General features: G+C 39.9%; 3 protein-coding genes and 1 long non-coding RNA gene across 6 annotated transcripts; 2 read left to right on the top strand and 2 right to left on the bottom strand.

Annotated features, from left to right (window-relative positions):
• Positions 1–22,987: 22,987 nt before the first annotated feature.
• Positions 22,988–79,807, bottom strand: LOC111579983 (arf-GAP with Rho-GAP domain, ANK repeat and PH domain-containing protein 1). 3 transcript variants are annotated; one of them, XM_023287531.3, is made up of 34 exons: positions 79,518–79,807; positions 66,761–67,892; positions 60,465–60,634; positions 57,872–57,960; positions 57,690–57,772; positions 56,891–57,043; positions 56,663–56,732; positions 56,437–56,557; positions 56,078–56,262; positions 55,755–55,861; positions 53,003–53,202; positions 52,585–52,670; positions 51,860–52,042; positions 43,840–44,014; positions 42,257–42,391; positions 41,886–42,021; positions 41,550–41,652; positions 40,582–40,774; positions 40,401–40,446; positions 39,939–40,102; positions 37,828–38,040; positions 36,559–36,664; positions 36,305–36,452; positions 35,122–35,205; positions 34,726–34,803; positions 34,458–34,575; positions 33,493–33,606; positions 33,250–33,395; positions 33,066–33,148; positions 32,121–32,180; positions 28,627–28,690; positions 27,818–27,893; positions 26,019–26,056; positions 22,988–25,185 (listed from the first exon to the last, which is right to left on the bottom strand). In XM_023287531.3, the coding sequence occupies exons 2-33, from the start codon at positions 67,810–67,812 to the stop codon at positions 26,049–26,051; spliced, it is 4,749 nt and encodes a 1,582-aa protein (XP_023143299.2). In that variant the 5' UTR covers positions 67,813–67,892; positions 79,518–79,807; the 3' UTR covers positions 22,988–25,185; positions 26,019–26,048. The 3 variants fall into 3 exon arrangements, with proteins under 3 accessions (XP_023143299.2, XP_023143298.2, XP_023143300.2); XM_023287530.3 differs by having other exon boundaries at positions 27,735–27,893; positions 79,518–79,806; XM_023287532.3 differs by lacking the exons at positions 66,761–67,892; positions 79,518–79,807 and adding an exon at positions 65,143–65,551 and having other exon boundaries at positions 27,735–27,893.
• On the top strand, positions 60,492–90,463 carry LOC129349270 (uncharacterized). Its single transcript, XR_008602206.1, has 3 exons — positions 60,492–60,765; positions 60,878–60,941; positions 90,346–90,463. It is a non-coding gene; the product is annotated as an uncharacterized LOC129349270 (long non-coding RNA).
• stard10 (StAR-related lipid transfer (START) domain containing 10) lies at positions 85,999–101,889 on the bottom strand. Its single transcript, XM_023287535.3, has 6 exons — positions 101,057–101,889; positions 92,724–92,871; positions 92,473–92,576; positions 89,259–89,376; positions 88,672–88,724; positions 85,999–87,186 (listed from the first exon to the last, which is right to left on the bottom strand). The coding sequence occupies exons 1-6, from the start codon at positions 101,213–101,215 to the stop codon at positions 86,980–86,982; spliced, it is 789 nt and encodes a 262-aa protein (XP_023143303.1). The 5' UTR covers positions 101,216–101,889; the 3' UTR covers positions 85,999–86,979.
• A 7,086-nt stretch (positions 101,890–108,975) lies between these two features.
• clpb (ClpB family mitochondrial disaggregase) lies at positions 108,976–142,453 on the top strand. The gene is made up of 16 exons (XM_023287534.3): positions 108,976–109,626; positions 110,285–110,336; positions 113,539–113,625; positions 120,712–120,815; positions 122,364–122,492; positions 127,149–127,246; positions 130,218–130,332; positions 134,736–134,813; positions 137,372–137,427; positions 137,649–137,693; positions 138,507–138,668; positions 138,758–138,914; positions 139,297–139,370; positions 139,476–139,595; positions 140,689–140,793; positions 142,122–142,453. Exons 1-16 carry the CDS (start codon positions 109,173–109,175, stop codon positions 142,317–142,319), a joined length of 2,034 nt encoding a protein of 677 aa, XP_023143302.2. The 5' UTR covers positions 108,976–109,172; the 3' UTR covers positions 142,320–142,453.
• The last annotated feature ends 1,726 nt before the right edge of the window (positions 142,454–144,179 follow it).

Below are 144,179 nucleotides of genomic sequence, written 5' to 3'. Positions count from 1 at the left end.
GTGACATAAATTTCAGCATCTCTCCGAATCTACCAAAATACCCCTGACGAGTGTCATCCAAAAGTCCATTAAATCCTACAGGAGCTATTACATGATCTCCAATGTGTGAAGCTCCTCTTTCCAGTTTTTCTATTCTGGAATTTATCCTACATCGAAAAATTTAACTTTTGCTGTAGATTTAAGAAAGATTGCAGTGTGCCAAAAGGTTGGTAAAGAAAATTAGCTAAGAGGCTATTAAGCTGCTTGATTTTAATGACAATCAAGTTGTGTAAACTTAAAAAACTAAATAGCTGAACTGGTTTAACACATGTTAGATGTGTAACGTACAGATTAAATGACAATGGCTCATTTGCCTTCTAACAAAATATTTCACAAACTATCATCTCACCTGGCAGGCCAACCGACTCACTTACTTCTCACCATTTATATCGGTCCTGTTTATGTTGGTACTACTCTACATAGATATCCCATTAAACTGCATGGCGAAAAACTGACAAAATTAGCCTCACTCCCATGGCTGCAGTAAAGTTGCTATCCATCTATATAGAAATGCATTTCATTGCATTGGACACCATAATTATATGAAACTACAGACACCAGTCAAGGGTAGTTCAAGCAAATGTTGCACCTTGAATAGAGGTGATTGTATATCAGTGTTGTGAGAGTGATCTATGTCAGCAACAAAATTATTGCAGTTAGCAGACATAAATGTTACGTCAGCTCAACTCTGTCTTGTTCCAACAAAAGTAATTGAATGAAAACCATTTGGAGTTGCAATAATTTCCCAGACCAAAGCGAAATAAAAACTGGAGAACCTTTAACACTACAGTAAGGGAGACGTTTCACAGCCCCCACTGGACAAACGGACGTCTGTATCACGTAGTTTCCACCGCAGAGAGGGGCAATAAGAAGCAGCAGCTGTGATGTGACAGCAGTGTCCGGTGCACCGCTCTGACCGGTGCTCTGCAATAAAGGGCACTGAAGCTTGTTTTTATGATAGTGGAAATTCCTGTTGTTCCAGTTTGTCCTCAAACACACAGAACAGAGCAGCTGCTGTAAATAAGATGAGACTGATGAGCGACGCAGCCGACCGCAGCTCTGGTTGTTTTAAACTCCTCTAATATGTGATTAAAACTGAAGCAACCCATTAATGTGACCCTGAATAATCTTTCCCTCATTAAAAACTGATTTGTTTGTTACATAAGACTAAAATTAGGGACATTTGCAAAGCAGTGATATTTATTATGTTTTAATCTGGCAATAAAAGGCCATACAAAGTGTGAGAGGTGCTTCAGTTTATGACTCACTGGGATCAATGTTACTGCTGGACTCAATCCGCATGTTTGAGTGTCCCACAGTACAATCTAATCAAGCTCTGTGAATCAGATAGGGTCGAGAAAAAAGCGAGAAACAAATTCCCCTGACATCAATATAAAAGTTTAGCAACCGTGAAACTAAAATCCTCTTGTTGTGATTCTACAAAGCTGTGCGGTGAAAAGAAAGCATGTCACGCTTCAGTTGATTGAGCTCCCCAGAGTGTTGCTCCCATATCAGCTCCTTGAGTTGATTACATCAGAACCTGATTAGACCTACTGTCCTCGATCTGGAGTGTTTACTGACATTTATAGGCAGCTCGATCTACCAGTTGTTAATACTTCCTGGAATCTGAGTGCAGACTGAACGGACACTTAATTATTTATGAATCTTTCTGTGCCCGTTGCCTGATTGGTAAACAGTCCTCTGTTGAGCCGTAATATCAGTGATAACGCTACGAGCTACAGCGCCTGCAGCAGACATATGGAGTGACAATATGGTTGTAAACAAGACATTGGGGCATGCAGGCAAAAAGAGGTAATTAAAGAGTCTTGAAAGCCGTTGGTGAAATGCAGCCTGTATGTTTCCTGCCCTTACCTGTCCTTCACATGGAAAGATTTATCTGCTCTCTCACTTGAAGCTGTTTCAAATCACACTCTGTGGGTCAGACTGTGGGAAAGCAGTGGATGTGTGCTCATTGCTTGTATCACTACGCCTTGGTCGACTCCGTCCACTCCCTTTCTCAACAAATACGTAGACATCTCCCTCCCGACCTCCTTGACAGGGTTTGTGCTTCATCTTGGCACGAAAACAATCCCACCTAACAGGTAGCAGCACCTCAACCCTTCTCCTCCGTGTCCTCTCTCGCTTGTTGTGCTCCCATGGTGTCAGGTTGTAACAAGTAGCAAATAACAAGCAGCAGCTGAATCTGAGGCCCACGTTGAGGAGGCAGAAGAAACACAAGAACATGTGGAGTAATGAGGAGAAGAAGTATCCTCAACTAGCACTTGAACAAAGATTAAGATGACCTGTTTACATTTCCTGTCAAGCAACGTCTTGGGGTCAAGTGGGATGAGCATGACATTATTATTTTGTGTTGGGAGTAGTAAAGTGTTTGCTACTGACACAAGAAACTGCAGTTTGGTGCACAGCTCAAAGGTCCTGGGTCCAAATCTTGGCCTCTGCTCTTTCTATATGGAATTTGCATGTTCTCCCTGTGCAGATTTTCACTGGGTTTTTCACCTTAGTCTGGAGGTCCAAAAACACACTGATGTTAACTGGTAATTCTAAATTTTTCGTAGGAGTGAATGTGAGTGTGCTTTTTTTGTCTCTGTATGGTCCTGTGATGGACTAGCAACATGTCCAAGGTCTATCCTGCTTTCACCCTAAGTCAGCTGGCTACAGTGGCCCTGTAGAGGATAAAGTGGGAAAAGAAAATGGATGGATGGATGGATGGATGGATGGATGGATGGATGGACTGCAGTTTGCATCCTTTCTCCTACAGTGGTTGTTCCTTTTAACCACTAAGTATCCATTAGTAGAATGCACATCCTCTAAAGAAAAGAGATGCTTTCCATTTACCAGTCAGTCTTGAGTCTGTACTCTAGGCAGTGAGTAAAAGAATTAAATCCTGGAATACCAGTGGTTGAAATGGTTTCCAGAGATAGGGTGAGGAGCTCCAGAGGGAGCTCAGAGTAGAGTCAGTGCTCCTTTGTGTCGAAAAGAACCAGCTGAGGCAGTTCTGATTAGGATGCCTCCTGGGTACCTTCTCTTGGAGGTTCCTGCGTACGTCCAGCTGGGAGCTGACCCTGAGGTAGACCCTGAGCTCACTGGAGGAAATACAAATTTAATCTGACCAGGGAACACCTTGAGATCTCCCAGGGGAAACAGGAAAATGTTATTGGGGAGGTGAGGGACGTGTGGAATGGTTTGCTTAGCCTGCTGCCACTGTGACCCGACCACGGATAACTGGTTGAAAATGGATGGATGTGAAGATCCATGTGAACATTTTGTCATCTGAACCTGCAGAAAACTTGATCTTCAGGTAAGGGATTAGTCTCGCTTTGCTGCACCACTCTATCATTCTGTGATTGGAGGTGGAAAAAAACCCGCTGACCTGTTTTGCATTTTTGAAAATCAATCATGTTCATGGGCGGGGCTAAGCAAACTATACTTTTTGATTTTCCCTCAAAATAGAGACGTGTGGAATTGTTTTGGTGGAACATTTGCATTCAGCGAGACAAGCTCTGTATTTAAAATCTTACCTGCAAAAAACTTGCACTGCTGCCTTACTGCAGAATCCAAATCCTCTGCAAAACCTTAAATTTTCAGTGTGATAGGTTGTTGCCCGGAGGTGGTGGCAGTTGTTTCCCATTGTGAAGAAAACAGCGATACATCGATACTGGAAAGGAAGCACAAAGCCACCTGAAATGAGCAGCAAATGACAGGTTTATGCCCACATCCTACATCCAGTGAGTCATACTAGTAGGAGACAGAGCTGATGGAACCCTCCCTTTATGTCAGTACTAATGGCCCCTGTGTATTCACTATGTAAGCGGACTCCAAACAGGGTTGATACTAATGCAGACTTTGTCGAAAAATTGGCTTTTTACACATTAGCAGATACTGAGAAAATTGATTCTTCTATTGCTATGTCTCTTGATGCATTAATTCTCTCTCTCTTTTCAATTCTGTTTGTGGTCCAACTCCTGAAGCAAATATTTGGCTCATTAGCTGCTAAACTATATTTGCTACCCAAATTTCTGTCTGCCTCGTGGTGCACTGCAGTTTATCAGAGTATCTTTGCTGAAAAAGTTGAAAAGATGTTAAAACTCTGTACTGCTGAAGGGAACTGCAGAACTCAGAACAAGCTCCCTTTCATATACAAGTAGTCATGAGACTTACCACGAATAAAACAATAACTAAGTAGTCTCAGTTGCCCGAACCAGACCATATATCATCCATTATTAAGATGACGGATCAAAAAACAGACGGATCACAGATCAGGATAAAGAACCTTTTCAGAAACAGTCTTAGGGTGGTTTCTGAAAGCACTGATAAACCACCTGACGTGCCCTTTTCGGTGTGAAGACACGTGAGGAAATGAATCGACTGCAGGTGAAGAAAATGAGCTCCTGTTGAGCTCACATGCTTTTCAGACATTTCTCACACCTCCTATCTATCCTTCCTTATCTTAATCCTCTCCTTTCTCTGTCCATGCTCCCCCTCACTCCCCCCCACCATCCTCCCTCCATCCATCTTTTCTGCTTTAATACCTTCCTGTAGCCCACAATCCTCTCTTCTTTCTCCGCTTCTTCCTCGTGAATTTCTTTCCACCCTCTTCTTCCTTCCTCCGTTCTTCCATCCTGCCATTCCCACCACACATAAGCCTCCTCTCACTGCTATCCGGACATGGCATTAAGGAGAAACCCTATGGCTGCTGCCATCTTCACTTGATCTTTTGCGGTTTTACTGCAGCAAGTTACAGCTCAGTGTTATCCTCAACCCAGGGCTGAGTTCTCCCAAAACCAATTAAACCCCTTCTCAATGTGTTCATCTCCCACATCCTTGGTTACTTTGCTCCAGTTCAGGACCAGGTAGCAAAGGGCTACAACCGCAGTTAGTCCACTTGATCGTGTTTGTGTAGAGTAGTCCAGATAACGGCACTGGTTGTACGTTACATGAGGCTTTCAGCAGCCTTCTTGATTAAGGGAGATGTAGCCCCAGGTTTTCAATATGGTTTCATAGTCTGTTTATGCTTGCAGTCAGTCACATGTCTACTGCATGTAGTACATGTGCATGCAGTATTCCTACATATTTCTCTGTGATCTTTAACTGCACTGACATTGCTCTGCCTTCTGTAACCACAGTTGTGAACATCAAGGTAATTACTCTACTGCAAGAGACATGGAACACAAAACAAAAACAAAAAAAAAAAAAACCTGAAACGTGACACTCATTGCAACATTACACAACTCCTTTCAGTGAACTGATTTCTGTGTGCATATTTTAATAATTTCACCAGCCGGGCTTCTTTTGATGCATAACTTATCAGGATACCAGAAAGGGCTTTAAAAACGTTTCATTGCAAATCACGCCTGGAGAACTTGTAAACTGTGCTAATTTAAAGCACAAAGCAGGTCAGTGGGACTACAGACTGTAGCTGCTGAGTGGTAGAAATTAGCTGTGTGTTTTTCAGCATCACATTATTTCAAGCTGCTCCCCCTGCCTCTAAAATAAAACCCATCTTCTGTGCTGTACAGCTTTGCTAAATCATCTATATGATTAAAGCTGTTGTGATCTAATTCTGTACGATGAAAGGATTAAGGTCGTATACAGCAGTTAGATCACAGATTTGTTCAACAGTGACATGCTGAAGCTGCTACCTGTTCAGGACTGTTAGGCACGGGATTAAAGAGTCATTCGTTTGAAGTGGAAACTTTTCCATGGCTATGCAGAGGAAAAAAGGCAACGAAACCAGCTGTGTTTAATCATTATGTCAGCACAAAGCCAGCTGACGACAGTTAGTCACGTGCCAAACCTGTCACTGCCACAGTTTCTCTCTGTGGCCTTTAATATTATTTTCACAGCACAACAGATTCATCCTTTAACTCTCTGTGCTTGTGTCACATGAGCAGCATCAACATCCTTTTTTTCAGCATAGCCAGAGGCACAGCACCACATATTGTGCTGGATTATAACATATTATCAGCGAAATCTTTTGAACCGTGCGACGAGGAAACACAACAGCAATCACCAGGAACACCAGGAGTTGATTTAATTGTGCCTCCACAATGGACTTGGGCAGGTTTAGTGGACTCACAGCCCCTGAGAGCAGTTCAGATGGTTCTACAAATGACAGAGCAGTAGGAAAAGCAAGCAGGCTTTTCTCATGACTGTCAGTGGTGTGCAAGTGAAAGACAGAGTGTGAATTGTTCCTCCTTCTGCATCAGCTTGGAGGTATGGTCATTCTGGCCTGTCAGAATATCCGCTCTCTGACTGAAGGCCTGAGGTTCGTCAGTCCCACTGAGTTTGTTCTGTGTGTGTCAGTGTCTGTGTCCATATCTGCGAGAGAGAAACTGTGTGTGTTTTTATGTGGGGGCAGATGGCTGCTGGCTGACTTTGCAGCAAGAATTAAAGGAAATCCTATGTGACAGTTGTGCTTATCTTTCCATTAATATACTTCACTGAGTATCAGGCACTGAAGGAGTGCCTGATTTGCAAAAGGCCCCTTCTTCCATTCAACCACATGCATTTGCACACACAAACACATGTTGCATTTACATCAGTGATTTGAAAGCTTTGTAGATTTGATTCTCTTTACGCATTAATGTATTTGATGGTTCTTTGAAAGCAGGAGTAGCTGCAGATCAAAGGATGGATCAAAGTCCAACACCAGGGCCACACTGATAGCTCACCTGGTAGAGAGTGCCAAGGCTACAGTCTCCTCAGCTGTCACGATAATAAAGGCACAAAAAATAATCTTCAAAAAAAAAGTCCAAGTACTGACTGGAATGAAGTTTACAAATCGGTTGATGTACACAATCAGGCTAATTCAATGCAGATTCAAGAAGCTGAGACAATTATTCTTGAGTTGATTTATCTAAACTTAAATGTTTGGACTGATGCTGGGTAATGAGATCCAATAATATGGCAGCACACCATAGAGTCACTGGCAAAATCTTGGCTTTCTCATCAGATTAGTGTAATAGAAACTCTAGTTTAGCGTGTGATGGGTAGCCTGACCTACATGAAGTTAGTTTACCAGTATATGTTTCCAGAGTAACTTGGCTGAACTATGGTGAATTTGCTTTATGGAACAGAGATAAGTCAGACTAACTGAAATAAACATGATTTATGGAGCAGACCCCAGGCTGCCAGTAATCCCTGCCTCCTCCTGTCCACGCTTCGGTCCATTCTACCATCATACAGTCCATTTACCATACTAGTGACTGACAGCTTGGACAACACTCTGTGCTTATATATTCATATGCTGTTAGTGCTGCTGTAGATGTAGTGAAGCCAAATTAATGTGATTAGGTTTTCCAAAGTCACGTGAGCAAGTAACAGTACAAATTATAGCCACCTCTGTCTTAATTATAGCCATTAAACTGAATGTACATTTTGATGTGTTTCCATTTTATCTACACAACATCTGCTACTATCTACTGATGAGGTGAGACTTAAGTGTGAAGTGACAGGTGCATCTCTCTGTCAATCAACATACCTGCACTCCAAATCGTGAAAAGCAACAGGAACAATCACACTTGATTGCAACCCCTCCTTACATGCCATTATAGAGACGGCAGCATACATTTGAGACATACATTTCCAGACTCCTGCAATGAAAAAAAACACACTGCATTATAAATAGTTGTCTCGTATGATGCTTTCCATTCTAGGCTGTGGGTCAAAGACATATATATCCTTTTATATATATATATATATATATATATATATATATATATATATATATATATATATATATATATCCTTATTTATATATATCTATCCTTATATATATATATATATATTTTTTTTTTTTTTTTTATATATATATACATATATATATGGCCCGAGGATATTTGCATGGACCACCTCAACACCACTCAAACTCTACGTCTTCACTCATTTCTGCAATAGCCGGGAGTCAGATGAACTCAGGCAGTGCCAACATTCTCCTTTAGCTCTGAGGTTTCTACCATGAAACAGGTTTTAAACAGAATCCAAACTGACTCTGTGTCATTAGGTTTGCAGGGATATTAAAGATTAAAAAATTCTGGAGGCCTTTTGGTGTTTACAGCAAACTCTCGGTTTACTTAGAGCCGCCCGGCCTGCTGCTCCAGTATATCTGTTGACAGACCAGACCCTGCTTCACCTGCATCTCCAAATCAATCTGTGTAGTTCTTTCCAATGAAACAGAGGTGATTAATTCATTCCACTATGATTTGTTATTCTCAGTTAAAGGCCGAAACTGAATCCAGCAATAACAAGACTTCTTGTCAAAAGACACTCTGGTTTCAGTGTATTTTAGGCTACAATCACATTGTCTGCTTCTGAACCAGCAACATTAAAGAGAATATTTTAATGTTTCTTGCTTATCTGCTGTCTTCCCAGGATTTAGATAATAGGGATTAATAAATCTCCTGTGACTGTGTTTTAAGGTCGATGCTAGAACCTCAAGGCGATTAGCTTAGCTTAGCATAGAGACTTGCCATCACAGTGAGGTTGCCTGGCAACCAAGGGAAATGGTGCTGATGGTGACTGTCAAGCAATAGTTACTCTACATGTGCAAAGTTGCCTCTTTTATGCTACTGTTTCTTTAAAAAATTAACTAATTAATTATAATCCATTATTCGTGAACTTTAAAGATTCTGGTTTGCGAATTTGGAACTTTGGACAAAGCCAGACCAGCTGTTTCCAATTAATTGTGTCATTTTACTCTAAAGTCCCATAGATAGTGTCAATCCTCACTTTTACTTTAAGAGAGAAAGCTAAGAAACTTGTTTCTCAAACTGTGTAGTAATCACAGTAGACAGCTCTTACAAGCTCAAAGCCTCATCTGAGACGTCAGAAATATTTACCCCACACGTGATTCAGTCATCCTCATAAAACCCTTCCATGGTCTAGGAACCAATCTCCTCTCAAGGCCTAAATCAGCTACTAATTCTTGCCTCATTTGTATTTATGTAAATACTAGAAAACCAACCATCACAATGATTGAGTCTCTTCTGTATTTTACACTTCTCTTAATCCCAAGTATCATTTGTATCAAATAATAAAAGTAGGGATTATCCACTGAGTGCAAAGTGACGTACGTAAGCACACAGCGCAGACATCAGGACGGTAGACTCGTGCAGATGGTGGCATTTGTTGGAAAGCGCTGATATGTTTTTTCTATAGCTTAGCGGCAGCCTGGTGCGTCACATGGTCACGTCCAGGACTGCACCGTATGTGAGCGCACACAGCCGAGACAGGAACAGTGAAACGAATAATGAAGTTGGAGGAGAGTTGGATGAGGCTGGTGATTTGCAGAAAAGAGAGAAATGAGCAAAGAGGATTATGCCACAACGTCAGAAGTTCTCTGCACATTGAAAAAAAAAAAGCCAATGAAGTTTGGAGAAGCATAATGGGAATAGAGTGTAGTGTGTGTGTGAGTGTTTCTGTGTAACGTTGGATACAATCGTTGTTATTTTCAATCCCTGTAAATTGTATTTTTTGATACCACCCCCCCAACCCCCACTTCCTTTTACTGTGTGCAGAGTTTAGCCCTTTTCCCAAACAGCTTACATAATTCAGAGAGCATAACCCAGGACTACACACACACACACACACACACACACACACACACACACACACACACACACACTAAGACACACACAGAGGAGAGAAGGCCCTGTGGCTACATCATCTGCACAATCTCTCTATTTTCTCTTTGGTTCCCTGAACAGCACCCATGCTGTGCTGCACTGCACTGAGGGCTGATTCTAACGGCAGACATATGATGCATGAAGGCCTCCCTTGTCTGTGCGGTGCCCATCTTTACATCTTATTTTTCAACTGTTGTCACCAGTTACACACAGGCGTGCAGGAACATATAGAGAGACAGAAACAGATTATGGGGACTATGGGTAGTTTTACACTCTGTGGGAACCATTTTTAAACAAGAAATGTAGGAACAGGCAGAGTTTTGTTAAATTTAGAACATAGCTGTCATCAGTTTTCACATTCCTGTTCACCACAGTTTCAGTTGTTTGTTTGGGGATTTGGGAGGTTTATTTTGCCATTTTTTCGCATGTGTGCCTACATACTATGCACCCGCGACTTTCAAAATTGAGGCATTGCTCCACTATATTGATTAGCGATGCATGTATGGACAGATATTTGTGCCACTAGAAACTGAATTTGAAACGTTTCTATTAGAATTTGAACAGTTATAATGGAATATTTGTATTTATTTTGAATCTCATAATAGGAATTTGAAGTCATCGTACTGAAATTGAATTCAAATAAACATAACATTTGACGGTTTAAATAATTTGCTGCACAACTGTATGTGATCTTCGCTGAAAATTCAACTTTTTTCTGTTCTTGAAATTTGGATTCGGTCACACTGTGCCACACATAGAGGTCACTGAGGAAGCGCCTCAGATCGGCCAATAAAGGCTTTAAAATGAAATATCAGCACCAGGCTAAAATGAACATTAGTGTCAAACAATTTTGAAGCAAACTTTCGATATGTCACAGAAGAAGAGAGCAAATTCAAATTAGGGTTCTTTTCATAAACTGCTTTGTTTTCTGCTCAGAAGGTGGCAGCATCCTTTATGCCTAGCTGGAATAGAATAGAAAAAGCAGGAAACAAAGCAGTTGTTTCCAAGAAAAAACAAACAAAGAAAGAACTCAAAGAAGAAACAAACAAAACTTTGGGCATCGATGAGAGAAAAACGGAGCAAACTCTTTAGCAATCAGAAAAGTTGGAGCTACTATATAAAATGTTCTACTACATACTACAAACAAACACAACAAAACGACAGTGAATAAAATAATACATATAAAAAACTAATTAATTAGCCATTATCGCCACTAGAAGCAGTTGGTAGAGCAGTGATAAATTTAGAATCACTAAGGAATTGGGAAACCAATTGTAGATTTGAAATAACATTGAACAAGTGATTAAAATAAGTTATCTCATACAGTTCCTGATATAACATAAAAAATGTAAACATGCATACAAACTGGAATTTCATGCTACATTAGAGTAAACTTCTAATAAAACTAAGAATACAAGGATATGCATTCAACAATAAGAAAAGTAACAAGTAATAATTACATATGCTTAGGATTAAAGTTTCTGTTTTTTATTGCAGTGATACGAATTGTTCTTTTATACTGGTAGTGATGGCCTAGTATCATTGAATGAGTCCAGATATTGGGACCATCACTCCGGTGATGTGGATTTCATTACTTTTAGGAATTAAAACTGTTCAGTTCATTTGTGTATAGAAAGTTCTGAGTGTTACGAGAAGAAGAAGAAGAAGGTTCAGGAGGTCACAGTGAAGAATGCAAACTCATCTTCTCCACAGGTGTGGTTATCTTCACAAATGACACTTTGTGACTATTATCAGATTCTTGGGGAGGCAGGAGACGTCTTGTTGCGTCCAAGAGGACCGTGAGCGGTCATTTTGATGTAAACATCCGACTTGCGTTTTCCATTTGGATGAAAGTTTTGGGTTAGCTGTCTGTTCAAATGGTTTCCTACCAAATTTACAGCTCTGAGAAAGGATCTCTGGCAACACTGCTCTTTAGTACGCTACACCTATATAGGAACTTATTTGGGAAAGTTGTTTCCATCCCTCTTTGTGACTGCAAAAGCTTTTATTTCCTAAATTAAGAAAATTCTTCTGAATATTGCAATTTATGTAACTTTTTCTGATGCAATACTTCAAAATGCACATAAAAACACATTATGGAAAGATAACGTATGATTACATTATGAAAGATAATGAAAGTTTGGCCAAAGTGAGTTGGAAAATGTCTCATATCAGTAAAAATCCAACACTGTGCATCTCTAGTTTGAATGTAGATGGTGGCACCCAGAGCAACCACTGTGCTTCCCTCCTCCTCCTCCCTAGAAATACTTCAGACTTAAGTTGTACAACACAGTAAATTAAGATATTTCACATGTACAAAATCCCCAAAACTCACAAGATATTCCTATTTTTAAAAAAATTACATTAATACAAGTGATCTGAAAACCTTCTGTTTCTTTACAACTTGTAAAAATTTACGTTTCATGTTTGCTTCAACCTACTTCCTTAAGTTAAACTATTCGAAATGTCATAAGATTAACTAAAATATGGGCTGTTTTTCCCAGTTTAAGAAATATTTTGGCAGTAACATTTGTAACCATATTAGTTTCTACATGAATTTGATGTGATATATGTTTCAATAAAGGTTAGCAGTCATCGTGTTTTCTATGGCTGCACCACTAGATTAGATGGAAATGTTTTTAATGCCATTTGTACACATTTCTCCAAAAATTCTACATGATTTGATAAGCATCTTGGGAAAACTGTGAGACCTTGACTCGATTCTAAAATAAAGCTCTTAGCTCTTAGTTTCTGCACGCAACATGAGTTTGTAATGAGAGTCGCTGTCCTGTGCCGGCGAAGGCCTAAGAGGGGATTAAGACGTCGGTGAAAGAGGCAAACACATCGATGTAATGTGTCATCTGTGCGCCCGAGGGAGCAGAAAAAGAGGAAAACCTGAAAGGGAGATAAAAGAGGTGAGAAAAAAAGATAGACTCTCTGTCAAAAATATTTCATGAGATAAGTTTTACTTTGCCACTGTGGGCTGGAGAGAAATGTGTTTGCTGGCATACAAATGACGCCACCACTGCCACATCTGCTTCTTTAATATAATGCAGTGACATCACCTACCTTCAAGCGGAGTGTGTGCTTCTTTGTGTGTGTGTGTGTGTGTGTGTGTGTGTGTGTGTGTGTGTGTGTATCAAGTCAATCAGGTTTAATTAAACTGTACAGCAATAAAGGGGCAAATTCCTCATTCTGCCGGCTTGTGCGCATCCGGTTTCAGCCTCACTCATAAATTCAAACACACACTCAGTGGCTGGTGGCGCTTTACCCCACAGCATCTTTAGAGTGACTAATCTACTATTAGCACTGGTCTCCCAGGACCTCCCTCCATCCTCCTCACCACTCCCTTCCTCTTCCTCTGCTCCCTCTCCTCCTTCATCCATTTTGGCTCAAAGGGTTTCTTGATTGTCAGGGTGTTCAGCATCTTTTGTAAAATAACAGCAGCGATTATAAGATGACAAAATCTTAATACATGGGATACTTAGCTTCAGCTCGCCTCTTTCCTCCTCATCATCTGTCATTTTCATCCCTTTTTATCTCTCTTCACATTCATCATCTCTAACTTTCTCCCACATTACTACCTCCCCTGTCGTTCTTCTTTACTTCCCCTCCACTATTTTCTCTTTCTCCTCCTTTGAAATGTTTTTTGCTTCTACCTTTGAACCCCCATTTTGTCATTTTAATCATTTCTTCTAGCATATCTCTGTTTTCTTTTAAATTGTTCCTATCCTCCTCTCCCTTATGCACCATCAATTATCTTTCTTTGCCATTCTCCTTCTCCTCTCTTTAATTCTGTCTCCTCTTCCCTCCACCACCTCCTCCTCCTCCTCCTGAGACTGTCCATGGTGATTGTATCTGTGAGATAAGCAGGGTGTCAGACACAAAATGTTCTCCAATTTCTCTGTGTCTGCTGCTGGTGAGAAATGGCCAGACTGAAAGATAAAGTCAAAGATAGACAGCGGGGATGTGGGGACTAGGAGAAGAATGAAAAATACAAACAAGCAGGTGGAGGGGAAGAAAGACCAAGTCAACTATGAGATGAGCGTCATGGGAAGAGGCATTTATATTTTATACCTGTAGCCATCACTTGTCCAACTTAGCTTGTAACTGAGTAATATAGTAAATCTAAAGGGATGAATATTTTAGCATGACGACTGGAAACACAGGGAACAATCTGGCCTGGCAGCTATTACAACTAAAAATGGCCAAACACACACGACTTCAAGTTCAGACACTGCACCTACAAAAAGCAAAAATCCTGTTTGATTTAGAGACACTGCTCCCAGTGCTCCTGCAACATTTGTAACATTCCCTAGAAGTCCTGTTATGTTAACATGGCAACCGATATCTGCAGCATGCACTACTACAGTTCTGTTTGTTTTCACTGAATATTCTCCTCTAAACACCTCAAGATGTTACAAACAGAACTTGGCATTGATGGTAAGACCCTGTATGATGAATTCACTGTGCACAAATCTGTGAATGTCAAAGAAAACTTAAACCAATGCGCCTTTTTGTTCTTGGAGATTGCAGACACTTGCTCTGAAGACTGCTGTTTGGTTTCAGGGTTAGATCCATTGACCCACCTGTCATCAGCAACAACAATCCTCTGCAAAAAGTTTAGCTAATATTGGACCCACTGACTAACACAGAGTACGATGTTTGCCTCTTCTCCAATTTGAGATCCACAGTGAAATCGCAAATGTGCACCTGTGACAGTGAGTGATCACAAATACCACAGGTCTTGATGTTGATTGCACAGTGTCACACAGACAGTTAACACATGCACCTACTGCATGGCATAGAAAAATGCAAGAAATAAAAATATGTGAATTAATGCTTAATGCACCATTTTGTCAAACAGAGCCATTCTTCCTGTTTCCAATCTCTTTGCTAAGCTAAATAGCTGCTAGCTGCAGCCTCAGTTCTGTGCAAACTTGAGAGTTTCCAAATTTCCCATTTGACACTCGGCAAGAAATAGAATCAGACTGCTCCTGCACAAAATTAAAAGTATATCTTTAAATTGTTAATAGTGCAGCATTCAACAGTCAGAACATGAGTGTGCACTCAGCATAAGTGAAGTATTGCTGAATATTCATGTATCATTAGCAAGAGTCAAGGATATCTGCACTTTTTTCCATAAACTCGTTAGTATTTTTTAAATGTCATACTTGCTTTTGGTCTTCTAAAATAGGTTTTGTCAGTTAGAGGTGACTAAGGAACAAGCAGAAAGTCAACGAGCACAGGAAAGCTGAATGACAGGCCGACACCGTGAGGGAAAATGACCAGAAATAGCCTCTATGCCGAACCTCTGAAAGTGATATTTGGTTGCTGAACCTCTCCCCTTTAGCCATGCTGGGGCAGGACAGCCAGACAGTCGTCGTCTGATTGATTGTGCGGAAAAGAAGAAGAGGAGAGCGGTTGCCATGGGGATGAGGAGAAGGACCTTTTTCCGCTTCTCCTTTTTTCTTCTTCTTTTTGAGGACCAGTAATTGGTGATAAACTTGAAGGGAGGGGCTGCAGGGCGGTAATCAGCCGCAGTGAGACACGACGGCTTTCACAGGACTGAAGAATTGCTGCAGGACTTAGGAAGTGTGTATTGCGTGATAAAAATCAATATGTGTGCGTAAAAGGCAGAGAACGAGTGGGAGAGAGGATGACGGTTCGTGTGTGTGTGTGTGTTTATGAGAGTCCGTGTGTTTTTCAGCCAGCTGGAGGTGACTGGAGACAAGGTGTTAATGAAATGTATTAAAAGAAACTGTTCAGATGAACTGTCTCCAGCTGAGAGATGCTCTGTGTGACACTGCAGACCATCAAGCACACAAGTTTCCTCCGGCTACATTTTCATTTGCAGCCTGCAGGAGAGGCTTTAAGGATAATAAGACCTAAACACACTCACACACACTCACACCTGAGAGCTGAAAACATCAGTGAAGGGATGAAGTGAGATGAAGAGAACTGTGTCTTTTCACTTTGTTTTGATGTTAGAACTTGGAAATAATACATCTCGGTGCTTTATACTGAGCTTTTCTTCTTTAAAGCAGCTATAACTTATATTTTTATTATAATGTGAAAACAATCTCAAAGGGGTCTTGTATATTGATCAATTATCAACTGGCTACTATCAGCTTGATAAATATGGAGCTTAAAATTTGGTTTTTATTTTATCTGACAGATGTTTTAGAAAAATAACTCAGCAACAACTGCACACCTGCTCATCTCCAAACAGCAGACAGACACAGTTCATGACCAGCAGGTGAAGGTAGGAGACAATTTACTGGCTAAAATGACAGATTTCATCCAGAAGGTGGTGGAGACCAAAAACTGAGCAAAATAAAAGTAAATATTAGATTTGTACTATATGCCAAGTGATCACAAAGGCAACTCCAGATGAATGATAATGTTGCTCCATAACTACTGGATGTGTAAATATGTCATGTTTGCCAACAATCTCTCCATGTTAGCTAATCATACTGGATGTCACTGTATTCAGAATTAGTTTCAATTGCCCCAAAATGGCCAAAACCATCACTCAGTCCAGCTTCAAGGTGTTGTAGCCCTCTGAGATGCCAATTCTGCATGCTACCTCCCGATTTGTTTCTGTTTGTTGTGATGAAAGCCATACTGTACAGTAGGGTTATGTAAAATGTCAGAAGTGGGCCCAGATAGGGGATGTTACACAAACAAAAACAAGCTTTAAATACTGAAGCTAAACAAGAAGGTTCTCAAAAAAGGCTGGAAGGAAGCAAAGGTAAACCAGAAATCCAAAAAGTAATAAAAGGCTGGAGAACACACCGAAGAAAGACACCAAGTAAGAAAAAGGTTTCCACAAGAGACAAGTAGAATTCCAGCAGGTAAGTAAACAAACTGGTAATTCAACGAGGCAGAAACAACTTAATATCTATATATACACATAGAGGCTGGGCAGGGCAGAGGCAGCAATCAAAAAGGATGGAAAACATCATCTAGCAGGAGGGAGGTAGCCAATTACTAAACCGTGTTCCAGGAGGGCCACAAATTAGCAAACCCTTGGAATTCATAGAATTTGTGACCGATACAAACCAGTCCAAGTAAAAACCCCACCAGACTGCCTAACCATCACCAGCCAGCAACCAGCTCCATAGCAGTTCTGCACCAACACAAATGTAGGGATGATTGTCAAAAAAACCCCAAAAAACATTGGCTCAATGTAAAAAAACGGGACAAAGGTTAACACAGCAAAGCAACGGCAAAGCTAGGATAAACAAAGGCAAAACAGCAGGCGATAAAAACTTTGGTATGACTGTGTTTTAGTTCTGCAGACTTGATAGCGGTCGGCAGCATCCGCATTACACAAAGTAAGACAAACCTGGCATCACAAACCTCAGCCAAACAAAGATAATTATGAAGCAAACTGGAGACTGTCAAACAAAAGCAAATGAATCAATATGTGCATATGAAGAAACAAACTCTTAAAACAGCCAAAACCCTTTAAACAACCCTGACTCTGTCACCTACCTCTGAGTCACAGAGGAGCCCATGTGGCAACCATCAAGCAGAAAAGGTAAAAGGCGGCCATGATGCTACAGGTGCTTTAAATCAGGGGAGGGGTCATGGGAGGAGTCGACTTCATTCTCTGGTGGTGTGTTCAATAGCTGTCAGGAAATACTAAATCTGACTAATTGTTCCCACGACACGTGTTTGTGCAATGTTACTATATTAGACAGTGAAAGGCTGCTTTCACAGTGAATGTTGTGTGGTGTGGGCTTGAAGGAACCTCTTCAGGTGTAAAGATGGTCTGTAGTTGTGCTGATGCTCTGTTCGGAGAAGCTAAAAAAGTACGCTGATCTAAAAGTCTTGGGATGATGCTGAGAGGAAATACTCATCTATGTTGGGAGTTAATTTCATTTGCATTAACCCTTTGGACCCCAAGTACCTCTATGGAAACAGCACAACCACAGCTAGAAGTAGAGAGAACTCAGCAATGTCCATTGTACAGTAGGATACCACTATAATGTCATATGATCAAAAATAAAGAAAAAATGAGAATTAAACAAGTACAGTATTTTTAAAAGTGCCCACAGGTGTTATCAATACTGGGGAAAAAATGTGGGCTTTATAGTCTAGAAATATTTTGCTATTTCCATTTTAAATTTGATGTCATGCTTTCACCTCTCTGCTCTGCATAAACACAGTCTGCAGTTCAGCCCAGTTCATCAGCAAAAGTCCCAGATTTTTTGCTATGAGACTGTTGGTTGCAGCTGAATGACTAGTTGCGTTTTAGTTGTGCAGAGAAGCACCGATTTTTTTTTTTTTTTAAGAATCTAGTTGTTTTAAACACATTTTTTGAATTTGACACTGAGAACAAAGGGATTTAGATGAAATATATTAAACTGCCTGTCACACATGATTAGTCCAAAGACCGTTTGAAAGTTAGAAACTGACAGTTCTGTCTGTTTTTAAGGTTTCTGGCTTTGATAAATGGTTTCCACCAATCTGCTCTGCATCGCCCTTACTATACTTGATATGCTCATCTACACACTGTTTGCATCTTACTTACTAGCTATATATGCAGTACATACCATTAAACCATAACAGTAAACTTATGAATCAGTTTCAGTGTTGGCTTGTTCTGTCTATCCCCAGTCACTCTGTGTTCATTATGCATCACGTTGTACGTATCATCTATGTTTCTCTTATCATGCATGTTTGCCAATGTGTGTTATATGTTTCCTTGTCCCTCCCCCTCCCACACCCCCTATACCTCTTCTGTCCCTTTCAACCCACCGGCCAGCAGGCAGATGGGTCCCCCCATATGAAGAGCTGGGTTCTGCTCAAGGTTTCTTCCCGTTAAAAGGGAGTTTTTTCTTGCCACTGTCGCCTTAGGGCTTGCTTTTGGGGGTTCAGGGGTTCTGTAAAGCGTCTTGAGACAATCTGAACTGTAACTGGCGCTATATGAATAAAGATGTTAAAGATAGCCTGCCTTTTAAACCCACCAGCAGGTTTAGAGGTTCAAAGGGTTAAATATGACTTGAACAGTTTAGTGTAAATTGGCTGCAGGCCTGCTGTATGTTTATGTAAACATGTTGATTTCAGATAATTTTTTTGCATCTGAATGTAGACTTGAAGGGGATGATAAGAGATGTGCTACATTAATTAAGGTACTATGTAAATAACAATTTAGCGATTTGCATCAGTGTTTTGCTTCGTAGCTACAAAGTCTCTGAGGACGACATCCATTCTCTCTCATCTCTCCAGCTGCTGTTATCTCCTTGCCACTGGTAGGAAAGGTAAGCAACTATTCAGACAGTAAAACAGCACAGAGAATGTTTTATACAGTAGCAGTAAGCATATTACATCATCATAACTAATCACTTTTTCCTATATTATTGTGTGTAGATGTGATATTACCTGGTATTGAACTGCAGGGCTACTTACTTTTCTGCATGAATCACCAAAATAAGTTGTGAGCAGACGGCAGATTTTTTTTTTGCATCCCTCTTGTCTCATTATCTTAATCTAAATGACAAGTTATTCAAGGATCCAAAACATGACAGGGAGAACAAAAAAACAGCTTGGCATGAGGTTGATGTTCCTTCCTTCTCACCTGTACTCTTCAGTCCCTCTGACAGCTGCTTATATCACCGTGTGCTGCTGAACCTCAGTACTGACATGACAGACTAGAAAAAAAAGGCACATGCTGCTTTAGAAAACCTGAAACCTCCTGATGCAGCTCGACATCACGAGCACAGCCCACTGATCTCAGATTTAACATTAAAAAAAAATAAATACATCCGACCTCTGACAGTAGTGCTTTTTATAGTCGAAATGCCGCAGGGATCGACACCTTTAATGTGATCACTTCTTGCTTTGCTGGTTTCCTTGACAACAAACTAGAAGATCAGGATTTCTGAGGCTGGAATGATTCTGTCTGGAACTAAAAATGGAGGAAATGCAGAATGAAAATGAACCGAGCAAACAGATCTGATTGATTATGTCCATAAGAGTTGCCTAAAGGCTCATCAGTGGTGGCAGTCGGTTGTGGCAGGAGAGTGAGAGAAGGCCACCGTGTAAATTATGGAAATCTGGAATTACGCCTCATGGAGGGAAACACTGCGGGTAAAACTGGAAGATGCAATGAAGGACACGCAAATATGATTTGAATATATTTTCATTGCACCACAGCTAGCCGGTGATGAATGAGTGTGGCGAACAGTCAAACCGTCACAGCAGGTCATTGTGCTGTTGCTTTTCGAGATCTCTGAATTTAAAAAGAAAATCAGACAAAACTTCATTTATCTCACACAGAAACAGACACATAAACAGACTTAAAGGCAGCAACTCCCCCTGAGGTAACTCTGTAAATGACTTAAATTACTTCCAACTGGTTTGATGTGATTGACTGTGTAAACACTGAACTGAGAAGGTCCTCCTCTAAGTCCATATATCACTTACAAATAGAGGGACGTCTACTTACAGCTGCATGCAGGTCCATTTTACAAATCCTACATTGATCAGCCACAAAATTAAAACACCTGACAGGTAAAGTGAATAACATTTAAGGCTTCCTTTACATACTCTGCCAAAAACACTCTTGTGAAGATGACCATCCTCCCCATGTTTGACTACGGCGATGTCATCTATAAAATGGCCCTTAAGTGGCCCTTAACAGGCTTGATGTCCTCCATCACTCAGCCATTCATCTTGCCACCGGTGCTCCTTTCTCCAAACACCATTGCAACCTTTACAAACTGGTGGGTTGGCCCTCCCTTTACACCAGGCAACTCCAACACTGGGAAGACACCTCAATGCCTCTCCAACCTCCTACACCCCTCCCATAACAACTACCACCTGAGGTCCAGTGATTTCATAACACTTTCTGTCCCCAAGGTTCGCATTGTCTTTGGCTGGAATTCCTTTCGATTTGCTGCAGCGATCGATTGGAACTCCCTCCAAAAATCTCTGAAACTGCCATCACTTCCATCACCTTACAGAAGCTGCAGCAGACCCTTGCTGACCACTGCACATGCTGAATGTTTTCACTGAATTTCTAGCATTTATTTTAGGGTGTTTTTAATCTCTGTTTAAACACTTGTGTGTAATTTTTTGTATATGTACTTGTTTATTTGTTATCTTTCTTCCTGCTGGGGCCTCTTGCCAGGTCATCATTGTAAATGAGAAATTGTTCTCCACTGAGCTTACCTGGTAAAATAAAGAATAGAAAAAAAATTGATTATCTTCTGGCAGAAGCTCCGAGCAACGTTCTGCTGGGGAACCCCGGTGCTGTCATTTACATGGATGTTACTTAGGCATCCAACTGAACATCGCTGAAGACTATGTTCCCCCCTACATGGCAACAGTATCCCCTAACGACGGTGGGCTTTTTCAGCAGAATAAGGAATAGTTTGACAAAGGTGCCGCCTGGACTTCCCCAGATCTCAGTCTGATCAAGAATCTGTGGGATGTGCTGGAAAAACAAATCCAGTCCACAGAGGAACCACCTTATTACTTACAGACTGTCTTGGCAGCACAACGGAGACCTTCACAATATTAGGCAGGTGGTTTCAATGTTAACAATCAGTGTAAAACTGAATTATTTGCAATTTAAATCAACAGCTCCTGAACTGCAGTCTATTTCTATTTAACCTAAATTCAGTGAAAACTTATGACTTCACTGAATCTGGCAAAGATTTGCCACCTCATTAAACTGTCACATTGATTCCAATGCTAAAGACAAACAGTGGAATAAAGGAAGAAAAGCAACAAAAACGAATGTTTGTGTTGCATTTGTTGCTGTCCAGTTCTATAGAAATATTCAGTGTGAAAAAATACCTTTACATTGTGTTAGAATCCAAACTGGGCTACAACAAACACTTCTTTCCATACATCTCAATGTTTTTGCTGAATAACTGAAGTAACTGTGTCATATTAAGAGACGGTTCTGATATTTTGTTCACCTCATACCATCCTAAACTGCTGCCATAAATTTCCTTAAGAACCTGGTCTGATTTGAGTAAGGCACAATCTTAACATTGTGTAGTGTTTTAGCTGTATTATCATAATAATTACTATTATTTATACAGCAGTTTCTTATTTCCTGTGTCAAGTCCTGGGTTGCTATTTTACTCCCAGAGGAAACTCTGTGGTTGGGGCTGTATTCTGCAGCACAACAAAATCAGGTAGTGTACCTTTAAGCAAAAGTTCTGCCATTGTCCCGCAGGTTTTCTCTGCTGACTCGGTTCAGGCTGAACTTCACCTAAATGAAGCTTCCCTGTCTGCTGATGCAGCACAGCATGCCGTGAGAGCAGATTCAAGTGTCACTCACTCACGCTGTTCGTGTTGTTGTGCTGCTCCAAGTGGAAATGAAGGAAAGTGGCTCACACAGGTGGATGTCCAGATTTCTGCGGGAGGCTGGTGGCTGCTGTCGTCCCTCCTATTGTTTGTCTGTTTCAGTGTGTGTGGCACACTGTGCTCAGTGAAAATTTGCATTTTATTTTTGGGGAGCTGGCAGGTGCTGTGGCATGTCCTGGCAGGTTGGATGATGCACACCACCACCCTGTAGGTCCGGCCCTTGAGCTCATTCCTCAGTTTGGACTTTATCTCCGTCTGCCACTCGTGGCCCAACTCATCTGTCTCCAGCCTTCTGCTTTACGCAACTGCTGCCATGACCTATATAGTAAAGGCCATTTTAGTGCGTATGTGTTTGTTCTTCCCCGGTGGGTCTCCTGTGCGTGTTTGTGGACGGTTTAGTGAAGATCTCCTGTGTGTGAGTCCCTCGCAGGGCTCTCCGGTGTGTGTCTCGAGGTACAGAATGACCCTGATGTGTCAGTTCTGCTTAAAAGAATGAATGGAGTGCTGGTGGACCACTGTGACTCACTACCACACACACACACAGGAAACTTCCCCAGGGCTCTCCCTATGATCACTGTACCCCACCCACACACACACACACAGCTGACATATTTCCTCGAAGCCCATCTATAGGCTCCTGTTTTACGGCTGCATCACGACATTGACATGACACCCGCAGGCCGCAGTTTCCGTCCCTATATATTCACAGTACGTCTACACATGTAAAATGTTATTTGTAGTCAAGCTTGCCTTTTTTTTTTTTTTTTTTTTTTTTTTTTTTACAGCTACCCCGTAGGGCAGATTGAGTATGTATGTGTGTTTGTACATTATTTCACGAAGAAGAAAAACGTGGATTACCATGAGGGCAGAGCAGAGCTGGAGGCCATCAACCTTTTGAAATAGCAGTTTTTTAAAGACTGAAAGGAACTTTATGACTATGCATGTTCAGCAGGAAACAAAACACACAAACAACTAGCTGAATGTGTTTATTAGAGTTTCAGAGATGCAAAAATCTGCAAAAGGCTGAGTAACAGAAGAAAAAAAAAGGCAGAGAATGCACACACTGCCTATGAAAAGTATCCAACAACCTCTGGAAGACTACTTAGTTTTACAACATTGAATTGTAGTGATGTAAAAAGACATTTGGACAATGATGAGATAAAAGCTCGTAACAAACACATCCAAATTTGAATTAGCGACGTGAAACAGAAAATAGCATTTTTCTTTCTTTCTTTTTACCCACCAATGCTGCAGCCAAGTGTTTTGCGACATCACGAGGCACAAACTGATCATTGTTGTAGAACCCAGGAGTGAAAAGCTATTTGGTTAGAACACCTGTATCTGAAAGCTGCAACGTAAACTCAACTTTGGTACCTAAAATATGATGCGTGCCATCTTTTAGTACATCTATTGGGATTCTATGTTGTAAAGCAGTAAACCAAAAGGAGTGAATACTTTGTACAGGAAGTGTTAATGTTCCTAAACACAGGTGAGTCTTCTCTCAACTCCCGCTGCGGTCAGACGGCAGTTATTAACACACACTCACACGTCCACGCACTGTGTATCCACAATCTTCACAGGTATGATGCCGGAAGGTGTTTCAACTAGCATTTAGCAGAAAACTGTGATATCTCACCAACCAGGGCCAAGCAAAAACATTCTACAGTGTGGCAACTAGCGTCCTCTGCTGTCAAAATAAATAAATCTTTACATTACGGAAAAACTAGAGGTGGCACGCAGGCAGCAATGCTACAAGGTAGTGAGGATAGGCAAAGTTCAACTGGTAAGGCAACTGTTAATCCTTTAGGAGAATTATTTACAAGTTTGGACCCAGGCAGATAGAATGATAGAGCTCTGAAATGTACTTTAATTTGTTTCTTGCACTCACAGATTTTTCAGTAGGACCTGTGTCCCAAATTATAAAAATACACCTTTTCGAAAGATTCTAAGTTATGCATTATGAATACAAAAAGACACTTATTTATTCAAAAGTGACCAATTCATAATCTAAAACTTCATAAATACTGCTGGTTATGACAAAATTACCTATGTACTGTATTTTGCTTCTAAGCATCACCTGTGTATCCCAGGCTTTAAAAAAAGAACCTACAGAGAGGAAGCAGTGCTGAGGAAAGAAAGACAATGCAATGCTATTGATCAAGCCAGAGCAAAGTTATTGTTTTGAATTGAAGTAAATCTGGTTGAAAAGGTGACCTTCTTTGTTTGTCTGATTCAGAACAATAATAAATCGATCGCTTCTCTTACTTTAGCATATATTTCAACAATTTTGATAAGACACGACTGTCACCTGCGGAGTTCTTCTTTTAATCTTAAGAAAAATAATGTTTTTCTTCCATCATGTGACTCTCTTTCCTTTACTCCTCAACAAGCACAAAACAAAACATCCAACATACGGTATGAATACTGACACACGTGCAGAACAGTGGACACAAGTACATAAAAGCAACGCAGACTACGGTTTAGCACAGTACTGGCAAACATCCTGCAGAGTAACAGACATTGATCAGTCACCGGTCATTTTTCAGTCCCAGTTTTGCTCCCTGTGGAACAAACTCTGGACAAAATCACATCACAGTCTCTTATGACATCAGCTTTACTTGCAGTATTGATCATTCAGTTTGGACCTGCGCAATCATCCCAGTGATTTGTTGAGCAGAAAGTACAGAAAGTGAGCTAAAAAAACTGATTGAGCTACAAATGAATGTCAAGGTTCTATTTTCTAACAACAACAAAAAATGCTAAGCACTCAGAAATAAAGGTGCATCACAGCGTTTTTTCCAGTGGAAACAGTGGAACGCTGGGTGCAAACTAAGCAGGAAGCGATTCAGGAACTATTCAGGGTGATTGTGGTCCATCAAAGTGTCCATTAATGCCACAGCTCCCAGATACAACTTCTGTGCATCAAGTAAAATTGATCCGTGCACAGAAACCAGTGTATGTTATGTATTTTACATGTGATCCCATCGTTCGTTTTACTTTTTTGTCCAGTTTATATTCAGAGGAGCAGATGGAAGTGTAAGGCCGTAATCCACATGCAATACGAGTGTCTGCACTTTCTGAGTGTCCATCATTCTCGTCTGTACAGTCCCAGAATGATGAAGTCACTGGAATGTTCAGAGGTCATCCGATGAGGCCGAACATCCACCCTCTAAAGAACAAACACCCAGACGGTCAGCAATTCAACATCAAATATGTCACATCTTATCTTCTTCTTCTTCATGTACATCTGTAAAGATTTGCATTTTTACTTAACATGCAGTTGCCTAAACGTAAAATCAGTTTCAGAGCATTTTCAAAGTGCCCGGGGAGGTCAAGCTTAAAATTTTCATCCAGACCATGAATGTCTCGGAGCCATGGCAACCAGATATGAGGCTGCTCATGAGATGTGGACTCAATATGCTGCGGTCAAGAGAGCAGATAAACACAGATATGCAGTCTGACAGATAAACCAACAGATCAGCTTAAGGTGGGGAATAATGCCTTAACTTTCAGACCATATGATATGTCAATCCTCATAGTCCAAAACCAAAATAGAGAAAGCAGTGGCATGACATCGCATTTCATAGTCAGGCGATATTTGGAACTTTTTACTTTGAAAATGGTTTACAATGAATGGATTAGAAAAAATGATGCTAGGAAAAATGAGTCACATGGATGTCAGCATGAAAACTTCTGTTGTCACGGAGAAAATAGCTACTTTTTTATTGACTTAAGTGTTATTGGCTTCACGAGCCAAAGCATATGATAATTTACGAACTGCAACCAAAACAGACAAAACTGCTACATTTGGAGATAATGATTGTAACAGACTACATTTCTATCTGCTGGAATTTACTCTTATTCCCAAGCACTGGTTTTTATAAATGAAAACATGTTGACATCCACCAATGAGCTTTACGAAGTTCACAGACCACAGAATACAGTGATGATATTTAAATTTAAATTAATCTAATTCAAAAAAGGGATGTGAAAGTGTCTTACCTCGCTTGTGTCCACCATTATCGAATATCTCTAAAGAGCTGAAAAATAAACAATTGAGGAATTATGACAAAGAAGTAGATGGACAGACGGAGACAGTGGGATGTGTAGACAGAAATACAAAGAGCTGAAGACAGTGATAGACTGCAGACAGAAGGGAAACAGAAGACAAGTTCAAGTGTGAAAAAGAAGTGTGTTTGAGGAAAACATAGAGCTGTAGATATTCTGAGAGATTAACATTCAAATATCATACCAAACATCATCGGATTCACCTCGAGAGTCATAAACAGGGGCAGTGAACCGTCACAGCTTTCACTCACACATACAAGAGCAGGTCTGTCGTGAGATGACAGTGAGTCTCATACAAAGAGACACACACTGACACACATGGTCAGTGTACCATATTTACTCTTTCACTTCACATTGAAAATTTAACATCAGCATGCAGTGCATCTCTTTCCTCCACGCCCCACACACACACACACACACACACACACACATCCTGCATAAATCCAGCTGTCTGCTGCTGTCCCATCACCAAAGCAATCACACCTCTTTTTTTACGCACCCAACAAAAAATTGTTCGAGTACAATTCACCGAACAGAATCAACAAAAAATATCTGAATATCTGGAGGGCAACAACACAGCAACCCTTGAATCATGTTGTTGCCAGACAAAGTTACATCAGACTGGGATGAAGTCATATGTGCTGCTGCAGTCTGCAGCAAACTAATGAGAGGTATGTGTTAGCTAGGAAAAAGCAGGAGGGGACAACTGCATCATCAGATCGTGGACATTTGGTCTCATAGCATCAAGACTGAGCACAGAGTGAAGTGTTTTGGATGGCTGCACTAAAATGCTCTAGACAGATGGAGAGTGTAATGTTGACATTGCTGAACAGTTCTAGTGTAATGACAGTGCTCTTGAAATATAGTCCAACAAACCTACAATGAAGATGATCGTCTAATTCTTGCGAAACTCTGTGAACTGGTATTGCAGCAGTGCTGTCAGAAATACTGTTAGTGACAGACTATGCAGGTTACAGCTCACTTCAAGCGTGCTATTCTTTGTGTTTTTTGGGTGTTTTGACGCAAGCTTTGGTGAAGCTTCACCTGAATAATTCTGAGTAATTCTGTTTTCTTGGGTCTCAGTCCAAAAGGCCTGCAAAATGAAGATGCCGTGGTCTACTCCTCTTCACATCATCTGGATTCTTAAACATTTTTAGACTCAGACACGAATTTGTTATGTTCCCCTGGAATCTAGGCTCATGAAAACACACATTTATGTTTCACAATGAAGAGCCCTGTAGTCCATTTTTGGTCAAAACCCACAGTTTGAGAACCCAGATCTCATCATGATGGTTAAATCAAAGATAAATCACAGAACAGAGATTATCAGTCCAGCACAGGTGCAACCCCCAACTCCTGTCCTCCTTTTGGAAGAAGGGATAACAAAAATAAAACATTTATCAGTCCTCTGGATGCAGAGCTCTGATCTCATGCACCATCTTTTTTGTGAAATACATAGAAATCAGTCCTCCTAAGCACATCCAGAAATCTGGTATAGGACATGTGCAAATGTGTTCTACTCTTGATGAGGATCAGGGTTGAGGGTCTGGACCACCTGTCCAGCATGAATGTCTCTGATTAGCCACCAGCTTTGGATTGAGCTGCCTGGCTTGACCTAGATTAGTCCCAGTGATTGGTAGATTGACTCACAGCAAGCGGGTCTTGGCTGAAAGCGGCTACGCTGTTCCGCATCTCATTCTCACTGCCACGCAGCGGTATCAGTGACACGTTACCATGATGCGTATCCGGCAGCACACGGCTCACCCGTGTCTGCTGGAGTCCGTTAACAGGCCACACATCACCGTCGTTCTTTAGTGAGGAGTGGACAGACAGAAGAGACAAAGACAGGGAGGAAGAAAAGATTTTACTAAACTATAAGCTGCAAACTGCACTACAATACTAGTATATCATGAGGAAATTGTTTACTTAAAGCATGTTACTATGTCATGCCATCTGTTGATTAATGCTCCCTACAACAATGCAGTGTTATTACTAATGTATTTCTAGGTATTTTAAGTTATTGCAAATATCAGGGTCCAGTATGTGTGTAAAACATGTGCATTAATCTACTAAACTTCTAAACCTGCCAGTGTGTGAAGCGTGTGCTTTGTTTCTCTATTCACAAAGACTACACCATTTATCGTAGCAAGACACCGTGAACACAGGAAGAACTGTCTAATCTAAGAATTGAACAAATCAAGTGCGAATTTCAGCTTCAATGGAATAAAACAAGCAAATCTAAGCTAAAAATCTGGATATTTCAATAAAATCCTTTTATTCTAATGTAAAAAAATCTAACAATTCTGTGCTCCTCCGCAGCGAAGAAGTCACTAGTGCCACAGCTGTGAAGAACAATCACATGACAAAAAATTCTGGCATTTTTTTCAGATGAACTGCAGGCTGTGTTTAAACAGAATAGATAGGAAACAAGGATGGAAACTAACTAAAAATGTCAGTGGTAAAATATCTGTAATATGTAGAGTTAGTATTGGTAACACCTGTGGGCAAGATTGAAGTAGTATGTATGTAAAAGAGAACACACCTGGATACTGAGAAACGTAGCATACCACTCCCTCATTTCTGACTGGGTGTCACAACAGAGATACCTACAAATAAACAAAGGGTGACAAAGTGAGGCAAACAGTATGATAAAATCAGGAGGTTGTGTCTGTGTCTATGTGTGTGTGTGTGTGTGTGTGTGCATGTATTTGTGGTCTTGGGAGACAAGAAATCCGAGAGGCCAAGGGAAATTTTGAAAAAAAAAAAGGAATGAGAAGAAAGAGAGGCACTCAAAGATATTAACTGAAATTGACATGTTCTCTCCTATGGTGCCCAGTGGTGACGCCACAAGCGTAAACACAGAGTGTGATTCCTATTTTAAATTTCCACCAAAGAGAAACACTGATTAGGACCTTCAGCATTCAGTGTGTGTGTCTGTGAAAAGTGTGAGTTTTCGTCTCTGTAATGTCTGTGTGTACGTGCATATTTTATGCCACTCAGGTTGCCATCTCATAGCCCTCTGAGTCATCAGCCATGTTGTGGTGCTGAATAAATAGACTTTATTTATACAATTATTGTTGTTATGAACACAGATAGGGACTCCAACAATTATTCAAGTGCTCTCCATTGAGACACAACAAAACACTGACACAAACAGACTTCTAGAGTGTCGTTCAGCGAATATCGCAGACATAAATTCAGCTACAGTCTTGCAATTCGCCACACATGCCAACACACTTCACACACAGAGCTTGAATGCATTTCTATGCCTAACAGAACTTATTAGTGCTTGATTGGATACAAAAGAAGGCGTACAGTTTAGCATCTCATACATCTGAATTTTTCCTTTTTACTTGCAATTAACCACCCGCTAATCTAAAACATTATCAGCTGCAGAAAAATGAGTGCCACTCATGAATCATTATGGATTTCCACAAAGCCACTGAATATGATTAACATAATATTCTGAAAATTCATCAGCGTCCCTGTAAGCTTAAGTACAGTGGCTGCAAGAATCTGCAGGTAAAACGGTGCAACAAAAAGGGAAAATTAACATGTTAACAGTCTTGTAGGGAGAGAAGCAATAACAGGAAAAACTAAGCGACATTAAGTGCAGGAAAGGTTTGGTTCTCTCTCGCACATGGCCACCTCCTCATCCACGATTTTTCATATTTTCACACTCTTTTTTTATCTTGAGCCACTCTTACACAATGTGTTTTTACCCGCAGTAAATTCAAAGTTTCTAACTTAGAATACAGCATCTCCCCTTCAGTGTGATACTCTGCCTGTCTTCCTTCCACCTCCTCCTTTATCTTTCTCACACATTCCCTCCCTCTCTCTGAGTCTTCCTCTCTGGAGTGTTCTTTTCTGTGAGGGACATGACGTTTGAGCGTAACCAGGAGATGATACTGCCTACACCTTGACTGGAACAGCCTTCCTATTACAGCTGTGAAGATCTCTAGTGCTGTTGACAATACAGAGGCCAGTGTAACACAAACACATGCTAAGACACAGAGGATGCGCATGGATGTACACACACAAACTCAACTAATACAAATGCATGCACAGAGGGATGTATACGTGAACAGACCTGGATTAGAATAGAGCCGTGGTTATAGGTGTATTCATGTGTGTTTCCCTCCTAGGTGGAGCCGACCTTTCATATGACTCTATCTCGAAACTCTCATGCAGGGATCTGACCTTGTTTCTGTGCCCACAGAGAAACTGCCAGCTTTCTCTCATGTTGATCATGTTTACATGCATAGTAGAAAGGTGACCATGCTGCCAGTGAGGGAAAAGTGCCACAGCCGGCTAAACACAAAGACAGCGAACATGTCGGATCAACTGAGTAAGTCAACTGCAGGGACATCTGAAGCTAGATTAGTGTTGCAAACTAGTGTGATGCTTGAACCATATGAGTAGGACACAAATGAAATTCATATTTTCCCGTTCTGTTCTTCATACTGAAATAAACATGCGATTTAAATGCATTGTGGGGAGCAGCAGAAGATAGACGTGTGTACACATGTCACCATTTGTATCAGTTCGACGAAAAAAAATTATGTATATTGTGTTCAGATAGAAGATGGGATGATTGTAATGCATCTGGTAGTTCAATACAGATGTTAGCACGTGTTCCACATCTCTGTTCCTGCTGGCTGTAGTCTTGCAGATGATTTTAGTTGTATCAGTGGTCCTGATTGTAAAGTGTTCCCACTTGGCACCTGCTGTTGCGCAGATTTTTTTTGCTGTGGTTGCTGCTGCTCAGTCCATAGCTGGCTTCACAAATCACTTGTTGAACTTGCTGCTGCCTGTGTAAATAATCATGAAATATGTGGTACGGTGCAAGTGGACACCAAGTCAAAACTCCATGAAACCTACAGCTGAGGGTAGATTTTAAATGGATAAGTACGGACTGGAATACAAAATATATTGTTTTTTTTTCCCCAAATTTTAACTTTTTGGTTTTAAATGGGAAAAAATTAACACATTCTGCTATATATTTTTTAATGTACAGGTTGTAAAAGACATCCAGCTGCCACACCAGGCTTTAGCCTCTCTAGCTCCCACATATGACGCTTAATCCTTTGCCTCACAGTGAATGTTTCCCTGTGTGATAACTGGGAACAGTCAGATCCCAGAAGACTGTACTGGCTCAGTTGGGTAACTACAGAATATAGCAATTACTTCTGAATAATACGCAGTAACTTAGATGCTGATATGAACTGATTTGAAACCATAGACATGTCAATCATGAGGCTGACTTTTGATTCCAAATAATAACAAAAAAGACCAAAGAAGTATAGAAGAAAGAAGGAGAAATATCTCGTTCATTCCCATTTGGGATTTTCCAAATAACATATTCCAATCTGGACACATCCCTAGTAGAACTATTGAATCACAGCTATTTGAGGGTAAACAAATGAAACTAAGTTAAATTTATAGAAATGTTAGGTAGGAAAAAAATATAAGAGTTTCCTGATGCTATCAAGGTGACTTTTATTCTCATTCAACTTAGATCTGTTTTATCAGTTGCTTTCCTTAACATTGAACACGATTAACACAAATTGTGGCTTACAAGAGCATTAACTGTATTGACATGAAAAAATAGCATAGAATGCATGTAAATGCAGTTGGTTTATCATCTTTAGTTTTCAAATGTAACAGCAGCTTTTGGGAGGATGATCAGAAATCAAGAGAGGTGCACACACAATATGCCTTGGGGCTGCATCTATACTTGAGCTGCAAACTGTTCTGAACTAACAATATTCAAAAAACATTAACAGTGTACGTCTGATTTGATGTACAGTAGCTGTGAAGCAGCCCACAGCACCAAATATGGCTGAAGTTTAGGTTTAATGACGATAAATGAAAGTAAACCCCCTCCACCACCACAAAAAAAACCATGTAAAAACATATATGCTTGTTGACGGCATATACAGGGCTTGCCTGAGCGATGATTAGTGTGGGCTGACAGCTGTGTGTTATATACAAGAGGTTTAGATGCTGTACATGCAGCTCCGGACAGCTACTCACCACTGATGCCTCTCTGGCTTCTCTTGTTTCTTGCTCTCATCCACCACTGTTAGCCCCCAACTACAAATGAACAGAGAAGGAGGCAGAAGGATAAAATTACTTTAATAAGAATCCTGGTGCTTAAGATTCTTGGATGCTGTCTGCCCCCTAGTGGTCACCCTGTTTATAAGTTCCCATGAGTATTTTAAATGAGGCAAAAATGTATCCAAAATTAAAAAATGAATTATTGAAGATTAGTCATTAATTATTCCTTTAAATTATTATGCTGAAGAGTAAGTGGAGCTGCAGATCTGGCTCTCAACCAGTGTACATTTGCAAACTGATAAATAACAAAGACAGCCCCAGGGCACTGACTGATTTGACTGAAAATAAAAAAAGACAGTTGAATGAAAAGTACATAAAAAATGCATACATTTTCCTGGCACTTCCACATTTATTATCCCAATAGATGCAGTTTTAACTCTTTCCAGCATTTGTTTTCATCATTTACCCACTGCTGGATTAAATTATTTTGACTCAGACAGCACTTATTACCGTCAGCACTGATGTTGAGCTCTGTAGAACATTCACAGACAAAACTGACCAAAACATTGCATTTTGCTTTTAAGTGTAATACTAATCACTTCCGCCAGTAGTATTGTGGTGCAGTGGTGTCGTACTGCTGTAAAGCTAAAGAGGTAATGTGCATTTATTTTTGTGCTTTGAAAAGCAACACCAAAAGTATATCTTCTTAATATCCAGACAAACATACTTTATATAGTACAGTGGAAAATAGACAGTAGGTTATTTTTTTGTGCCCACTGAAATGAGTGGTAGATCACTGTTGATTCTCACGGCATGTTTTTATCATGGTATCACAGCTCTTGCCATTCAGAGATGCCACCTGTTGCTTTGCCACTTAGTTGTCATGAGGAGGACGGTCAGTGCTACACAGCATGTGCTCACCACGTGGGAGGACGGAGTCTCTTCTTGACACCGAGGTAAACCTTTAGGTTTTTCACTGGCCAATCACGTTCTGGACGGTTACTCTGACAGAGAAAAAAAAATTGTCAATATGTCTGGGACAGAATTCAACTGTTTAAAAGACAAAGGGAAAGAGTTTTTCCATGTGTATCTCTGTCAGTCTTACTCTGACTTCCTTGTACATTCTAAGCGATGTGGAATTCAGGATGAAGTATCGGTCATGGAAACTTCCAGAGGGTAGCCCCAATCCCAAAAGGCTTCGCTCCTCTCTGAATTTCATCATCCCGTGTTTGGATGCATCCACTTTGCTGGCTACAGGGCAGAAGGAGAGATGAAAAGGTATGCAACAATGGGGCAGACAAAACAATGCAGTGATTCAGAGATTAAACTTTGGTTGGTTTGTGTTTACCTAAGAAGAGAACCATTGCCTGAATAGCAAGGTGTTTCTTAATGAGCAGATGGGAGTCGGTGCCAAAGGAGTGAAGGATTGGTAAGACTCGCTCCTGATAGTGCAGCAGACGTTCTGAGGACACGGTAAGACAAGATGATGTAACAAAATCTGCTTCAACCTCAAATCATTTCTTTATATAATAAAGAATTTTATCATGACGAAAGAAAGAACATGAGATTCAAACAATGCTGCTGTCAGAGAACCGCACTGAGTTCTTGATGCTATGAATGGCAGTGCACAACAGTTTTAGAAGCTATAGAAAATGATTTGCCATTATAATTTTAACAATGGAGTACAGACTGGGTTTACAATGTTACAGTCTTGAACAGTATGTGCTTATTCCACCTACGTACCAAACTCAAAAATAGACATGAGTAGTCTGTAGTAAGCAACTGAGTGACAGCATTTCCTCCAGCTCTTCCTGTCACTCATACTCTCTCTAATTTCCTTCCATTTCTCAGAATCTTTCCTCCATCTCCTCATATAATCGGCAGGTTGCTTTTCTGACTAGCAATGGAAAATTTGCCAAATCAGCTGAGTGTTACTGGCATTTGATAAGCCACCTACAGGCTTCCTGGTGGGGAAACAGATGGCCCACATACAAGGCTCAAAACAAACCAAGGCACACAGTCACATTGCTGAGACTGATCTTTTTGCCTCTGGAGTTGGTGTGTCACTTTGCGCAGTTCAGACTTCAGGCTGAGTGGAGAGCACTTCACAGCTTTGTTTTTGTTTTGCTGTGGGCCTTTTTTCAACTTTCATGTTAATTTGACACAGCTAGTTTTTAACCATATGAACCCACATTGCTTTCCAAACCAAAGGAGTCTTCTGCTGACAAAAAAAAAAAAAACATAATTTGCACCAAAAATTATAAACACATGAAGTATTTGTTGAACTACTGCTCCGCCACCCTTGTGTCTCACCCATTTCCTCCTTGTCGCTGACCTCCCAGCAGCTCCAGTACTCGTTGGCTTCAACTGGGATGTTTCGTCGGTCCAACACCTCACATGTCAGCTCTGCTGCTGTCATGGAACCAGGGATCTGAGGTAAGAACAAAGCAGTTATTCCTGAGTTTTTCTCTCATCAGCTTGCAATAGTATCACTTAACATATACCACGTGAGAGAAGAACTGAGCACTGAAACTGATAAAATGTACAGTAATATTGTGTTACTGGGTGAAATCCAATTCACCTTGACGTGTTGCTCTGCTTTCCCCTTCTTTTCCTCCAGGTACACTGTACAGATGAAGTGGCCTCCAGGTTCAGTACTCTGAGGTGTCAGCACACACAAACACAGAAAAGATCAGGATAATAAACAGCAGCATACACAGATGTCCAAATACAGCATATGTATGCACACATAGAATAGCTTAGTATGTCAATTTGATACAATTCATGATGATTTTAAGCTCTTTATAAAGTCACACACTAAAAAACACTGAACAATAATACAATAGATCATATATGACTTCAACAATGAAACCTACATTGTTATGCAAACTATCTACAGAAAGGCAGCTTAGGCCATTGAAATATTCTTTGTGTAATACAAGATTAAATGTGTTTTATGAAAATGTGTGTGGCTCACAGGAAACTTTGTGTTGAGCTTCTCTCGCACTTTGATGATAACTTTGATTTCTTCTAGCTGCTTCTTTAGCTGCTGCTCATCCACCTGCAAACCAGCATCAACATTCATTCACACACAAACAATGAATCAACAACTTAAAACTTCAACTGTAGCATTTTGCCAGTCTATAGATTTTAATGTGAAATTGCTATCAGCATTTCAAAGCTTCTTGTTCCCGCTAAACCAGCAGGAAATGAAATCTTCATGTTGTCACATGAAAACCAGTAAAATGATCTTGAATGTAATCTTCTCAGTACTAAGGTTTCAGTCAAGATACGGCTTTCTGTAGTTTGCGGCTGTCTTTTATGAGATGTGTTGGTAAAGAATCTCAGTCATCCTGGGCTTAAGTTTCGTTTCAGGTCATAACTAAAATAGGCGTTCACATGATAGTTGAAACCTTTTCCAGAAACTCAAGCAAGTCTTTCAGGAAAAGTAAAATTTGAAGGTTGCTACTGGGATTTCATTTCAAGCTCATGAGAGGCAATCATATCACTACACATTTCCTCTGTTGAACTTCTGTCTAGTTTTTACATCATCTCTACTAAATTCACTGGAAACATGCAAAAAGTGCAGCATGAATAATCTTGCCATCACACAATATGAAAATGACCCTAGTTGAGATCTGTTTCTATTCATAAGATGATGATGATGATTATATAAACACTACCAGCCAAAAGTTGGGACACATCTTCTCATTCAGTGTTTTGTATTTAATTATTGTATTGTAGGTAAATACTGAAGATATCAAAACGATAAAAGAATACATATGGAATTATGCTGTAAACAAAAAAAGTGTTAATCTTCAGTATTAATCTACAATGTAGAAAATAATACAAAAAAATAAAAAGCATTCAATGAGAAGGTGTCCAAACTTTTGACTGGTAGTGTATGTAAACATTTCTAGAAAAAAAGGGAATGATCTATTTCTTAAAGTTTATTTTCAGCATATTTTTAGAGCTTTATCTTGCAGCCAGTATAATAAAAAGACATGTTTTTTGACATCTCAACATTTTATTATAAGTGTGCTCTGTGTGTAATGCTTGCCATTTCCTGATGTCATGATGTAAGATTAAAGCAACAAAAAACCCCTGGAGAAACAGGTTTGCCTTCTCTGATCATCCCTTCGTGTAACATTGAGTCTTACCTCAAAGATGAGTGTGTAGTGCTGTATGAGGTCCTCTATGGCACGGCCAGCAGTGTAGTCCTTTCCATCAGTCTGGAACAATGTGGGACCAAACACTATGGCCAGATTGTGAAGGTTCATCTGGCTTAGCTCAGAAAACCGCTGCACACTGAAAACACACACACACACACACAGAGAAACACACACTGGTATGTTCACAGATATAAACAGAAATACAGAAAGAGGACACCAGTCATTGTGTATCTTTTCCTCACCAATACAGGTGGTTGATAAGGGCTTGTAGTGTAGCCTTGTTGACACGAGGCAGTCTGTTCAACAGGAGCTGGTACTGGGAGATTTTCGCACTTTCATCCTGAATGGCTACAGTACAAGAAAGAGAGAAATGAAGGAAAAGAGATAATTATTTACACAGAGGAGATAAAACAGAGTTTTAGGGAGTGTAGTGGGAAAAACGTAAAGCATAGCATGAGACAGTAAAAGATCAAAAGAGGGAAAAAGATGGAGAAGGACTGATGAGTGAAAAACAGGGTATAGGTATACAAATACAAACTCCAGATGAACATTTACTGCAGAGCTCTGTAACAAAATCCATATTTTCCCAAGACTGGTAACCACACAAGTTCAGATGTACATAAAGAAAATGGTTAACACTTTTCAGGGGTTTTGTTTAACCGTCTGAAACCTAAAAAACACTAGTGGGTTTAAAATGACAGCATGTATTCAAGCTCAAATTGTAAAAGCAAGGAAATTTGCTGGATTTTAAACTTTTCAATGGTCCTCCAACTCATCATGTGTGACTTCTAGTTCCTTCAGAAAAACGTACCTAATCTCAGCTTAAAATCATGATATTTAAAAAAATTATTTGTGCTAAAAGCCAAGGAAAAACCCCCCACCCCCTGGAAAAAAAAACTCCTTGGTGCAACTAAGAAGCAGTTAGTGACTCAGTTGCAACCAACAGTCACACAACAAAACTTCAGGGATTTTTCATTGAACTCAGTTGAACTGCAGCCTGTGCATGTTTACAGTCTAGACAGGAAATAACTATGAAGTAGCTTAAATATCTACAGTACATATAAAAAACACTGTTTTAGCCACTATTTTACCAGTGTTTGTAACACCTGTTGACAAAATGTAAATTAAACTAACCAAAGAAACACAGCTTTAGTTTTTAAAAATGACATAACTTTTTTTAACTGTTTTTTTTAGATCTGTCTACTTTTAGCCGTGGTGGCACTGATTGCATAGAGGTTGGTTTCCCTCCTAACTGTGTTGAAAGGTTTTGAAAGATAAGCTACTGGGGCACCTGCACAATAATACAATGCAAGCCTGATGGGACTACTTCTTTAGTTGAAAATAGCCCCTATACTGTTGAAAATGTCCAGAGCAAGGTCTGCAGATTATCCTGAAAAATATTTTCCACTTTATTTAGCTCCATTGTATTGAATATGGTATAGTAGCTCCAAACCTTATACTACCTACTTATAGTGTGCCTTTACTCAGATGAATGGTCATGTGAATCTTACCAGTGGCACTGAGCCAGTTGCTGGCGTCCTCTGATGTGAACAGTCCCTCTTCTAGCTCCCTGAAGAAGCGTTTGAGTGTGTTGGAGACGTCATCCACCTGATGCTCTCCTTCCTTTAAACAAAGACTACGAGCATCACGACGGAATCTCTCACACAAAGCTGCCACACGGGAGTTTACACCACTCTTACGATAAATTCCTTCTGATGTCAAACCTGAAGACATAAACAGTGGACATACTGTAACATTACTGTTGGAACTACATTTTCATATTTCAACTTATACATATGGAAACAGTGGTTCAGTATAAATTAAATACTGCCCACTGATCTCATTGGACTTTAAAAACTACTGCATAAAGTGTAAACTTAAGAGGGTTCCACCTTGACAAAGGAGAAAACTTCAGGCAATTTTATTTTTCAAAGGCTCAACATTTCATATTGATACAAGTGATGATCTCTGAGGGGAAAACTGCCAAACATGCTGTACTTTTGATTACGTATCGACCAGTGATGCCAAAGAATTTGTTATCCATCATCAGTCAGTCAACTGACTTCTGAAGAAAAAGCATAGCAAATACATTATGGCTGGATGTCAGGCCCAGAAGAACAACATGCTTAGAAGTGTTAACCCACAGAGAGTAATGTGGTGCAGTTGCAGTTTTCTACGCTTTGTGAAAATTTATTAAAGCAATGGGTGTGAACAGTATGTATTATTCAAACTGCTCAGAGCAAGTTATGCCCACTAGAGGGCTTCTGGTAATTAAAAAACCTCCCATCATATTTGCTGTCTTTTGTCTTGTTCTTCTTTGAGCTTCTATAGTTGTACTGACTCGTCATTAAAAGCCCGTTTCAACCAGATACATGTCAAACTTTTCAACTTAGACACTATTACAATGGCTGCTTTACTCTACGGAATAGAAACCTTTGGAGGAACTCAGTGTGTATCAACTGCAGGAACCCCGGTTTCTCTCAGTTTGGCTTACAGTATTAGTAGTAGTACTTCCTGAATGTTAACAAGCTTTAGTGGCGGAGCTACAGTACTGAACATTTCTGATTAATTGAGAATCAAAGCATTCTGTTTCACTGAGTCCATCTCAGTCATCTTACAGTCAATGGCTGCAATAGCTCATAAAATCCTGCTGCTGACTTTGAGTCTTGCAACTAATCTTGGGTGTTTTATATCTGCTTTACCAATACAGTACTGCTCATCTTTTTCCCAGTGCTGACTCAATGACCCTATTTGCCAAGCAGTAAATCACAATTAACAGCACCACTTGAATCTTCTTCATTCTTAGTGCTGTTGCAGTTTTGTCTTTCCCTTGTTTCATATGTCATTGTTGTATAGTCCTCTGCATTGCCGCTGCTTACTGGACTGTAACAGTTTGTTGCTCTAACTGTACGCAAAACTGATCATTTAGTCAGCGGACTAACACATACAACAAACAGTCCAAAGGAACCTTATGTTCCTTGAAGAAGGTTCCTGGGACTAAAAGTGAAAAAAGTAGTGGTAAGAAGAAAGGCAGATAATGTTGTTTTCTTGTAACATGTAGCAACATCAGGTTTGAAAAACACAAACAAAAACAAAGCACTTGATCTCATCTCAAAGGATGATTATATAAGTTGTTGTGTTATGTTAATTGACCACTACCAGCACATGAAGGCGAGAGGAGTTCTGCACTGATTGGAGTGAAATAAGGTCAGTCAGCTGGTGAAGTGTAGGAGGAAGAATGATAAGTGAGAAATAAAGAAGAAAATACAGAATAGAGGGAAAGAAAAACACCAAGGAGGGAGCAAATGCAGAAATGGAGGTGGAACAGAGTTGTTTTGTTGTCTTGTGGTCCGTCGGTCTTTTCCAGAGCCAGAACTCCTGCTATTATCGTCACATGAGTACACAAACACACAGAGAGTGCCAAGTGTGCAAACAGAAACAGCAAGACCACAATAGCATACAGGAATGCAGACTGTATGAAATTTCTCCTATCATGTAAATGCAGGCTTACAGTGACCCCAAAAAGTACTGAACAGTTAAGGTATCAGCAAATTTGAGCTTCACAAAGTTAATTCCTAAAATGTAAGTTTGCTGTTTGCGTCCATCTCTCGATGTTTCTCACCGCACTGTGTGATGTAGCCTATGCAGCTGTGTACTATGACAGGTATGTCGGTCTCTGTGAGCTGCTGCTGGCTTAGCGTGTCTCCTCCGCTCCCTGCTGCCGCCTGGATGGCCCCACACCAGCCAGAAAAATCCAGCTTCCTCTCTCCCTCTATGTACAGAGTTCTGAATAAAAAGCAATGGGGCAGAGGGAGAGGGGAACCGTTAAGGAGAGACAATAACAGTCAACAAGCCAAGAACAGAATGTAAATGAGCAGGGCGGCATGTGAGGAAAAACGGTTCTTCGTGCTTTACATTTAGGATTAAATGTTACCCAAGCAGAATTCAGTTTGAAAAAGAAACAGCTTAACTACTCTTTAAATGGTTTTAGACTGTAGGCTAGATTGTGAAGCTAAACATAGAAACATTTACTGTTCATCTTTAGTAATATAACAAGCAATCTGCAGCTACTCTTCTTACTCACCTGCCTCTCTCCACCAGAACCAGAACTTCATTGTCTTGTTGAATCGCTGTAAAACACAAATTCACAGTAATGATTATTCTGCTGCGAAAACTTCCATAATGTCACTATATACATGTACATGCATATAGCAAAAACGGCATTGGTGATTATGCATTTATTTGTGTTTACATGTCTCACTCACAGAGTTCATTGAGTTTCCGGAGGTGGATCTCCTCGCCCTTGCTGTTCTCCACATAGGCATGAAGTGTGGAGCCCACCAGAGCAAACCATCCAACCTTGGAAGTCTGTAGGTTCAAGCCGTCTTTACACTTCAGCCGCCCAATCCGTTCAAAATTCAATCTCAGTAACGGCTCTGCAGAGGCTGGGATGAAGTTCTACAAAGAAAAGGCATCACTGGGACTTTGTAATACATTATACATTAATCAACTTGATGATGATTTACCCACTCTATTGCGTGCATAACTGAAACATTTCTGGACATTGCTTGTGTGACATGCAGTGGCGTGGCCAATCACTGTGCAGCAACCTGTTTAATGTCTTTGTGACTAGATATTCAGGAGCCACGAATGACCTGTCCATCTACTACATGTCAATAATGTCTCTGGTGATGCTCAATTAAACAGAAACAGCCAATAGCAGCAACTGTTTTTTATTCAGTCAGCTCTGGAAAGATGCAGTCCAGCATTGGCCATAGCATTTCAAAGGTGACCTTGGGCATAGTGCAGACACATGTAATTGTTTTTACAGTAAACTGCAGAATTTTGAGTGTACCAACATTGCTGCATCTATTACGACATGAAGCATAAAGTATACTGACACTCAACAGTTCAACACAAAAGGTCAAAGCAATAGTTCAGCTGCACTTCAAACCATCATGCAGCTGACAATTACATCAGTGGTAAAGAGTGCTGTGCTTAGCGTAAATAAGGCAGAGGAAACAAGTCAGCAGTAGCTAGTCCTGTTCTGACAGGATTCCCAATCTCAGCATAGCTGGGACTGTGCTTTTACGAACCTTTTACTTATCAGAGCTCTCCAGTTTCACTAATAACAATAAACAATTACTAGCAACTGAATATCAAATCTTCCCTCTGCAATGGTCTGACTGTTAAGAAAGTAGAAAAAACTGTTGTATACATATTTAGTGATTACCTTGGCAATAGACTTGACCCATTGCTTGTGGCTGTCTGGGTCATCTGTGCCAAACAGATAAAGACGCTCCGACTCAGAGTAGAGTTCAAAGGTACAATCATACCTGGAGTTGAAAAGAGAGGTTACGATGAAGTGAGACACAGGTCAAAATTATAAACAATATATACATAGAAGTGAAAGAAAGAGAAAGAAATCATAAATCTGTGTTCATGCAACAAGACTTGTTGTTTGAATAATATAACAAGGTATTTAGTTTCAACTATACTGCATTTTATCTTAATAGATATTAGAGAAAGTCAGTAAAATGTGTGTGAAATGAAGAGCGTGTGTATATACCCATGTTTCTCAGGTGAGTCGACAGCCAAACAGACTATCTCTGAAGACTTTAGAGATCCATTGGGGTTTGCGTTCCTGTCACTTTCATAGTAGCTGAAGGTGCCATCATTTAGCGTGCACCAGCGACGACTGAACTCTATACGGATCAACAAATAAATATTACTATGCATAATATTCAGAATAATGACAATGCCATCAATAGGTGTGATACAGGAATTTTGCATGTTTACCGTATTGTGCTACTAATAGCTAGCACAGTACTATATAACTTTACAAAAAAAAAATAGTGGATCCATTATCACTGTTCTTTATTGCTGTGTGGAGTAGTGTACATATTTAGTTACTGTCAGTGTTGCAGTGTTCATACATACCCTCCTTGGCCTTGCGCTCTGTGACAGCCCGAGCCATGGATGCAGTTTTGAACAGGAAGCCATTGTGAGACACACAAGGTGGAGGTTGGTAAGATACTGGATCCATAGCCTCACCCACCTCTGATCGTGGCAGCTCTACAGGGAAAAAAGATAAAGCAGGTAATTTTCTTGTACAAGAGCTATTAGCCACTGTTGTTCTTCCAGTAATACACGTTTAACATTTTAAGCTTTACAATGACAGGATTATTGTAAGGTAAAACAAGATTGTGCAGCTTTAGTGTCCCTTGTCGTAATCATTTCTACCTGTCCTGCTTAGGGCAATTACTCTAAAGCAAATTTATTTTCTGAAAAGCCAGCCAAGCTTTACACAGTACCACAACACTAAGACAGCACTTACTAGGGTTAAAAATGATCTTTTAAGCACTGCGGACAAAAATGAATGCTTCATTTTCATTTTTTGTATTTGTCTTTAGCATGTGACACAGTTGACCAGAGCATAACAACTAAAAAGCTCCAACTCTGGGTTGGGAATCTGGGAAACTCTTGAAGAGGTTGAACTGTTCTGAACTGATTTTTTTTTGTCTCTAATGGTGACAGGGTTTCACCTTTATCAGTTGTGTCTGCCTGTATTACAGGCAGACACAGTGATGTAGTGATGTAGCAATCTTTGGGATTCAACACTATGACAAACCCTTTGAACATGGTCACAATGTTTTACCATCATCATTGAAAACATCTTTATTACATTAGTTTTATAGCTGCTTTAAGCCTCCTGTTCAACCTTGATATAATGCTGTAGTCTTACCTCACCTTCAAGACACGTTAGCAAAGATTTTATCATCTCTGGAATACAGAATTTTAATTTCAATTTTAAGCTTTACAGACACTGAATTCATCATACAGGTTTTCATTTTTTCACAATCTGACTAATGTAGTGGTCTCATAACGGGAATAAATCAAAAATCTATTCAAAAATTTCAAATTTGCAAAAGCAGCTATACTTATAACATTGAGCAAAAACATAGTAGATATTACTAGTCTTTTAAAGTCCTTAAACTGACTACCAGTTGGTTTTCGAATTGATATTTCAAGGTTCTCCTCATTACATTTAGAACACTTCACAACCTGAATACATCGCTGAATTGCTCCCCTTTAATGAACCTACATGCAGTCTCAGTCATCAGCCAAGAACTTTCTGGCTGTTGTGACAGAGCTTGTTCTGTCAGGGAACCATAATTATTGAGTGACCTGACTGAAACAATCTCAGACTTACAAACCCACTATCTTCTTTAGGGGTGTTTGTGAAAGACCTAATTGAGGCTTTCTTATTATATTTAATTACTGATTAATTTTCATCTGCTTTTAAATGATTTATTAGTGGGAATGTAAGTGTATTTCTGTTTGGTTCTTTTTCTCTCATGACTGCCTTGTAAAGCACTTAATAATAACAGTTTTAGATTTTGTACACTTGTTTTTATTATTGTGTTTACTGTTATCAATTTCTCAGAATCCTATTCAACCCCAATGTGAGCATCATTATAAACAAAAAGTGCATTGTGACCCTGTGCATGCAGATACTGTACCTGTGTTGAGATTATGGCTAATCAACTCCGCTTGCAAGGGTTGTGAGTGTGCGTTGGCCAGTGAGAGAGGGGAGGGACAACTTGCCATACCAGTTGAACAATTCACATCTGCACCGCAGAAAATCAGGCTTAACGTCTCCAGCACATCACTGCACTGCACGTTTATGCATAGAGCCTGGATAGAAAAGGAGAGGAAGAAACAAAAACACAAGGAAATACATGAATAAATGCACATTTACAGAAATGCCTCCAGGCTACGAGTATGCTGAATGCCAGTACTGAACTGAAATCATTACAATATATTACATTATATTATTGCAGTAAACATGTCATTTGTGTACCATGGAAATATACATACAACTGCATTCTGCATACTGTAGGAGAGTCACATAATTACAACACATGCACGTCTACTTAGCATATTAAGTTGTGCATAATCTACAAAACACATGAGAACATGAACAACAATGAAATGTATACCAACAAGGACATTGTAAAGCCTGAGAATCTGATAAAAGAAACAAATAAATAGATGCAAACATTTTTTAAAAAGTACTATTTTTATGGCATTTGTAGTACCTTTGTAATACTATGAAAGACAGTAAGGAAAGGGGGATGAGGGTGTGAAATATCAAAGTGAGACACAAGGAGGAAAGAGTGGAAGCATGAATCAAGGAAACAGTGAAGAGGGGAAAGGAGAGTGTGTAGGGCAGGCATCCACTTATGAGTGCAAAGGAGAAAATGTAAAATTGTTTAAGGATGATACAAACAAACCATAAACTCATACATTTACCACTAAGCAGCTGAAATGACTACAACCCAAATAGAGAGAGCAGTGTGTGTCTCTGAGTAGACATAATTTAAAACTTGCAGCAGCTCCTCTCCTTATGAAGAACCACCAACAGTATAATAAACTTTCTGACTGCTGCACTTAGTCCAGGTACCTGTCAACACTGAAACACTCTTTCAAACCAATGAGGCACCTTCTGTGTTCTTTTCTTTTGAAAAACAAATAAACTGTACTGCCAATAAAAGACCTCAAGTAATTATTTTGGGGTTTGTTGGACCTCTGGAGGATATTATTATGATAAAACTACTAACAAAGTGCTACCAAGTGTTTATGACTTGCGCCAATTATTGAATGCTCTCAAAGTCCATGATATGGCAAACAAAGTCTGGGACCATTCAGATGAGTTTAGTTTACAAATCCTGATTTTAGTGTAGCACTGATAAAACGACCCCTATCCAGAAGCACAAGTAAAACTAACTGGGCTGAGAAGCTTTTAGTACTCTCTATGTATGGCTGCATAATTATTGCTAAATTGATTCATAATTGAGTAACTGTCATGTAACTGAGGGTTATTCTGGGCTTCACTGATGCAACTATTGAGTAATCTAGATATTTCCATTCCATACTATGAATGTGCAACATGAAGCCAAGTAACCAAAAACCAAAGTTAAGATGGAGTTGCTCAGAGGCTTGATGGGAAAATTCTTAATAGATTTTTAGAAAACTCAAAACAAAAAAACACTAATGTCAAAATTTAACATTGGACAAAGTAATATTTGGGTTTCTAAAAGTAGATCATTCTATTCAACATTCAGAGACAATTGGCTTTGTAAGTAGATGATGACAAAAACAACCCAAAAGATAAAACTAAAGCTGTATCTTTAGACTATTTTACCTTAAAATGAAAAAAACAACTTACTATAACCCTCAATATAAAGACAGAAGGTGGGGGAAGCAGAAAAGGAACACCCAAAGAACTCAGTTCAGACTTCTACAAATGTACACACACACAAGCCTGTCTTCTGTTAAAACCAATAAGCTCTTTTGGGTCTGACTGTGAAATTCCACAGCACTCTGTCACACATACAGACAGAGCCCCTCCTCAGTTTAAGCACCACTGAGCCTCTATACACACATACAGACAAACAAAACAATTAACAAAGATTAAAATTGCACAAGACACCACCACACACGCCCAAAAGACACAGTGACAAACTGCATTTTGCCCTCTCACACACCATCAAAAAACATCTGAACAAAAAGCTGCAGTCAGCCATCTAGAGAGAAGCACATCCACATGAACACTCTCATAATATGGATCACATGAGCGCCACGACAGAGCTGGTACATAGTGTTTGGGAATCAATGTTTTTTCACACAGCCCTCTAGGTTTATACGTGCCTTCCCTGGTCTGCAGCAACTGACAGCAGCTTTTTTTGTTGATATATGGAATAAATATTAAGGATGGTATTTTTATGTATAGTTACACATTTTCTGGCTAAAATGCCAGTGAACTACACTGTAGAAGAATGGAGACACAGGCCAAGAGTGAAAGAAAGAGACAGTAAATTAATACACTCAAACTGTAGTTTGAAGGTTGATATTGAAATAGCCATTATTTGATTTCCTGCAATGCTCCTACTGTCAAATTCACAAGGAGTCACTATTGAGAATGTCTTGAGTAATGATTCACAAAATAAATCCTAAAGTTTATTGCATGGGAATATTAAACTGACTAGTTTAATATTATGCATGCATGACAAAGGAACATATCTGGGTTTTCTATTTGTTAGAGTTGTGAACGTTAGACATTAAGATGTCATTTAAAGATATTGGAATGTGGAAAATGCACAACTTTCTCTAAAGAAACTTTGAAACAGAAGCTGATATATTAAATGAGCACCATCAGTAACAGAGTTGAATAGGGAAAACAAGTTCAACAAATGTGGAGGAGAACAGTCGGACGGATGAAGGTAAGAGAGTTCAAAATATTTCATTCAGTCTGGACACTGACAGCTTGAAGGAAGAGTAGGAAAAATACAGTGGAAGGATGTTTACAGCACCATCTTGGAAAACTGGATGGGTAGGATACCATATGCTAAATAAGTGCTGGTCACTGAACTGGGTGTGATTGACATCGTCTGTCTTCAACTTCATTTGCTTCAATGTGGTGCTGTGATTTTTCTTTTACTTCACCAAGAAAAAAACTTACTGGAGGTCTTCTGGATTATGCCAATCTCTGTTTGATTTTCGCTCGTATTTTTAAATTAATTCACTTTTCTGAACCAAAAGTCCTTTTCTCCACCAACATATATTGTCTACTAGTTTTTTCATTATGAGTGTGTGTCATAAACATTTATACAACCTGAAATCTGAGAAAACTATACACCACAAATAAAAACATGGGTCTACATCACTGAAAGTAAGGGATGGCTGCCCATTTTGTTGAAATCTATTTTTTCCACTTTGGCCATCAACAAGCTGTACTGGCTGAATCTATGAGCCAGAAAAATCAATGCTTCAGATCAGTCACTGCAGGCTATTTGTCATCCTGCTACAGGCCAAGCCACATCATGATAGTGTAATTTGACAGAACAAAACCAGCCCTCTGCCCCATGTGGACATACATGTGAAAGCTATGCTGTACTGTATGTAGGTCAGTGTACACTAATGTAATTCCCTCTGACCAAGAGCAGTGAACCAATCGGAACAAAGTACAATGAGGAAATGGGTTGTGTGAATGTTTGAAAACCTCACCCTCCAACATCTGCTGCCTATGAAGGAGGGAGTAATGTAATAACACTCACACAGAGAAGAGAAAGGAAGGGAAGGGAATTCAAGAATCTTTCCCAATTTCCCAAGAGAGAGAGAAAGAGAGAGAGAGACAGAGGGAGATTTTATCTGGGTGTGTCTAAAATCGCAGGCCTCCATCTGGCTTCTGCTGTTATATGGGCCAGAATTGGAGGAAAAGAAAGAGACGAGAGAAACAGAAGAAACAAAAATATTTTGGAAAACAAGATGAAAGCACTTCAGTCAGGCACAATAATCAGAGACTGATTGTACTTGGCTAGAAACTCAACCTACATGTATCAACAGGCGCACAAACACAAACAAATGCGGTCACTTTTGCTTTGTAGATTTTAGCATATATACTGAACATCCAGCGAAAACTACACCCACACTTATGTATGTTCATGTATTAATTCCAGATGAGAAAGAGCTACTCACATATGTTCCATCATTACCTCACCAGGGACAGTTTACAGAGAGGGAGATGGAGAGCGAGGTGGAGGTGAAAACCCAGACAGATGAAGGAGGGGAGAAAAAGAATGAATGAGAAATGGAGGAAAAACACAGTTACAGATGCAGAAAAAGGGGGGAGGGGAAAGCACTGGAAAATAAATAGGAAAGCAGATTCCATCTCAAGGAGATCTCCCTGTAGAAATGAAAAGGATTCATCACCTAAAATCCTACAAAGTGAATGAGGGAATGAGGGGACTCAGTTGGAAAAAAAGAAGAAATATAAGACAAAAAAAGAATGAGTGACAGCAGGGACACAGAGAAAACACTCTAAGAGAGCTGGAGCTTTTCCTCTATGGAAGTCACTTTCCAAAACTGTAAAAGTACAAAAACAAGGTTATAAAGAGATTTTACTACTGCCTTTCAGCCGTCAATTTGCGATAATAAGTGCCAATACCATACTGACTATCAGTACATAGTCAACCTTTTAAAGCTTGAGAAGACTTGGATTAGATCTGTGTAAAGATGGGCAATTTTAACCATCTTTAAAAAAAAAGATGCAGCTGCATTTTGTCAAATGCAAATAAGACTCGTGACAATATGATTCTTGCTTGTGGTAACTATCTCTAACTGAAATTTGGCACTCATGCTGAGATGCTTTCAAACTGCCAACACCTCTCCCTGGTAAAAAACTCCGTGGCATACTGTACATTTCAAACATATTTTATGCTCGCTCGCTTCTTTCCTCTCTCACAAACAAACAGAGGAATACACTAAACAACAAAGCATTAGAAACATTTTGGCTTGTCAATCAAAAGGCTATTGGAAAAACCTTTAAAAAACAGCATAATACAATAACACACCATGGAGGGAGATGTTTAGATATGGCTGTCCTTTCATTCTTAACATGCCGGTGAAAAAAATACATCATATGTCCCTAAAAAAGAAAACCAAGTAGAGTTTGCCTGCAACGTGTGGGATTTTTTGCAAGTTCAAAAAACATTCTTAACAGTTTTTAGAGACACAGGCACACTGTGTTTTGCTAGATCAATATAAAGCCCATTTCATAAATGAAAAACCGTGGAACCAATAGTTGTGAAGTTCAAAACTGTAGTGCAAAAGAAAAGACAGAACAAAGAGAGAGAGGGGCAACCAAGACAAAGTGAGAGATGTGGAGAGACAACGATGCCCACTGACAGAGGTGAGCTTGTTATCGAGTTGAATACACACAAAACACACGGACACATACACAAAATAAGCACACACACACACACACACACACACACACACACACACACACACACACACACACACACACACACACACACACACACACACACACACACACACACACACACACACAGAGAGAGAGAGAGAGAGAGAAAAGGAGCTACACAAACCAAAACTACAAAAAAGGCACACAAACATGCCTACACAGGCACATTAATATGCATGTTAACATATCTCAGCCCACTACAGTGAAAAACATACAGACTCACAATAACTCCAATGTGCACTCACTAACATAGAGCAGGCCTTATTGTCTCAAGACAGAACTATGCCACATAATCACATTCAAGTACGCTAAATTGCACTGGGATCACACACTGTCATAGATCCAAAGTGCAGTGACACACATTGCTACACTCGCTCTAACCTACTCCCTTTAAAACACAGTCACACTCACATTCTTTACAGAGCAAGCTTATGAAAACACTCAACATATTTTCACCACCTTCTCCTGCAGCTCACTTACCTGGAAGTTTACAGTTCCTTTAATTCACTCTGAATGTCACTCGACAACGTCAAGCCCACAAAGTTGCACATATAAAAACACCTTGCTTCTGAGGGTGTAGTCAGACAGAAGGCTAATTATACTAGCAACTTACAAGTAAGAAAAAGAGCTAGCAGTGAAGAGATCAACTTTCTTCAACAGTCCCAGCCAAACAATGAGGAGGACAGGAGGAGGAGGAGGGGAGAGAGAGGCGGAGTTACAGCACATTCCAGTTAAATCAGTGAGTAATGATGTCACATTCAGAAAAAAGGAAAAACAAAGAAGAAAGGAAACCCAAGCAGTGATAAAAAGCCAGGATTAAATCTAAAAACCTGAATATAGTGCAAAGCAGTCAAGTGCTCATATGGTACACCAAGTCATGCTTTTGTGTCCCTTTCACACACATTCATTCACTGTCAGTGCCTTGTCACACAACTGCATATGTGCAACAAATGCATTCGGAGAGTTTACCATTTCGTAAGACACACCCAGTAAAAATAGAAACAATGCAAGGCTGAAGAACTTCAAGTATCTTGAACGGTAACTGTGAAAAACAGGTAGAGCAGCAACCAGAGAAAACGGGTTCTCTAGAGACAGCCTGAAAGAACAATAGGAAGATGAAGGAGAATCAGAAAAAAGATATACCCATCACGGAAGAGGACGAGCACCCGAACAAATCTTTTTTTTTTAACTGAAAACTTCCTTTATCTCCCTCTGCACATCCAAAACACAGTGACTCACACACACTCATGTACAAGGACTAAAAAGCGTGAATGTTTGAGGGGGGGAAACGTAACTCACAGTCAGGTGCTAAATGTGTCTTACTCACACACTCAGTGTGTCTGTGAGCTGTACACATTGTTTGCGGTAAGTGGGTTAAGCAGCTAATGACTGACCCAGCAGAGTCTGAAACACTCAGACATTCACCAAACATGATGGAGCACTGAAAGGGCACAATATAAAAGCCTCAACTCTGGACATTCCCAGGCTGTTCCCAAATGCCCTACTTCTGACTTAAACTGACCAAATGCATCATTCTTTGGAGGGCGCAGGGAATAATTTCTGTCACTGACAAGGGCAGGTATTCATGCTGTCAATTCTGAGAGTGCTTGTAGACAATGAATTGTTGTCTACAAGTAATTCCTGAACTACAATGCAATGTCTCCACTGAGCTTTCAAGCTGTGAAAAAGACAGGAATTCACAAGTCTTAGACCCGCATTAATCTTACACTGTCTGTGTTTGATTTACTATGACTACAGTTCTTCAAATTATTGCAACTGGCAGACTGTGCTGTGAGACTTAATCAGGGCTTCAGCCAGTTTTTGTAATCTAGGAACATGTTTTTCACTTCAACTGTGATTAGTTTAAATACAGTCCTTGAATGCCCTATTTTGGGCCATTGTTTCAAATGTAGCTTGCCTCAATCAACCAGCGGGGAGGGGGAGGAGGGAGAAAAGTTAACCACAGAAAGAGTTAACTGTAGAGTGGCTACTTTATTGTCAGTCACTGAGGAGTTGTGAGACAATGTACTTGTTATTTCCGACTTTAAAGATGAGCATGCCAAATGTTCCTAATGAACTTAAAAACATGGAACAGAATAAATCTTTTCCATTCACAAAATGCTATGCTTGCACATATGGATATAAACCAAAGCACTCCCTTATTTCTGCGTTTTTAACAGGTCTCAAAGGAAAAGCCTATTTTGTTGTTTGTCCACCAGTCAATCTGAGTAAATAGTCAGTACAAGAATAATCAGAGGAATCTTAGTCATGGTTGGAATAGAGTCCATGCAACATAACTGTATGGTGTGTATAAGCCTGTATACATGTAAAATCCAGTCATAACTAAGACTGTGACCCTCTATGACACATACACACAGCTCCTGAAAAACATTTTTAAGGAGGTAACTGAAATGAAGCAACAACAGTTAATGGTACACTCAACTGAATTTGGTCTGAGAAAGCAAATAAATCATGGAAATCAGAGTAATTGGTTAAGAAGATAATGTAGTCATAGTGGATTGATAAATCAACAATCTCCTAAGTCTACCTGGTATACAAAAGCCTTTTTTGTTGAAATATTTTGACTGATTTTCCAGTGTAGTCTTGAATACTAAATGTCTACAATCACATGACAATACAGTCAACAGATTTAAATCTAATCATGACAGTAACTCAGAAAAAAGCAAATGATCCAAACAGTGATTTCATCTTACATTATTGAGCTCTTTCTGGTTTCCATACAGAGGGTGGTATTTCCTGTATTTGCCCTGGCGGTATTTGTTGGTGATGAAGCGCCGCCTGTCGTCGCTGCAGCTTGAAGGTGTTAAGGCTTCACTTGGCGGAACATTAGCTGCCCAGAAACTATTCACCCGCTCGTTGCCCAGCAACAGAAACACCTGTAGCACAGGTAGGGTTAAGATTAGTATTTCAGCATTAAGTAAGGAGAAAGTCAGCGCGCAGAGGTTCTACATCTTATGACAATATCTACATGTACATTGTGCATTATTAGGATTATCAAACCACTCATATTTATTAGGAAAAAGTTAATGCTTTTCACCCTTATGTACGTTAATCAATATAATGCAGCCCATTACACCACTACTAGTGTCTGCTTTAGAAATAACCACAGCACTGAATCCAAACTGTGGACACAGAATCAACACTTGACACTTTGCTTCACAAAGATTAGCTGCAGGGTTATTTTATTAGCCTGTAGCATCTTATGAAAATGTAAATAATTAACTGGTATCATTGTCTAAATTGTTCTGTACCTCTGTCAGGGTTTAGGCATCTAAACTTACTGGCCATAAATTCATGTTCCTGCAGGGCATCAAGTCTGGTTGCAACTTCTTCTAATTTTTGCGTAATATTGTATGCTTTCTATTCCATATCAAAAAATCTTTGGGTAAATATTTGATGTGCATGTATGTGTGTGTACCTGAATAAGCTCCTCTGTCCAGACTTTCCTGTCCATCTTAAGACTCCGAACTTTTGAAATGCTAGGACCCAGTCCTCGATGCTCTCCTGAAACACACACAGTCAAACAAATCATTTCTGAAGACAAATAATATCCTGACCATGTAACACTATTTGACATTATACAACAGGTTGGCAGTAACCATTTCCACCATACAACCTACATCAGACTAAATGATATTTGGTTTGGTTTTCATCGCTATTTTGGTACACACAGAATAAACAGAGATATCCTCTGTATTTTTCATTTTTAAGACATTTGAGCCTGTAGATACTTAAAAACATGGCAAAATTATTCACAGAGACAATAAACATCAATATGCAGAAAACTAACACATTTAAACAGAAATGCACACAAATCTAAACACACTCACACAAACCTGCACATCGTTTGCAGACCACCACACACAAATTGATGGCTGCCCATTCTGGTTTGGAAGCCCCGCAGTCAGCGCAGGAACTGTTGCTAGGCTCCGCCCAGATCTTCTCCGCCACCTCGCTATTGGACAACGCCTCACCTATGGCATTGCGCATGGCATCCACCCACTGGTCCTTGAGCTGCTCTGACTCTGCTATGAAACTGCGGAGACAGACAAACACATTGCCAGGTGTTAAAGCTGACATGGTGGTGTCACAGCCAACAAAGTGACAGAAATGACTGTGCTAGCTATGTCTGCGTCCTCGTTCCCAGGAGCGCACTAGACACTGACTCTTACTCGGCTCTTGTCTTGCTAAATATACTTGAATCAAAAGCTGGAAACTACACAAACTCCATGCACACACAGACACGTAGACAAATTTGTGGCTTGACGCACACTCTCATGTCTGACTCCTTCCTCTTTTCATCTGTCTGGCAACATTCTGTTTCTATTGGCCCTTAAAACAGTAACACAACTAAGCACACTTGTTAAATGACTACAAAGATTCAGAGTTTCCTGTATGTAAACTCACACTTCACAGAAAAACATCATCTTTATTTCCTTCCTGAAGAATCTTCTGATGTACAGTGGCATGCAAAAGTCGAGAGAAGATGCATCTATTTTGCAGTAGCTTCGACATAAATACATTTTTTAAATGAAACGATATTATCGGCTTAACAATTATCCTGAAGTGTGGAATCTCTGAAAATTAGCATCATAATGAGTATCTTGGTATTTATTTGCCTTCTTTTGTCTTTAATAATAACAATAGTAACTTTATTTACAGAGCACCCTTAAGAACAGTGTTCACAAAGTGCTTTGACAGTTAAAACATGCAACACAGACAATCAAACAAGATAAAAGAGACAAGTCAGAGAAGCACACGACTGCATGGACTCCCTGAAAATTATGGTTATCCCCGCATGATGTAAAAACGTTCCTAATAGCTTCCGGTCATGTCAGATATGGTTAGCTTTCTTAGTCTTCAAGTGCCCCAGCAAATCTGCAATGGGTTTTAGGTCAAGTGACTGAGCAGGTGAGTTCATGGCAGTCAGCACTCTGTGGTCTTCTTTGGCCTACAAGTAGTTCTTTTGCACAGCTGAGATGTCTTTGGACTCATTATCCTGCCACAGTATCTCTACAGAGATGCAAAGCAGGCAGTATAGCATGTCTCACTTTGTCAGGATGAAGTCAATATTGTACAGGTTTCCTACTCCAGAGAAGCAAAACACCCCCAGAACTGAATATTCCCAGCACCATGTTTCACTGTGCATTTAACACACATCAGTATCATTCTCTCTCCTGTTCTTCTACTTACAAACACCCTGCTGTTACTGCCATTGATCTCAAAATATAAATAAAATCAAATAAACAGGAACTTTTCCCAGACATCCACCGTGAAATGCTGCTATGTCTCAGCCCACCCCAAGAGTTTGTCCTGGTTTCACCTCTTGAGAAGTGGTTTAGTAGCCGCTACTTGTCCTCAGAGATCACTGCCAGACAGCCTTCTTTGGCAGGACTTTTGTGCGTTTCAGTCTTCGGTTCTTTACTTAGCATATTCTGTATCTGTGCTATTATTTGACACTAAGAAATCCCGTATTTGGGTAAAATAACTATTTGATTTCCCTTACTTCTAGTGCCATGTTTTCCACTGTAACAGCGCTATTTAGCAAGCACTTTTCAGCTGGAAACATGAGGCACAGCCATATTCAAAACAGTGCAGGAATGACTGCAAGATGATTTATTTAAACAAGCCTCTGATAAGTAGATCAAAACAACCTGAGTGTCAACGTAACGTGTGCTTCAAAAGAAAGGGTACAACTTGAGGAAATGTTCTGTATAAAGGAACATCATCAATTGGAGCCAGATTGATATATTGGTCGACTAATATTATTACCTGATATTGGCCTATAATCGGTATGTTAGTATTAGAGTTTAAGTTGTCTGATGCCTAAATAAAAAAATAGATTAAAAAAAATTTAAAAGTAGTGAATAATCTTACATATTACATCATAACTTCTTATGTTTTCAAATTTTTGTAAACCCTCAAACTTTCTGATTATGGTATTTCCAAGTTTGAAAAAAATGGCAGATTGTCAATGTGGTCTTAGACTTTTGGACCCCACTGTAAACTCACTACACATAAAAACTACACAGGCAGAGACACATAGAGTAAAAACACACACACACATCAAACAGTCCACAGAAATACACAAGCCTTTTCACATTTCCCCATCCTGTCAAGCTGAGCCCTTGCACTGCAGGCTGTGAACTGTCAGCCAAAAGACCACACACCATACAACACATGCATTGTGCACACACACAGCTCCTTCTCTTCATCACACACAAACACACATACACGCACAGTCAAACAAAACGGCTTTTCACATTCTCAAAAGACATCCAGCTGAGGACTCTGAGGATAGACGGGCAAGTTCTCAGTAAAACAACATGATCTAATTTCAGTAAGTATTCCAGCACCATGACTGACTTGCCCATTGACTTATAATAAAGAATTGTTTTATCAAATGAAACAAGTTTGAGAATATATAAACCTAATTGCTGATTTGCTGAAATGACTGAAGTAATAGTGAGTTTATGCACACAATACTTGTGGGAGATATGTACACAATGCACATTGTACTGCCTATATACACATGGCAGAGACAGAGTCTGTAAGTGTGTGTGTTATTTTTGCATGTACATACAGTACCTGAAGATGCGATAAGGTGTGGTGAGATCAAAGCTACGACGATCTGTGTCTTTCACGTTTCCTACATTCATCTCAATGGATGTGATACCTACTCCAATGCGATAGTCCTGGAAGAAAAAAAGAATGGTCAATCATTTTACAATGTTTTTTCTGTTTTTAATCACATTATGGATCTGCAGTTGCATTTTAATCACTCAACATAACTCACTCTTTCAGTTAAAAAGGACAACATTGATCATTAATGCTCAGATATCTTGTATATAATATTTTTCAAAATAATGACAACAAAATCTACTCTACAGTCATAAACTGAGGGGTCTTACGTCCATGTTTTTGTAGAGGAACACTTTATCTAAGGCGACAACAGTATATAGTTTAGAGCGTAATCCTCTCAGCTCCAGATAACCCTGATAGTCTGGGGTCAGCGGTGAACCAGGACTCATGGTGCTGCGCCGATGGCGCCCCCTGGTGCAGTCCTGCAGCACAGTCACCCAGTTGTTTCTGTCAGCTGGAATGAGTGTACAAATGTGTATAAACAAGCATGTGCTCAGTAAAATATGCATGAACAAATGAATATGAACCAAGATGATAGCATATGTCAAATATGCACATAATATATTAAAAATGAGAACACACAATATATGTATGTGTGAAGGTATATATTCAGACAAAACCAACAGACCTTCACTTTCAGACCTGAAGATGAAGGTTCGGTTGTTTGTGACAACCTCAAATTTCAGCTCCCCCACGCTGGTCACATTAGTGATGAAGGCTGTTGAGATGATCCCCTTAGAATAGACCTCCTACAACACAAAACATGCACAGCAGCAACTACTGTTAAACAGCTCCATGTCCCATCATTTTGTATAGAGTGTGTGCTGTATGTGATTTCATGTGTGTGTTGTTACCTTGTCATTGTCAAAGTATCTTAGATAGTCAACATCTAGCTTCACCCAGCGTCTCTGGTAATAAAGCGCCCTGTGTACAAGGAAGCATACAGAAACGCACATTTTAAAAAACTTTTCTTAAAATTATTATTGTTATTTTTTGAAGGCTTTATGCTACACTAAAGTCTATAAATCAGTTCATCATCTTTTTTTAGAAGACCCACAGCATGTGTGTGTTATCAGTCATACCCTTGAGGTGGATTCTTGTCCAGCCAACCCATCTTAATAACAGCAGAAAGCTGAGAGCTGTCTTCTGTAGTGGCTGGAGCCAGTACGGTTGTGCCTGGCAAGTAGACGCTGCCTTGCAGGTTGCTACGACTCGTATCCTGCCATAGTACAGGACTGTACACACAAAAATGAGCATACAATCACATATACACTTACTGAAATATGTTTACTGATACAAGTCATCATCAAAGTATACACAGGGAAAATTTAGACATAAATGTTATTTACTCAAAATAAAAGCTAAAAAACAGCTACAAAGACTTGATATAAGCTTCCATAACAGTCTTTTCCAGAAGTCGTTAAAAAGCAGTAACATGCACATGGAGATTTAATCATTTGTGCAAGAAATACATGCTGTATTCCAAAAAGAGCAAGTGGCATTGTTGTACCTACCGCATTATGTCAAGCGATCAAATTGCTCTGAATTCACTTTTTCACACCAGTGCAAGCTCTCCCCCACTTTCATGACCACATTCAATAGCTTGGCACCACCAAAAAGTTCAAGATTGTCTAAGATTACACTTACAAAGCTGTACAGCACTGACTATTGAAGAATATTGCGTATTTTAAGATAAGCACAATGGCCTGTTTCAAAATAACACACAAAAAACCTTAAAAATATTCAATCAGTAACAAAAATGTGAGAGCTATGTGAGTGGATAAGCAAGTGATCTATTGTTTGCTTTTACTGTCCAGGTCACATACACCTATCTGTGTTTTTGTAAGTGGTAAGTTTGCGTTTGTGTGTTGCATGACTCACTCATCATCATCTAACATCTCATCATCACTGCACAAGGAATTGTATCGCCTCTTTGGCCGACCAGGCAGTGGCAACGACATATCCTATGGGAGGAGACAACTGTCATTCACATAGCACAGCAGGTGAAGAGGATGCAGTACATAATAGAAGAAAACACTCTCACTGAGTCTGCACGCCCTTACCCTGTCTGATGTGTTCATACGATGAACACTGGAGTAAAACAAATCTGGATCCTCGTAGTCATCAGAATTGTCATCGATCGAACTCAATCCTGTGAGAGGATGCAGGAGATGAGATCAAATAGAGTTGCACATTGTTTGCATGTGCTCTTGCAGCTAGATCTGGTTTGAAGGGAAACATACAAACAAGCTGATGTCCTGACAAGAGAAGATAACAATGTATTTCATTTCTATTACAAATTTTATTTCTATTGTATAAAAACAGGATGCTTAAGGTATTAGCAATCAGATTCCAGTTTTCAGTGAGATGCAGAGACAAATTTCCTTGCTGGCAACACAATGACTTAGTAAAATGACTTTTGCTTAAGTGACTGGCCTTCTTTTTTATTTGTAACCACAACATTACTATAACTATGTACTACCTGTACACATAATACACAGAGAAATATTTGGTTTTGTATATTTAACTTTAAAGGTTTTCGATTCATAAATAAGCAATCACAATAATTCTGATAAGCAAATTGGCAGGAATACCTGGTTTGAAGCTGACACATTTACACACATTCTCACTGGCCAACTGTAATGGAAAACTTGCTAAACAAGAAGTGAACCATAGTAATAACAGTGAGTTATCTGGGTCTGGATTAGTGTTTACTGTAAACACACACAAACTAAATGTCACAGCCAGTTGAGTGTTACTAGGAATATACCAGTATCTGTGTGGTATGACTAATTCTCTCTCTCACTCCCTCTTTAAACAGGTTTTGCAGGTTCAGCATCTACATTAGGAACAAATATTAAGCAGAGTTTTATGCCCTCTGGCATGCAGGACAGGTTAAACAATATCAAGCTGAAAGAGTCATTTTTAAGTGAGAAAGATACTGTGAACGGAAGCTGTGTCTATTCAGCACAGGAACCTAGTCTTTCCAAATGGCTGTATAAAAACTTTAGTAAATGGCAGCATGGACATATTTTTGTTTGTGTAAATTGGTGACAATTGTTGTAAATCTCTACTTAAAAAAAACAGTGTCACAACTCACGTTTATCAGATTTGTCTTTTTACTTTTGCAACAGCTGGCTTAACAATTTGTGCAACTTTGAATTTGTTGCTGGACCAAGTACAAGTACAAACCGTAAGTGCTTGAATCAATGCCAGTGTCAGTTTTTGAAGTAGTCTAGGATAGGGACAGGTTGGGTTAGGTAGGTGTGTATTCAGCCTTTGCTTAGATGTGGTATACTACAATGGTATCAGATCTAAATAGTTGCTAACTTCTGATAACAGATAACCTGTATGTATTACTTCAGGCGACCTGTCTCAAGACAACAACAAAAGTTTTTTTTAAAAGAGTGTTAAAAAAAAAAAAAAAAAAGCCAGATAGTAGACAATTAATAGATGGTTTTAGACACCAGGAAATGAGTGAATGATGATTAAACTGCACAAACTATAATAGAGAGAGATTAAATGATTTATAAAAATGATATAGAGGCAACAACTAGAGCACTAATACATTGACTGGAAATAAACTAAAGAATCTTTAACAAGTGTGCAATCTTGCTAGAAATTTCCTGCTGTGGGTGGAAAGTACCTAGTTTTTTACCTACATTACCTGTGTACAGCAATATTTTGTTTAGCCAGGCCCTGCACCATATTGATCTACCAGGAAGCACACGTATACGAGAAGGATGCAGTTTTCTGCTGGTGTTACTGTAATTTGCAGTGAAAGGTAGTAATGTGTGAAGAAAAGGGACGACCAGATGGATATTACACGTATGTGCATCCATAAAAGCTTATTGTGAAAAGCTGGACTGAAGTAAGACTAAAAAGTGTACTACTTGTTTCAGAATACCAACACAGAACTTAATCAGAAAACCTGGTACACTAAATCCACATCCATAAAATTAAAACACAGACCTGAGATATTAAGAAGTAAAGAGACATAATAGCATAACTGTAGCATAAATATTTTATAAAAATATCTCGAACCAGTTCTCTGTTACTTACTGGTCCCCCAGTAATAGTCGCTGAAAGCAAGGAAATTCATTAATAAGCACAAATGTTGAGTGAAATACTGTGTAAATACTTCAGATTTAAGACTGAACCCCAAATATTTGCTAAGCAACTGCAGCCCAAATGTTAAATCTCACATGTGCAGCAGGTTGACTGTATGCTTGTTGTTGAGTTTTGATGTGGGGGACACACTGTATTAGTGGATACACTGAAAGTGGAGCTGAGCTTCAAAATTAGCCTAACTGGAGGCAAGACAAGCTGAAATAAATCTGCATTAACTGGTAACTGAATGTGACCCCTCTCTATAGCATTTGGAAAAGTGCAAATCATAGCGGCATAGTATTCCACATTTCTGCATAAAGAAATTTAGGCTCAGTAAATTTTAACCTGCAGTTCTTTAAAAGACACAAGTAAAAAGAAGGATTATATGCAGGCAAACCTATTGCAGACCCCAAATAAAAATCAAAATTAATACCACAAATCCAGCCTCTGAATCTTTGTTGTATGTTTCTTTCCATCCAATGCCCTCATTTTCTGTCATCTCGCTACGCCCTAAATATTGCATAAAATGTTGATTATACTACTTACTGTGCTCACGGGGAGGCGGAGGGATCCTCCTAGCAGGCAGCGCCGGCTGTACTTCAGGCTGAGTTAATTGTGGTGGGGTTTCTTGCGTTTGGGGTGTCCTGATGCGAGGTGGGATCTGTGGAGTTTGATCTTTCTGTATCTCATCAGTGCCTGCCTTGGTGGGTGATGGGCTGGGGGACAAGGACAAATCAACAGAGGTTTGGAGAGGACGAGATGAGTCTTCGGACACCATGCTAATCTCAGAGCGAGTAAAAATTCCACACAACCGGCCGATTCTGTACATCTTCTGTCAGCAAGGAAGGTGCTATGCCTTGGACAACCCCCTCCTCTCTGCTCCTTCCTCATTCCATAACAATTACAAAGATTTGAGGGTTTAACCGCAAACACCAACTATAAATATAGTCTGATTGCAGATCGTCTGGTCAGAAGTCTCACAGAACTCCATGAAGAAGAAGAAGAAAAAAACTAACAACGCTGGTAAGAACACTGTTAGCTAATTCAGCATGAATTACAAACTCTTGACTGCTGCTGTGAAGCCCAGGTATTCGTCAGTGTTACTAGAACTGATCCCTGAATTGTGTCAAACTTGTGTCCCTCAGCTCACTTGATTGTCTAGTTTTCTTTCTCTACTTCTGGTTTACACCGCAAGTCTGAACCTGTCTCAACTGCAAGATACCGTCTCCATGTAAATACAGCATACCTGTGGATACCACTAAACCAGTGCACAAACACACACAATTAAGATATGGTGTGACAGTATACTAGCAGGACAATACACAATGGGCAAAGAATCTGATGCTAACAGTAACATCAACCGTTTGCAGTTTTATCACTACAGTGGTTACTGCTATTTTCTGAAGGCACAATGTACATGTCGCAGCTCCTGTCTTTAGCAGCAATTCTATTTTGATTAGCCACACGGCAACACCTCTTTGTCAGTCTGACACAGCAGTCACAGCAGAAGCAGAAAAACAGGCTTCTTTTCTGTCTTTGTCAAGTCCAGCCATCACTTGCTAGGCAAATACTACTTTAGTGTGGTTAGCTATTTTCTAGTTTATTTTATGTATCAGTTTCAACTCTGGTTGTGGTATTTGTTAATAACAATGCATAGGCTGGTGGTATTAGTCACTTACGAGAGCCATCACCTCTGTGTACTAAAGGGGAAAATATTTTTTGTGTGCATTTGATATGAGTTCATCAAGATTGCAAAAATACAGTTCATAATTTGCTAGGTTTAATTAAATCCAAGCTAAAAACAGCCTGAAATAATTTTATTGTAATTATTGATAGAAGTCTTTAAGTAGTTAGAAATTTGCAGTGTTACAGCAGCAAAGAAGAAAAACAGTACAAAAGAGAGCAGCACACAATGCACACAGTGCACAGATATAAACAGATGCTTTCTCTTTTAAGAGAAGAAATATAAATGTCTACTGTATTAAATATAGAAAAATAAAAAAATAAGAATACGGTCATGTTATTGCACATATCAGGTTAATGCACTCTATGGAGGTATGTGATACTGTACATAGTGTTAGTCATATTTACATTATTATTGCAGTTAGTGGGTGAACTGAACTACTGGGAGCAGGCTTGATTGAACAGTCTGACTGCAGCAAGAAGGAAGGACATGGATTATGTCACAATAATCACTGCATGACCATCTTATACTGACACATCCCTTGTGAGGACACAGACAAGGAACCATATACATTTCATATCGTATGTGCCCACAGAGACAACTGTAATACATTCATTTTTCTGTCACTTCTTGTAATGTTTGTGGTGGCGATATCGGACTACTTATCATACAATACTTCCTACCATCTTTCCTCAGGAATCTTGAGGTATTGCTGTGCTATACTGAATGTAAAATCCTTTCAGGTAATTCTGGGTCTACCCCAGACTCTCCTCCTAGTTGGACATGTCTAAAATACCTTCACTGGGTTCTGTTCCTAATGCTGCCTGCACAGCTCCCTCCCTTCCAGTACAAATGACTGGTAACTCCATCCACTAAAGTGAACCTAGATGCCTTCCAAGGAAACTACTTTTTTCCTCTTTGCAACCACAACCTTACCTATGCTCATTCAAAAAGACAGTCCATTGCAATGGCTGTAATTCCAAAAATGCCATATGACTTGATCTTAATCTCATGCACAGTCACTTACATCTTACCCTTACTTGTCAACAACACCTAAGCATATTTACTTCCTCTGCTTAGGCCAACTCATTTCAACTGCATATATACAAACAGGTGACAAATGAAAGGGAAAATCTGCACTTTTTACCCCTACAGTGATGTGTAAAAAAAGACATTCTATCCTGATGGGAGTGTTCTTGTCCAGGATGGTAATGCCTCCATCCATCGGGTATGAGGGGTCACTGAACAGTTTGATGAGTGTGAAAATGATGTCAGTCATATGGCCTTCACATTATCAGATCTCAACCCAACTGAACGTCTATGGGAGATTTTGGACCAGTGTGTTCCACAGTGTTCCACCCCCTAGGAGAGTTACACAGACTTGTAGATCAATGCCAAGGCACATTGAGGCTGTTCTGGCAGCACATGGTGGCTCAATACTTTCTACGCTTTATGCTGTTTTTCACTCGAATTTGTTTCCCATCTATCTACTGTGGCTGCAACAGTTAGTTGATTTTGTGCCAAAACAAAAAATACACACAAAGGTCAGTTGACCTGACATTAAGGGAAATTACATATAATTCATCAGACATTACCACAACTCATGAAGCTCATTCACTAATCTGGTCATTCAAATCAAACAGGATCCTTGCTAATATGCTTCTAAATATGAAGAGGATGCAGATAATCACAGCCCCTTAAAAGCACAAACATATTTGTTTACAAAAAGTTGCATGGTTGTAATTTGGTTATTTTTAATGCCATTAACTTTTAACCATTTTCTTTTCGAACTTTCAAATTGCTACTATTTTATTCTTCTTTTTGCTGCTCGTAGCTTCAGTCATAAGGAAAAATAAAACCAAAAATTGTGAAATATTCATTCATACAATGTTAAATGGAGAATGAACACTATTCCCATGCTTACGGGGAACTCAAGAGTGAGCACATAAACCTGGTTTCTATCCATCCAGTATTGTGAAAGTTCCTCTTTATTCCTCCCTCTTCTGTGAATTTCCTTCACAATAACTGTTTTTCACACTTCATAGATCCTGAGGCATTAGTCACATATCACATCAAAGAGCTTCAGACAAAACAAGGTTGAAAACAATTATTTGCACCAAACCTCAGTCAAGTAACACCATTTCATAAAATACAGTTACAGGCTTCTTTCAAACCACATGACACAACAACTTCAAATAATCACAAAATAGCACCTGTTCAATGTACTTCACAGACCCAACTCAAAGTTGTTATAGGCAGTGAGTCAACCACCACTCAACTTCGACAGCTTGCCAAAAACAGTTTAATCAAATTGTCTGGGCTAAACTAACATAGGAATAGAACTGGTTAATGTTATAAAATGGTAACACCATGTCTGCATTACAGGTCAGGCTAAAAAAAATACTATTTATAGATTTACCATCTAAATTTACCAAACGACAAGAGGCAGTTCCTGTGAACAAATGACACTGCTTGTTCATGCATTTGGGTTCCAGCACAAGAAAGACATGTATGTAGTAACAAACCTAACCCTTACCTTAAACGTGACACTCTAAATATGAAAGCTATTCATTAGTACTGTTATAATGTATAATACACCAGAAAAATATATAGAAAACAGACAATGACGGGAAACTGCCCTGTTGAAACAGTTCCTCCTTTTTCTCAGAGGAAGAGTGCTGAGAGGGGTCTGCTAGCTATATGCTATATATAACTTATCCTCTGGTAACTAAAAGATGACAGTAGGCTGAAGAAACAATGACTGTTCCTTTCTCCTCCCACTCAGTGTGCGTTTAAAGTCTTTCTACAATTCAGAGTTGTTCATCTGAAAATAGCTAATGCAACTTTTAAACATGGTGTTGACAAATGGGAAGCATTGTAAGTTACCACATATTACCTTTTATTGGTATAAAAAGAAGCTAAATGTAGTAGTTTGGCACAGCAGTCCAACGGTGAGCTAATCTTCCCTTTCACACATTCTGTGTACATAAGTCATAACTTCTGCCTGAAAAAAATATCAGTGTGTCATTTTTTAAACTAAAAACAGTTTGTCTAAGAATCATTATTTTTTTCTCTAAGACAACACTAGATCCTCATGACTGATAAACATGCCAGGCATGTGCTTGCAAAATCCCACCTCATATTTTTTCTAAACTTGGCAGACATACCGTAACACATTACCATCACTGTCAGTTCCCGAAACATATATAGCCTCAGGACAAAGCAGGCTATCTGGTCTTGCTCAGGATCATTAAAGCTTAAAACTGCCTCGCTGTGGTCAAAGTGAAACAAATTCATGGAAACACAAAAGAAGTCTCGCTAACAACATCCACATTTCTGTTCATTAAAATTGGTGTAGCACAGCAACAACAGAGCAGAAAACAAAAGCACAGCAAGAAAAAGCACAGCAAGAAAAAGGTTTCCTTGTTTTAAACACTAACTCACAGCTGAGTGAGAAGGGAGGAGAGAGACAGGGAGCGCATGCTAAATCAAAGTAAACACAGGACAGAGCTGTAGAGATATGATTTGTATAAATGTTACCTGTCTCGACATGTTCAAAAGAAGTCCTCTTCCATGATGATACAACAGTCTTAAACACACACATACACACACATCAACAAGCAGGAGGAAATGACTAGCTAACCAGAAGATGGGAGGAGGCAACAAGGCATGATGACAAGAAACAGCAGTAGCAAGAGAGCGTGTGAATGTGCTCTGACAGAGGCTACAAAAAGTCTGAGGGTTGCTCCTGGAAGCAAATCACTTTAGCCTATCCCTCCGTCTTTCTTTCTCACTTTCTCTTTCTCTCTGTGTCACTCACAGGGGCTAATGAGGAGGAGAGTTTGTAAGCACTCCATGTTGTTCTCCATTGGAACTTCCTCCCTCTCTCAAAAACTAGTTTCCCTTTAAAACGCAGACAGAGAACATGCATATGACACTCATAGCAGAACTATTTCGAAGCCTGAGGCAAGTTTCTTTTCATTTCCTGCTGAGCTGACGAAACACACAAGAAAAGAAAAAGCTCCTGATCTTGTGTGCAATCACCAGGAAATATAGAAACAGAGACAGAATAACAGACTGCGGCAGTGTCAAAAGTGAAACTAGTTAAAGAGTAAGGGGGTAATGTGCAGCATGTGTGCTTTTTACAGATCTGCACACTGTACGCCTAGTTTAAAAAAAAATGGCAAAACAACACTTCATCTCTCACCCTTGTATATATTGTAAATATTATTACTATTGTTCTATTATTATTTTATTCTTATCACTACATCTACTGTTACATAAGCTGCTGTAACAATGTAAATTTCCATTGGCGTGGGGAGAAATAAAAAACTTTATCTTATCTTATCTTATCAGTGCAGAAAATTTAAACCTTCAGGTGAAAAAAAACAGCACCACCACAGAACCTTTGGAAAAAAATAAACACGCCTCAGTGTTAAAGTATTTGCAACCACAAAATGCTACAGCTTTAAAGAGGGGCTTAACTTGCTCATAGACGTGCTCTCAGCAGGTCTTGCTCACATATTTCCGTATTCATCAGGACGCTGAGTTTTAAGTCCGCTCTGTAAGTCAATTTACTTTGTCCATGCAGTTTCAGGAAGTGCTTAATTTTACTTTCAGGAAGTGTTTAAAATTTCCCAGTAACATTTTTTGTGTCTTAACCGACAGTAAAAAAAATGACAACAGGTGCATTTTCCAAGCTTTGCCAATAGATGGCAGGACAATCCACCTAAAGCAAATGTCATTTCAGAAGCGAGATTCTTTACCATTTCTCAATCTAACTCATTACATAACACAGAGGAACACTAGCACACATCACTGGGTCGTTAGGGTTACAGAGTGACAGCTATCTAAAGTTATTCTTACAAATGATGAATGATGGAAACAGGCAGTGTGGAGGGAAAGAAGGGTTGATTAGATCCACAAAAAAGGACAAGGAAGTGACACCAGGTTACACTACTTTTGTCAACATACATTGCGCAGTCCATGACCAAAACATGGCCTCTGCAATAAACTGAGTGCTGACAGTGTGCTTGCTTTTTTTTTTTTTTTTTTTTTTTAAACGCAAGTACTCTATAGTGGAGCCCAATAGCAAACTGCAAACACTGCAAAATGAGGGAGCTGCAACAATAAGTATCCATTCAAAAAACAGCCTTACCTGTGGGTTCTGGGAGACTGCGCAGGACACCGCTGTGGGACTGGTGGAGGGCCTTTAGATCCTGCCCCGACTTTCGGAGGGAGAGGAGGAGCATTTCTGCCACTGACGGGGGAGGCGGTGGGGGAGATGGGTGAAGATTTTCTTCCTAGATCAGTACTCAGATGTTGGGCGGAAGGCTGAATGGCTAACGTCTGAGGTCTAGTCTGGGTAGATGGGATGTCTGGATGGTGGAGTGGTGCTTGAATGGGGGTGGAACTCGGGGACACAGGTCTGTTGGACAGAGCTGGAGCTGTGACCGCATGTGTCTCCGTTTTAGGGGAGCCAGGGGTTTGAGCAGGAGGTGAGGGGCACAGGGAAGAGGTGAAACGTTGTGGGGGGCAGTTGGGGATGCTTCGCGGAGGAACAGGAGGTAAAGCAGTGTCAGAAGTTGGAGAGACAAGAGGGCTTGGTTGACAGTCGACTGGGGCACCAGAACGAAACTTCGTCCTCTCTCTTGGTACCGGTTTCTCCCTCTCTCCATTTAGTCCTCCATTTCTCTCTTCCTCTTCCCCTCTTCCAGGTGCAGTTTTTCTTTGTCCAGGAACTGGATTCTTCTCTCCTCCTTCTCTGCTGCTTTCTTGCATTCGGGACACTTGTCTCTCCTTGGGAACAGGTTTTTCTCTTTCCCTGGGTGTCGGCCTCAGTGTCTCTCCATCTCGTTCCTCGCTTTCCTTAAGTAAAGGTTTTTCTTCCACTGGGGTAGGCACAGGTTTCTGCAAGACTTCAGCATAACCTGCTTCTTCCAGTCTCTCAGACTGTGAAACATGAGAGTGTGCATCACGATTACCATGTGTTTTGTTCAGGCTAGCCAGGATGCGTCTCTGGTGACCTGGCAGGGTGATGCCCATTCGCTCCAGCTGATCTGGTGTAAGGTTGCGACACTGTTGCAACGTTGCCAGCCCGGCGCCCCGAAATGCCTCAGAATACTGCTCCAGACGAAGCAAGCATAGCCAGTCCCACACATTCACACAAGATTCAGACTGAGACATGGTTGACATGTAGGTGTGCAGCATGTGCGAGGACCCACATCCACAAAGTCCACGTTCATGGAGAAAAAGCAGACCTTGACACCTCAGATCATTGTTTACACAACCTGTGAAAGAGACAAAACATGAACATTATTTTAAATAAATAAATAAATAAATAAATAAATAAATAAAAATAAAAAAAGCACTGCATCCTTTTAAGGAAATAACAGTTATAAAATAAGGAACGATTAAAAAGAGCATGCATTCCCGTAAACTTAATATTTTTTTCTAATTTAAACTGTAAACTTGTTTTAGCTTCTAAAACTGGATTGCTGTGAGTCACATTTGTCTGACCATATCTAAAAAAACCCACATACTACCCTATTTTGTGAAATCCTGCATTGCAAAATGTGTTATGTTGCAAACGTGCTGCAATAATTTTGGTTCAGAAAAAAATAACATAATTAACATGCAAATGTAAAAATTTAAAAGGTGACCATTTTTATAGAGCATAAACAGCTGTGTCAAAATTGATGCAATAGACTCATAGTTGTGGATGTCTTTTATCTCAGTAGAAGAGGAAGTTGCGTTGTCTCAGAAGTCAGATTCCTTAGCAGTTGAGACATTTTGATAAGCATTGCCATTTTCAACAGCACTCGTTTAGTTTCATGCCTCTACAAAGCTTGAATACACAGCGTGACAGATAGACTCTGCAGTTAGGTCTGTATCACTTTTCTACAATTTGTTACACATGCAATCGCAATGACAATTTTATTTATGTAGCAGCACAATTAATGGAAAGTAACCTCATTGTACTTTACACTAAAAGATGCAAGAGAAATATGGGAATAAAGATATGGCCTAAGACATCCTTATACAGTTATTTGACCATGATCTCAGGGTTGGACAAACATGAAAATATAGCATGTCTAGAATTTGTAAACTTACAGAGTCCTGTTTTTTTTTAGCAGTCGATCTGCGCTTGTAACACTATCACAACAGACCACTATGGCAGGAAGTGTAAATAACACAAGTATTGGCATGCAAATTATGTTCTCAGACTCACTCAATTCTCACTACACCTCTCTGACACACACTTGAATGCTGCATAAGTGGATTCAAGATTGGCTTCCCACAAGGCGTTGCCATCCCTTTCCATTAACACTCTATTAAAGAGAGAGTCAGTGATGCTAATCCAATTCACTTATAGTCAAATTCAGCAAATATCTCCTCACCATCAGCTAGCTGTCTGTTCTGTGTGCACGCTGAAAAATATTTGGTGTTTGCACACAGCCCTGGCTCTGCTTATGGGAAACAAACTAAGTGGTTTGGACCAATCCCCACAACACTATTCTAGCATGTCACATTTGTGCATGTTTCTGCTCGTGCATACAACATAGGGAAAGAAGGGAAGGGGGGATGTGCTGAAAGGGGGCAGTGGGAGTGAGATGAAATTATGTTATTTTAACTATTTAGGTGCACTAACTACATAAATAACAATTTTTATCCAGAATAACAGACTCACCTTTAACACACCACATACTCTAGATTTAGATTTTCTCATGCCGTCTTGTCGCATTAATGCCCATCATGAGAGTGCTCACACTCAAAAAAAATCCCAGGCCTCGATTAACAGACAGCAGGAGGTGAAAGCCACCACCGTTCACATGATGCAAACCTGCCCAGCAGTAAGCAACAGTTCTTATGCATAAACTCAAGCTATCATAAAAACATGACAAACAATTTTTAACAGTGCAATAAATTGTGTCCATTGCACAAAAAGTTACTCGGTGGTATCAAAGTCATTAATCAAGCACCTACTGCATTCACTGTGTTTTATCTCTCTGCCTCATACTTTTAACCACAGGGGAAGCTGCTGGTTACCCAGTCAGAGCCACAAACACAGTTTTCCCTCAGCACACACACAGTGTAATGGGCAACCCTCTACACTGAGTTTCACTTAATATAGGCCTAAGCAAAACTAGAAATTAAAAAACATGTAGATGTGTTTGCAGCTTCATTTAGCTTCCTCAGCCTAGGAAATGACTGCAGCACAAGCAAAACGTTTTTAAACCCTTCGGAACTCCTCACACAGCTAATACTTTAATATGAAGCAATAAATATCTGAGCTATTGCACTGTGCTATGAATTTCATGTAATCGGAAAGAGTACAATTTGTGGATATTAAGATCAAAGTATGCAATTTAAATTATGATTTTTTTGTAACAATATTTCCTTATGAGTATACTAGAAAATACAAAATTGCAGTCAAGTATTAAAACCCTGGCATCAGTTAATTAATACATTATGATTAAACATGCAATGATTGTAGCTTAACTCTCTTAACTATAATTTAACTTTGGAAACACGATGGACAGCTTTATTTTCATTACCATAATATATTTTAGGATTTTCACAGCAAAGTTTACACTTTTACGCTTTCATTTAGTTATCATACAAAAACTGAAGCAAACATTTCACATGCGCAGTCTATAAATAAAATCCGTATTAGACAAAGAAATTAGCTACATGATTAGCAATAGATTAAACAAAACAGAAAATTTAAAAATTTGATTTAAAGCTGCTTTTCATTTGTTGACTGGAAACGAGCCTAAGGTTGAGTGAGCACACTATCACCCACGCTATCCAGTGTAAGAATTACCATTAGCCAGTGCTTGAGTGTGTTGAAATGAGTGTATTTCATTTCCTGTCAAATGTTTCCTCTAACATGGCTGAGACCACAGGGTACAGGGACAGTGTGAATCTTGCTCTCTTCTCTGTGATCAAACACAGTTCCTATTTTTGAATTGCGGAACTCAGAAGCAGTTCATGCTGTAAATTACAGCCTGATTGATTTTCAGCCGTCATTGGGATGTTACTCATAAACTAGCTCACAGAGTTTTTTTCTAGTTTGTTACAGAGAAGCCTTTAAGCAGCATTGAGTTGTCTCTGTGTTGATAAGGAACAACATCAAGAAGCGTTAAATGCTAATGTAGAGGGTGAGAAAAACAGTTAAGTGTGAATAACACACAGTTATGCCTCTTTGCCTTTTGTTAAAAGCGCGGACATCTCTAGCCACTTAGTAGTTTGCTTTTATTAAGACAAGCAAAGAGTGTTTTCCAAAAATCAAGTTGTGACTAGGTAAAGTTGAGTCTCTAAAATTCTTTGGATTTTGGGAGAAAAGAAGCACTACAATATAAAAGTGACTTCTAGCCTCCATCACAATCTAAAGAAAGCACAAGTCTAGACCATAAAATCTTCTGTATTTAATAAGGGTGCAATGGGCCATGAAATTCACAGTTTGGATCACATCACAACCTTTGAGTCACTGATCAGATCATTTTTCAGATCAGCGAAAAAGACCAAAGAACACACAGTTGTTTTGTATCTTGTCACTACATCTCTGCACTGAGGGAATTATACCTTGCTAAGGTAGAGGTATGTTTTCAGTGCCGTTTTTCTCGTTGTTTGTCTGTAAGCAGCATTACACAAAAAATACCAGGATGAATTTTATAAAACTTAGTGGAGAGATGGCACATGGTCAGTGAAATTTCTGGGTGGACCCAGATTACTTATTGTAATATTATGAGATATGGCATTTACCTTGGTGGAGAACTGCACTCTCCAAATGTCCTTTTAGTCACTTAAAAAAGTAACAGCAGTGATTAAATTGTATTTCACATTATCATGGTAGACCTTTGCGTGGGGATCTGTATGGATTATAGCTCAACTGTGGTTCATTAGGCCACTAGCATTTAAAGTGCTTTTGTGCTCAATTATTTTGTGATTATAGAACCTTTTAAAATGTTCTTCTTTTCCTTGTCAATGAGACTAGATCACCTTACTTGGAAAGAATATGCAAGTTCATCCAGGCATTGAAGTTCATCAAATGGTCTTCTTTCATAACCTTTGTCTTTCAGTTGATCCAGCACTTCGATAACAAATTCCACATCTCAGAACTACCAACAATACATTGCCAGCTAAAACAAAACCTAAACAAAACCTGGCTGACTCTTAAATTTACTAATGATCAGGTCGCTGTATAACATATATTATATAGATATAACAGTTGGAAGGCATTGTAAGGATTTATTTTTTTCACCTTTGATAGAGACTCCCAGCTTCCTGTGTTGGTGCATCACTAGGCTAACAAAACCTGGTCTTATCTCTGTGCTTTACTGAGAAAGATTAAAATGATACTGATCTTTGCATCTGATTGTTGTTAGTAGAGCAAACAAGAATAATCCAAAAACTGCCAATGTGCTCTTTTAACTGCGGAAAATGGCGATATCTTGAAATAGGTTTAACTAAAATAAAAAATAACTGTCGGTGCTTTGTAAGCTCAGTGAAGTCAATGTCATAATTTATCAGCCACCGACTTCCTTTACCACATTCTTTGTAGCTTCACATTTTACTTCTGCTCTCTACTTGCTTACTTTTCTGCAGTTTTGGCAACCAGCATTTTGCTCTCTGAACACTTCAATTAATTTATCTCTCCACTTTCTCCCTCTCTGTTCATCTCTCCCTCCCTCCATCTTTCTCCATGCTCCCTTCCGCCCACTCAGAAAGTTGCCAATAACAGGGTCTCTGTGCTGCCTTCACAATGGGGCATTCTGTTGCCTAGGCAAGCACATGCACACACTGACAAGAAGGAAGGAAAAGCTTGGTGGGGGCCCACTGTTTGAGTCTGCTCACACACACTAAAAACAAGGGTTTGCCTAATAATATTGTGTGTGGAAGTAAGCGTATGCTGTATGTGTGTGAGGGGGTGCCTGGATGTTTCAGGTCTCATATCCCCTTTTGATTACACACACACACACACACACACAAACACAAACACACGTACACACAGACAGAGATATCCTGACTGTTCCATTTTCTCTCTGTTTGCACTGATCAGCACCAGCTTACATCAGGTTAAACTCTGCTCACTGCGGTAAGTGTCCCAAGTTTTGAGATACCTTATCTACCTCTTGGACTGATTTATAAAGCAAAACAACAAAATGCAAAAGAACACATCTACAGAAGCTGATTTTCACACATTTTCACATCAGCAGAATTTTAAATGACCTTAGCAATAGCTTAGCATATTGTTGGCATTACAAACACATTACCGCCCTTCCTGTCTGCTTTATTTTTATGCACACCAAGACAAAAAACATATGACAAAAGTGTAGTGTCAGGCATCACACTGTCTGTGTAGTTTTACCCAGCCACAAAACCCACAGTGTTTATTACCACCTTTTCTGGAACAGAAATACACTGGCAGCACAGTCTTATTTCTCTTTACAACATACCCCGCAGAATCTTTATTTTAATTCCACTGTCTGTGAGGAGACAGTGAATGCTACATTGTTTAAATTCTGATACTGCTGAATGTCAATAAAACAATTTAGGTATAGTGTGTGCTGAAGTCCAACAGACACATAATCTAATAATTTATTAGCTGGTAATGTTTTTTATTACACGACCCATAAGATAAATTAACATTTATTTGATGGAGTCTGTCCTAAAATGTCAGCTTTGTTTTTCATTTCCTTCTCCTGCAAATGGAGTCCTACATTATTTAAAGAGTGGTCATGGCAAAAATCGACCTGCTAATTGCATTTATTGGATAGGGACAGCTGAAGAAAGACAGGAAGGCCAGGGTAGAGAAAGGGGATGGCATCCAGCAATGAGCCTGAGCTGGAAAGATGTACTGAATTGAACTTGGGCTGCTACAGTGAGGACTTAGTGCATGGTGCACATGCTCCTGATGTCTTAGACAGCAAAATACATTATGGTGCAAAACAGAAATTACAATGCCTGTAGTGTGACTGTAAGCCTTCAAAGTATTTGCACTTACACGAAAGTAGATTTTCATCGATGGAGTAACCTCCCACATATGCCTGCCTGCAAAGTTCAATGTGAAAATATTTCTTTTCCCCAAACTACTTCATATATTTTACCATTTACTTTTTTTTTTGCGGGTAAAAAATTCCAGAATTCGTAAATCTGTGGAACAAAGATCAAGTTCGTCTGGTGGTTTTGCTTTAACCAACCTCATATTTTACTACTGGTCTGGCAACATTCAGAAAACTCTATTCTTACTGCATACACCTAACCTTGACTGATATATTCAGGAATTCCATTCCTGCCTCTCCTACTCACTCTTGGTTGTAGTTTACTCCCATCTACTTCTACCCCCGTCTAAATATTCCTCTAATATCCTGGTGCAATTCAGTGTAGAGATGACTTATTATCAGGTGTCGTTTCAATCTTTAACCAGCTTCCATACCAGGGCCCATAGGCAACAACCACACGTTTACTCCTTACTGACGAGACTCAACATTTGGTAAATGGGGAAGGCTAGAAATGAATGGATTTCTAAAACTTTTTTAAGATGGAATTTTACAGTCACCATTTGTTTCTTTTTCTTGGTATTACCTAGAATCAGTAGGTAAGACATTTCTAAACTGCTGCACAACTCTTGAAAAATAATCTCTAATATCTACAACTGGATTGTGACTGGAGTTGAATGATGAATGTGGTTCCGTGCCTTACAGTCCTCTTTCTGCACACATCTGAGTTTAGTCCAGTTGAGTTTAATGCTCGTTTGGCATAATTCCACCACAACGTTAGTCCAATGTGTGCCCGCTGTTCTGCTGACCCTGCAAACCTTTAAGTTACATTCTGGTCCTGCTCAGCTGCTTTCAGAGGCATTTCACAAGGATTAAATGTTCAAGTTGATGGTTGCCCTTTGCTAATGATTTACAGCCCTGAGTCCCACTCCCTTGTAGTTCTGCTGTGTCTGACATGATCTCTGTCCTAATGCTGCTGGCCAGAACAAGGACACTTCCATCACGGAAATCTCCCACCTCCCACCATTCTACATAGCTTAGTGACACCAAGTTCTTCCTGCTGTTGGAGAAAATTAAGTTTATTTTTTAAGTATTGAAGTTTACTTTTAAAGGCTCAATGTATACATTCTATAAGAGGTTGCAACCATTTCTACACATTTTCAGAACTTCTCTATTGCCCCACCAAATAAAGACTTACAATTCTTGCACAGCATGCTACGACCACATGTCCAGACTCTTTGGAATTTTTCAAGGATGTATGCATACTTTTGGCAACTACTACCTTACTTAAAGAATATTTTTGGGTTAAACTATGGCTTTGTTTATTAGTAACAGTGTAGAGAGACAGGAAATGTGGGGGAAAGAGAGTTGAGGAATGACTTGCAGCAAATGGTCATATCAGTGGTGTGTATTACAAAAACACAGACCACACTGCATTGTTGTCAGGTTGTGAACTATTTATACAGGTGAACACATAATAATAATAATAATAATAATAATAATAATAATAATAATAATAATAATCATCATAATAATAATAATAATAATAATAATTTTTTCTCATATCCCTGCAGATGTTTGTCATATGTAATCAAATACTTCACATTAACATTCTGGATAATAAAGTCAAATTAGCGGTAAACTCTGGTTCAATACACAAAGAGTGTTCATGTATGATAATGTGATGATATGCAATATACTTTGCAGTAATGTTAATTATACACACTGGTATAAACACATTCATTTACTTATATGACTGATGCTATCTTCAAGATCACTCACCCACGTTACCACTATTCTGGTACCTTGGGATATGCTTGAAAACAAGTTAGTGTCCTTTAACCCATTTCTCACGAGAATCAAGGTAAAATAAATGCTTTAAAATCATCTGCTATCAGATTACTACCAGACTAGGAATGTGAAAAAGTCTACTAAAATGCCATTGTAAAACAAGGACAGAGAAAGTCCTTCTTCTCTGTGACATTCGAGGACTAGTGTTATTAAACTGACTTCTGAATTTCAACAACAGACCAGTTCCTCTTTATAAAAATTATTTAACACTAAAAACACCATTGTGTGAAACATTTGAAGGTGGCGCTCAACACATATTTTTTATGCGTTGAACCACAGGCAGACGTGTGACAAGCAGTCTATATAGCACTATTTTATATCTGATGATCTGATTAGTGGTGAGATACAGCACAGAACTGGGTTTAATGTCGCTGTGCAACCATATTGAAAATCTAGAAGGAACAAGCGATTTCATGATTACCAGGCTGTACTATTTACACATCCAGTCGGCATGGACAAAATTTGTATTATTTATGAGTCATTTATTGAATGGAAACCCAAAATCATTCCTTACAAGGTTCCCCACCCACAGGCTTACTTTGCAGGGCAGGCAGAATTTAGTGAAGCTGCTGGCTCTGCTGCTACCAGATTTCTGAAGAAGACATTTTTATAACTTTTGATTTGACCTTAGATTTTTATCAAGATGGTGCTGAAAAACACATGCATACACACACAAAGGACATGACTCATATACCCACCACCAGACACACTGCTGCTTTCAGCCCACTTTCAATTAGAACTGAATAGTGACTCAGTGCTGCCAGCACAGCAATGCATCCGAACAATGTCCTCTAGTGAACAACCTTGTGTGTGCACATGGACACACACACTTATCACTAATTCCTCGGGGAGCCACATTTCACAAGATGTTTCCAATGGCAACTCATCCCAACCTACTGACCACATTTACCCTAAGGGTCTATTAATCATATCAAAGCTGTGATGCGACAAAAAACTATGTTCGACTCCAGTAACTATGAAATTCTGGGGATGATGATGTTTTCCTCCCATGATTGGCATCAGTTGATATTACTGAGAGTGCATTAGTGTACACTACAAACTCACAAAAGAACAGATTTGTACTATCCATGCTATGTGACATATTTCAAAATTACCAAACAGCTGAATAAAGCCACCTCTAAAATATTCAACAAAAACTACAAATGATATACTTTGTGGACATAGAATGTATTGTAGGACTGATGCATTAGATTGCATTAGTTTTAGGTAGGTGTTCACAAGAAAAAGGAACACTTACACTTACAATAAGGTGGGAAAGGTTGAACACAGCCAAACTCTGTCTTTAATGATCCACAACCAGAAACAATTTGAGAGAAAAAGTAGCTCCTCAAAAAGTCAAGCTATTCTGATTTCGAAAAACTCATCACCAAATGCCGTGTTCCTTTCCCTTGTGAAAAGATACAGTCTAGAAGAATTTATAACCATGACTTGTCACTTTAATGACAGGCTCCAATGATCACTTCTCACACAACTGGCCTCATCATTTAGCCTGTATAATTTTACAGTTCGACTGCTCTGTTCATCCCAAGAACCAGTGAGATATTCCTCTATTGTGGAGTGATTCAGAAGCAAGTAATCATGTGAGTGTATGACACAGAGAGAGAGAGAGACTAGGAGAGAGAAGAGTACAGAAAAGTGGTAGACACAGGAGAGAAAAAGAACGACAGATTTACAAATCTTTTAGATGCAATGTTGAGTCACTGACCAACAAATAATTTAGAGCTTACATCCTCTTTAGAATTACAGTCCATCTAAATCAAGATAGTGATTTTGAATTAGCCTGATTTAGCATCGCGTACATCTCATACTGTCAGATACAAAAGTCTTGAGTTGAGGGGTAAAGAGAGATACTTACATCTGTGTTTGTAACACTACATTAAGTTGTGCTCTGTGGGCACTTGAAATCCAAAAGCAGACAGTCACAGGCTTACTCACTACCAGTTTCCAGTCTACTGCAGGACAAAGCAAGGACAGTACGGCCATGATACTGTTCGATAGTTACTTTTGCCAGAGTGCCAAAATAACAATTACTAGGTCTTTTTTGTATCACCCTTTAAAGCAATAAATCCCTAGCATTTTAAAAGGGCACATGACCCTGTAAAGTCTTGCTCTTCTCCGATATGGTGGAGATAAAACTACCGAGTTTCTTCAACTTGACAGCAAAATTTTGAGACTGAGGGGCTTAAAGCAATAGATTAATATTTTTTCAACCACAACAGCCAGAACCATCATTTTCATGGTTCAAGGGATCTGAGTGAGTGAAAATACTGAACTGTCACAAAAGTTTTGGTTCACCGATTTTAAGGGTCTAATGAGCAAGTCTGTCATGCAAAACGTAATTCTATTTTAAGGCTATAAACCCACATGCAAAAAAATCTTTGTCTTAAACTGTGTATCTCACAGAGTACACTGGTACTTAAAAGGAAATAATTTCAAAGAAACAGGAAAAACACAGACACAGTTTCCACTGATGTGAACAACTTATCTGATAGCATGTTGAGAAAGTTTCACTATTAAACACACCTTTTCGCTACAAAAAATAACACAAACAAGTGAGTCCTGCCCTGCTGTCCAAAAACAGAAATAAATAAGCTGATGAAGAAATCTTGAGTTACTAGCTCTGTGGGTTTGGGTAACCTGATGCAACTCTATACTGACCGAAAACGTTGTTGGTGACAATTAGCCAGTCCCAAGGGCTGCAGTAAAAGGTGTAAAATGGTTTTACAAATTCATGCCATTCTTGTTGCGACAGTATCTCATGTGGTAATGCTCCATCACATAAATATATTACACAATATCGAACTGCGGCTTGACTATGAAACAATATATTGCTGAAATCGTAATCACAGTATCTGTCAGAAAAATCACGATTAGATATTTTACAATAATCATACAGCCCTAGTCAGGATGACCACAAGTTAGCCTGTGGGCTAAAAGTTACAAAAACAAGATCCAACTAGACACAACTACTAAAAATGGAGATTATTAGTCAGGTTACAGTTCTAAATGACATTTTAAATAAATGTTAAACACTACATTTACACACATTACAGAACACACTTTTAGACAATCTAGATTTATTTTCTCTGGCCTTAACTTGCATTAAATTTAAAGTATCCAGAAGTAGCATGATGTAAATAAGCTACATTAATATTTTTATACTTGGTTTAGGGTACTGATTACATTTTTTAACAGATATTTTATCATTAAAGTATCCCTCCCAACCTTGTCCAAATGCTAACTGGGACATTTTAATAATTGATCAATCTGTTCATTTAACTTGATTAATCTATTAGTTGTTCAGGCAATAAAATGTCAAAAATGTTGAAAAATGTCAGTCAGCATCTTTAAATGTCTTGTTTTGCCCACAGCCCGAAGGTATTCAGTTTCCCATCACAGAGGAGTAAAATAACCAGAAAATATTTACATTGAAGAAGCTGGAATCACATGGTTTAGACTTTTTCTCTGTTAAAAATATACTCAGAGCTATTAATCAATTATCAATATTACTTTAACCTGTTCAAGAATACTGATATGGGAAACTCTGAATGAAGAGCCCTCCTCAGACAGCAGAGGATAAGTCACTTTATCTATAAGTTTAGTTAAACAGCCAGATTTAACAGTGAAACATCCATACAGCCAGATTAGAAATAATGAATTCCACTGGGGATAAACAGTCCAGAGAACAGAGCAGCCTGTGGCAGCTGAGAAAAACAGCCAAACACATCTTTAGCATTAACCCAACCAAGGTCGAGAATTATTTCCTCTTCTCCATTAATTAGTAAGCTGATAAAAGCAGAACCGGGCTCAACACCGAAGATTTACTGACACAGACACTGTGTAGTTTGCTGACCGTTAGGTTTGCTGCTAAGCTAACGTTAAATTCAAACTAACGGTCAGAGCATCAAGAGACTACATTTGGTTTCTGAACCACCGCTGTTGACTTAGAGCTGCTAAGTTGGCGTCTCTTCTTATCAGTTCGGGCAAAGTTTCTCTTGGGAAAAAAAAGTTAAAGTTAGATTCTTGTCATTCACTCACTCTTTGGTGTCTTCACAAGAGTCCGACTCGCTGAAATGTCTGGTCTCCGTGGGTGAAATTAGCAGCCACGACAGCGACGCCGAATAGCGGATAACATTTTCACTCACGGCTGAGAAGCAGCAGCAGCAGCAGCAGCGACCCGCAGCAGCCACAGTCAAGCTAACATGAAGAAACTGAAGCTGCCGGACCACACAAAAACTCACAGGGAAGCTCAGCAGTGACACGTTTTACGTTGAAGACGAGGAACTTGGCCACTGTTGTGTTTTCCTCATTGACCGTGTGCAACTTGACGACGAAAAAAATAGGCAAAAACTTCCGTGAAACCGTCATGTGACCGCTGAGAGAGACTGGACAGCCCTGTGTGTTCTCATGCAAATACCCTTTAACCACATACAGTATCACCCCACTCACTTCCCACCACCAGCAGCTACAGCTCAGACGAGGCTGTGTTTAACAAGAATATGTATGCCTATTTGTTTCATTTACATTATGTTTTTAAGTGACTTAATTAGTTTTAAATTTGTCTGGTGCTTTACTTTTATTGTCAAGTCAATATAGCTTGGTGCATTACACCAACAAAACACTAAGAATTCCTCATATATATTCCTTCTAATCTGGCTGTATGGTTTCACTGGTAAATCTGACAGTTTAAACTTATAAAGTGACTTATCCTCTGCTGTCTGAGGAGAGCTTTTCATTTTGAGTTTCCCATATTAGTATTCTTGAACTGTGTGTTGGCAGGTACAAGTAATATTGACAATGGATAATAGGTCTCAGTATTATTTTTAAAAGAGAAACAGTCTAATATAAGTGATTCCAGCTTCTTGGATGTGAATATTTTCTGGTTACTGAATATCTTTGGGTTGTGGGCAAAACAAGACATCTAAGGACGCTTGGGAACCACTGACTGACATGTTTTATTGCCCGAAAAACTGATGGATTAATCGAGAAAAAAATTAACAGATTAATCAGCTAACAGGGTTGGGAGAATATGTTATAAAGAAAAACAATATAGAAAAAATATTTATAAAAAGTATTTGTCTTTCCTATAGACACTACTGGTCAATATTTTAGAACGCCCCAATTTTTAATTTTTTTTCAATTGAAATTCAAGTAGTTCAAGTCTAATGAATAGCTTGAAATGGTACAAAGGTAAGTGGTGAGCTGCCAGAAGTTTTTAAAAAAGGTACGGTTATTCAATACTGCAAAAATAATGTGTATTTCAGAATTATATAAAAAGGCCTTTTTCACAAGAACAAGAAATGGGTACCAACTTATAGCTGTTCTGCAGCAATGAAGGTTGATCAACCCTTGAAAGTTGGTGCTACCAAATCCTACAGGTGTCCCAACTTTTCTTGATTACTTCCAACCTCCTCTGTCTGTATAAAAGTAGTGTTGGACACACCATGGCACCATTCCCTCAAGAGCATTATTTGAACAGTATTGTACTACAGAAAGTAGTGTGTTGATGTAAAAATGGTGAGGATAAGGCAATTAACAACAGAGGAGAGACAGACCATCATAACACTTAAAATGTAGTCGTTCCTACAGAAAGACTACATCTTGACCGGGTTGCTGTGGGGGTGGCAGTGCGAAGAAAGTCAAGGTGTCAGGGAGTACAGTTTTCTTCACCATCAAAAGGTACTCAGAAACTGGGGGAAACTCTGACAGGAAGAGGTCTGGAAGACCCAAAGCCACAACAGAATCAGAAGATAAGTTTCTGAAAATCAACAGCTTGGTGATAGGCGGCTCACAGGACAACAGCTTCAAACACAGCTTAGTAGTGGTCGTAGTAAGAAGTCTCAGTTTCAGCTGTGAGGAGAAGACTTGGAGTTGAAGGTTAGACAGGGGAAGTTGCAGCAAGAAAGCAATTGCTAAGATGTCAGAATGAAAAAAAGAGGCTTGCCTGGACCATGAAGCACCACCAATGGACTAATGAAGACTGGAAGAAGGTATTATGGACTGATGAATCAAAATCTGAAATCTTTGGTTCATCACGCAGGATTTTTGTACACCAAGTCAGAGAAAGGATGGTTTCTCAGTGTGTGACATTAACTGTCAAACATGGAGGAGGAAGTGTGATGGTCTGGAGCTGTTTTGTTGGATCCAGTGTTGGTGACTTGAACAGAATGAGAGGAACCCTGAACCAAAACGGCAACCACAGCATTCTGCAGCTCCATGCAGTACCCTCTGGTATTAGTCAGGGCTTCATCCTACAGCAACATAAGGACCCAAAACATGAGTCCAAGCTATGCCAGAACTACCTTAGGAAAAAAGAACAAGATGGCAAGCTTCAAAACATGGAGTGGCAGCACAGTCTCCAGACTTAAACCCCATGGAGCTGGTTTGGGATGAACTGGACAGAAGAGTGAAAGCAAAGCAACCTACAAGTGCTGCATATTTATGGGAACTTCTGAAACAGAGTTAGGAAGAACTTTCTGAAGAATGTTTGATTTTCATTGTAGAAAGAATGCCACAAGTGTGTTCAGCTGTTATGTCTGCCAAAGGTGGCTACTTTGATGAGTCAAAAGTTTAGAATACATTTTGGTTTCTAAATTATTTTTTTTTAAACTTCATTAGTTTATTTGTTCTATGCTTTTATTTCTGAGTACAATGAGACATTGACATGCATCATTTCCAATAAAAACATGGAAACATTGGGGTGTTCTAAAACTTTTGACCAGTAGTGTATACATATAGGAAAGAGGAAATATATTGCTTATATTTCTCTTTCCTATAAATATCCCAATAATTAGATTTTTTAAAAAATTATTGTTAATAAAAGGCGAGAAAAAAATCTATTTATAGTAAATCTTGCCACTGATAAAAATTACACAAGACATAGAATTCCAAAGTTTTCCTCTGGATTTTTGAATAGTTTTCTGTTCCATATACACGATCATTAATAAAATATTGTCTGTCTGTTTTGTGTTTTCCATCCGTGTATGAAGGGCTGATATATTAATGGTTTGTAATATATTTAATCATCAAATTACAATCTGTATCCTCTTCTCTCACGTCAGCTAACTTCATGTCCTCTTTCACTACATCCATAAAGATCCTCTTTGGTCTTCCTCTAGGCATCCTGCCTGGCAGTTCAAAATTCAGTTAACTGGTGTAATCATTCCTGATTCCAAAGAAAATCTCAACACTTTTACAACACCTTTCCTGCAGAGGACAGGATGGGCCTGCAACGGGTGGTGAGAGTAGCAGAGTGGGTGATTGGGACCCAGGACACTATTTTTTCTGAAAGACATTACAGGACACTTGGAATCAAAACCAACAGAGTCAAAAACAGCTTTTATCCACAAGCTGTCAAATGTGTTCTCCCTCCCCCCTGAATGTGCAATATTTATGCTTAATTGCAATATTTATGGTTGTGTACTGCATTCATATTATGTGCAATCATGCGTGGAGTAGGTCTCTAACCGCACAACTCCTGGTCCATATTTGCTCTTTTGTATATATTTTGACTGTATATGTTTTTTTAGTCTGTGTTTAATATTGCTTTATATAGTTTATTTTTTAATGCTGCTAATACAGAGAGTGCTAAACTGGTTTTCATTGTTTCTGTAACAGTGACAATAAAGACCTATTCTATTTTTTCATTCTTGCTGATACTTTTTTTTATCACACCTGACACTTTTCTCCACCCATTCCAGCCTGCTTGCACACACCTCTTTTTCACACTCTCCATTGCTCTGGACTAATCATAAAATTATAATGTTAGGACATTTTTGTTGTAAATTAATGTATACCAAAATCACGATCATGTCCCTGCAATAAAGGAGTATAAAATTCTCAGAAAATATAGGAATACCTTAAATATATTAAGCATCAAAACTACTTAAGACTGTTAGTATCAAATGCAAAAGACTTTAATTTAGTATTTTTAGAATTATGCTCTACTTGTAAAATATTTGACTTTAAAATGATAATGTTAGGGCATTTTTTTGTAATTACTCTGTACACCAAAGTCAAAATCGTGTCCGTGCACTTAAATACAAGTGCAAATTAGATATAAATGCAGTGTGTGTGTATATATATATATTTTATAAAGACACACTCAGCACTTATTCACAAAATTAAATAGAAGTAAGTTTTAAAAAGGCCAACAACAGTGCAGCAAATAAGCCCCCCCAGCTAGTAGGAACTATATCCATTATAACCATGAAAAGAAATATATTTGATCAGATTTTACAAAGGTTGATGTGGCATTCAATAAATCCTCCAGGCAGCTGAGTTGTTAGTTGTAGGGTCCCTCAAGAGCCAGAAGAGGGCAACCACTCACCATCAAGATGAGCATAAACAGATTTCAAAAGGCATCACGTTAAAAAGTGATCAAGAGAAAAACACATTAGCAGTAGAAAGAGTGTGTTGCATCTAAATCAACCTTAAATTATTACAGATTTCATTTCAGCTGCAATAAAAAAAGTCAGCTGGATGAAAGAAGTTTGACAAGGCTGATGTGTAATAAAAGTCATGAGGTAGAGCAAATTGGAAGCCTTAACTTCACGGTCACCCCATACATCATCATATCCTGGGAGACTCTTACCATCTGAAGATATGCCACTTGTGAGAGAATGAAGAGGTCACATATCACTGTGCTGTGTCAAACCTGTAATGTTCATCGTGGTTTTTAGAAGGGAAAATACGTCTATTATTCTGGCCTCTGTGTCTGTGTGTGTCACTTATGTGATTCAGGGTGTTGGGCTCCCTCATGTCCCAGTCAGGGGCCCTGTCGCCTCACGAGACATATGAATAAAAGGGGTAATATTTAAGCTGTCAGGAGCCTGAATGAACAATGCACTGACTCTGTGACAAGTGAGTGACGTGGCAGTATGTTTTTCCTTTCACTTAGGGTTAAAGATACAACAGGGGGCACCAGAGCAGAAAGATTAGCATAAAGGAATGAGATGAGTGAAGGAGAGTAGGAAAACAGGTGGTTAAATGCGAGAAACTGAAGATGTATAAGAGGAAAGTTAAAAGAAATTGAAAAAAAGCGAAATTAAGAGAGCGTAGAGGAGACAGAATGGGACAGAATGCAAACAAATGAGGGTGAACAAACGGCTGGGATTAAGGAAAGGGGAGTAAAAAGAGAAGAGTGGTAGAGGAAGAGGGGGAAAAGTGATGCATGAAAGACAATCAAAGGAGAGGAGAGGTCTGGATGAGGTTAGGATGAAAGCACGGTAAGAGGATGAAGAGATGGGGGGAAAAGAAGAGGAGAAATTGAGGAGCAGAATAAGGGGGAGAATACAAGAGATGGCAGGAGAGGGGATGAAGAGGAGGTGGGGTGGTGATGAGTCATCAGCAGGCTCTCAGCCTCGGTGGGCCGGGTTGCTGTGGGGGTGGCAGTGTGACACATATGCAGAAACACACACACAGAGGGTTGCTGGCCGTCACGCTGCTTATATGTCTCCTCCTGCTGTGGAGGCGGGTGGAAGACAATACAGGGATGCCACTGGGACGCACACAGCCACGCACTCTCCTCCAACACACACATGCACATAATGACGATGACTGAACGAGGAACCTCATTAGGACTCTAAGGATGGATGGATGGATGGATGGATGGATGGATGGATGGAAGGGCAGATGGATAAACAGTCAATGCTGCTGTAGGAAAGAAAAAAAGGACAGAAAGAACACTAGAACACGTCACGCCTTTTTGCATCTCTTGCATACACTTTCCTTCATCATTCATACTTTATTAGGTGGTGCATATGCAGAGGTGGGTGTTGTAAAAAAAAAGGGAACAGACAGAGAAGACATGCAAAAAACGTGCATGACACCACAGATATAGTACTATGTTCCTCTTAAGGCGGATAGATGGGCTTTGAAATATTTTTTGTGGCCAAAATGTTTCATGTTATTTGCTCTGTGTGCTTAATGTCATTAAATCAAATCACCACAGAGATCAGAAACTGTAGCTGCATGTACGCATGGTGCATTCACAGTACACCACACATGCTCTTTGTCTAATCCTACATTGGGAAGAAAGGGCGGACACCCTGCGATAAATCACTCCCTATGTGACATGCAAGCTCTCGTCATTCTGAGTCTCTCTTTGGTGCTGAGTCGATCTCAGAGTTGCCATGCCAACAGATTGGGGGATTCCTAATTCTGATCTAGGCCACTGCGCACACACATACTCTACAAGTGCATGAATGCATGCAGTCCAGCGAACACACAAACACACTTTGCAGTGAGTAAATAGAGTTTATCAGGGGGCTGCCTGTGATGGTGTTTCCCTCTACGAATCATGGTGGCATAGTTTCAAAATCAATCGTTTTGTGTATGCGCGTGTCACAGTGAGAACGTGTGAATGAGAGCAGATCAAACAGTTAATCAGGTCACCGATTCTTTACACCTATTTTAGCAACAACACAACCATGTGAAGTTACAAGCAGCAATGCAAACAAAGGCAGAGACACATTTATACCACACACATAGAGGAAAAAAACACCACTCACATCACCACTGAAATTTGAAAACCTTTGTAGGAATCTGTTTAATTTTTAAACTCTACATACATTCATACATCTCTCAAATATAGAGGAGCAGACAGTACATGTGAGAGCAAATCTGAATGTGTTTGTGTATTTGTGTGTGTTAGAGTGAGAGAGAGAGAGAGGGATGCAGGTTGGGTTAGCTGCCTTCTGCACACCTGCATATGTTTATGTGCTTGCAAAAAGTGATGGAGACACATAATGCAGGACAGAAAGACACTTTGGGCACAGAAATACACACTGGGTGTGTAAACATGTCTGAGTCTATTAGTGTAGTGTAAATTCATAGTGTATGTTGACATGTGTCCCATTGTGGGTTGCAATGTAATGTTAGATGAGTTGCTAAAAGAGGATAGTATTATTTTAAAATTGTCGTGTTTTGAATGACAGCAAAAAATGCACTGTCAGGTTAGTCTGTAAACATTTTAGCTTTAAATCTGACTAAAAATATAGTTTGCTATGATAACCTGCATTGGTCCCAATCAGAAAACATTGAATCCCTTGAACAAACACGAAAAAACAAAATTTACAGCCATTTTTCTAATTACAGTAAATTCCATTTTCTAGAATTGTAAAAGTAAGTATTCTTGGAGCCCCCTGTCAATGGGTGGCTGTGTAACTGAGTGCATGTATGCTGCATGTTTATATATGCATGTCTTCATACATTATTTACGTCGTAAGTAAGCATCTAAGTATGTGATCGAGTCAGTGAAGTATGAGTTTGTGCATGAATTCTTACACACGTGTGCCTTTTGGTTTGCCTGCATATGTATGGACAATATGGATGCAAGTATGTGTGTGCATGTAAAATATATACACACATACTTACAAAAAGTCACAAATGCATATATTTAATTATGGTTGTGTATCAGGTATTCATGTATCCCTGCATTACTGTTTGTATGGACATATGACTGTGTGAATGTGCGTGTGTGTGTGCGTGTGTGTGTGTGTTAGTCGCTGTCCTCTCTCTCTTGGGTCTCAGCCAGTGAGCTCTCATCAATATTCTCCAGGCTCTCTGCACGCTGGATGCTGAGCTCAGAGAGTGGGATGCTGGGTAATGTAGTCTGTTCAGGGTAGAGCCAGGGCTTGAAGCCAGGGTTATGTCTCTGCTTCCACTCTTGATACTTCAAACAGGCTTTGTGGATTTTCTTCATTGCCTGGAAAGAGCAAGACAGGTAAACACCACAGAAAGGACAACACGTGCTTAATTTTTTTCTAGATTTGCAGTGACCCTTAACAAATTCAGCTGACAGATAAGAAATGATGGCAATGACAGCGAAAAATAATTGGTGTTTGAAAAGTTTGCCATTATTCCTTCTTGGTCAATACGCCAGATAAGGCGGACTGGGCTGAACTCAACAGATATGGAGGACAGAAATAGCACTCCAAAAAAAACAGACAAACATGGATGAGTGACAGGATAGAGGGAGACAGAAGGAAAGCTGTGAGAGATGGAGATATGTACAAAAATGAAATCTGGGTAGAGAAGCCAAGAGGGACATGTTGGTAGGTAATATGGTAATATCCAGACTAACACATTTTCATTATAAAATGCCATTTTTAAGCACTATAACAGAAATAGTCGCAGTCCATTCTGCTTGCACGCTTGTGAAAGCATATTTTATGTTAAGTTTAAATAAGAAGCAGAGGGCAGATTGCTTAGTTGTAAAACATTCTGCTGAGGACAAACAAAAATGGCGAAAAGTAAAACTAGCAAATTATTTGCACGAACCAACGACAAGGTGGAGCCGTTTCTAAAAGAAAGTAACACAAGCTGATGTCTTTGTTGTTTTCTAGAAAATTGTAACATCATATGGGCATGATAGATAAGGGAAGGACACGTAGCAGCTAGTAAGAGCCATTCATGAGGCAAACATAAGTGTCTGCATCATTGTTTCCAAAGTGTCTCATCACATCAGAGCTGTCAAACTAAAATGGGGTCAGCAGCATTTCCAAAAGTCAAAGTTTTAGAACACCAGAGTAGTGTGGATAACAGTTGTAAACATCGCAAAAATGATGTGCTTTAAAACAAAATGCATTAGTGTGGATGTTGAAGGCCGACCCAAATGTCAGAAGTCATGTTAGAAATCATCAGGTACTTTCACACATTCCTCATAGTGTCAACGGTGAAAGAGCAACTGCATGGATATGTGTATAGTTTAAAAAAAAAATCTGTACATAAAATAAAGGTCAGTGGTTTAAAACGAGACTTGCTAACACTATATCTTTACATATGAATGATAAAAAAAATCTCTAAAAGCCCAGTGAGAAAATTCTTCCCGTATTTATTCTGTTGAAGCCATCAGCATAGATATTTTCAGGGGTATCTGTACATCTCACTGAGCTGCTATTTTCTGACACAGCCATCAAGAGACTCCTCCATCCCGGGGTGTTCTCTAGAGAGTCTTTGCCCTATTTCAACAAACATGCACACACCCTCAAACAGACAAACACATGCAGTAAACAGTGTGTATCTGGAACGTGTAGAGGAGACTGTACTTATTTTACATGCATATAAGGTCTGCACATTCTCATCGTGTCAGGCACTGTGCTGTGTGTAACCTCAAGGTACCGTGTTTGGATTAACACGAGGACAAACACACAACACGCTCACAGAATCTGTTAATCTGCACACAACTTACGCGAGGAGCAAGTAAGTGGGAAGACTTGTTGACAACCCACTTGGGTAACGATCCTGTAACGAGAGACAGAGAGAACACAGTAAGACGGTTGAAAGTGTGAGAATCAAAGTGAAAGAGAGCAAGAAGAGGATGGTGAAGCCATAAAAGAGGGATTTAAAGTTTGCTTTATTACATGTCATGTCACCAGCATCAAAGTGAAGCTCAGTAACTTGCCACTCACTACACTCAGATGCGTCTCACACACATGCAAACATACGTATTACCAGCAAGTAATTAAAGAGATTTGGACTATCTGTAATTGCAAGCATTTGAGCAAGAGTAAAGAAGTGAATTAATGGGAGAATAAAGGAAAAAGAGTGAAAGAAGGAAGAGGAACACAGAGAGGTGAGATAGTGAAATAGACTGTCCTTCATATGGTTACTATGGTGACTCATTTTGACATAAAGGCAGGGGGATGAATAATTCATAGAACATAGAGCATGCTTTAAGCACCTGGGTGAGTGTGTTTCAGTCTTTTTGTGCATGAATATGTGCTGTGTATGAGTTTGTCCTTGTGTCCTAATTGCCGGTGCAAGTGTGTTACTTACCTCGTGGATCTACCTGGGCCATATAAGTGAGGGTACAGTGATTAGGTCCCTGGCTTTGGATCATGTACCCCGTCTGAATGGAAACAACACGCACCATGTCCTTTTTAGGAGGGTATTTCTGTGGAGACAACACACTGTGACCCAAAATGACTTCATTTATGCGGCAAATGTAATTGTCTTGCGAGTCGTACTCACATGCACCCGCAAACAGAGATCCTGAGAAATCATTTTCTGATGTGTGCAACCTTGCTCTTTTTAACCGTCTATCATGATATTTCAAAGGTTTGCAGGGTAGACACTCAAGGGATGTTTTCAAGCTGCCAGTCAAAGTGATTTTCTGCTTCACAGCCATATTTCTGATGTAAATCCAGTCGTTGCTACCCTGTGAATAGCACAGTAGGAAAGGCCTGATATAGCCCTCTGTTTCACAACTATCCCCTTTGACTACATATCTAAGATTTTTATTCATGATAATGAAGTACAGTACTGGGTAGCCGGTACTAATTGGGGCAGGCATACTGCAGAGAATCTAAGCAGCACACAGAGCAGCAGCCAGCTAAGAACTGCTATCAGAGAAGAACTTCAGATAACTGCTTTATCTTTCCCCCGCTTCTTGACTCGTATTTTTGGCAAGAGCACAATCTACTAATAGGTTACATTGTAGGAATTTCTGCTGACAGTACACTGACAGGTATCACAAGCAGCTGCAGGTTCCAGGAAATCACATACAGCATTATAGTATTCTGAGATAATGGCTTTTTAGTAGGGACTTCATGAAACACCCACCACACCAGAAAACTTCCTGTGTTACTCTTATATAGCTTTGTTTCTTTGCTGTTGGTCAGACAAAATAAACATATTTTACACATCACTTTGACCCTTTGGTAACTTGAAACTGCCAGTTGTTATTTCTGACATTTTAAATGGAGATAAAAAGCTGTGGTTCAGGAGCAGGATCACACCTTAATCACCACCCCTTCCTGTCGTACGCCAAAATATAACACTCTGCCCTTCCCACTTCGCTTCTCGTGCCCCACCTACCCTCCCTATACTTCTGCCTAATTTTCCTGTCTTCTCTTGTTCCTAGGTGGTCTGCTGGACCAGGAGCTGCTGCTGATCTCCGACTAAGCTTTTCCACACCGCATCAGCTCATCTCAGTCACCAATATAATGATCCTGTGCATCCAATAAACAATCAAGCTTCAAATCAATGGTGTGATCCTTGCTAGTGAAGCAGTAATTAATAAGACATGGTCTACAACCATTAGTGAACTAATGCAAACCAACAATGTTAACATGACGACATTTAGCAGCTATACATGTAGTGTTTACCATGCTCATCATCTCATCATCTTGACATATAAACACTAATTATAGAAAGTGCAGCAATAGGTCAGTGGAAACATCATTAGATTTGTGGGCATTTGGTTGCAACAAAATCAAAAAATGAAATGAAATGTCTGTCGATCACTAATGTTCTTAGCCATATTCTGGGCACAACGGATATCTGTACCAAATTTCACTCATGCAATATCTATCAATCTAATAGCTGTTGAGACATTTCCACATGGGCCAAACCAATTAACGCGCTGATAGATTGGGATTGCTATTCCTGGAGTCATGCCACCATTGTAGCTAAAACAACATTGTCTACATCAAATAAAGTAGTCATTAGTAGCCATTAGTGGTCAATAGCTGTTGCCCTAATATAAATACATAGGGCTCCCATGCAAGAACAAATTAGGCTCTATAACAGTCTGTCCAATTGTGTGTTTTTCAGTGGAACACGAAACAGTTAACACACACTGCAGGTGAATAGCTGAAAAGCTTTGCATATTTATGACTGAAAACAGTTGGTATTAATCATATGAAAGATGAATAATGAATGTAGTAGGAGATACAGAACAGGTGGACTGACTCCGGTTGGTGTGTGCATGAGATCACCACTTTAGGAAGTATCACCATAGGTTCAGTCTACAACTCAAGCTCAAGAGTGACCTTGGCTTATCTCTCTCTCTCTCTCTCTCACACACAGAGTCATGTACACTCACATGGAACACAAACATGCACACAGTCTATTACGTTCGTAACCACTAATTGATGCAGGAATGCGGAAGGCGAGGCGGAAGTCAACAGCTAAGAGTCACATGAGAGGCCTTATCCTTCTGTAAACATTATGCTAGTGAGTGAAACTGAGAATGAAAAACAGAGTGGGAAAAGACAGAAAAAGTGACTGGGGGACAGACAAAAACAAGAAAGAAAAGAAAAGCAAAACAAGACATGAAAGGAAAATAGAGACAGAAAAAGTGCAAGGAGGGAGAAAGTGAGCGAGGTCTTGCAGAAACAGCTTCATCGATCAGTTAATTGTCCAAAAATTTGTCAATTTCCTAGCAAAAATGCCAAATGTGACTTGGTTGCAATTTGTCAATGATAATTTACTGCTTTTCTTCGTTTTATGTAATACCAAACTGAATATTCTTTGAGTTTAAACTCAAGGTCATTCAAAAAAAAGGGGGATTTTTTTTTTACCACCAGACAGTCAAATAATCAAGAGAAATAATTGGTAAATTAATCAGTACAGAAAATAACTAGCTGTTGTAGCTCTACAGGCAGGTGATGAGTACAAGCTTTTACAAAAGGCAGTTCTTCCAGTTGGACAAAAAACAGAAACAAGGCCAAAAGAAAAGCCGAGGTTTTAGGCCTGATTCCACACTAAAAGTCACACACATGGTGTTCTTTAATCAGTATGTTTGTTTTACTGATCTTTGGCATTCAAAGGAATCAAGTTGTTAAAAAGCATGATTGGAAGCTAACTGAAAACACAATATGTTCAAGTGAATCAAACAAGCTATCCCACTGTTAAATTAAAGAAGTGCTGGCAGACAGCACGTCTAAAATTCTCTCAGGTAAAAGTCATCAATCACAGGAGGTGTGATGATGCTCTATCTTTGGAAAGGTGCCAGAGCATCTTTACTGTCTGGATGGACTGGTTCTGTATAAGATGAGCAGCATTTTAAAACATTCCTACACACACAGCTTTGCATTGTTTCTTACCACAAACATTTACGGACTTCATCCAGAACAACACCCAAAAGTGCTTATTTCAGAATCAGCCATTTGTTTTGCATTGCTGCATTAGGAGTTCTCTGCACTGCTGGGCATGTGCAGAACCTGTGTGTCTGTGTGTGTTTGTGTGTGTTTCTGCATATACTCACAGGATGTTTGACAGAGTAGTTCATGATGATGTAATCTCTCCCTATTGGCAGCCAGGAGCGAAGCGTGATGACATCACGGTTCCGAAGAGGTTTTGGACACTTCCCTTTTAACAAGTAAGATAACTCTGGTGAGCAAAACATTTTACAACAATGCGGTCTTGATGATCTGTCTCTACTTCCCTTTTAACTCCACATTAATGCAGACCAGATGTAGCAAACTGTATATGTTTACAAGTGAGTGTGCAACGTACATGAGTAGTAACCAACATCTGCGTTGACCGTAAGTTTTCCGATGTCGAAGGTCTCAATGACATTTGAGTCCCATTTCCTTCTGTATTCAATGTCATGGAGAACGTCATACATAGTCTCAGCCGACACATCCTTACATATCATCCGACACTGAGAGAGAAAGAAAGAGAAACAGAGAGTTAATTTTTAGACAATAAACAAAAAGCACACAGAGCCCAGCACATACTAAACCCAATTTCTTGAATGTGTATTTACCATACGTAACTGTTGCAACAGCACCAATCATGCAGTACTTCACATTTTATAGCTCTGTCTCTAATGCGAGCTATGGGCGAGGAAAATCCATTAGACTTTAATGAAGTTGCATCCTATAAATTCAAGGGAAACACTGTACCATTGTTGAGAAGCTACAGTTTAGATGTAGTCATGCTGACAAAGGTACGTATGGAACAGAAACAAACTCTGATGAGCACATCAGAGACATGCAAAAAAATGCAACATACATAATCTGGTATGCAAACAGAACAACTAAAGCATGAGCAAGGGTGTAAAGTCGGCGTTGGGAGATCCTGCACATCGTCAGATTAAAAGAAGCACACACATATATGGCAACTGATGTGTAAATGATAAGACATCAGATGGTTGGAGAGTGTCAAGGAGCAGAGAAAGAGACAATGTGTGTTTGAGAGAGACAGAAAATTAGGAAAGAGAGATACCACTGACCATAGATGAGTCATAACTAGACCTGAACACTTAAATGGAAAACAACACACCCGCTAGAAGACAGAGACAGACAGATACGTCCAATGGTCGGCAGGAGTGGTAGCAGTAGCAGGACGACTAAATGCTATAGATATGTGAAGTCTTTAAGCCGGAAAAAGACTTTAATTAATTTTCTACCACAAACCTGGTTCAATAAAACACATTTAAACAGTAATGTGCTGACTTTATATCCTAAAATCTAATTTATTAAAACTTGAATTAAATCATAGAGGTGCATTTTAAAGCAAAACCTAGGAGCAGTTTATCATATATACATCCAAACCAGAGGCTATTGATTTGTGTTTGTTAGGTGTGCTGCAGTTTATTAATGAAACCGTGGGGATTTCAGCCTGTGTTTGGAGTAGACAGCGCTATACCCCAGGTAAAGAAAGAGGTCTGCAGCCCAAGCGCAAAGGTGTTACTACAGTTACAGTTACCTGGGGGAATAACAGTAATAACAAAGAGACAGAAAGGGGGAGTCGTGTAAAGACAAAAGACAGTGATAAATACAACAAAGAAACAGCAATGAAGGATGTCCATTTAAAACAATTGATAGACAAAGAGAGACTGAAAAAAATGGAGCAAAAGAAGAAGAGCACATAAGAAAGAAATGGACCAAGTGTACCGTAGTCGTCTGTCCCAGATGATTTTAACTCCCATTACAAATCAGTCCAGAAGGTTTAAAGCTCAATCTGAACTATCTTCATTCCCTTGTTCCCTGAGGGCTTAATTTAAGAAAATTATCACCAACTTCACTCCACATTTGGCTGTAAAGCTGCTTCAATGGGAGGTCTCTTCACAGTCTTTAATAACAATAGTTATAATTTGTGAAATACAAAGTGCTTACCTTTGGTGTAACAGCACAAAATGTGCCCTGACCATTTTAATTCTTATCTAAATTTTCTTATCTAAAGTGTTGCTTAGATATGGATCAATAAAAACTTTTACTAACAATCACTGGCTAGTCATTGCATCATATGAAAGAATAGAATGACAAAGTGCAGCTTACATGTTGCTGTCTAGCAGGTATAGCATTTAGCATGTTGGGTTTAGCGTGGTAGCATGCTAAGATTTACTAATTAGAACTAAACACTAACAGTCATTCATTTTGAAGTACTAAAGAGTTCCAATTTTTATTCAGTGTTGGGGCTAGAGGAGAAGTTGGGTGATTGCCAAGGCTATTAAAGCTTCATTGATTGAATATAGACTTTTAAAAAGTCACTTTAAGCATTCGTCATAAAAAGAAGTTTTTAACTTTCTTGGGAATTGGGAGTCTATTGAGAAGAAAAGAACTGATCATTTCAAAGCATTTTTTCAGGTAAAGACCCAGAAGTGAAGTTAATTGCTCTGAGACTAGATATTATCGTTAATTCAACGTCCTATTTTGGCTTGTAACCCAAAACCACCTTATTTTATTAATTCTGAATCCAAATCTGACATATACAGCAGTGTCAATCTGTGCACTGTATCTGAAAGCTACGTGCACTTGTTACAACTGAGCAAGCCACGGCTGTTGTAATCAACTTTAGCTTTGTAGCCTTTAGACAAACATACAGCCTCACAAGGGCTTCACAAAAGCCACGCAGTGAAACTAAAGATATTGAAAACGCTAAACTGAAATGACTTTCCCAAACAAAGAACACAGAGAACAAATAAATGCAGAATGAGTGCAGAGATGAGGGACATACAGGCTGTATGTTGACAACAAAATGACAGAACAGAGAGGAAGAAAAAAAACATCTGATGCAGGTGAATCATCTGGTTTAAACTCATCATTATCCTAATCAAAGACAACAAAGGAGCTTTTCAATGGTTCTGTTGAAGAGACAGAATGAGTTCTGATTTCAGGGTCAAACACTGTTACTCAAGCTATGCAAAGAAATTACCTGTAAGTAAAGCAGCATTCAGAAGGAAGTAAGTAAAGTTCAAAGATTTGACAGCAACCAGACAAGTCATGCAGAAGCCAAATAAAGTTGCATGCTATATGTGTGGTCACACCACTCAGCAAGGTGTGAACACTGATGATAAGAGTAAAACTCTGTTGAGTAAAAGGCACAAAAAGAGCCTCAACTGGTTGCAACATCATCACAGAGCTACATGAATACAGTGAGGCCCACGTTCACACCTATCAGCACGTAAGAGTTCTTCTAATTAAACTGGTCTGCATGAGTTTGAACAAACAAACGTAAGCAAAGTTCACACAGAGGGGAGTAGGGCTGAGAAATCCAGGTGGAGCCAGAAAAAAAAGATTTTTATGTAGACATGAAGCAAAGGTCTGGTCAGCTGGGAAACCATCTGACTCACTAAGTCAGTTCTGACTCACTGCTGACAGCCTTTGCATCCATGTGGTATGAGCCCTAACCACTCTGCTAATGGGTTGCCCCAATACATTTTTAATCTATAAAATCCCATAATTACTCCGCCACGGAGGTGGAGCCTCGGCAGAGCTATGTGATGATTGGTGTAGGTTTGTCTGTCAGTCTGTTAGCAACATTACTCAAAAACAGATTAATGGATTTGGATGAAATTTTCAGGGAAGGTCAGAAATGACACAAGAATCACCCGATTAGATTTTGGCAGCGATGTGGCTTATAGTCTAGATCCACGGATTTGTTAAAGATTTCTGCATCATTGTGAGATAGCGGCACGTCATCACTGTAACTATGACAACAAGTGAACACTACATCAGCTGCCTGCTGACAATCACATGATTACGATCCTACTACAAATCCACCGCTGCGGACTTATCGGGACTTATCCGTTGGAAATCATACAACGACTGAGCAGCCTTGGCGGAGTACTGTGCTCTCTGAGTGCTTTTCATATGTTGTATATGAACTTTACGGACAGTTCAGTTGAGTTCAGTTTTTCAAACATATTGTTTCCAAGGTCAAGTATGAACGTCCATGTTTAATGTGTCAATACAAAGACATACAAACACATTTTCCTAGGTTCCATTTAATCAGGGTGTCCTTTAAGAATTTATAAAAGACTCTCAGTGTTTTTCACCATTTACTCAAAAAGTATACTCAGAAGTCCTCTTGCATCTTGTCATATTTTGAACAAATCCCATCTTTTTGAGTAGCATAATGACACAGTAGATATTACACTGCAGCTAAACACTGCTATACAGTTGTATTTAGTAGGAAGAGCCTGTTCTGTAGCACATTAGCCAAATAAAACAAAAGGGCAGATACAGTGCATGTATGATGACCAAGCAATGGTAAAAAGTACATCTACTTAAGTACGATAGTGAAGTACATTTTTGTAGTTCATTGCTGTACCTTACTAGGGAATCTTTTGCATTCTTTTACTTATACTCCATTTTTCTGATCCCTGCAAGCTATCAATTCATGGATTCCTATCGCTGCAACAATCTTCTATATATTGTCATATAAGGGGGACATCCTGTATAATGAGTAAATGTATTTCACTGTTAACACAACCACTAGTATTAAATAATAACTGAATGCATGGCTTCTAGTAGAGACAATTTTTTTTCCATTGTGGTATAACTACTTTTAATTAATTCAAGAGTGTAAACAAAGTTTCCAAAACTGTGAGTAAGAAACCAGACTGTGGGGAGGCCAGAAGGAAAAACAGTCTGTCACATCACAAAGAGTGGCTCGCTGGCTGCTTAAATGAGATTAGTGATTGTAAGAGTCATCTGATACCACTCTGCCTACACTAATGAAATGCTAGTCTATCAAAGACAATAGTTAAAGCCCTTTGGAGTTTCCTGTTACTACCAGAAATGATTTTGTGACTGTTAATGGGACGTTTGTGACATGCAGAATAGGCTACGTAGCATGTAACAGAGATTGCACAGACGCTTCTGACATTAGGGGCTCTCCATAGTGGAACTACAAAAACACATTCAGTACAGAATACAGCATGGCGGGACTTTCAAAATAAAGTGTACATTAACTACATAGATCATGTTTTATGCATGAAAAAGAAAATATAGAAACTGCAAATGCTAACTACATTATTTCTACAAAAGGCTACTGTAAACAGTACACCAGTACGACCTCATATTTGATATCTATGTGTGTGACAGATTGGCAAAAGACCAATAGGTCAGAGAAGACCAGAGAGAATAATGGATGTGTTGTATCCACAGGCAAACTGAAACAAGAGTAGGAGGAAGAAGGAGAACCAAATGAAAAGGCGAAAGAACAGAACTGCAGGGAGCAAAAGACGTTCAGCGCAGAATGAAGACATAGAGGCGGCGAAGTACATGTGTGCGTAATTCTGTTATGCACTAATTCAGTAAACTCAACAGATGAAGCAAGGAGATGGGCGGAGAGAGAGGCAGGTGAAGTAGAGTTCAGAAAGATAAGACACAGATGGAGGGAGATAAACAGGCAAGCAAACAGGGATACAAACAATAGGTGTGTGCGGTTTCCTGCATCTCTTCTTCATGCCTTCATGTCCACATGTCGCCTGCTTCCCACTCAGAGCACCCAGTGACCACTGACCCCTGCACATCACACCCACTCCACCCACTTTTCATTCTCTCCCTTGATCCCTGTCTCGCCCACTCTCCCTGCCACTCTCTTCCTTCCCTTCTTCCAAGCTGTCAACTGTCATTATTTGCTCCTCTGGGTGCTGATATATGATTGCTGAAGACAATTGTGAGAAAAAACTCGAGGGGGTGTGCGTGAGTGACTCAGAGCTGGGCTTCCCTCTGTGTAAGCATGGGAGAAGGCAAATTCAGGAGTGAGTTTGTGTGTGTGTGTGTGTGTGTGTGTGTGTGTGTGTGTGTGTGTGTGTGTGTGTGTGTGTGTATTGGGGGGGTTCAGGGATGGAGGCGGGGCAAAACTATGAGAGTAAATAAAACCTCCTACATATTGTGCACCATATGTGAAGTCATGTGCTGACTAATGATATCATGGTGACAGTTAATGTGAGTGATTACAGCTCTGATTACACTGTGATATAGGAGTCATTATTGATGAATACGGCAGGGATGATGATCCCGACGATAATGGGGCTGATGATAATTAGATCACTAATGATAATTATGATTGCCAGCCTGTTCGCTCTCTCACTCGTGCGTATATACATCCTTTTCTTTACTGCTCTGAATGCTACAGGAAGGAGAAGTGAAGTCTTTAAAAAGTCTCAACACTCTCATTAATCATTCGACATGCATCAGCAAAGATGCATGCTTTTATTCCGTCTATAAATAGAAGAGCTGTATCTGTGGCATCGCTGATTGCTTAACACACACACACACCTAAGAGTATGAAACATACACACCAACTACCACTGCAATTAATGTCAGCATTTTACAAACACTTCCAGGGTGGAAGATTGATGAGTGCATGAGGCCGAAAGAAAAGGGGAAATAAACAATGGCGCACAATGCAAGAATCATCTTCTGTTACTGTCATATTTACATAAAGATAAAGTGCTCGTTATGGATAGAAGCCACACCCAAACTCCAAATGCGTGTCTGTGTGCACTTTCTACCTCTCACTGTTTGCAGTCTGCAGCTGTCAGGAGGAAACACACCTGTCCTGCATGTAAAAGCGTGAATAAGCAGATCCCTACCCTCTGCATACACACACTTTAATCCCTGCCGATGATGCAGACATGATGCACCCGTCCTTCAGCACACACAGGAGATACTCTGAGGAATCACACAGGAAAATTAGGCTGATTTATACGATATTACATGACCCACACACACACACACAAAAATATTCTGGCTCATGGGTAAAAAGGCAGATAAAGGTAGGCTGGGAAAAGCACTGTGCTTTTGTGACCCCTGCATATGAAGATAACACCTCTGTGCACACAGACACACACACACACCACTTTATTTACCAAAGTAAACACCTGGTGGCTCGCTGACACTCATCAGACCCGGATACACCAGCAGCACACACACAACTACACAAAGGAGAATAGGTTCTTTTCTGTCTCTGTGTGCATACGAGGAGGATGTATCCCGGTAATCAGATTTTAAGATCAGATCGATATGTAAGGGTTGAAATGTGGACGCATCCTTGCCAAAACTGCCGGCTGTGAAGTCAAATGTGTCTTAAGGTGAAACTGACAGCACTACAAGAGGTTCTGAGCCAGTTCTGAGCCAGTTAAGCACTAAATAGCCACTCAGTCAGGTTCCTAGTCAACATCTGAGGCTATAAGAGGAAGCTGTAGCGTGCACTGGCAAAGCAAACTGTAAATGTAACTGTGATTTAATGATATCTTTGTTCGACTTCTCAGTCATTTTCATAATTTTCCAGGGAGCTGATGGGCACAATTACTTCCATATCGTCAATTATACTTGACCTTTGTTTCTTAATGGGTGCAAATTCAAGCTATTTCTCCGATCAGAAAAAAAAGCTACGTATGTGCTGTGAGGACACTCAGTCCCAGAACACTAACACAGCCTTATTATTGACTGCGGTCAGACATTATATATTAAATGGTACACAGCAGCTCTTCCAAGGCCACCGCTGTCCTCATGATGCCTCCGTATAAACTCCCAAGACAAACACTCACACTTGAGGGAAGCTGCCACAACAGCTGTTTAACTAGATAACGAAGTTTGCTCATTGTGCACTTTCACATGCCTGTCAAATCACCTCACCCAAACAACTGATCTGAACAGGAACTACTGGATTTTTCCACCTGCTGCACTTTCTGTACTGTACCATCTGTACTTTGATGTGGGAATTCTAGACCCCAACAGAAGACCGCCACACATCACAGGGCGCCCAAAATATTCTCGCCATTAAACTCAAACATAGTACGGCCAGTTCAGAATAATTTGAAACTGAGAAAAGCAGCAGATTAGAAAAGCCGTAACCAGAGGATATGATAAGTCATCGGCTTATCATCCAGCTGACTATTGTTTTTAAGCCTCGTCAGTTCTATTGTCTGTTGTACTATTTCAGCTTTTGCTCACTTCCCTGTGTGCTGACGACAAACTGTATGCAAATTTAATTCCACATTAACCACAAGGTGAGCTGACATATTAAACTCATTCTGCAGATGTACTTTTGCATAAAGACTTGAAAATAACTGCACTGGCAGAGGGTGATGTGTCTCCAGATATAAACCTGGCTGCAGCTTTCACTCCTCTTTTGTGCAGGGAATTTCTTCTAGTGCTCTCCATTGTGCATTAAACAGGATATGTTCACTCAACTAAAGTTTTCTATTTCCAAGGTGCTCCAGATGAGCTGTTACCACCATATTGGGACATTTTTCATTGATATATGTGCTTACAAAGGGATAATATAGTGTGCCTAGTCCGTTCTGCTAATAGTGTTCTGTGGAAGCCTCTGCAACTACAATGCAACTATGCAGCAAAAAGCAGCGGTTAAAGCATGTCAGCAGTTTAAACCATATGGGAATTTAGAAAGCACACCTCCCTGCCAACCCGATTATAAAGCTGGGTTTTATTTCACCCCATCCCCTCTGTGTTTGTTCTGTTGCCACATGACCAGTACTTTCCATCCCAGGAAATGCTAGATGCTCAATGGGAATGCACCACAGTGGAGAAGACCACGTTTTATTTTTAAAACTTATATTTCATACCTGTAGGGTAGAGCCTTACCTTAATCTTGTGGACGGACTTTCCCTCTTCCAGAGACTGGGTCCACACCACGATCCCCGACTTGGTGTAGGTCATACTCCAGCCCTCTTCGCACAGACACTCCGCCTTGAAGCTGGCGAAAGCCCGGTCGTCCGGGATGCTCACAGTCTGAGCAGACATAGCGCGTTATTACCGGGAGGAGAGACAGAGGAGGTCTGGGAGACTCCTGGTGAGCGAAGAGAAGCCGAGAGCCAACCAATATTTCCCTCCTCTTCCGTGGAGAGAAGTTGTCTAATTCAATTTCCTACCAGCGAGAAGCTTTTGCAGGCTGCGTCTTGTGATGGTGTGTGTGCGTGTGTGTGTGTGTGCGCGCGTTCAGGGAGGTCCAACAGCCGCAATCCACCCTGCACAAACTAATGGAACAGAGGTGGACGCACAGGTGAGAGCGCACGAAATACGGCAAAGAAGTGGCGAAAAACAAACGCGACGTCCGAATCAAATGTGAAAATCACGCCGATCTCGGTTTTCGAAGAAGTTTGTGTCCGTTTCAGCAGTCCTCGCAAACAGCCGCTCTTCACACAAACCATATGTTTCTGCGCTTCCGCTCGCCACTCTCCGTTTCTGTCTCCTCACCTCCGTCTCCGGCTTTTCTGTCCTCTCTGGATGACTCTCTGCTTGTGGCTCAGCTGGGATCCTCTGTGAGCTTCACAATGACGGGCAGAAGCTCTCCATCGCTGCGTTGCTGCTGTGGCAGGTGGTGGAGGGGATGCGGTGAGGAATAAGAGGAAGAGGGGAAGGAGGTGGAGGGAGAGAGGAGGAGGAGATCGGGCTGCACCGGCAGCAGGCGATGCAGCGACAGCTACCGTGCAAGCGCCTCCCTGTGCTGCCTTCAGGTGCTCCTAGGAAAGCCCATTAACTGGGTATCAGTCTTTAGCTTTCTCCACGTTTGATCTTTGTCAGCACTGATATGGCATTGTGCTGAACAAAAACTCTAACTAGTCACACTTTTTTTTAGTAATAACTGGCATCTTAGACCAACTAGTCCTAACGGAGGCCCTAGCAGTACTGTAATGTTGGCAGCAAAATCCCAACCGATCAACTTTTGAACACATTCACGGCCCTCTGAATTTAACCACTACCTCTGAGAGTCTTACTAGTTAACTAGTGGACTGTAATAGCTCTGACATGTTACCCAGTCAAACACTGATTCAGCTCATTAGTTGACTAACGACCTACAATTTGCTGTGCTAGTTTACTGGTAGAGCCAAATGTTCACAAATTAACTAGTGAGAAAAAAGAAAAACAGCCCCGCGTGAAGCACATTTCATACACTAGAGCAAGTGCTTTTTTTAAAAGAAAAATCATAATTAAAGCATAGTGAAAGGCCACAATTTAAAAATGTACAAGCCAAATAGATTCCAATTTATAATTCAGTTAAAATTACGACTAGTTAACTAATTAATGCTTCTCTTGACCCCACTTGTCAACTAGTAAGGCTCAAAATGTTTACAAGTTAATTAAAAAATCCTCAAGATACACCAGTTAGAGTCATTTTCATGCTTTTTCTTTTCTTGCACTATTTCTTGTATTCGCTTTCCCCGCTGCAGGATCAATAAAGGTTTAATCTATCTATCTATCTATCTATCTATCTATCTATCTATCTATCTATCTATCTATCTATCTATCTATCTATCTATCTATCTATCTATCTATCTATCTATCTATCTATCTATCTATCTATCTATTTTGACTCAACTGCCAACTAGTGGGGTCCAAAATACTTACTAGTTAGCTGGTTAAAAACTCTTTAGACCCGTGTGTGGTTTAAAACAAAAGCACTGAAACTAAGATTAACCACAAACAGATCACAGACTATTGCTATTTTTAAAATGTGCCAAACAAATAGGCTAGCTATTAGCTCATGTATGTGTTAAACTTTAAGCTAACTGGCTAACTACTATGTTTACGATGTACCTTTCTTACAAAAATGCAGCTATTGTGGTGAGATTTTTAGACAAACAATGTGTACACTAAAATTTGTGTAGTGGTCGTTTATTGTTTTGGTCTACATTTTTAGGCTAAATAATTGGTTGCTAATGGTAGGCCAATATGTGTAGCTTATCAGTAGAGCTGAATATAACCAAAGCTTCCTCTTCTACTTCTTTGTGGTTTTACAGCAGCTTGTGTCCTTACATTTCTTCAACAGGTCTTTCAAAACACTCAAATTTGTTGTGAAAGTTCAGTAAATCTATCTTCAGTACTGTTGTTGACAGGCTTTGGAGGAAGAACAGGTTTAGCTACATGTTCTGTAATGTTTCTGTGGAACCAGTAGAGTCTTTACAGCAACTTTAGACTAAATTTTAAAGCACACTTTTATTACTAACACATGGGAAGCACTTTGCATATGCTGACCATGTTGTTTTCTAAAACGTGCAGGCAATCACTGAGCGGACGTTTTATTGTTTTTAAATTCCTTACTGTCTCTGAACGCAACTCAGAACCACCACATCGCACACGCACACCTTTTGTAAACTAGTTAGTTCACGGAGCAGCGGGGGCGCGCATGGATCCTGTTGGCTGACGTGTAAAGTATTTGGGAGCCTTCATCTTTCTCCTTGTCCTGCTTCCTCGTGGATTTTTCAGCTATCAGTTACAAGGAGGAATAAACTCCCAACTACTGAGAGCAATAAACACATTGAAATGTGCTATAATGCAGCCATTTGTGTCACAGAGTGTCTATTGTCTATACTGAGTGTATTTCCTTGGTCTTGTTGAATGTCTCTTTTTATTTTTCTGTCAGCCCGGGCAGGCATTCTTTTATTCGTCTCCCTCCTTTCCTCTCGGAGTGTGTGAGCCCATTATTGGCCTCCTTCAGTTTGATCTGTGGGTGTTCTCACGACATCTTGTAACATAAATAATCTGAGCTTCTTTTCACTTTTTAGTCTTTGAATTCGATGTATATTTCTGCAAAGATATGAAACAAGACGATACTGTGCAATGTTTTACCTTGCAAGAGTTAATGTTTCATCTGGTGGTGGCTGCTGAGGTGTAGAATACCATCCATGATCCATCTACATGGTGCTCGCCTGTCACAAGCAAACACACAACAAATAATACATCATCTGTCACACAATAACTGTCATACTATTGTGTTGTCATCCTTCACATTGCGCTGTTATGCAACGACTGTCAATAAAAGCTGGATAAAGTTTTTCATTCACGTCCACTACCTTCGACTTCCAGAGGCAGGTGAGAGACAAGGAGCTTTATTCACTATAATGAACTGAGCAACAGTGTGTCATAATCAAAACACAACACACATTTCATGACAACTACTGAGTATGTCTAGGAACATGCGGCTGAATTTGAACAGCCCTTATTGCCGGTGGACATTTTGATTTGTTAAACACATCAGAAACATAATTAATTGCGCACTGCAGTCATTGGGAAATAAGTGTTATTAGTTCTAACAGTGGCAAGTCTCTTCACTCAGCACCCATCCTAGTAATGGACCCCAAGCAGTTCTTGGGCTAACAAGACCAGCCTCCTACCTAAATGAATGAGGAGTGGGGTGTAATTGAAATTCTAATGGTTTCTGGGCCATGAAAACTACATATATAGAATCCAATTAGATAGAAGCTGCTGAAAAAGTTTGGTGATTTGGCCCCAAAAATTGGTTTAAAGAGTGTTTTCCTCCATCGCTTTGCTTCTGTCAGGCACAAAACCAGGTTTGTATCAGTGCAACAACAGTGTTGGCTGAATGTTTTCCAGTACACCTGTAATAAAACAGAAAACTGGCTTTTTGGGGGGAGAGGCAGGACATGTGTCATACAAAAAGCGTCTTTGGCGTGATGGAATTGTCTAATAGATTTCTATTCATCTCCGTCCTGCTATGACGAGTCAAAGTGTCTGCTGTGAAAAAGGGTAGCGAGTCTGATCAATTTAAAAAGCAAAAAGAAACACAAGATGGTAACAAGGATAGAAAAATTCTGGGTGACAAGACTGACCCAGAGAGCAAAGCAACATGTAAAGTGAAAGATTTAATAGGGAAGAAAAGTAACACTAGTGGTGCTCATTTGGCAAAAAAAGTAAATCAAATCCAATGTTGCTTTTAGTTCTGCAAGACAGCTTCATGTTTTCTTTTTTCCTTTGGTGTCATTACTTCAGTAAAACTTGGCTTCTCTTTGTCACCAGTTTTCCCAGTATTTTTAAAGGTTGATTAAAAATAGTACTGAATCTACGGTGCTGCCATGCAAAAGCATTAAAATCCTGAAACAGACCTAAACACACCGCATGTACAGGTGTAATTAATAACATGAACTACAGCTATAATCTGTTTAGGTGAGTTAGTTTCAGGGCTCTGCTACTGTGCATTGTGGCTCACCGACATAACTTACAGGCTGAGACAGAGAGGCTGATTTACTGTAATAATTGTTAAAAATTGGCTCCACCTGTGTCTGCAAATTCATTCTGATCCATGAACGGTGGTGTCGACTGTCTCAAGGCACAAATGTTGAGATTGATAGTAATTGAACGTTTCAAAAATACTTTATAGACCTAAACTGCCAAGCTAGTGTGGGTAACTGCAGCTGGATTTGTTGCCAGGTTTACAATGGTAAACCCACACTGCCACGCCTGTAGCATTTAGATGAGATGGCTGGTAAAGGTGTCTATGGATTTACGACGGCAGAGCATGATGTCCTCTATGATTCATGTCTGCACAGTAAGCCTACTGCCAACACACAACATCCCCACCAAATAAATCACAGCTATGCTCCACTGTGAGAGGCCCACTCTTGTATACGTCAGAACAGGGCTGCTTGGATTGATTTTCAGCCACAATAAAATGTAATTTTCAACTGCATAATATTTTTTTATTTTTTTTTTGCCTGGAACATGCTGTGTCTTTGATGGTAACCTCGTCATATGCAAGCTAGTAGGTGTAGCTGAAAACACCAACCAGTAGAGCCTCCAAACATTTTTGAAAAATGTGCCATTCCTCCTACTACATGCAATTATAATTTTTACCTTAAAGAAAGGCAAAACTAAGGAGGCAAGCTGATACATTCCTCTCACGCAGATCAGGCAAGGTTTCAAGTGCAGCAACTAATAAATTCATGCAGTGTTTCCCCTCAAGTTTGCACCACAGCTTTACTTTCATAGGCATCTTTGTGTGTGTTTGAGTGTGTCTCTATGTGTGCTGGAAAATGTTCTTCTTTCCGATAGAAGAGCAGTTTAAATCATTTAAAGTCACTCTCTCTTATGCCGTCACAATAAAACAGATTAAATAAAACCAAGACAGATTGTTCAAATTAGGGAGGAAGGCAGAAGGTGATATGCAAAGCACCATGTATTGTACTTTTCCCCCTCTGTCCTCTCTCTCCTTGTACTTTTCAGGTGTCAGATCTGCAGTTACTGGCCCCACAAGCTTGGCCAGTGTTTATTGCTTCCAGCTTCCCATTTCCACCAAACTGTGAAACTATTTTCTACTCTACTTATGATATATCTTATAGTTTATGCCAGATCACTCATCTGTGATAAAAACTATTATCAGCACTGACATAGTTTTCTGCCTCACTGCTCTGTTTCTGCTTGTAACAGCAAGCTCACGAACAAACTGTATGCCCACTAAGCTGTTCTATAATTAATATTTTGAATGCTGACTCTTTCCATTTGATCTACTGTCAATCTTGTATTTACACTGTAAAAATAAATTTGTTTTATTTTTTTGAACCTGTCAGCAAGGATGTCAGGGAAAAATGACATTAAAAATGACTGAATAATGTAATGTTCCAATATTGCAAAACAAGTGAAAATAACAGCCTTTAAAGTAATGGTATTTTCAGCCGATTTAAATACAGTAAAACCGTGTTATTTTACTGCCACACATTGTAAAAATAAATGATTATTTATAAAATTATGCATAGTTTTGCCCTTCATATTTTTTAATGTGATTTTACTAGATATTATCTGTAATTTAACAAAAAATATTATAAATTATTTACCATTTTTAAAACATTAATATATATTCTTATATATTAAATAACACCAAATATTTATAAAATTATGTTTGGTGATATTAACACAGTAAAAGCTGCATAACTGCACCAGCAGATTTTGTAAACGAACAAACTAACATGCGTAAAAAAAGAAAGAAATTTAATGTGGACATTGTTTACAGTTTTGTCCTGTTTTTAATACTGTGTGTACACAGGGCTTTTTGTACTGATTAAATACTTTTTTAAAAAAAGATTTTCTGTCATTTCTACGTATTCTACATCAATTCTACAATTTAACAAAGTATGGAAAATCTGTAAAAACGTTTTTTAAAAAAACTGCTGAAATGCTCCTTTTTTAAATTGTGTATCACTCACCATCTGTTTGTATCATGTGCTGTATGGGTGCAAATGTGCTTTTTCCTGGTGAATTCATGAGCTTGATGTGCATTATATTCTAATTATGGACATCCATCCATCCATCCATTATCTATACACCGCTTAATCCTCACTAGGGTCGCGGGGGGGCTGGAGCCTATCCCAGCTGACTCAGGCGAAGGCAGGGGACACCCTAGAGGAAGCCGGAGTACCCGGAGAAAACCCACGCATGCACAGGGAGAACATGCAAACTCCATGCAGAAAGATCCCGGGAAAGCCGGGACGCGAACCAGGGATCTTCTCGCTGCAAGGCGAAAGTGCTAACCACTACACCACTGTGCAGCCCTAATTATGGACATATTACGCATTATATTATTTGATTATGATTCATGTGCTCTGATTCTCTTTTCTCCTCCTCTCATCTCTTCTCTTCTGTTCCACCTCCATCTTTTTATTTTCTCTTTAGAACCCTGTAAAAGCCTTATGAGCTGGGTCCTACTTTAAAGTTTCTATCAGTTATAGGGGAGCTTTTCCTTACTTTCTTGCTCTGGGAGGTTCAGGGTCTGGGTTCTGTAAAGCATCTTGAGACAGTTTTGATTGTTATCTGTACCATATAAATAGAACAGAATTGAATTATTCACATGACACGACAATTGTGCAGAAATGCACTAATTATCCTTATTGATGTGGACACAAAAAGATATTTCAATGAAAGAGAAGAATGAGATTAATTTAGGACTACTTAGTAATGGGTTTGACTGGAAAAACAAACATATGCGAGAGAAAACGAGATGTAAAGCTCTGAAGTGAAACAACAAACAAATAGAATCATAGTTTTTAAATTACTGAGAATGTATCATTTCCACAGGGGTTGGGATTACATATATTTAAATCCTTTTTTGCAATCATTACCTTGTTTACTTTAAAAATCCTAATTTAATATGAAGTTCTAATTAAAAGGATATATTGTATATTCTCAAAATGATGTTTGAATCTGTGACTGGAGACCTAAGATGATGACATTTGCCTAATTGTCCAGGTCCGGTTTTAAACTCCTTTATATACAGTCTGTGAGCCAAACTCTAACAACACCAAGCTTTGACGCCATCTGGCGGCCACGATGCACATTGAAAGGCCAAATACTTTTTAAAAGAGCTTGTCTCATCAAATATTTGTCAGTCCTTTTGAGAGCAGCGCTTGTACAAAGGAGATGTAAACGAAAGCACCAGAAAACCAAAACAATTCTGTCCTGTTGTTCGAATACAGTAACAAACCAACTGCCACAGTTAGCTGTAAAGGAGCCATTATAGTCAGTTTTATACTGTTTCATTTACTGTACTACAGTCATCGGTACAGCTAACGCTGTTCTTTTGTATAGTATGTAGGTCATACAACACGTTTCTTAGCACAAACACTGCGTTAATTTATCCCTCAAAAATTCGTATTATTTCAGACACACTAATTTATGTCTGTCGCTGCCTTTCAACGACTTAATATTTCGTCATAGCAACCGGTTCGCAGCTGTCCAGCTAAACGTCATTTCCCAGAATGCAGTGCGGCTTCTAGTGACATCCACGCTACAATGAAGTGAAGCGGTTGTTTTCGTCCCGATGTGTGTAATTAGCTAACTGTAACAGAGGTATAACGGCTGCTACACCTGAATTACCGTGGTGTCCCCGGCCTATAGGGTATCTGACACCCTCTGGAGTTACTGTCCGACTGACGGTTTCTGTCCCGGCTCGGTTTTCGGTGAGTTTGTCGCCATGTTATCATCCGTTCCCACCAGGCTAATTGCGCGAAGGTCGCGCAGCCTGTCGCCGTGTAGCCGCGTGCTAAAGACCAGTGCAGGCGACGCCGCGAGCCATGGCATCCGGGAGACACCGGAGGTAAACTGGAACCCCATCGTGTCCACGTCCCGGACCTCAAGACGGGGTATTTTAGCGGAGGAGACCGCTGTAACCAGTGTGAATCCGTCGGTGCAGTACCACCACCTCGCCCCTAGATGGCTGTCTAACCTGGAGAACCGCCGCAGCTCCTGGGCGGCTCTGGCCAGCAGGGGGCGCAACAACAACCAGTACTGGGAGGAGAGCGGGCGGAGCGGCGGGGGTGAGGGCCGGGGGACTGGTGAAGGAGCCAGCCGGGCAGGAGTGGCCTCTGTCGGTGTGTTGTCTGCTGCAGCTGTGGCCCTCTGCCTGAGAAAAGACTCTGATAACAAAGGTACGCAGAATCACCATGGTCCTGTGTTATTTAAATGTCTCCTACTGATTCTTCACTGACTGCTGTGGTGTAGAAAATATTGTACATTTATAATAGATATACGCTATTGAAATTATTAATTGAAGCTATATTAGAAAGCATTAAGCAGCTTAAAAATCAAGGGAAATAAACTAGGCAGAAAGATATAAGTAAATAATGAAAAGAGTGTATTGCAGTATATTTGTGTGGTGCATATCCATAGCAAAGTGTAATGGAGTAAACATTGTGGGGTTACATATGCATGTGGGGGAACACACTACTCTGCCATCCTGTGCAGAGGGTGGTGGGTATTCAGAATGGACAGCCATTTGTGGATAACTGCGTTGTCTAGTGTCGTCACTAGAGTTAGGAAAATATTAGGGAATATTTGTGTTTAAAAACTGTATGGGAATATACATATTGTGGGATTTAACAGACAAAAAAAGTCTTGATTTGATTTAGCTATTTTATGTTTCATGCTTAAGATCTTATTTTTGTTTGAATTACTTTTTCCTATTTAACTAATTTGAGCACGCTATGACTGTACTTTTGAAAGGTGCTATACAAATAAATCTAACTATGACATTCTTCTTGTGTAGCTAATGTTCGCTGTGTCTGTTTCTGTTTGTGCAATAACAAGGTGATGCTCTTCTGGAGGCAGCGAGGACCAATAACGCCGAAGATATAGCCAGGTATCACACACATAACTGCTTCTAGTATTTGCTCGTCTTGTGTTTACAGTATGTAATGGGTGTCTATTTTTACACTTACACGTTTTGTGCACCTCTATAATTCTTTGCACTGCAGCTTGTGGAAGCATCTCTGTCTCTCTCCAGTGTTAACCACGTTCATATCAGCTGCTGCTAAGTGCAGTAAGAGTGCTTCATATTTTAGACTGTGTCAGACCAGTGTATGCCATAATGACTGTGTGAGATTGATGATAGATGTTCATTGCTGTCTGAGTATGTTGGGATACTTCAAAGCTCAATTTATGGATATTTTCTCAAGATATGGTGTACAATGGTTAATTTAAATTTTATCAAGTTGAACTTCCGTTTTGGCCATGGTAACCATCACAATGCATTTTCTCTCAAAATGTTTAGAAAGAAATAGTATTTACTCTTATTTCTGTATTTTATTTGACATCAGTAGGACTTTTGACATTACTAGCATGTTCTTACATAGATGTCTTGGTTTTTGGTGTTGCATTTAATTGTTATATGTTATAGCTCTCTCTGATTGTGTTTAATGAGTTATTACTAATGATTTTCTCCAAGACAGTATTCACTGCTGCTAATTTTGATATTATGAACATATCAATATATGTGGCAGAAATAAATCCTTGCTTTATTTTGTCATAATCTACCTGGATTACATGTAACATGTAATTTCATTCATGTGAAGAAACCGTGTGCTTCCATAGTGGTTCAATCCACAGTGACCTTTGCAATGTAATAATGTCACATTCAACCTGTAATGGGCTCAGGCTCTGGTTTTCTAGCTTTTTATAGCCTTGTGTACTGTCACAAATCCTATGCTGAAGCCTATTTCCAGAACAGTCAGGGTCATGTCCAATTATGAAAGCACATAGTTGTATATCTTGTAGTTGTAGTTTCACCTTTAACCACCAGGTGGAAGAGATGGACCATCAATGTCTGTAAAAGTGTATCTGTAGAAGAGGTGTTTGATGGATGGACGCTATTCTCAGACATTCAGAGCTCCTCTTCAAACTCTGATTTTAAGCATTTTTAAAAACTGTATTTATTTATTTGTCGTTTCTTAATCACAACTTACTATAAACACATATAATGAGTCTGATCCTGAACATAAACATAATCCTCTACAATTCATCAGAGCCAGACACCAGGAATGATGAGTAGAGGTGTGTGCGTGTGTGTCTGTGTCTGTGTGTGTCTGTGTGTACCTGTATTATCATGTCCATCTATATCGCTGCTAATGTTCCATTACAAAACTAGGGTGCAGAATTTTCAAAATGGCACAAAAATAGACATTTTGTAGTCAGATACATGCACTTTATTGTGGCAGTCTCATTTTGGCAACAAGATGCTAAAGATCAGTCTGTGTACAAAGAATGTATGTTTAGGTACTGTACATGCGATATACATTACACAAATTGATCTTTATGTTAGCTCTGGGGAAAAAACAGAATGATATGTACATCTGTTTTCATGTGTTAAATGTTTAATTGCATGTGCTCTGGGTGTTGTCGCATGTTGGTATCCAAAGCCAGGTATTTGAGTGTGTACATACATGTGTTTATCGATGTGTGCCTCCATTTGCGGGCTTGGGTTACCTGTGCACATGTGGCAGATGGTGTAGGTGAGAGTGCAGCGAGACAGCCAGTTAGCAGGTCACAGATGTGTTAAGTGCTTTGCCTGAGTTGCTAGAAGTGGTGGAGTGTATCGCTGAGAGGCAGTCAAGAGAGTCAAAGTCTCCTCTTTACAAAGGCTCTTCTAAAGTTCTACAGATGTGGTGTTTTACCGTGTTGAGTCAGTCTCAGAGGGTACATATGAAGCCAAACTGCTATCATATATGAGATTTGTATCTTATATACAGCAGATTGTTAAAATGCTGAAATTTCGGGGTTGGAATCTTAGTCATATTTTGTGTTTATATTCAATATTTTACTAAATAATTTTAATTCCTATTTATGATTCAACATTTTGCCGTTGTTGGATAGGACAGTGTAGCGTTAGAGAAGTGTGGCATGCAATACTTTAATTCCTTAACAGGAATTAAATTGATGCTTATGTGGTATGCGTGCAAACATTTCGATACTCAGTATTTGTACATTTAAAACTGCAGTTAAAATAATTTTCCTCCTCGCAGAAAAATTAGTCTGTGAAACAGCATTTTGTGCCTGTGATACCAGAGCTCACAATAAAACTCATTGTAAAGAAATTACGTTAGGTTTGTAGATCCCTTCATAAAACCTTGTTATTTTCTTTTCATAGTGGCAGGAGGGAACATTGCAATAATATTGCATTTTACTTATGGTCAGGTTTGACTGTTACATTGTCCAAGCACTTAAAATATACCCAAAAATGAACAAGAACCTACGTTATATTTAAAAGCAGCAGCTCCGTGAGGCTTCTCAAGTAGCTGTTTGACTTAGCTGACCAAAGCTTTTCCCACCACAATTAATCTACAATACTTTTCCCTCTGCTTCAGCCATGTATTTGTTTGGTGAAATGGAAAAGCTTTGACTTCCCATCATGTCCCGTCTTTCACATAATGGTACATAATGCTTCTAATGGTACGAGTTGCCGAGTTTGACTGAACTGAAACAAGTTCTGCACCCTGAAAAGCTTGAGTGAATCTGTAGTAGTGAGCCATTTTCTCGGCCCAAACCCTGATACTGCTTGCAGACCGGGCAGTGAAAACGGAGTCAGGGAACATCAGCGCTGAGTGCAGACCAGACAGAGGCCACTGTGTTGACTGTAAACACACACACTGTCTAACTGCTCAGCACAAGAAACGACAGACGGATCGCTTACACGCACACGTACAAGAACTGTGCCACTCCAGTACCTGATGTTATACCCTCAGGCAGAAAACTCAACACACACCTGGCTTGCACACACTGACACGTGAACTGGTCAAAGACAACGTGCTGGTTAAATGCTGGTGTGTATTTACTAGAAACCCACAAGCAGCTGACTTGCTATATTTCTTACTTTATATTTGTTACTTTTTATTTGCATCATTTCCCTTAAAGTGTTAATAAATCTTTATGTTCTACCTTTGTTATATCTTGCTTTATATGAAAATACGCAACATTGCCACATATTGACAGCAGTCCTGTATTAGAGCTCTGTTAATAATGGCAATAAAATAAAAATGAAACCACTCTCTGTTTCTTGTTCCCATCAGGCTGGTAAAAGAGGGGGTGGACCCAAATCAGCGCCATCGTCTCGGTTGGACCGCTCTCATGGTGGCGGCCATGAACCGACAGCACAGGTTTGTGTGCATCATTGAACAACCTCTGAATAAGCATTTCAAACTTCTGAGATGCCCTACCCATGGAACATATGTAGCAGTAGTGTACTGGTTTGATATCTTGCAGCTGTCTGCATGTGTTAGCGTGTGAGCATATGCTATCCATGTCTCTGCTCTAGTCGTTACAGTACGTCATCAAGAGTGCAAAGTGCAACTTTCAGACTGACAGACGGTCTTTACTCGTCCCCCCATCTCTCTGTCCAACAAATTAAATTAGCCTCCTGGCCCCCAGAACACACACAGCACAGAGAGGGGCCGAGGTTAAGGCCGGGCCAAATCCAATTTACGGGGCTTTTTTTTTCTCCATCAGGACTGTGTGGTCACTTTTTTGTTAAAGGGCCTCATGAGCAAGAAGCATTATGTGAAAGCTGAATATGAAAATAGCTTCAAATGAGCTTTCTTTAAATCTCAGGGCTATAGTTGCTCCTTGTTCAAGTTAGTCACGTAGTTTGAATCGATGCTGCAAAATAGAAACATCATGAATCAGTAGACAGACACTGTGACACACCATGAGTTTGATGGCAACAATATAGGAGAAGCATTGTTTTCAGATTTTAGACTTTAGAGCATATAATTCAAGACAATTTGAAAATTTTTCATTTTGTGTGCTTATACCAGTGTGTTCTAATACTTAAATCTATTTGCTCATTAATTTTGAAGCAACTTTTTGCTCATTCAAACAACAGAAAGCTTAGAATCAGTAGTTTTGATAAACTGTTAATAGTTGCATGTTTCTTATAGAGAAAGATGCCAAATCAAATATGAGAATTTGCTGCTTTTAAATGGTTGTATGTTGAATGGTTTAGTATTTTGGGCAAAACGAGTGATGTCACCATGGACCCTTTTTCATAATTTGATGAATGTTTTCACAATTTACTACTATTTTGTAAAGAATAATTAGTCTTCAAAATGATAGAACAAATTGCTGATGAAAATATTCTCTATTACTTCATGGTCTGATCTATAACTAATCCTCAAAGACAAATGCAATCATATTCTTTTGCATTTTACATTGTGATCACTTGGCTGCAGCATGTTTTTATATTTACATCATGTGTTTTCTGAGTGATAGTCACTGTGTAGATATTGACGGATGTCATCTTGTGTTTCATGTTGTCTAATGGTGTGTCAAGTGTTTTTTGATATAAATTTGATTGTATGTGTGTTTGTTTCTTTACCCACTGTCTGTGTGTGTCACTGCACTGTCTTCTGTGTGTGTGTATATGTGTTATGAGTGCTATAACTCAGCAAGACAGTGGCACTCCTCTGTGTTTAATCCCGTCCTCCAACCCCCCAGTGAGCCGTCACTGCTGCAGGGAAGACGGAACATCGGTTCACACACATCAGTCACACACACACACACACACACACACACACACACACACACACACACACACACACACACACACACACACACACACACACACACACACACACACACACACACACACATACATGAGTGAGGAGACAAGGGGAGTTTATACCAAATATCTTACAGGCCAACTGCCTATTACTCAGCCACACACAACTTTATTTGCAGCCGTTAAGTGAAAACACAGGGAACATTACTCATGAACAAGGTCTAGCCCGTAGCTAGGATGTCAGTCTGGAGCTCACTGTTGAATTATTGCAGCCCTCTCTCACTTTGTATTTATATTTTCCTTGTCCAGAAATGATAATTGTGCTTCCACAGACAGAAGATATCACCACAGAGCCATTTCAGTGGAAACTGTGGACGTACTCTCTTATTTCTAGATGCAGCCTCCACCAGGCAACCTCTCCTGTGTTCAGGGGTCGAGGTGTGGCTGTGTGAGAGAATCAGGGGTGGAGCAGAGGGGTGTGTGTGAGAATTAAGGGTGAGACATTGGGGGGTGTGTGTTTGCTTAGCTTTGATGTGGGGCTAAATCAGGGAGGCGCAGGGCCTGGCCCTCTGTTTGCACTCTTTAACGCACAATGCCCATCTCCATCTCTCTTTCTCTCCCTCCATCCCTCCCTCCCTGCATTCACGTGCACAATGAGCGCTCAGCCAAGTGTAGCGCCTGTTGACCGTTCCAACCTGTCGGCCGAGTGACTCGATGGGAGGGAGGGGCACAGAAACGAGGGAAAGCGGAGGGATGATGGAGCGAGAGGATGAGTGGCTCGTTGGGGGAAAAGAGAGAATAGTTTAGCAGCGGAGAGAGAGTGATGTGGAGTGGGATTATGGGTTTGGGACCAGGATTAGCTGGACTCACTCGCTCCTGGTGAAATATTATCATCATTTAGTCACAATACAACACAGCTATGATGGTAAGCTGTCTGGTTTAGTGAAGGAAACAGTCATATAGATGATGTCATTGTCAAGTTCTCTTTACATTATACCATTTTAAATATTTGGTTTTTTTTTTTGGTCTTTACTGAGAGACAGACAGTGAAGAGAGACAGAAGATACAGTGGAAGTGAGTAGAGGAATAACATGCAATCCCGACCGGCAATGATTAGAACATTAATGCATTGATACCCATGTGGTATGTGCCCATACAATTCAGCTATCTAGTTGCCCATCTTCACACTAAGATAAATACCCTCAGATAGGCACTGATACTATAATAACCTGCCACATTAAAGCCACATTCAGCAGATATTTCATGTAATTATTTCCAAAATGTGTACATTGCTATGGTTGTCTATAAGCAAAATTGGAATTTTTCCAATAATAGTGCTCACAACCTCCTTCTTTATTATCACTGCTATATAGCACCCATGTAGTGATTAGGAGAGTAGAAACTGTTAATAGCTGGACATGAACTTCACCACAACACAGTCTTGTTTGAGTTGAATTGAATACCGTAATTGTTAAATTCTTATCTTAATTCATATGGTTAACAAAGCCATGTGCCCCATAAAATTGTGTGAACTGTCTGATGACCATTTAAATTTTGTTTGGCTGAAATAAAAAAAGAAAATAAGCGCAGTGAAAACCTCTTTTCCTGGCATCTATTTGACCCCAGGTGTGCCCCAGGTGAGCGAGGTCAAGTGAGGTCCAGCGTCTGGGCCAGGTGGTCAGAGACATGGATGGTCAGTTCGACTCGGGTGTCCATTATAGCACAAGGGAGACGGAAGTGTCTGTTTCCTGTCTTCCCTCCAGGGCCGAATTGGAAACTAACACCAGTCACCTGCTGGTAATACTGAAACCCAGTTGGAAGGTTAAATCTTATCAGTCTGACCACTGACATGTTAAATGATGAGTGGCTACAACTTTCTGATACAAAAGCAGAATGGTGTATCAGGGCGACCGGGAGACTCAGGCTTCTGCTGAAGTGTATCTAAGCAGAACACTGACTCCCGATTAGCTCCAGTAGCAATGCCGCTGAGCTTTAAGTCACTTCTATTCTCTGGTAAAGTGGGTACGGTAAACGGTTGTTATCTCTGAACCAGAGAAACACATGTAAAGTAATGAAACAAGGATGTTTCAGTTGGAGATGAGGGCATAAAGTCATTAGCTAGATGGTTCTTTCTTTATTTAACTAGCATACATTTTGTTTTAATTTAGCTTTGAACATAAAATGATGTTGTAATTTACAGATAATAATGTTTCTGTATTATAAGATTGTATCAGGAAGTCAGTGATTATAACTTTTTGCCCAGTCTTTTAAAATGAGACTTTAACCTAATTAACCTCTGCATGCCTTCAGTTTGGCCTCAAATTAGTGCTGCAACTCTCCTCTAAATGTCCCAAATAAAGTTAGCCACTTGATCATCAGTTGATTAGTAAAACTATAAACTGTTTTCAAAAGCTCATTAGTTTTAGTACCGTCCTGTCTAATTAAATCTCCCTCTTTCATCTTTTTACCTCCTTTCATCCACTCCTCCTCCTTCTCCTCTTCCTATCTGGAGTCTTCCTGTCTTTATCCCTTCGTGTTTACTTTTTTTATGCCATTAACCCTTTTCAGACCGTCTCATTTCTTCACACAGTCCTGCCCAGCCTCGTGTGACCAACCTTAGTTTGTGTGTGTGTCTGTATGTGTCTCATACGATGCATCCATGTGTTTGTAGAAGTGCTTGCAAGGGTGAGAGGAGAGCCCTCTGTGGGTCATGGCCCCCCTGCCGCCCCCAGCCACAGTGATACAGTAACAAAAGGGGACCCCCCGATAGTCCTTTATGCCCCCTCAGCAAGGTCAGACACAAAGACCTGGCCAGAATGTTCTCAGCCTCCCTCTCCCACAGGAACACACATGTTCTGTGCTGACAAACTACCTAAGAATCATCAGATTTTCATTATGTAAATAGAGATCAAGAAAAAGTTCGTCTTTGATTTCTTGAGCCTCTACTGGTATCCCAAACATTGGTGCCAGATCCCTTTTTATATAAAATAATTTTAAATGAGCACCAACTATTTTGATAGTCCAGTGACGGTTTCAGTCATTCAAATGATTACATTACATTTACTTGTGCTGCTTTTTTCAAATGTATAAAATAAAATTTGTTCAGCTGATACAGGTTTTTCAGTGGCCAACGCCCATGCTGATTAAAAAAGCATCAGTACCGAGGGCTGATACATAATTCTGAGATTGTGTTTCCTTTTTTTGCATCTGATTAAATATAAAAATGTAATAATCATGACAAATGAGGCACAAAATTGCTCAACTTCAATTAACATCTGCATTGACTGTTTCCTTAAGTAGGTCTGCATTCTGTGCAGCACAAAAATACATCATCTAAATGATAAAAACAACTTAAGTATGATTGTAAGGTTTATTGCACTTAACAGCAGCATTTATCAGCAGATAGCAGCATCTCTTACAATTGGTCTGGTAAACATATTGAGATCTGACATCTGGTTTTATCTTAAATCATGTGCACAATGGAAAACAAACCATTAGCTGTGGTAGCTAGTCAGGCCCCTGTAGTCCGTGCAGCCCGACCTAACATAACTCCTAACCGGCCCCCTTATAAACAGCCGATGCCAAATATCTGCCTCATGCCCAGTGTCAGCTGGGACAGGCTCCAGCCCTCCACAACCCTCTACAGGATAAAGTAGATATAGCTAATCACTAGATGGATAAATGGCATTTAATCGGCCTGATTCATTGGCCATTATTCTGATTATTACTAATCAAGTGATTCAAATACATTAGCAAACAATTTTCAGTATCTCTGATCCACTTTATGTAGTATAATTAATGGGGAAATTATTGGCAGATTAATATTTAATGAAAACATTTTGCATTATTACTTGGTGTATTGACAGATGCTTTAGAAATATTACTGCATCAATCAGTTCCACTTTGATACGGGTTACTGTCCTCAGATTTTCAGTAGTAGTAAAATCAGTAGTTTTCCGTTGCTTTAACACTTTATCATGGTATGTTGTATCACAATTGACTTATAAAGTTGCTCCATCACTCTGTAGGTCATTTCTCCTGTCAGTATTTAGTACAGGTTCTTCTTTCGGAGCCGTCGCCTGTTACACGCTCAAGTGTGGTCACTCTAAAAAAGGACTACACTCCGCCTCCTTTGAATAATCATTTTGTTCCATTTAAGCCCTATCAGGCCACTGCCATAACCATTTAGCTGAAAATGATCCATCACTCCTCCCAGGCTGCATTACATGGCCACAGGTTTAAAGACAGCAGCAGCAGCAGTGTACTGGCAGGGTTCATGTTTCGGCCATCGCCTACATCTCAGTCGGCACAGACTAGTAACTAGTTTGTGTGTACTCTTGTACATGTCTGTGTCTCAATGTCAAAGCCATTGTTCACGTTCATGGTGGTAAATGTAAAGTGTGTGTGTGTGTTTATGTGACAGTGTGTTCTGTAGACGGAGAGACGGTACCTGGAATGTCCGTTGGGTCACAGTGAGTGGTGTTGCCGAGGTACTCGTGTTTGTTCTATAAGGCGGTACGCTCCAATGAAGGGCTACACACAAACACCCACTCTGTCACACAGGCCCCCCAACATTGCCGGAAATAGGCCCGACCCTTGCCCCTTCGATGTGCACATATGTACATGTTACAAGGCAGACAAAAGTGTAACGAAGGAGAGAAAAAGGGAAGTGAGCATTGGGGTGTATCCACCATAACGACGCAGAATAGATGGAAGTGAATCAGGTGACAGTGTCGTATTCAGCTGAGGGAATGTTTGTTTAAAGGCTGTGATGATGCAAGAAACTTTGTTGAAAAGTTTTGGTTATGTTTGGTGATGTGAAGGAAGCAAGTCACAATTTAGTTCCAAATCTAGTGTACATCCTCTTTTCTGTAACAGACCTATAGACCTCAGACTCAGACAACTGCATATTTGTGTGCTAATGCAGATTTACTCGCATGTGTTTTTAGGAAAACAGAAAAGCTTGAGATGACAGAAATTTGTCAACTGCCAGTGTTATAACATTTCTATCACGGTAGCTACTGCTTTAATATCTCTGGTTGTATTGGGCCATTGTGGGCAGTTTTGTAAATGAGGAGGTTGCTTTGAGATAATATTGATTTTAAAAGATTTACACAGAAACCTGTTTTTGATGAACCTGTTTTCGTTTTCTTATTCACTGGATCGACCAAAAAGAGGAAACCCTCAGATACTTAATTTGTAAACAGATCCATAATTGAATTCCCAGTGAATTTGTTAAGTCACAAGATATACTGAGACAACAACATAAGTAAATTAAGTATATTGTGATGGAAGATATTTTATCCACATTGCAGACTCCTAGACTTGATGATATCTTAAATCCACCACCACTTGCCTTGCTTCCAGGTATTCCTAGAGCAGAGCTATAAAGCTGTTCACAGGACACCTGACTTTGCAAACATTGCATTATTCCTTTTCTTTATTCCTCTCTTTATGAATTATTGAATCCATAGAATGTTTTATATTTGTAGAACTTCTAAAGAGCCATTAAAACAGTTTTTTAAGTGTGTGGCATCATCATAGCATGAGTATGGGCTAAAACAGTTCTTATTGTACGTCCGTCCTGCAAATACTGAGCTATTACCATGTAATACTTGTCTGAGTGTACGTCTGCATTTTATCACTCACATTAAAATGTGTGTTCCTTCCTTTTGTCGTTTTCCAGTGTGGTGAAAGTTCTGATCGAAGCCGGTGCCGACCCAAATGCCGGGGATCACTTCAACAACGTTTACGACACCTCACGGGAGAAAGGCATCCACTCGCTGGAAGGTAAAAAACAACAAGACAGGCAACCGTATGTGCATTCGTCACACATGTTATTACACCCAAAGTGTTAAACCAGATATTACGAGACATTATAATTTGCATAAAAATTTGCATTTATGTACATGCTGGATTCCTTGCGTGTTATTTATATTATATGTTTTGTGACAAGTAGCGTGTGCTTTATTTGTTTTTCATCTTAGCTACACATTCACACACAAACACACACACACACACACACACACACACACACACACACACACACACACACACACACACACACACACACACACACACACACACACACACACACACACACACTTTACCCCCCACCCTCCAGTCTGTGTTGGGTTTCTGCAGACATATTTATATGGGATATGTATATTGCAGACATTTATATGGCTGTCAGGTTTGGGTCCACGTGGGGCTGGCGTAGCGTGGGGAAGCGTTTCCCAGACGCACACTGATGGATGGGCTAGGGGGGCCTGTGTGACGCTTTATTGGGTTAGCTATGATTATCCCGCCCTGTCTCTCTCCCTCTCATACACACAGACACACACAGACACTGCAGAGAGAGACTGTCAGAGAGATAGCGAAAAAGAGTGGGATGGATGGATGAAGGAAAAGACTAATGAAGCAAGGAAGAAGGAAAAGAGAGGAGAAAAAGAGGATCGAAAGAAGGAGGTTAAAGATGGAGGACGAAGAAGATGTGGATGTTTGAGGGGATGATGGAGAGAGGGAGGGATTGAAGGAAATGGGTGGGATGATGAGGGAGAGGAGAGGAAGTCAGGAAATGGATGAGACAAAGTTATTGGGATAGAGAGAGTGCACAGGGAGGAGGGAAGGAGAGGGAGCAAGTGATGAAAGGAACTGATGGACACTGAGGAAGAGAGGGAGGAGGCGGAAAAAATAAAAATGGATGATGGAGGAGTGGCACGAGATGAGTGCTCTTATGAAAAAGAAGTAAGGAGAGAATGATAGAGTATCTCCATTATTAGTAAGGAGCGCAGCGAAATAGACCCTAAAACACAACTCGCATTATTCCAATCGTGTCGGACAGTTGAGCTTAAATCTGTGAAAATGAACAACTCTTCCAAAGCTGGAAACAAGAAAGATAATTTTGTAGAAGCAGTGCTGTCATTGTCTCACTTTCTGGGGCCTCGACTGAATAGATTAAAGAATGCTTTTCTGGATTTAAACAGCTTTAGTTAAAGTGGTTTGTTAATTCATTGTGATCATTTTCTTCAGCCCTAGGGGATATACTACTTCCTTATTCAACTCTTAACTACCCATTTGGATCTGTGAAGAGTTTCTCAAATAAATTTTGAGTCCAAAGTCATTAAAACAGGCAGTTTTTTTTTTTTTAAACCAATTATTGTTATTGTATTGTACTGGCAAAAAAAATTACTCAAAATTTTGCAGTAATCTCACAAATGAACGATGTTCCTATCAGGCTTTTTCATTTATTTCTGTTAATCTGTGCATGCTCTGCAACAGAAAATGCAGGCTGTTCTGATCTTTCTTGTCCTCTCACACCTCTGTTTCTGTCTACAGTGTTGGTGTCCAGAGAGGATGAATTCAGCAGCAGGCTCAGCAGCAGGGCTGGTTTCCGTGGCTGCACAGCGCTTCACTACGCTACACTAGCCGATGACCCACGAACTGTCCGCATGCTGCTGGAGGCTGGTACGTTATCCCTCACAATACCAAAACCCATCCCTTTATACTGCACCCTGGAGTTGATGACAGATAAATATTAAATAAATAAAGTTGATCATGGATGCAGCAGCCTGCACATATTTCGAGTATCGGTCTGCACATTCAGGTATGAATAACTCCTGCTTCAAATCGTGTGAAAGTGGAGTCATTTTTGTCTGTAATCAGGTATTGTCGACTAATCAGAGTTCCTGTCCTCATTATGTTTCACTCCTGTACACCTAATAATACAGAGAAAGAAAGAAAGTGGATGGAGGAGTTTTGCATCTCCTGCTTAATTGAACAAAGTCCACCTTTCTTAAGGCTAAACTGCAAAATGCAGCTGTCACCTGAACTCTGGCATTTTCAGCTAAACAAATGTGACAGACCTCAATTGTATTGTCCACTGGAGGGAAAAGTCTCAGTGGTTTAACAGGAGGTCTTTATCTGTTGTTGGAATGAGTGAAATTCAAGCATTTTGGCCTCAGTTGACAGTTTCTGTGTTTATTCCTCCTGCCAACCAGATTTGTGTTTCAAGGCAGATGTATATTTTTGCATCACTGGCCATATTTCAGTGAACTTGGTGGAAAGTTAGGCCCAAGGGTGAGAAAGGACAGATACTCTTTGTGCCAGTCTAAGATCCTTTTGCCTTTTCTGTCATACATCTTATCTGTTGGAAATAGAAATACATTTAAATTTTAAGGCAGAACCCTTTTTTGCTCCTCCTGTGACACAATTAATTCAGTCATTTCAATCCACTTGAGCCATTAGTATTACTAATATTTTTTTGATACATAGGTAGACACGAGTTTACATTCAGTTTTAAATCCATCTTTTAGAGATAAGATTGTTTTTGTTAGTTCATGAGAAGAAATTCTTAATTTTGGGAATTAAATTATGAACTTAAGCCTAACTCAAGCATACACACATTAAACCTTCTCTGTTGTGTTGAAACTACATTAATCTCATTCTGCCACTATTGTCTCTGTCAGTTTTAAAAAGCTCTTTACATATAATCACCTAAACAACCAACAGTTATTATAAGCAGTATTACAAAACTCATTTAAAATTGATTACTGGTTCATCCTTCCTGGCCCCCCATTACACTCGCACCTGTCGTTGACTCGGCTCCACCAGCACACATACACAAAAACCCCGGGGGCAAAGTATCCCCCTCAGTTTTCAGGCGAGCATCTCTTAAACAAGCTAGGCCTCGTTGAACTGTGACCTCCACACAGAACATGCCCTTGGGGTAACTCCACAACCGCAGGAAGTGTGTGTCTTTGTGTGTGAGTTTATATAAGTGTGAGCTTGTGCACTTAAACACAAAATATTCATAAATTCGTGTTGGCTTTTATCCTTCTGATATTCTTGTTTCAGTTTGTGCACACCCTTTTTTAATCTTGTGGGGAAATCTGTAGTTGTTGCTTTTTAGGTTGATTAGCTTTTTAATCTAAAAACACTCAAAAAAAAAAACCACCCTGACCACAGTCATCATTGCTATATGCACACCCAAACGCACACACAAGCTTGTATTAATGTCTTGTTTGTATTTATGATGGATGATGCATCTAAAGCTCTGTCTGCCTGTCTCTCCCGTCTCACCCCTGCGTCTGTAAGCACTCTGTACGCTTAAACAAATCACCTCCACTAACTCGATCAAATGTTCTGCAGACGCATTTTTGAATTAAAAAGGTAAGAAATTTCACGAAGCAGAGACATTTGTTTTAAGACAATCAGATTAAAGACAGGGTTGGTAGTTGCTCGCCCGACTGGGCCTTTGCTGCATTGGCGCCATGATCACGGCCAATAACAGTCACGACATGGCACACTCTCAATCACTCACACCGCTGTCCATGTGTGATCTGTGCAAATGGATGCATAATTACAGACTTTTACAAAGCTTTCTCATGCATGCTTGAATATTCTTAACAAAGCCTCTGTCCTGCATCTTTTCCTTTAATCCACTTCTTCTTTGGAGCCTCCTATCCATCTTTTTTTTTACATCAGCACAAAAAAATCTTATAACCTGCCACAGCTTCAGGACATCTGTGTGGATTTGGGTGTGTGTCATGTATGTACACACTGCATGCATTTACAGAGCTGTGTCTATCCCGTGTATCCTTGTTATTTCCCCTGTGTTTGTGTGCCTCCATGTTGCTCCACTAGCCATGGGTTTGCTCTTTTGGCCTTAGCCGGCCCTCAGCTCACATGTCCATCCATCACAGTCTCCCGACCCACCCTCAGGCTTCGCTTCGCCCCACAGTCCCTCACCCTACCTGCAGAGGCTCCCTAGCTTCTCCCCAGGCTCCACATCAGACCTCTGGCCAGGGGCACTGAGTAATGGACAGCTCCGTAGGTGGTAGGAGGCCAGGAGAGACACACATGCTCACAGACGCACACAATACAGACACAAGGACACACACGCATGCACAAAGACCAGCAGGGGCTCTCTCCCACCAGCTGCAGTGAAAGAGAGGGAGGAGGAAATAGGAAAGAGGAGGGGACTCCTAATAGGCATAACTAAAGCACTCCTAATGAAGGGATCCTGTGTGTGTGTGTGTGTGTGTGTGTGTGTGTGTGTGTGTGTGTGTGTGTGTGTGTGTGTGTGTGTGTGTGTGTGTGTGTGTGTGTGTGTGTGTGCGTGCGTGTGTGTGTGCGCGTGCGTGTGCGTGTGCGTGTGTGTGTGTGACTGTCGTTAGTGTTGATCCTGTTATAAAGTGCTATGGCCCAGAGGGTTGGCCTGATATTAAAGCCCTAAATGATGCTATTTATTATGTCCAGTGTCTGTGTGTGTGTTTGTGTGGTGGTGGGGTACTTTATTGCTTTCCTCCCTCATGTTTTCGGTGGTCGGGGGGGGGGGTTAGTGGTGTATTGTCATCAGGATCGATAGCTTTGTGAGCAGGTCACAAATTTAGAGGTTTATCGATAATCATCACAGTGATTATTAGTCTCTGCGGTCGGTGCTCTGAGCGAAGGAACAAACATCACTTGTATTGATTACAAACAGTTTTCTCTGAGAAGAAACTTCAGATGGGTATTTTAGTTCTTAGTGTCCCATTCAACATCCTGTACATACAGTACAAATGCCTCTAATGTACTTGGGTGCACCAGTACTCTAAAAATACCCTCCTCTACCAGCTGAGAAGTTAGAATGTAGAGCTTAACATTTGAATATATTGTCAAGGAGTGTCATCACAGTTTGTCAGTGATTTATTTTAATTATCTTATATTGTAAGAGAGAGATTTCCATGTGTTTCCTTGCCGACTTATTATTAAAGTGACACATTTCATGTCACTCCAACGAGTCTACACAGTTTTTCCTACTTTCGCTGTCGTGAGTGTCAGTCGTGCTTTAAATTGCATTAAGGCCTCAGACTATATTGCTAGAGATTGTTAAATTGTGTGACTCATCGTAAAACCTCCGATGGTGCCAGTAAGAAATCCTTGTATAGGAACAGTGTTTCATTGTGTTCATCAGTGCTGAAAGCAGTAATCACCTTTTACTGTAAGATTTAAGAGCATAAAGTTTAAGTGTTTGGTGCCTGTACTGGTAAATGCATGATCTCAACTGGGTATTGTTTAAAACATTTATTATTGGTGTTGACACAGTTCCTGAGTTTTCATGTTCTACTTTTTGCAGTACTGTACTTTAAGGATTATATACATGTTTTTATGCAACATTTTTTTTCTGACAGAATCAAAGACTGAAACATGATGGCATCAGCTATGAAATATTTCTAAAGAGAATTTTTAAAGACCATCTTTAGCCATTGGCCGTGACTTTTTAAAGACTTCTGTGTGTAAAATAAACACTCCTTATGCAGAAGTACACTTTTTGACATTTTTCACCATTTTCTGACAATTTATGGACCAAACAACAAAACAACTCGACAGTGTTAATAAAGAGTTTTCACTCCTAATAAGTAGCATGATGGCTGACATTCTGTTAGTCGCTGATTTAGCAGCTACTTTATTTGTTATCATTTTATCTCCCGTGAAGCCGAGGTGATGGAAACGTTCACTTGTTCGTGTGGAGGCACGTGTGTGTTGGTGACTCTGGGTTGTGGTAGCACAGGTCAGGGCAGAAGGCACTGCTAACCACTCTGACTGACAAGCACACCACCGTCCAGCCCTGGCACACTTCACCCGTGCTGTGACGTTACGTTTGTGTTTCATTTGTACCGTGACCCCTTAAAGATGTTTGTAAAGTCTGTTTCACTAAATTTTCCTGTGTTTGACCCGTCCTGCTGTGTGGAGGCGTGTGTTTGTCCCTCAGCGGCCCCCAACCTGCAACAGCCTGCAGTGTGTATGGATTGTACAACAGTCCAGGGTGTTGGTGTGCGGCTGCAGGGGTCAGAGTGTGTGTTATTGGCACGCGTTGCAGATATGAAACCCCCTACAGGGTCACTGCGTGGTCCTCCTGCCTCGCTGCAGTTAGCCTCCATGACCCCTAAACCCATGTGACCTCTCACCCCTAACCTCGCTTTCTTGATTGACGTTTTCAGCGTCCTGCTGAGGAAGTGTGTGCATATTCTTGTAGTGTTTGCAACAAAAATCATGGGAATATGGTTGAAGCTAACAACCATACCATTTTTCCTAGTGTATAAACTGTACATTTGTGTGTGTGCTTTTGTACCTGTCCAGGTGCTAACCCCATGCAGACCAATGGTTTGGGACACACAGCTCGGGCCTACGCTAAGGAGGGAGAAGTGAGCACAGTTCTGCAGGAGTGGGAGGGAAAGGTCTGAAACACTTCACATTCACACAAAAATTCACTCAGTTCTGCTTCAAAACAACCTGTTACTGACAATTAAAACAATATTATTTTCCATGTTTCCTTTGGCCTGCTCTGAATGACTCAGCACCATTCACTCAGCAGACATCTGTGTTGTTTTCTTGCCATCATGCACACAGGAACAAACTCCTCAGGAGGTCTGTGCACTGACTGACAGGTGCTATTGAGTTTTAAAGTTGTGAAAGCTTGTGGAGGTTAACTGGGGTTAAAAACACGTGCTGAGCAACAGAGCTGGGTTATTGTTCAGTCATCATTACCATGACATGACACATAATCTGATATTTTTGTATTTTGCTGAACCTCAGAATCCACTGTTGGGTTCGAAAGGCATATTATCTTTAGAAATCACCAAAATGATACCATTTGTCATCACTAGAAACTGTAAAAAGAGAAAGCATTGTTGAATTTTCAACTTTCAGATGGTCAATAAACCAGTACCTTAAATAAATGTAAGCTTAATATTTTGAAAATCTTGATATTTCATCCAAATTACTGTATTCTTGATGTCAAAATTGCCACAAAAAAATAAACCACTGCTCTAACTAGAGTCTGTAAAAAATGAAAATAGAAAAAATGTATTGCTCACCTTTGCAGCTATGAAGCCTTTAGTGATTCAGCTACAACCAGCAGTCACATGACAAAAAATCACCGAGGGGGAAACCTGGAAATAATGTAGTACATGTTGAATCCAGATTTTTAAATATTTTTTGTTGAATTTTTGATTGATAGATAATCAGAGAAATTTTTTCAGAAACAGAAAGCACTGAAGTTAAGTTATTTATAAAGTCATGGGTGTTTCAGAATGCTAAAAGCAGTTGTCAGCATTGGCATTGTGGATTTATAGTGCAGATGTCTTTCATAAGAACAAACAAATATGATGACTTCATTAAAGATAATACAATACTGCATTTTTCATTGTCACCCTCTATAGGACATCTTTGGTGTTTTTTTTTCTATCCATGACTTTACAGGAACTACTCTTCAGAAATGGTGACAGTGAGAGCTGTTAGCTGTTTCTAAGTAACCTATACAGCTCGTATTTTTCATAATAAAAAAACATGAAACAATGAGGCTCATTTATGTGTTCTTAATAGTTTCTGGACAACAGTAGTGTACTTTTGTACAGAATAAGCTAAATCAGAGTTTGGATACACACACAATAATTGTGCGAGTCATCTTTTTTTAATGTGTGTGTGTTTTCATTGAGATTTGTCAATGGTAGGAAAAATATTTTTTAAAAATCAGAAGTTATCCTTAAAAATAAACATCAGTTTGGTGACATGAGCTGAAGGTGTTCCTCCTAATGCACAGAAGCCTTCCTGGTAACACCATGACAGATTTTTTACAAAAAGTAAGAATATTGCTTCTATTTTTCTAATACTTTCCGAGACAGGCTGTTTTTTTTTCTGGTAAAAATCTGATTTAATATTGGACAAGCTGGGTTGAGGGCAGTCCTGAGTTTTCAAAGCTCCAGCACACTGCCCTCACTGCTCAGCTCTCGGTATTTCACAGGTGTGTAGTAGCAGAAGTGGGGTCTGCCTTTTCTTTTCTTAAATAAAACTCGAGTTATCCGTAGTTATCTACTGGCTTGACAGCAGGCTGGAGCTAAGCAAGATGGAGAGAGAGAATAAACAGGCTGCCTCCACTGCAGGGTGAAAACCTGGAGTCTAAGGAGACAAAGAGGGGAGGATAAATGAGTCATGGGGAGGCTGTGAGGAAGAAAGGAAGAAGCACTGAGGGGAGAGTGAAGAACGTCTAGAGAAAAGACGTGGACAAAGAAAGAGAGAAGAGAGGTGGAAAGAGAGGAGGAGAAGCAAAATCAGCAGAAGAGAAAAAAGTGGATGTCAGAAACAGATGCAAAGATGAATAGAGAGAGAGAGAGAGAGAATGATAGAGAGGAGGAGGTCAGGAATCAGATAGATGCTGCGTAGGGGAGAAGACACTTCTAAAGTGGCAGATGAAGTTGGAAGAAGGGAATGGTGGGAGCAGCAGAGAGGTTTTAAGAAGATAAAGATAAGCATTCTAAAGGGTCTATTTCACCGTTTCAACAAGTAATTACCAAATCTAACAAACTCATTGTATTTATCACCAAGATTTCTTTACAAAATGTCATCAAGCATAAATCGTCTCCTGAAAAGTACACCTTCAACAATTCAAAATTAATCTGTAACTATTTTAATACGCAATTAATTGGTTTAAGTAATTTGGAAAAAAAGAGTAACATCAATATTATGTGGTTTCTTTACTACTATAGTACTTTAAAACTGAATATTTCTGGGTTGCGGACAAAACAAGACATTCAAAGACATCACTTTGGGTTTTAGGACCCACTGACCGACAATTTCATAATTTATTTTTTTTATAAACCAAACAATTATTTGATTAATCGAGAAAATAATTGACTGACTATTCGACAACACTTTGTTTAACGGTCAGGTGTTAAATTCATTCTCATTACTTATTCTCCGAAGCACCTCTCTGAGTAAAGATATTCAAAGATACATTTTGAAATTTGACACTAAGGATTAAGAAATGATTTCCTTTATGAAGCTCAGTTCACCAATATTCCTCAAAGGAGTTTACAGTCTGTTAAACATGCTCATGCCGAGGTGAGATTCTGATTTAAAGGCGTTCAGTCATAATCCTACTTACTTAGCACCAAGTACGTAAACTAGAAATATGAAGTAGCGCTACTGTCTCAACAACAATATATCATCATGAGGGTTAATCTAAAATGTCTAGGAGCTTGTTTGCCGCTAACTCTTTCTCTGCTTCAGTTGGGGATGAGCTGTGAAGTTGATACTGGCAATAAAAAAGAAAAGGTGATGATAAAGAGAGGGATGAGGAGTCTTACATGCTCTCCTGCGGGACTTTACTTGAGAAGTGATGATACATTTTCCCTTCTTCCCTCCACCTAGTTCCAGGAGGCGCAGGCTCGGCGGGAGGCAGAGGAAAGGAGGAGGTTTCCCCTGGAGAGGAGGCTGAAGGAGCACATCATCGGACAGGAGGGCGCCATCAATACTGTGGCATCAGGTAAACACACACAGAGCATTATATGTGTAGCTTGGCAGATGCTCCACAGAAATACCAAGTGTACACAAATACATGTTTTTACACTACAGCTTTGTTTTGTTACATTTTATTTGTTTCTTTTCAACATATTTCTGTTTTGTGCTGCCCTCCTTCCTCCCTCCTGTTCTCCTCCCTTCCCTCCGGCAGTGGGCGGGTTCAGACAGACCGGCGGAGGCTGTAATTGGTTAATTGTGATGAATGAGCTGTCTGTCAGGCGTACACAGGTGCCGTGTGCATGTGCGTATGTTTGTGTGTGACAGCTGAAGAGGCCAGGCTTGGAGCCGCCAGTTAACACGATTACAGAGAGGAGACATACTACAGACCCCCTCCCTTACCCTCCTCCTCTGTTCTCTCCATCCTTCTGCTTTCCCCCACTCTGTCTCTTTTCCCTTTTGGCTTTCTCTCCTCCGTTTCTCCTCTGTCTCAATCTCTCCACCACCTTGATCTCCATCTCACCCCACTTTCTCCTTCACCCTTCTGTCCTTTCCTACTTGCTCTTCATGGCCTTCGTGCACATCCTGAATCTTTCCATCACAGTTCCTCCGAGCTGCGGTGTCACAGAGTTAGGGATGGACAGGTGGAAGATAAAGGGATGTAAACAGGAGGAGAAAAACAAATGGATGCCATGGAAGACTGGATTAAAAGGTTAAAAAAATAAAAGATACAGGAACGCTGATGGGAGAAGGTGGTGGAGACGTAGAAGTATAAAGCTCTGAGCATTGACAGAAAGACAAAGAGAGCGAGTGCAGTGCATAGAGAAGAGGAGGGAGGATGAGTTAGAGCACAATAACACGGCAGACAGTAAAGAGCTGATATTACACCAGGCTTCCATGGAGGCCATGTATTGATCTGTAGATGAGAGACTGAGAGTTTGTGGGTTCAGAAAAGGTTCTGAAGCAGAGAGCGAGGCTGTGTGTTATTTTTACGGCGGTGGACATTTTCGGTTTAGATTTGTGAAAATAATTAACTCAAAGCTGGAAACGGATATTACAATCTGTAATGTGCTAGTGAGAGCAAATACTGCAGAGTTTATAACCAACAGGAGAATAACTTCCGTTCAAGACCTCTGTAAGTCAAATACTGCATAAAAAACAACAACATAGAACTACAAACTGCACAGTTTACTATTAAATAATGGACATTTATGTATATTTTGTGTTAGAAGGAGAGGATAATCATGGGACTTGTAGTCTTTGCCAAGGCGATGAATGATAAATTGTTCTGAAAGCCATACAAGACATCAGCACTGAGATAAAGGAACAGCTTATTGATCTCTGAGAAGTATTACAGTGAATATATCACACACACACAAACACACACAAGTGCGATGATAGAACTATGAGAAGCTTCAGGAGAAGGACAGAATTAATCTACAAAGGTATTTACAAGAGCCCACATTATCTAATGTTCTTTTATGCTTACGTTGTGTGTCGTTTTTATCAAAGGTGAGCCGAGCAGGAATCAGTCGAACTCTGGCTAAAAGGGGAAATAGAGATTTAGAGATGAGGAGATGGATCAGGAAAGAGAGAAGGGGATATACTGCAGATAAGGAGACAACAAATGAGAAAAGGATGTAGAGATAAAGAGAGAGAGAGCTGCACAGGACTGGATTATGTAACCGCAAATGCAAGCTATGTACAACAAATACATTTTCATGTTTCTTTCTTCTCAGTGTATTTATAATATTATCAAAAAAGAGCAGATGCCTTTAAAAAAAAAATCCTTAAAAATAACAACTTCCCAGTTTACACTGATAAAAGTCTGAGCAAAATAACAAAGCAAAAAAATAGTAAATATTTGGTATTTTTTATTGGTAAATTACTTAACCAAGTTGTTAGTAGTATTATTAATCATGTTATAATTTCAGAAATAGTTATTTATTTGTATCGCAATACGTCAGTGCAAAAAGGAGAAAAGCTGACAAAACTGATGGATGAACTAGTTGTTTTGGTCAAATTTTGCACACAACTCGTAAGTCTTGTGTTTTCATTTTTTGTATTAGTGTTTGGCTTCAAAACGGCTGTTTCCACCTGAACTCTTCATGACGAACAGCTGGCCTCTAGCAAGACATACACACACAGAGTACAAATACACAAACCCACATAAGCGCGCACACACACACACACACACACACACACACAGGAAAGAGGTTAGATTGATCCAGGTTTAGCTCTCAGGGCTAAGAGTTATTGAAGAGAATCATCCCTCTGTAATCGTGTTAGAGCCAACCAGACCTGCCCAATACACACTGCTCTAAGTGTGTGTGTGCGCATGTGAGAGGGAGAGCGAGAGCAAGCTTTCATTTGTTTTGTGTCTCCTTCCTTTCCTTGTTGTTGTCAGGGTCCTCTGAGAAATGTCAATGTGCCCTTCTGTCAAAGTCGGTCTCAATCAGCTAAAACACGCACAAACACACAGAAGGTTACGCTGTCATTCACACTGCCATTGATAAAGCAGACGGAGCTTTGGAGCCCCTCTTGTCACTGTTCATCTCTGCGACCATCTCTGACACACTCGTTTGTCTCTCTACCTCATTCTCTGTCTCCTTATCTCCATCACTCCTCTCTCTTTCCCCTCTTTATCCCCCTCTGCATCTTTGCTCCTCTTTCCTCTCCTTATCTCTGTTCCTCCCTCTGCTTCATCTTTCTACTGCCCTCGTTCTGCCTCACCTTCTCCTCTCCTGCCAAGCACCTGCTCTTTATGATTATCAGCTATTAGTAGCTAGTTTAACACTCGGATGTCATGTCCGTCATTTAGTATTTTAGCTCCACCATGTCTCACACATTAGTTCAGAAGATGCTTTGACGCAACACACTCTGACTTTTGAAGAAAACGTACAAGTTTTGGTTCTTTTGGCAATTTAGCCACAGTGTTCTTCTGCCGCTTGTCTTATACTGGCTGCACTCGATAACTTGCCAAGAGATTGACACCTGTGAGATGCATTGTTTAAGCTTGTTTTCCTGAACTGTGTTGCTAACTGGGTGTTTAGAAAGTTTTGGCTCGGAGTTTCAAAGCAATGCCAAGTTGAGGAGTCGGAAAACTAATATCACATGTGACATAAACCTTTCAGCCTGCTAAAGCTGAACCCCGGTTTGGGGGTCACAATGGAGAACAAAAGCATGCTGTATTGGGACGTATATAACTATATCTAATAGAAGTATACATATTGGAATACATCCTGAGTTTCAAGTACAAACACAGAGCCACTGTTTGAGCCATTTTGTGATTCTTTCAGACAGAAACATTCAACTGAGTTGCTATTTTTCACACAGTCAACACAAAAATGTTTAATTCGAGTGCATACAAAGATTTGTACATTTTTATGTTGACTGTTTTCTATTTATCATAACTTTAAAAAAAAACATTTATTTTTACAAAAGATACAGCGGATCCTCTCTCCACCATAAGGTTGCATTTCTACTGGTGTCAGCTGTACTAAGAGATGTTGAAGTTGAGGTTGAACCTTTAAAGAGGTCTGTAAACTCACCTGAATGACTTAATCAAGATACATCTATTCATTTTCTAAAACCGCTTTCCAATTCCAGATTCTCAGCTTCAAAAGGCCAGCATATTGCTATACACTGATAAGTAATGTAAAGTTTCCAGTTATGTTAAAATGTAAATATGACTGCAGAAGGAAAAAGCCCCAGCTGGCCAATGGACACAAGCCTGGACCTTTTTGCTCAAGGCAGCTACACTAACCACTGATTCACTTTACCACTGACTTGCTGTGGTCCTGTTGGCAAAACCCTGTCTGTGTATGGCTCTGGTTCCCCCCCCCCCCAGTCTCTCAACAGGTTTGGATTTGGATGAGTTTGTGCTAGTGTCTGCTTCTTCGTCGAGTGGCTGAAACCACGGCCAAATACACTCTTTACTCCCCTCCGATCCACCTCATCATCTTGTCTTTGTGTATGTGTGTGAGTGTGGTTGCTGGGGTGATGGCAGGGTTGGGTAGGCACTCCTCTTTAAGCAAGCGTGTGTGTCTGTGTGTGTGTGAGGCTGCGATCTATGCTAAACTGATTTCAGCATGGCCGCGCCAGAGAGGCTAACACAATTACTGCTGGCTAATGGCCCCACTGACTGAGGGGGGGGAGGAGAGGCAGCATGGGTAGCTTTCTGGAGGTCTCTCATCTTGCTCTCGTGCTCTGTTTTCTCTCTTCTTCCTCCTTTTTTTCCTGCCAAATGTCTCTGACCCTTTTCTCATCCCGCTCTCTCGCTCTTTTATCATAGTTTCTGGGATACCCGCCGCCCTCAGGTCAGCTCAGTTCAGTTGGGTGAAACTTAGAATACTTAGTGGAAAAGCAAAGTCAACAAATGCAAATGACTGAAATAATGGCCTCCCTTTCTTTCTCTCCCTGTCTCTGTAGCCATCAGGAGGAAGGAGAACGGTTGGTACGATGAAGAGCATCCTCTCGTGTTCCTCTTCCTTGGCTCATCAGGAATTGGTAAATCACTCTCTCTCTCCTGTCACACAAAACACTCGAATTGTGGTCTGATCTCATGAAGTGATGTAAAAGAAAAGAAACCTCCAGCATCCTTAAAGTCGCAGCCAAGATAAACAGAACACTTGAGTAAGTCACGTTTCTGAAGTTTGTCGATGCACGTGGAGTGTACTGTGTTCTCCTCCTGCCAAACAAATTAATTCACACGACAAAGAAACAGAACACACAAGACGACAAAGGCACACGTCACACTGTAAATTGTAAACACAAATTAGAAAAAGTCTAGATAATATTCAGTAAGAGCCTCCAAGGTGTGACTTTTTACTTTGTGAAGTTAAAGAAGCTTGAAAGAAGACTTTAAACCTGTATGTTTTTTAAGTTTTTTAAATTAGACTGTTAAAATTTAATTTAAACAAATAAGGGATTTAGAGGTTGGCTAATTTAATTGTTTAAATTCAGTGGTTACATGCAGTTCAACATATTATTAGGAACATTTTTTAGGAACGCGTTAGACGACACCTTGTCATAAAGTGGTACAGATTGGCATTGTCACTATATTTAGTTCTGCCCACAAAAGCCCAGTGGAGCAGGTTATTTCTCAATTTCCCTCAGGGGACAGTAAACTTTATCAATCTCCAACTGCGGAAACAGATTCAGTGGAGTAAATCCAGACTTTTCTGAATCATAGTCAAAGTTTGATTTATGAATCAGATCTTGAGGTCTGGAAGAGTTTTAGCTGTGGTTAGTTAGCAGATCTGGTACTAATATTGTGGATATTATCACACTCAGTGCACTCCACACAGAATTTATAAAGAATAAAAAAAATGCTCCAACAGCATTTTAAAGTCTACTTAATTGTAGGAGTAAAGCTAAAAGCAAAACCTTAGAAATATTTCTTTAGAATTTGGATGTAACAACGTTTTCCATTGATTAGTATTGACGGTATAAAGCCCCATCCACCTCCAGTCCTTTGTTTACTGCAGCCCATTGAGCTCTGTGTGCACCTGCTGTCAGAAAAACAGCTGACCGCACATTAAAACAGTCCTAACATACTATTATGAGCGAAAAAAAATCAACAATAGCCAGCTGTTGCAATTAATGATATCCAGTGGGGATGAACTGAGACTGCATGTCTGGACCTTTGTCCTTCAACAGATTCATGCTGACACTCGTCTCTCCATGAATATCATAAAAATAGATTCTACAGGAGAAATATTAAAGGGAACACTAAATGAAAGCTGTGAAATAGGGTGTATTTTAATGAAAATACCAAAAGGGAAATAGCTTTACTAATTATAAGTGGGAATTCCTTTAAAGCAAAGTGTGCAAAAAAATAAAAAAAGTTTTTGGAGTAAGAAATATTGATATTGATGTACTGATTTAGTTTATATATAAGTTAGAAGTATATTGGAAAGGGTTGATAATGGGGTCATTGCTAATTAATTTTCCAGCAATGTATTTCACAAACTTGTTACAAAAGTATCATGAAGACACTTTATTCTCACCTCTGATCCATACTCTGCTACATGTGCTGCTTATGGTGCCAAGAATATTCAAAAGAATGGAGTCAAAGCTGCCCTTCTGGACAAACTATGTGATGACACCTTTTCTGAATTGTCAAAAGCATCTTTTTTTGTGCAGTGTTCTATAAAAGAGAGATTTCATACTGGCGTTTGTCAGACAACACATACCCCAATATTGACGTTATCTGTCATTCACCAATATCAGCCCATAATCTCAGCATTAATTGTCAGTTTTAAGCAACACAACGTGACTGGGACATTTCTCGTTTAGAGAAAAGCTTAAATCACCTCGACCACCAGCAAGATGATGAAGTGTGTGTGTGTGTGTGTGTGTGTGTGTGTGTGTGTGTGTGTGTGTGTGTGTGTGTGTGTGTGTGTGTGTGTGTGTGTGTGTGTGTGTGTGTGTGTGTGTGTGTGTGTGTGTGTGTGTGTGTGTGTGTGTGTGTGTGTGTGTGTGGCAGCAGCAGCAGGGGAGAGAGGGATATTAAGGGCCAGATAGATGGCTAAAAAAGAGGGAGATGGTGAAATGACAGGGCAGAGAGATAGATGAGGGAGAGACGGTGTTCATATTCTCTGTTCCCTTCAGCGACAAACAGTGGCTATGAGACATCAATATTAAACACAGCAACAAGACACAAGCACACACAGCCTCTTTCACACACACACACACACACAGTCATCATACCCATATGCATACCAAACACAAGACATCAATATCATATATGAGCATTTCTATGCAGAATATTTTACCGACAAACATAATGTGTGCTTCTGGAGAGCTGGAGATGATTGAAAGCTTTGTAGAGGGAGGCACTGGGATTTAGGCCAGCACTTAGCGAGGGAGAGAGATTGTCTTTCTGTCTGAAATGAGTAAGCTTGTTTTCTTGAATTCCTGAAATCTCTGCATGCTGATGGGCTCTACAAAGGCAGGGTTTGTTTTTTCCATATTAAAAACAAAGTAATTAAATGGGGAAAGGGTTGTTCCTGTTGCATAATGAGCAATTAAATGACGTCTCTGTTTTGTCTGGTCCCTCACAGGAAAGACAGAGTTGGCCAAACAGGTGGCTCGCTACATGCACAAGGACATTAAAAAGGTTGGTGACGTAGCATCTGACACAAAAATACACCAGCGTTGTACTGTTCAGTCAGTAGATGGAAAGTAGGTGTACGACATTAAATTTAGGGGATGATAGACAAAGGTTTCCATGGTAACTCATACTTTCGCCTGTTCACACAACAAAATACACATTGATACAGTAAATGCAAGAGTGTTTGTTGTACCTCTTGTGGAGATTAACCCATCGTGTGATTGCAGGGTTTCATCCGTATGGACATGTCTGAGTTTCAGGAAAAACACGAGGTAAGGTCTCTTGTGCTTGTTCTACATACATTAATGTGAATTCAGGATGTATTTAATTGTTGGTAATGTCTGAATCACACACCCTGTGTTGTTGTACAGAAATAAAATTTAGATGGGAGCAGTCTCTGCTGCATATGCATGGCAATGATGCATTGGATTAATTCTGTTTATGTATGTATAATGGATGCATAAACCAAAATTAATGCAGTTTGAGGCCTGTTTTCACCTCTTTGTGAAACTTTTGTGATAAATGCATTTAATTAGTTATTCAGAGTTGCATTTTGTTACAGAGTTAGAGAACCACCCACATCTAATCATTTCACCTCAGTGTTCACATTCAGTGTTAATGGTTCATGGATTTCTGCGTAGTTCATCGCTAATGATAAACATGACAGGTTACGGGACGATTTATGGTCTGACAGAACTGTTTCATGAGACGTTCTGTCCAACAGAAATCAAAAGTGTTAATAGCTGTTTTGGGAGCCCACTCAGGAAGGTGGTATGAAAAGCTGGCCACCATAAGCAGGGGAAGACATGAACATTTTCACATAATCTTTCTACTGTTGCATTCAGTTGTTCACAATCAAAGTAACACCTCAGCACAGCCAAACAATCACAGTGTTGGTTTTGGAATGTTAGAGATGGTTTGGCATAGACTTCCTTTTCTGGCATCTCAAAGACGCGGCAGATACCTGTCCAACAAGCAGATGGAGAAAAAAGCCAGCTTGTGTGTAAAGATCGCAAAACGTGTGATTGTTGTTTTCTGTTGTATTATTTTATTCCACCACGCACCACCTCTCCCTTATCTCTCAGGTTGCAAAGTTCATCGGTTCCCCACCAGGATATGTGGGACACGAGGAAGGGGGTCAGCTGACCAAGCTGTTGAGAGCATGTCCCAACGCTGTGGTCCTGTTCGATGAAGTGGATAAGGCCCACCCTGATGTTCTCACCATCATGCTGCAGCTCTTTGATGAGGTGTGTAAGAAAAACACTTGGAGAACATTCGTTGTGTTTGTAAATGTCGGCTCAATACGCTGACTTCATTTGTGCCACTCCTCTCTCAGGGCCGTCTTACAGACGGTAAGGGGAAGACCATTGAATGTAAAGATGCCATTTTCATCATGACGTCTAACGTTGCAAGTGATGAGATTGCCCAGCATGCATTGCAGCTCCGCCAGGAAGCTGAGGAGGTCAGCCGCAGAAAGCTGGCTGACAATCTTGGTGAGAATACACAAAAATACACTCAAACACAGTGATGAAAACTACTCCAAACTTACTGTATGTGCTTAGCTTTGATTGTTTTGTTACATAAGTCACATCATTCTATATTTTGTTCCCTCATTGTTGTATAAAGCCATTCTATTACATTGGATCATTATTTGTTGCTGTTGTGTTCAGTGAACATGATTATATTACATTAAAAATGGTAACATAATTTTGCCTACATTGTCAGTGGTGACTTGCCACAGCATCAAAAGAATCAACATGTTAGCAGTTCCAGATACATAAACTCAAGTGATTAGTGCTGCACTGTGATCAGCAGATATCAGTTTGATAAAATGAGAAGTTAAATTCATCGTAATGCATTTGGTGGTTTTCCCAGAGGACGTCCAGAAAGGCGATGACATCAAAATCTCCAGACAGTTTAAAGATTCTGTGATTCGACCGATCCTGAAGGTAACACAATCACACAAACACACCCGTATGATACTAACCTTGTTTAAGTGCAGCTACAGTCATAGTAGGCTGCAGTGGTCATTGTTCACTCTTTTTCCTCCACAGGCTCATTTCCGGAGGGACGAGTTTCTCGGTCGGATCAATGAAATTGTATACTTCCTGCCATTCTGTCACTCAGAGCTGCTACAGCTGGTCAGCAAAGAGCTCAACTTCTGGGCAAAAAAGGTAAATAACATAGTTTGTGCTAACACTAACGCATTGCGCACATTATATATGTTTTTTATCTTTTCAATTTTGAGAAAAGAGACAAATAACCAAGCAGAGTTTTCATGCAGGAAACATCATGCAGTTCCCAGAATCCTTCCTTCTTAGTCCTTATGATTTGGATTATGTTTTACATTAACTGTCTCGCTGTCAACTGATGGCAGTTTACAAAATCTGCATCTCTTTGCACTAATATATCATTAAACAGGCCACAACAGAGCTCAGCTAAGCAAATGTGTGAAGTAAAGAGGGACTTACCTTTTGAGGCATGTGTTCAGAGCACCCCCACATTTATAACATGGGTTTCCCCCAGTGGGAGTGGAAGGCCTCACCCACTTCATCCTGCAGCCGCTGAGCTGTGCAGAAATGCACACAGATCAATATTATGTGCCACTGTTACTCACTATAATGTGATTACAGTGTTTAACATGTGGAGCCTTCATCAATATTTAATTATTAATATTATAGCTGGTGTCCTGACAGCCAACATGAGCCCTGCAGGCGACTGATAGGGACCTGACTCATGACTCACTTCACTTCATCTGTCTTTTGAATGCTGCTGTTTGCAGGCTCTTGTCTATTTCTTAGCTTTTCTGTCTTTAATTTTTTAAGTGCACATGTCTCATAATGACTTGTCTCTGTCTGTGCTAACAGCAGAGATCTGTTTATTACTGAATCCCCACAAGCCATTTGTTTGTCACTTCTATTGAAAGAATTAAATGTTTAGTGTTGTCATTACTGCATTACTTTATATCTGGAGTAAAACATGGTGTCTTATTTATTGAATGGGGTGTTAACATCTGCAGCTAAATGAGCTGCTCTGATCACTGCTATTGACCGGTGTTTGATTAAAACGCATTAAGGGCCTGTTGATTAGTGCCTGGCAGACACGCTGCTTGACAGTATCTCCCCTCAGCTGCTGCAGTTGTCTCTTTCTCACCACCCATTCTTACTCTCTGTCCTTCCCCTCTAACAGATCAGTGTTTTTGTGATACTGCAGGTCTCACCCTCCGCCCTCTTTCAAATTGCCTCATCTCCGTCTCTCTGTCTTCAGGCTAAGCAGCGCCATGACATCACTCTTAAGTGGGATCGCCCAGTCCTGGACCTGCTGGCAGGCGGCTATAACATGCATTATGGAGCGCGCTCCATCAAACATGAGGTATGCAGGCACTGTAACACACACACAGTCACATCTGGCATCTGAAACATCTTTAAAAGCTTCAGATTACATTGTCTATTAACATTTTACTCGCCAGCTTCATTACATTCACTTAATGTTCTTGTTCATTTTTGGTTAAGATGATGTGTTTAAACTATGGCTTAATAAAACCTGGAGTGTTGACCAACAATTAAAACAAAACTGTGGACTTGCACTCATTGAAATACTTTGAAATTCAAAATTTCAACCCTAGAGTGTTATGGAGGACATGAGACTTTTTTACTTCTGTGACATTTTTCAGAATTTGTAATTTTTATGTTGAAATTCAAGGTCAGTGAAGTTACCATATATGGTCCCTTGCCTGTTAGTTGTTTAAAAAAAAAAATTCTAAGAAATGTATGTCATCGCTTACCACAACTACTCAACTGTAAAATGTGTGAGTTTCGTCAACTAACCATGATTAGTTTTAACCGCAAATATGGAAGAGGACCGGGTTGCAAGTCTGTCTTTTTCCAACTTCAGTGAAAAGAGAACGTTTGATACGTTCCAGGCCTCTGCTGATTGGCCAAAAGCCACGATGTAGTGTGCTGTAACGCAAAGTGATCTTCAATGATGGGCTGTGTGAAAACCACATGCTTCTCGACCTCACTGAGAGGTGGGAGTAACGCCATATTTAATGTGTGTGGAGCTTACCAAATACAATCACTTGCCTCATGAAGGGCTACGAAAGACATGACATGCACCACTGATGAGGCCCGAGTAATAAAACAATGTCAGCGACAGACACTGTCAGTAGCAGAAAGAAAGAACCTTGTTAGATAGAGTGTTCAGGAGTTTCATTCATTAGATGCAAACAGTAGCCCTTCTCTCTGTTGCCTGTGTGTTGGCTTCAGTTCAGGTCTCCTGAGCTACGCTAGTCCACGGCTGCCTTCAGCCTCTTGTATCCATTTGCGCCCGCAGAATTTCCCTGGTGGAGGCTGTAGCCAAAAGAACCTGGTGGTTAAAATGTGCAAGATGGGCTTCACAGTCTAAAAACTCTGTCCCCACCACGAACTCCACCTTAAGGAGCTGATGTTAGGGTGCAGGCATAGGCTGGTGGGAGTCCAAGTCTGTTGAGACCCGCCTTTGTCGTCCTCTGCACACCTCTATTAATTGCAGTCAATTATTATATAACTTAGAAAAGATTTCCAAAAGTAGCAAATGATCAAAATGTTAAATCTAAAACCAATTTTAAATAATCAGACTATTAGCCTAGGAATGTATCTATTTATCATCGTAAAATGAAAGAAATTTCTACATCACCACTAAACTCGTCACTGGTCCTGCAGGTTGAGCGGCGGGTCGTGAACCAGTTAGCTGCAGCGTACGAGCAGGAGCTGCTGCCTAAAGGCTGCACTCTGCGACTGTCCGTCCAATCAGAGAGCCAGGAAGAGCGGAGCGCGCCCAGTCTTCGCCTCGAGGTGGTCGGGGAGGACAGCTCACCGAGAACACTGGACATCCGGCCACCGCTCAGCCCCGAACACTAGAAACACCACGACAACACCGGGATTATATGCAGATATGTATACACACAAATAGACGTGTCAGACATCATCACACCACGCAACGTCAGGATGTTCTTGATGGATATCTCCAATAAAAGTACCTCTGATGAACACAACACCTCTGCCTCTCTGATTCAGTGCACACGTGCAGCATTTACATGCCAACATTTGCACAATATGCAGTACAAAGTTTATGTGTGGCAGCAGTTTGATCTGATGACATTTGCACAGTTACAAATTCTCCTTCTGTGGTAGTAAAGAGGAGCATCATGACCATCAAAAACATCCCATCATCAGTCAATTCAATTATCAGCCATCAAGAAGCTTTGCTGTGTCATCTGTGGAAGACTGCTGTGGATCAAGTTTTGTTACATTGTGACATATTAAAATGAACTTCAGAGTGTAGAAAAATGCCAAAATATTTATTATTTATTTAAGATAGAGGAAAGTCAATGGCCATAAAAGCGGTATGCCTCGTTTTAAGAGGATGAATAGCAGTTTTGGAGCCAATTAAACTGCGCAGAGATGAAGAAATGTATCTAGTAGTCGAACTTTAAGTAACAGCCATTTGGAATTCCTGTGAAGGAAAAAGAAGTATTACTAACCAAAGATTGTTTGATGTTGTCTGTGTGTGTTCACTTATGGAGCCACATTGATAAATAAATGTAAACACAACCTGCTTCAGTCATTTCATGTAAGTAAAGAATGTGTTAGTGGAGAAATCTGCAGCAGAATTATGGTTAATATCGCTGCCTTGTAAATTGTTCCTGTTGATGCATGTTAATGTAAAGAAGTCTCGTCTGTCACGCTCTGCTGCTGTAAAATGTCTGAAATTAAGAGAAATTTAGAGGCAAAAACGGAAAAAAAATATTCAAAGAGTTGCATCATAAATGTTTGAACAGCATGTTGACAAGGCTCCAAATGTAATCGAGCGACATTTTTCATTCTTGTATCCCACCCTCCATCGTGTAAATAAAGCCACCACAACAAAAAAAAAAGGGAATTCCTCAGTTTTTTGTTCTGCTTGTGTCGCGCTGACACTCCTGATGGATGGATGGATGGATGTGTGAGAAACCAGAGCCTGCCTGGGTGGGAACACTGCAACAATAACGCTTGTCTACCTTGGGAAACAACATGACAGAGGAATTTGGTAGGAATTCTGCTCCGTGTGGGGGTCTGTGTCGGACGCTGGGAGGGAATGCAGCGCGGTAAATGCTACAGAAATGCAGAAAGCATCGCAAGACACCCTGCAGGAATGTGTTCACCGCGGGGAAGAATTAGCATGCAGGAAAAAGAGACATTCACTCTTACTGTGCTCCGCCTGGACCCCCCAACAGCACAAACACACTGCCAGCCTGTTTCAGACACATCTACACTGAGTCACAGCTGTTTGGGAACAGGAAGTGCCTGTCGTGTTTAGAACTAACTCCTTAAGTTCAGCATTTTTACAGCAGTAATTTTCCTACAGATTGAAATGATGAGTGATTTACTATTTCATATTTTTTGAAATGTTGTTTGCTGCTTTTTTTTGTGTCTGTCTCACTATTGGTGCAACAGAAAAAGCTAATTTAAAGATGGGCCATTTGAGGCTGCAACTACTAATTATTTCCATTATCGATTAATCTGCTGATAATTTCTTCAGTCAATCAAATGTTGTTTTGTCTATAAAATGTCAGAAAATGGTGACAAATGTGGATCATTGTTTCTCAAAACCCAAGAGGACAACCTAAAATGTCTTTTTTTTTTTTTTTAATTTTTTTTACAAAGTCCAAAAATATTTAGTTTTCTGTCACAAAGAAGGAAAGAAACCAGAAAATATTCTATCCCAAGAAGCTGGAATCA

Source organism: Amphiprion ocellaris, chromosome 7, assembly GCF_022539595.1.
Source record: "Amphiprion ocellaris isolate individual 3 ecotype Okinawa chromosome 7, ASM2253959v1, whole genome shotgun sequence".
Taxonomy (NCBI): domain Eukaryota; kingdom Metazoa; phylum Chordata; class Actinopteri; family Pomacentridae; genus Amphiprion; species Amphiprion ocellaris.
Note: the sequence above shows the minus strand (reverse complement) of the source record. Positions and strands in the feature narration are given on the sequence as shown.

Coding starts and splice junctions, on each gene's coding strand:
- LOC111579983 (XM_023287530.3), bottom strand. CDS start 67,812: ATGCTGCACACCTACATGTCAACCATGTCTCAGTCTGAATCTTGTGTG. Junction 56,558..56,662: donor GATACTTTGACAATGACAAG/GTAACAACACAC, acceptor TTTGTGTTGTAG/GAGGTCTATTCTAAGGGGAT. Junction 35,206..36,304: donor ACTACACACTCATCTTTGAG/GTAAGACTCAAT, acceptor GCTGGTTTGCAG/GTGGATGAGCAGCAGCTAAA.
- stard10 (XM_023287535.3), bottom strand. CDS start 101,215: ATGTCTGCTCAGACTGTGAGCATCCCGGACGACCGGGCTTTCGCCAGC. Junction 92,577..92,723: donor AGATGTTGGTTACTACTCAT/GTACGTTGCACA, acceptor ACTTGTTAAAAG/GGAAGTGTCCAAAACCTCTT. Junction 87,187..88,671: donor CCCACTTACTTGCTCCTCGC/GTAAGTTGTGTG, acceptor TGCTCTTTCCAG/GCAATGAAGAAAATCCACAA.
- clpb (XM_023287534.3), top strand. CDS start 109,173: ATGTTATCATCCGTTCCCACCAGGCTAATTGCGCGAAGGTCGCGCAGC. Junction 109,627..110,284: donor AAAAGACTCTGATAACAAAG/GTACGCAGAATC, acceptor TGCAATAACAAG/GTGATGCTCTTCTGGAGGCA. Junction 138,669..138,757: donor TGCTGCAGCTCTTTGATGAG/GTGTGTAAGAAA, acceptor CTCCTCTCTCAG/GGCCGTCTTACAGACGGTAA.